Consider the following 144,179-nt stretch of genomic DNA (forward strand, 5'->3'; position numbering starts at 1 on the left):
GATACAACTTGTATGTGGGATCCAAAAACTACAACAAACTAGTGCATGTAGCAAAAAAGAAACAGAGTGACTGATGCAGAGAACACATTAGTGGTTACCAGTAGGGAGAGGGAAGTGGGAAGGGGCAGAACAGGGTAGGAGGTAAGAGGTACAGACTCTTAGGTATGCAATAAGCTACAAGGATATATTGGTAAACATGGTGAATATAACCTATATAAGAGCAATAAGTGGAGTATAACTTTAAAAATTGTGAATCACTATATTGTACACCTGTAACTTAAAATAGTATTGTATAGCCATTATACTTCTATTAAAAAATAAAACTAAAAAAAAATAGTCAACAGCAAAGGCACAGATATTTGTTAAAAATTACTTAAATTTCTTTTACTACATGTAACATTTTAGCCTCCGTTAGTGGGGGAAAAAAAAAAAAGGACATTATAAACATATAAAAACATAGATCAGGAGATTTTGCTCAAGGTCCTGTTAATGCACTTAGTAATATAGATCAAATATATAAAGCAACAATGAATAGATCTATGGGGAGAAAAATAACCATTCTTGACTAGAGGCTTTATACAGCCATGTTAGAAAATTATAGAACAGTAAATCATATGAAAAAATTGAAAAAAATTAAAATTTCTGCTAGTTTTCCATGAAATAATTTACATTTATATCACAAGATTTATAATACACATCAACAGCAAACTGGTTGAATATCACCAATTCAAAGTCTGTCTTAAGACTTGTTAGTTATTGAAATGTCCTAAAATCTTATACTCCTATATATAGTAAAAAAAAAAAACAAAAAACAAAACTTGAAGTCACAAATTTGGTAACAATTTAAAAAATGTATGACTTACAAAGAATGAGACATGAAACTGAAAGAAAAAATTTATAAACTATCAATAAGAAAAAACAAATTTCAATCTACTATGAAAAGAGACTGAATTAGCATTATATTATTCTATAAAATATTATAAAATTGTTTTTGTGTGGATATGTGATCAAAGAATGTGAAGTCAAAATGTATAGAGGTGTGCTGTGTAGTTAGTTAATAAAAGCATTGTTATCTTTCTGCATTTGTTTTTACATCATTGCTATTGTAAAGTTTAAAAAACGTGTAATTTATTTTTATTCTGTTCTCATTCTAAATCAATTTACTTGTGTATTTAATTCTTTATGTGTAATCTTATATTCTTTTTCCAAAAGATAGTTCTCTAAGTTAAGCATATGCTTTGGGACCCACGAAACCTGAATCTGCTCCTTTTTTCCCAAAGAGCACACTAGTGTTAAATGAATAAAGTTTCTAAAACCCTACTGAACTATATCGATGATCTGAGTAAATGAAGAGCTGTCATATTAATATGTGGCCAACTTAATATTGTTTCCAAATAAATTCTTTCAAAATTAATCTGCACATTTAGAGCAATTGAAATACAAATATTCTCAATGTTATGTGACAGCCTGGATGGGGGAGGAGTCTGGCGGGGAATGGATACATGTATATGTAGGGCTGAGTCCCTTTGCTGTTCACCTCAAAATACCACATCATTGTTAATCGGCTATACCCCAATACAAAATAAAAAGTTTATAAAGTTTGGGGGGAAAAAAAGAAATAAAAATATTGTGGAATTTTTCTTTTTGAATTTGACAGATTGATTTTGAACTTGTTATTTGTCCAGTCAAGATATAGTTGGAAATTTAAAACCACACCAGTTATATAGCAGAGGTAAGTTAATATATATAAAATTGTAAGCAGGTATTGCAGAACTAAGAGACAAAAAGAAAGCAGTGAGTTTCTCTAGGGCTGGAGAAACAAAGAGATGGGGCTAGAGATCTGGTCTCTTGGATCTGGGACTCAGACAGTTGGGTGGAGGGCAGTTCATGCTCAGAGCGCTGACAAGCTCAGCCCAGCCAGCCGATTCCAGGAAACCAAAGGCAGTGTGATGAGGCTGGTTTTTGGAGAACAGGAAGCACCGCAAATTGGAGTCAGTTGCTGCTGTTGGGGTGAAGGAGTTGGGCTGGGGCAACACAGGCAGCAACCAAAAGGCAGACGTTAAGGAACAAGCCCTCGTTCCTCTCCAGCCCCCAGTTATCCTTTGGTGACAGGTAGCCACTCAGTAAATGAGAAATGTGATTTGTTGACCCCAGCTTCAGCATCAAAGAGGCTTGTAAAGGGTAGGCTCGAAGCTGAAAGACGCAGCTTAATAATAAGCACGACATGGAAGAACACAGGTCTCTTAACAGCTAAGATAATTTTGAAAATGAAGAATAAAGGCAAGGGACTTGCCCTCTCACACTTTAGAACATAACTGTAAAAAAGAGTTTGGAGCTAACATGAGGATAGAAAAGTAAACCAAAGGTACAAAGGCCCAGAGATAATCTTTATAAGTGGTCAATCTTGATATTATGATAGAGGTGGCCTCATAAATCAATCAGGAAATTTATTTGCACTGGAAAAAAACAATTGTTTTACTGTCCTATAGAAAATAATATACCAGGTGTTTTAAAAGCCTAAATAAGAAAGGTAAGATTATAAAGCTTATGAAAGAAAATATAGGGGAATATCTTTGTGGCATACATATAAGAAATGATTGTTTAAACCAGACCTCAAAGCATAAATCATGTGGCTGAAAGTTGGATTTCTTATGTGATGTCACCAAAGACATAATTAGGAAATGAGAGGGGAAAGATATTTATAATATCTGAAAGTAACAAGAAATAAACATTATTCTAGTACATATAAGCAGCTCCAGTGAATCAAGGGGAAAAAAAGAAAACCCAATTAAAAATGGGCAAAATACATGAATAGGTCTTTTGTTGAAGGGAAAACTGAAACGGAGAAATGTATCGGTGATGTCATTTAAAACTTACGTGAAGGCTAATAGGAATGTATTTTATAAGCTATTATACACTTTTGCAATAAGGAAAAAAAAAAACAGTGACTCTTGACTTTCAGCCATTCTTCCAGGCTTAAAATTTAAAGATTGCATTGCAGCTATTTAAATACAGTGGGAAAATTTCGACATGATTTATTCATTTTTGCACCAAATAGAGCAAAATCATAGTCAGATTTGCTCTTAAATTCACTCAGCACCTTACTTGTCTTAACTCACAGCTCTGTTAACTTTAGTTTCTTCACCCAGTCAAAATACAGCCTTTCAGGGTGCACCTGATCTAGTCAAAGCTTTTGTAGGTCCCAAGTACTTTACTTTGGTTGTTCACTCTTTTTTTCTTCTAATTAATTTTTTGGAGTATATTCCCTTACAATGTTGTGTTAGCTTGTACTGCGCAGCAAAATGAATCAGCCACACATACACACATATCCCCTCCCTTTTGGACTTCCTTCCCATTCAGGGCCCCACAGAGCACTGAGTGGGGCTCCTGTGCCGTACAGAGTGTTGCCATCAGTTATCTATTTTACACACATCAGTGGTGCCCATGTGTCAATCCCAGTCTCCCAGTTCCTTCCACCCTCCCTTCCCACCTTGCTATTTATGTATTTACTCTCAACTGGTTGGTTATTATTCTTAGTAATGTTTTAATTATACAGTTTGTCCTAAGAAAGGATATACGTATGTATGTATGTATGTGTGTATGTGAGAGAGAGAGACTTCTTATCCATCAGATTGACCAAAGTTTTAACACTGGATAATGTGCAGTACTTGGGATCATGTGAAGAAATAGGACTATTCATGCATTGCTGGTGGACATTCAAACAGACTCAGCCTTTCTGGAGGTTGGTGAAACTGAACGTGCATTGACCTTTTGACCCCTCAATTGACCGAGTCAGGATATCTGGGATGTGAACAGGGATATTTATTTATCACAGCACCACTGGGAGTTGGAGGCTGCTAGTTGTCCACTTTCAGGGAAAAGGTTAATGTGTCCTAGAGAACGCAAGCAGGGAGTGCCGTGTGTCAGCCAGCAGAAATCAGCTCCATGCATACTGAACGGCTACAGGGATGGGTATTGCAACAGTATTAAATTAAGGAAGAGAGGATGATGTCTATGGTGCAGATCATTCATGTAGGTCAAGAGAGAACAAGCTCTGCAGAGCAAAAGAAAAATCTCTATGTAAGATTCAATTGCATACTATAAACAGGGATATGTCGCTGTTTCTATATTTCTACATAAAATCATATCATTTTCAGAGGTAACGTATATTTCCAAAACACATACAACCATATGGGAGCCACAATCGAGGTGGGAGGAGAGAATGGGAGTAGAAATAAAGTATGATAGGGAAGATAATAAAACAAGTGAGAAACAAATCAAAGTTGAAAAGTGTGCCCCCTACAGTGACAAACTTGTTTAGTCGCTAAATTGTGACCAACTCTTTGCAACCCCATGGACCACAGCCCCCCAGGCTCCTCTGTCCATGGGATTCTCCGGGCAAGAATACTGGAGTGGGTTGCCATTTCCTTCTCCAGGGGATCATTCTGACCCAGGGACTGAGCTTGCAGCTCCTGCGGCTTCTTTACCATGGAACCACCTGTGAAGCTCCTGGCAGCTCTGATTTCCCCCTTATTTTCTTCTCTGTAACAATCGGCCCTAAAAGTATTTCTCCCTTGCCAGTGGGCGTGATATCAAGCTTTGTCAGGAGAGACTCTCAGAAGGAAGGAATTTTTTTCTTCTGGCAACTGTGTGTTCCTCTGAGAAGGTTCTGCAGAGGGTGCATTTCTGCAGCCCCGGGGTCTCCTGGCAGCCAGGGGGCAGCAGCACATTGAACTTCCCTGTGGGCACCTCCCTCAGCACCTCCCCTCACAGCACAGCACTACCAGTCTGACATCCTCCAGGAGCGGCTTTGATAAAGCTAACTCAAAACAATCTTTTCCATGTATATTATGTGTTAAACTATTTAAGTGTACAAAAATACAGAATTTCTCTAAACTCACAGAAGGTTTTGAGTATGAGATGAGAATATGCTTTGACGGTGTCACTGATTTTCAGATACTGTGGTAAAAGAGTTTCTGAAAGACGCTAAATCCTCTTCATTAAAACCAGTGACGGGGATTCAATTTGAATCTGCATGAAAAATTGCCTGAAAGGTAAAAATGGTTTCTGTCAAATGCTTGCCCTCACCTTGAGAATCTTTTTCTATTTGGGGCTAGAAAACCTCCCTGGAAAGAAGGGTTAGGCCCCGGTGGTATCTTCAGCTCTTCAGAACATCCAAATGTTATCCAAATAAACAGTCAGAGAGGCACCCAAGTAACTTACTGGGTGGCTGACAGTCTCTGGAATTCAGTTCCATTCTCAGGAAATTTCATGCAAAGAAAGCTTAGAATTACCATGTATAATTTTCTGGATTTCATGGTTATGCTCTCAAACACTATTATAGATTCAAAAAAAATGGTACATATGTGAATATTATTTTTATTTAGAAAAAACAAACCAAGACCATAAGGATATAATTCTTGTGAAGGGTCACAAGTCCAGAGATCAGCACTCTAGCCTTTACTCTGCAGCAAACTGGTTGTATAACCTCTCTCTGGTTATTTGAGCCTCTCTAAGCCTCGTTTACAGACACGTGTAAATTGAAAGGGATTGGCTGATCAAATTTCTGCCAGTGTTAAAGCTCTGGGACTCTGAAGAGAAGAGCTTCTTTTAAGTTCTTTACATGCCTCCAATTTAGACTTTATTCTTTCTACTCATATTTTCTCTCTCTCTCTTTTTTTTAGCTTTTCTTTTATTGTATTTTAAGTTCTGGACTTTTTCTTTCTAGATTAGACTTGGACTTCTTTCTGAAATACAGTATAACTGTTGTACAATATTATACGTTACAGATGTACAATATAGTGATTCACCATTTTTAAAGGTTTTACTCCATTTAGGGCTTCCCAGGTGGCGCTAGTGGTGAAGAATCCTCCTGCTAATACAGGAGACACAAGAGATGTGGGTTCAATCCCTGGGTCAGGAAGACCCCCTGTAGGAGGAAATGGCAACCCACTTCAGTATTCGTGCCTGGAAAATTCCATGGGAAGAGGAGCCTGGTGGGCTACAATTCCATAGGGCCACAAAGAGTCGGATGAGACCGAGCAAATAATCCATTTACTGTTATGGTGAAATATTGGCTCTATCCCCTATACTGTACGATATATCCCCTTGTAGCTTATTCTCATCATTCTTTGACTCTCCCACAGCTAATTTTCAAATGCTCTGTTGACATGACACACTAAAAAGTTAGTTGTCAACTGTGGGTCTATAGCAAGTGACCTGACCATCTTTCTCCTGGTTCTCTTGATTCCTCTCTGACTAATCTAAGTGAGTAATCACCTCACTTCCTTGTCTGGTCATTCAATAAATATTACTACCTGCAGGCGTATAACTTTTGCTTTATCTCAGTCAATTTTCACAACTCTTCTTTTTCTTTTGGACTTACTGAGTGGCTTGCAGGATCTTCCCTGACCAGGGATTGAACCCTGACTCCACCAGGAAATTCCCTCACTTGCTTCTCGTGTTCAGAGCCCCATCCCTCCAAATTGAAGTTGAACATTTTTTTCCCTCCAGGTTCCTGAGCAGAAAGCTGTCCACATGCATGTGTACTAAGTTGCTCAGTCGTGTCTGACTCTTTCTAACGCTATGGACTGTGACCTGCCAGGCTTATCTGTCCATGGGACAGAGTATTCTCAGAATTCCCAGTATTCTCCAGGGAAGAATACTGAAGCAGGTTGCCATTTCTTCCTTCAGGGGATCTTCCCAACAGGTGGATTCTTTTTTTCTTGTGGCTACTATTTAAAAAAAATTATTTATTGTAATTGGAGGCTAATTACTTTACAATATTGTATTGGTTTTGCCATACCTTGACATGAATCAGCCATGGGTGTACATGTGTCCCCCATCCTGAACCCCCCTCCCACCTCCCTCCCCATCCCATCCCTCAGGGTTGTCCCAGCACACTGGCTTTGAGTCCCCTGATTTCATGAATCGAACTTGGACTGGTCATCTATTTCACATACGGTAATATACATGTTTCAGTGCTATTCTCTCAAATCATCCCACCATCACCTTCTCCCACAGAGTCCAAAAGTCTGTTTTTTACATCTGTGTCTCTTTTGCTGTCTCGCATATACAGTCATTGTTACCATCTTTCTAAATTCCATTTATATGCGTTAATATACTATATTGGTGTTTTTCTTTCTGGCTTACTTCACTCTGTATAATAGGCTCCAGTTTCATCCACCTCATCAGAACGGATTCAAATGTGTTCTTTTTAATGGCTGAGTAATATTCCATTGATGCTTTTGAACTGTGGTGTTGGAGAAGACTCTTGAGAGTCCCTTGGACTGCAAGGAGATCCAACCAGTCCATCCTAAAGGAGATTAGTCCTGGGTATTCATTGGAAGGATTGATGCTAAAGCTGAAACTCCAATACTTTGACTGCCTGATGCGAAGAGTTGACTCATTGGAAAAGACCCTGATGCTGGGAGGGATTGGGGGCAGGAGGAGAAGGGGATGACAGAGGATGAGATGGCTGGATGGCATCACTGACTCGATGGACATGAGTTTGGGTAGACTCCAGGAGTTGGTGATGGACAGGGAGGCCTGGCGTGCTGTGATTCACGGGGTTGCAAAGAGTCGGACATGACTGAGCGACTGAACTGAAACTGAATCTGAATATTCCATTGTGTATATGTACCACAACTTTCTTACCCATTCATCTGCTGATGGACATCTAGATTGCTTCCATGTCCTAGCTATTGTAAACAGTGCTGCGATGAACATTGGGGTACAGTTCTGGTTTCCTCGGTGTGTATGCCCAGCAGTGGGATTGCTGGGTGGTATGGCAGTTGTATTTCCAGTTTTTTAAGAAATCTCCACACTGTTCTCCATAGTGGCTGTACTAGTTTGCATTCCCAGACGGGTGGATTCTTTACCACTTAGCCACCAGGAAGTCACATTGATTGCTGTATACCCTTTGACTAAAGACGGATGAACATAATTAAAGACTGAAAACCAAATCTTCATCTTTCTGAGATTCTTCCCCTAAGGAAAAAGTACAATCAGAGAAAAGAATACTGGCAACAGTTTTCCCCCATAATTTATGTTTTAATTTTTAAGACTCAAAAAATATGGAAGTGAATGAAGTAGAAAAAAATTCTGTACTGTTCCCTATTATTATTTGACAGTTCAGTGCATAATCTTTGAATCTTTCCTTCAGTAGATAGACAGACAGACAGACATCGCTCATGTTTTTTACAGCATCTGGAAAAGTACTGAGGTACATACACTCCATTACCAAGGGAAAAAAATTCTCTTATCACCAGTTAACACACACAGAATACAGAACAAGGGCTTCCCAGGTGGCACAGTGTAAAGAATCCGCCTGCCAATGCAGGACACCTGGTTTCCATTTCTGGGTTGAGAAGATCCCTGGAGAAGGAAATGGCAAGCTACAGCAGTATTCTTGCCTGCAAAAGTCCATGGACAGAGGAGCCTGGCAGGCTACAGTCCAAACAGTCATATATGACTGAGTGGCTGAGCACGCTGCTGCTGCTAAGTTGCTTCAGTCGTGTCCGACTCTGTGCGACCCCATAGATGGCAGCCCACTAGGCTCCCCCGTTCCTGGGATTCTCCAGGCAAGAACACTGGAATGGGTTGCCATTGCCTTCTCCAGGCTGAGCACGCAGGCACGAATAAAGAACAGAGAGGTATAAAGTATTTCCTCATTTTCCCCAAGAGTGGCCTTTGGTCACTCAGTTCTTTCCCACTCCTCCAACTCCTGCAGGGGTTCCTCTGTCTTTTGCAGCCTGAGAAAGCACCCCCCACTCCCCCGCCCCAATCTCAAAGGTGCGAAACAGGCCCCCCACTCCCTCATTGCAAGGTCCCTGGGAGGGCCTTCCTGAGAATGAAGTAAAGTCTCTTTATTTCTTCACAATGGAATAGCTGTTGTACACCTTTCTCTTCCTGATATCAAACATCTTTTGAGGCAAACCTTAGAACTTTGTAGCATAAAATATGAAAAGTTCTTTTTTCTTGCCTTAAGATCTTCTCTTTATCAAGTAAAAATAGGGGAAGAAAATAGGAGATGAAGAAAAAGACAAGCTCCCTCTATCTATAATAATTTATTATTTTACGACAGTTTACTATTATACAACTGATACATACGTACAAAACTATAAACTATACATACATACAGATATCTAGTGCATTATTTATTTTTACAAGTTCACATACCCTTCCTAACCAGACTGGATCTCTTCTCACCTCTGCCTTCTTTTATAAACCAAGATTTTTTTGTTCTTTTTTTGAATACTGACTCTATGACTCTGTGAAGGCTATAGGGATACTGAATATCTGAGGCTTGGAAATCCAGGATGATTATAAAACTCAAGACCAACAATATTATCAGAAAAATTTATCTTTGTACACTAGGTAAGTTAAAAACATATATGAGAATAACTTTAGAGCTATGAGAAAATATTCCTGTGTAATCATTTTTCTAAAAGTTACATATGTTCTTATTTGGCCAGAGGGCTATTTTCTTTCTTTTTTTGACCATGCCATGCCACATGTGGGATCTTAGTTTCCTGACCACTGCCCCTTGCAGTGGAAATGTAGAGTCTTAACTGCTGGACCACCAGGGGAGTCCCCCAGAGGACTGTTTTCGGTTTGAAATATGTGGAGTGCCAAGTAAGATAACCATTTATTAAACTAACAAATAACAGTTTTATGATAGTTGCCATTTTAATTACTTAGCCATGGAAAACAAAATTGTTCTTGTCTTATGAAAGAGAAATGGGGGCATGGTTTAAGTTGCTCAGCCTAAGAAGTCACCAGATAATTTATTTTATTCATATATTCTGAAATATTATTTTATGAGAAGTATTTAGTCTGGAATATTGGGACTTTTAAAGAGAAATCTTTTCATTTTCATTCTACTTATGTTACCCTTCTGGCATCCTTTCTTAAATAAAGCCTTAGTGATATAATTTCAAAATTCTGATAATTACCTCAGCAAGTCTAAGGATAAGAGCAGCATAATAGGATCATAAATTGGAAGAGTTTGGGGAATGGTAGTATATAATAATGGGATATTTGTACAGATGTTAATAAATACATGAAAAAATGCTCAACATTGCTCATTATTAGAGAAATGCAAATTAAATATACAATGAGATATCACCTCATACTGATCAGAATGGGCATAATCAAAAACTCTACAAAAAACAAATGCTGGAGAGGGTATGGAGAAAAGGGAATCTCTTGCACTGTTGGTGGGAATGTAAATTGATATGCCACTATGGAAGACAATATGGAGATTCCTTAAAAAACTAGCAATAAAACTACCATATGACCCAGCAATCCCGCTACTAGCCATATACCCTGAGGAAACCATAATTGAAAAAGACACATGTACCCCAATGTTTATTGCATCACTATTTATAATAGCTAGGACATGGAAGCAACGTAGATGTCCATCAACATATGCATGGATAAAGAAGTTGTAAGATATCTATCTATCTATCTACACACACAATGGACTATTACTCAGCCATAAAAAGGAATGCATATTAGTCAGTTCTAATGAGGTGGATGAACCTAGAGTCTATTATACAGAGTGAAGTTAGAGAAAAACAAATATTGTATAATAACGCATATATATGGAATCTAGAAAGATGGTACTGATGAACCTAATTGAAGGGCAATGATGGAGACACATTGAGAACAGACTTATGGACAAGAGGGTGGGGGGTGGAGGAAAGAGAGGATGGGATTCATGGAGAAAGTAACAGAGAAACAAACTTTACCATATGTAAAATAGATAGCCAATGGGAATTTGCTGTATGACTCAGGGAATTCAAACCAGGTCTCTGTAACAATCTAGAGGGATGAGGTGGGGAGGGAGGTTCAAGAGGGAGAGGACACAGGTAAACCTGTGGCTGATTCATGTTGACATTTGGCAGAAACCAACATAACACTGTAAAGCAATTATCCTTCAGTTAAAAATACATTTAATTAAAAAATTTTAAAAAATAGGATTTTTGGAACAGAGATTAATTCTTTAGATTGAGAACAACCATAATCTTCATTATTAGCTCATTGAAAAATGGCAGCTATCTCTAACTGAGTGCAAAAAGACCTCCTCCAAGACATGTTGTAATGAAACTGTTAAAACTAAAGGTAAAGAAAATGCTAAAAACATCCAGGGGAAAAAAGATTCCTGTTCATCTACAGAGAACCCATTGGGCAATCAGTGGATTTCTCAGCAGATACCCCAAAGACCAGGAGAGAGTGGAACAACATTCAAAGTATTAAAAAATGCTAATTGAGATTATGCTATCTGATAAAGTTATTTTCTGGACAGAGGAGAAGTAACTAAAGCTGAGGGAGTTTATCACCTCAGCTTGCAAGAAATGCTGAAAGTTCTTCAAGTTGAAATGAAAAGACACTAATCAGGGACATAAAAACATATTGAAGTATACACGCACTGGTAAAACTGAATGTGTAGTCAGACTTAGGAAATGATAATTCTGTAATAGGACAGTGTGTTAACAAATAAGCTACAGTATAAAGGTTAAAGGAAAACTATTAAAAATAGTCATAGCTACTAAAATCTGGGAATAAATATACAATATAAAAAGAGGTAAGTAATTACATAAACATAAATATAAAAGGAGGTGATAAAAGTTTAAAAAATCTTGATTCCTCCAGTTCCATTCTTCTTTCTCAAGATCGCTTTGGCTATTCGAGGTTTTTTGTTTTTCCATACAAATTGTGAAATTATTTGTTCTAGCTCTGTGAAGAATGCTGTTGGTAGCTTGATAGGGATTGCATTGAATCTATAGATTGCTTTGGGTAGTATACTCATTTTCACTACATTGATTCTTCCAATCCATGAACATGGTATATTTCTCCATCTGTTAGTGTCCAATCCCACTGCTGGGCATACACACTGAGAAAACCAGAAGGGAAAGAGACACGAGTACCCCAATGTTCATCGCAGCACTGTTTATAATAGCCAGGACATGGAAGCAACCTAGATGTCCATCAGCAGATGAATGGATAAGAAAGCTGTGGTACATATACACAATGGAGTATTATTCAGCCATTAAAAAGAATACATTTGAATCAGTTCTAATGAGGTGGATGAAACTGGAGCCTATTATACAGAGTGAAGTAAGCCAGAAAGAAAAACACCAATACAGTATACTAACGCATATATATGGAATTTAGAAAGATGGTAACAATAACCCTGTGTACGAGACAGCAAAAGAGACACTGATGTATAGAACAGTCTTATGGACTCTGTGGGAGAGGGAGAGGGTGGGAAGATTTGGGAGAATGGCATTGAAACATGTGTAACATCATGTATGAAATGAGTTGCCAGTCCAGGTTCGATGCACGATACTGGATGCTTGGGGCTGGTGCACTGGGACGACCCAGAGGGATGGAATGGGGAGGGAGGAGGGAGGAGGGTTCAGGATGGGGAACACATGTATACCTGTGGCGGATTCATTTTGATATTTGGCAAATCTAATACAGTTATGTAAAGTTTAAAAATAAAATAAAATTAAAAAAAAAAAAAAATAAATCATATGGAAAAGAACAAAAAAAACAAAAAACAAAAAAAAAAAAAACAAAAAAAAATAAAAAATAAAAAATCTTGAAACAAATGAAAATGGAAACAATGTATTAAAATTGATGGGATGCTGCAAAACAAAAAACATTTCTGACAGGAAAGTTTATAGTAATCAATGCATATATTAAGAAAGTAGAAATATCTCAAATAAACAGATTAATTTTACATCTCAAAGAACTAGAAAAATAAGAATAATCTCAACCCAAAGTTAGCAGAAGGAAGAAAATAACGAGAAAGAAAATAAATGGAGACCAGAAAAACAATAGAAAAAAATTAAAAACTTAAGAGTTGGTTTTTTTTTTTTTAAAGACAAAATTAACAAATCTTTAGATAAGTCAGCTAAGACAAAAAGAGAGAAGGCTCAAATTCATTAAATCAGAAGTAAAAGAGGAGACACTAGAACATACTACAGAAATAGAGGATCATGAGAGACTACTATTAAACAATCATACATCAACAAATTCGATAGTGTATAAATAGATACATTTCTTGGAATGTACAATCTACCAAGACTGAATCAGGAAGAAACAGAAAGTCTGAAAAGACCAGTTACTAGTATGGAGGTTGAATCAGAAATTAAAACCTTCCAATACAGAAAAGTCCAGGGCCAAATGACTTTACTGTCAGATTCCACCAAATATTTAATGAGGAATCAATGCCAATTCTTCCCAAACTCTTCCAAAAAACTGAAGAAGAGGGAAAATTTTTAAGCTCATTTTACGAGGCCAAAATGGTGTTAGCATGACTCTGACACCAAAGCCAGACAAGGACACTACAAGCAAATAAAACTAGACCAATATCCCTGATGAATATATAGGTAGAAAATATCTACAAAGTATTAACAAACCAAATTCAACAACATATTTAAAAGATTATACACCATGACCAAATGGAATTTATCCCCGAGATGCGAGGATGGTTCAACATGGGCAAATCAATAAATGTGATAACAACACTAATTGAATGAAAAAGAAAAATCACACAATCATCTTAATAACTGCAGAAAAAGCATTTGTCCAAATATAGCATCTTTTCTTAATAAAAATCCTGAGCAAATTTGGTTTAGAATCAACATAACTTAATAAAGGCCATATATGACAGACTCACAGCTAACATTATACTCAAGGGTAAAAAATTAAAAGCTGTCCCACAAAGATCAGGGACAGGACAATGGTGCCCACTTTCACCACTGTTATTCATCCTAATACTGAAAACTGTAGCTAGAGCATTAGTCAAGACAAATAAAAGGCATCCAGATCAGAAAGGAAGAAGTGAAATTGTATTTGCAGATGATGTGATCTTATATATAGAAAATGCTATGCTGCTGCTAAGTCACTTCAGTTGTGTCCAACTCTGTGTGACCCCATAGACGGCAGCCCACCAGGCTCCCCTATCCCTGGGATTCTCCAGGCAAGAACACTGGAGTGGGTTGCCATTTCCTTCTCCAATGCATGAAAGTCAAAAGTGAAAGTGAAGTCGCTCAGTCGTGTCTCTTAGCAACCTCATGGACTGCAGCCTACCAGGCTCCTCCGTCCATGGGGTTTTCCAGGCAAGAGTACTGGAGTGGGGTGCCATTGCCTTCTCCGAGAAAATGCTATAGATCAACCAAAAAAACTGTTGGAACGAACCAATGAATTCAGCAAAGCTGCAGGATATAAAATCAACATACAGAAGTCGGTTGCATTTCCATACACTAACAAACATCTGAAAAAGAAAACTACCCCATTCACAATAGTATCAAAAACAATAACGTACTTAGGAATATATCTTATTAAGGAAGTGAAAGATCTGTACAATGAAAATTACAAGAATTGATGAAAGAAATGGAAGACAACACAGAAATGGAAAGGTAGTATAATGGATATAAAAAACTAATTATTCTTAAAATGAATATATTTTCCAAAGTCATCTATAGATTTAGTGTAATCCCTATCAAAATCCCAATGGCATTATTCACAGAAAAGAAATGAACAATCTTAAAATAAGTACAGAACCACAAAGGACCCTCACCAGTCAAAGCAATCAAAGAAAGAATAACAAAGCTGAAAGCATCACACTTCCTGACTTCAAACTACAGTAATTCAAATGTATGGTACTGGTATTTTAAAAAACTAGACAACAGACCAATGGAACAGAATAGAGCCCAGAAATAACCCCTTGCTTTTATGGTCAACTAATATTTGACAGAGGAGCCAAGAACACTCAATGGGAAAAGGACAGTCTCCTCAAAAAATGGTCTTGGGAAAACTGAATAACTTAAGGCAGAAAAATGCAGTTGGACCCCATTTTACAGTTACAAAATTAACTTGAATTAAAGAGTAAATATAAGACCTGATATAATAAAAGTTCGAGTAAAAAACATAGGAAAGAAGTTCCTTGACATTGGTCTTGGCAATTAACTTTTAGATGTGGTATCAGAAGCACAAGCAACAAAAGCAAAAAGCAGATAGGACTACATTAAATTAAAAGTCTTCCTCTTTTTTTTTTTTTTTTTGCCATGCTATGAGGCATGCAGGATCTTAGTTTCCTGACCAGGGATCAAACCTGTGTGCCCTGTACTGAACTGCCAGGGAAGTCCCTCAAACTAAAGGGCTTCTGCACAGCAAAAGAAACAATCAAAAAATGAAAAGATGACTTACAGAATGGGAGAAAATATTTGCAAACTGTGTATCTGATAAGGTGTTAAAGTCTAAATATATAAAGATCTAATACAACTCAATAATAAAACTCAACAACGCTGTTAAAAATGGGCAGAGGAACTAAACAGACATTTTACTAAAGACATTCAAATGGCAGAAAGATACATAAAAACATGCTCAATATCACTGAACATTAGGGAAAAGCAAATCAAAACTACAGTGACATATTCTCAAACCTGTTAGAAGGCTATTATCAAGAATATCAGAGATAATAAGTACAGAGAGGATGCAGAGAAAAAGGAAGTGTGTACACTGTTGCTGGGAATGTGAATTGGTAACCACTATGAAAACAGTATGGAGGTTCCTCAACAAATGATACCCACGCCCAAGGTAAGAGAAACCCCAGTAAGATGGTAGGTGTTGCGAGAGGGCATCAGAGGGCAGACACACTGAAACCATACTCACAGAAAACTAGTCAGTCTAATCACACTAGGACCACAGCCTTGTCTAACTCAATGAAACTAAGCCATGCCCGTGGGGCAACCCAAGACGGGTGGGTCATGGTGGAGAGATCTGACAGAATGTGGTCCACTGGAGAAGGGAATGGCAAACCACTTCAGTATTCTTGCCTTGAGAACCCCATGAACAGTATGAAAAGGCAAAATGATAGGATACTGAAAGAGGAACTCCCCAGGTCAGTAGGTGCCCAATAGGCTACAGGAAATCAGAAGAGAAATAACTCCAGAAAGAATGAAGGGATGGAGCCAAAGTAAAAAGAATACCCAGCTGTGGGTGTGACTGGTGATAGAAGCAAGGTCCGCTGCTGTAAAGAGCAATATTGCATAGGAACCTGGAATGTCAGGTCCATGAATCAAGGCAAATTGGAAGTGGTCAAACAAGAAATGGCAAGAGTGAACATTGACATTCTAGGAATCAGCAAACTGAAATGGACTGGAATGGGTGAATTTAACTCAGATGACCATTATATCTACTACTGCTGGAATCCCTCAAAAGAAATGGAGTGGCCATGATGGTCAACAAAAGAGTCCGAAATGCAGTACTTGGATGCAATCTCAAAAACGACAGAATGATCTCTGTTCCAAGGCAAACCATTCAATATCACAGTAATCCAAGTCTATGCCCCAACCAGTAATGCTGAAGAAGCTGAAGTTGAACGGTTCTATGAAGACCTAGAAGACCTTTTAGAACTAACACCCAAAAAAGATGTCCTTTTCATTATAGGGGACTGGAATGCAAAAGTAGGAAGTCAGGAAACACCTGGAGTAACAGGCAAATTTGGACTTGGAATACGGAATGAAGCAGGGCAAAGACTAATAGAGTTTTGCCAAGAAAATGCACTGGTCATAACAAACACCCTCTTCCAACAACACAAGAGAAGACTCTATACATGGACATCACCAGATGGTCAACACTGAAATCAGATTGATTATATTCTTTGCAGCCAAAGAAGGAGAAGCTCTATACAGTCAGCAAAAACAAGACCAGGAGCTGACTGGCTCAGACTATGAACTCCTTATTGCCAAATTCAGACTGAAATTGAAGAAAGTAGGGAAAACCACTAGACCATTCAGGTATGACCTAAATCAAATCCCTTATGATTATACAGTGGAAGTGAGAAATAGATTTAAGGGCCTAGATCTGATAGATAGAGTGCCTGATGAACTATGGAATGAGGTTCGTGACATTGTACAGGAGACAGGGATCAAGACCATCCCCATGGAAAAGAAATGCAAAGAAGCAAAATGGCTGTCTGGGGAGGCCTTACAAATAGCTGTGAAAAGAAGAGAAGCAAAAAGCAAAGGAGAAAAGGAAAGATATAAACATATGAATGCAGAGTTCCAAAGAATAACAAGAAGAGATAAGAAAGCCTTCTTCAGCGATCAATGCAAAGAAATAGAGGAAAACAACAGAATGGGAAAGACTAGGGATCTCTTCAAGAAAATCAGAGATACCAGAGGAACATTTCATGCAAAGATGGGCTCGATAAAGGACAGAAATGGTATGGACCTAACAGAAGCAGAAGATATTAAGAAGAGATGGCAAGAACACACAGAAGAACTGTACGAAAAAGATCTTCATGACCCAGATAATCACGATGGTGTGATCACTAACCTAGAGCCAGACATCCTGGAATGTGAAGTCAAGTGGGCCTTAGAAAGCATCACTACAAACAAAGCTAGTGGAGGTGATAGAATTCCAGTTGAGCTATTCCAAATCCTGAAAGATGATGCTGTGAAAGTGCTGCACTCAATATGCCAGCAAATTTGGAAAACTCAACAGTGGCCACAGGACTGGAAAAGGTCAGTTTTCATTCCAATCCCAAAGAAAGGCAATGCCAAAGAATGCTCAAACTACCGCACAATTGCACTCATCTCACACGCTAGTAAAGTAATGCTCAAAATTCTGCAAGCCAGGCTTCAGTAATATGGGAACCGTGAACCTCCTGATGTTCAAGCTGGTTTTAAAAAAGGCAGAGGAACCAGAGATCAAATTGCCAACATCTGCTGGATCATGGAAAAAGCAAGAGAGTTCCAGAAAAACATCTATTTCTGCTTTATTGACTATGCCAAAGCCTTTGACTGTGTGGATCACAATAAACTGTGGAAAATTCTGAAAGAGATGGGAATACCAGACCACTTGATCTGCCTCTTGAGAAATTTGTATGCAGGTCAGGAAGCAACAGTTAGAACTGGACATGGAACAACAGACTGGTTCCAAATAGGAAAAGGAGTACGTCAAGGCTGTATATTGTCACCCTGCTTATTTAACTTATATGCAGAGTACATCATGAGAAATGCTGGACTGGAAGAAACACAAGCTGGAATCAAGATTGCCAGGAGAAATATCAATAACCTCAGATATGCAGATGACACCACCCTTATGGCAGAAAGTGAAGAGGAACTAAAAAGCCTCTTGATAAAAGTGAAAGTGGAGAGTGAAGAAGTCGGCTTAAAGCTCAACATTCAGAAAATGAAGATCATGGCATCTGGTCCCATCACTTCATTGGAAATAGATGGGGAAACAGTGGAAACAGTGTCAGACTTTATTTTTCTGGGCTCCAAAATCACTACAGATGGTGACTGCAGCCATGAAATTAAAAGATGCTTACTCCTGGGAAGGAAAGTTATGACCAACCTAGATAGCATATTCAAAAGCAAAGATGTTACTTTGCCAACAAAGGTTCGTCTAGTCAAGGCTATGGTTTTTCCTGTGGTCATGTATGGATGTGCGAGTTGGACTGTGAAGAAAGCTGAGTGCTGAAGAATTGATGGTTTTGAACTGTGGTGTTGGAGAAGACTCTTGAGAGTCCCATGACTGCAAGGAGATCCAACCAGCCCATTCTGAAGGAGATCAGCCCTGGGATTTCTTTGGAAGGAATGATGCTAAAGCTGAAACTCCAGTACTTTGGCCACCTCATGCAAAGAGTTGACTCATTGGAAAAGACTCTGATGCTGGGAGGGATTGGGGGCAAGAGGAGTAGGGGACGACAGAGGATGAGATGGCTGGATGGCATCATTGACTCGATGGACATGAGTCTCAGTGAACTCCAGGAGTTGGTGATGGACAGGGAGGCCTGGCGTGCTGCGATTCATGGGGTCACAAAGAGTCGGACACGACTGAGTGACTGGTCTGATCTGATCTGACCATATGATTCAGCATCTTATCTTCTGTTGCCCTGGTTGACTGGCATCACTGATTCAATGGACATGAACTTAGGCAAATTGTGGGAAACGGTGAGGGACAGGGAGGACTGGCGTGCTGCAGTCCATGGGTTCACAAAGAGTCAGACATGAGTGAACATACAACAACGTGATCTAGCAATCCCACTTCTGAGTATATATCCAAAGGAAATGAAAATAGGATATCAAAGAGATAGCTGCACTCCCAAGTTCATAGCAGCATTATTCACAGTAGCTAAGATATAGAAACAACCTAAATGTTTGTCAATGGATGAGTGGAAACAGAAGATACATTTTTTTAAAAACATACACACACACACACACACATACAAATATATATACACACATGTATGTATTGACATATACATGGGTTTTCCAGGTGGCCCAATGATAAAGAATCTGCTTGCTACTGCAGGAGACGTGGGTTCGATCCCTAGGTCGGGAAGATCCCCTAGAGGAGGAAATGGCAACCCCCTGCAATATTCTTGCCTGGAAGATTCCATGCAGGGAGGAGCCTGATCTACAGTCCTTGGGGTTGCAGAGTCAGACATGACTGAGCAACTGAGCATGCACGCACATATATATACACACACAATGGAATATGTTTTAGCCATGAGAAGTAAAAAATCCTGCCATTTGTGACAACCTGGCTGGATGGACCTTGAGTGCATTATGCAAAATAAGAGGGGTCAGAAAAAGGCAGAAACTGTATGACATCACCACTTATCTGTGGAATATTAAAAAAAAACAAAACCAAACTCATAAAAACAGAGTCGAATGGTGGTTGCCAGGGGCTGGGAGCTGGGGCAAGTGGGGAGATGCTGTTAAGGGTAGACTTTTAACCAGTAGATAAATGAGTCCTGGAGATCTAACGCACAGCACGGTAATTAACGCCAACAATACTGTATTGCAAACCTCACAGTTGCTTGGCGACTGGAACATAATTGTTCCCACCACAAAAAGAGATGGTAATTATGTGAAACGACAGACGTGTCACTGGTGCCACAGTGGTCATGATATCACAAGACATAAATGTTTTGAGTAAACATCTTGTACACTTTAAACTTGCACAATGTTTTATGTCAATTATATCTCAATAAAAGCAAATGAAAAAACAAAGAAGTGGTAACAACAGGTCAGAGAGCATCTTTATCAAAGGCAGAAGTAGAAACTGTGCTGAATTAACTGTGAATTCTACAACAGTTTACTATTATTCAACATATACATATGTATAAAACTATGCAAATACATACACGTGTCTAATGCATTATTCATTGTTACAAGTTCACATACCGTTCCTAACCAGACAAGATCTCTGCTCACCACTGCCTTCTTTTATAAACCAAGTTTTTTTTTTTTTCTGAATCCTGATTCTATGGCTCTAAGGAAAAGGACATTTTCTGACATATGAATAGTGATTTGAGGTGGAGGAAGACAGGGATTTATTCTCAATTTCCCCCCCTAAAAGCTAACATATTTCATAATCATTGTAAAGATTAAATAAAGAAATCTGTAATACAGAAGGTAAATATGTCTCATAAGAAAATTTCTTCAAAATTGTGCAGCCCTTGCTCTGCCATTTTTTATTTTCCATTTTTTCCTGTTGAGAGGTCCAAGGTCATTCTGATTTCTAATCTTTTGTGAACACAGAGGAGGATGAAGATGTTTGAAAGCAACTGATGCAGATTCTGAAGGTAATTTACAAAGAAGAGTTTCAAGCATATATTGAGTGATGGTAGCATAATTGAGCCACGTATTTCAAAGTGACTCCTTTGAAAGAAACAACAGTCATTGGACGGATGAACCATGATTCAGTGCACTTCCTACTGGGCCTGCAGTACCCTTAGGCCGATTGATGATTTCCTGGTTCGCAATGTCAGGGAAATGTGGAGAGGAAAGTTTGAAATCATGCTATGCCATTTATCAACAGCTGGAAAAGAACTGAATTAGTGGAAAAACCACAAATAATTCTGATTTTTACAAATGTGCTTTATCATGTCGTGTGTGTGTGTGTGTGTGTGTGTGTGTGTATTAGTCACTGAGTTGTATCTGACTCTTTGCGACCCCATGGACTGTAGCCCTCCAGGCTCCTCCATCCATGGGACTCTCCAGGTAAGAATATTGGAGTGGGTTGCCATTCCCTTCTCCAGGGGCTCTTCCTGACCCAGGGATCAAACCCTTGTCTCCTGCATTGCAGGCAGATGCTTTACCACCTGAACCACTAGGGAAGCCCCTATTATCATTTCTTGCATGGCACCTCACTCCAGTACTCTTGCCTGGAAAATCCCATGGATGGAGGAGCCTGGTAGGCTGCAGTCCATAGGGTCACTAAGGGTCAGACACGACTGAGCGACTTCACTTTCACTTTCCACTTTCATGCATTGGAGAAGGAAATGGCAACCCACTCCAGTGTTCTTGCCTGGAGAATCCCAGGGACAGGGGAGCCTGGTGGGCTGCCGTCTATGGGGTCGCACAGAGTCGGACACGACTGAGGCGATTTAGCAGCAGCAGCAGCAGCACATACCATTACATCAAGAACATGCTACCTTTTTGTTTATTTTTCAGGAATACATACTAAGTGCCAAAATTATCTTTGTGGTACATAAGATTCAACAGAAAGTAGAACGTAAGCAATCTCTGTCCTCACAGATCTTCCTTTATGGTTTTCTTCAGTGACACTCAGGACATTTTTGTCGTTTGTAAACATTTTACTCTCCTACAACACAGTGACTGGTTTGAAACTCATTTTACAGTTCATCAGTGTTGCCCTGTGGCGCTTACCTCAGTACATAGCAACTACAAATGGTCAAATGTGTTGAATCAGTGATGTTTCCCAGTATGCTTTGTTGGAATAATCTAACAAGCTCGCTGGCTAAGCTATTAGAAGCGAACTGAATTCTTTTGTTCACATTAATTCTTAATTCATATTAAGAAGATGGTACCAAGTAAACCATTAAAATGGAATAGCATTACCAAAATCAGCCTTAATTTTTTTCCTTGGAATTGTAGAATACTTTTATAACAATATTAGTGAGTCATATTTGCACTAAAAGATTATAAATGCAGAATAATGTGTTTTTTCAAAAGATTAAATTTCCATTTAGAATACATTACCATGTACTAGGAAAGAATATCATTTTATAAAATTGCATTTTACAAGAATGCTCCAAATACATCTTTGTGATTGATACTGCCACCATGGGGGAAAACTTTGAAATTATCTCATATTCTGATTTGTTTTATAGAGGGTTTTTCATCTTTTGTGGAATCTAACTCTAAAGGTAAGTATTTTGAAGAATTAAAAAATTGTATCCTCAAACTTAAGTCACGAAGAAGAAGTGCTGACAATCTGCTGATACTGTCATTGACCCAGGTACGGTCTTTTCCTCCGAGTTACTAACTTAGAAAGTTTCATTTCTCTCTTCAGGTTTCCCCTCAGTATGTTGTACCCAATAACTATTTTCATATTTTTTTCCATCCAAAACTATATTATTCTTGTATAAGTTATTTTAGTTAATGTATCACATGTAAGGTCTTAAAAATAAGGTTTAAGTCCCTCAGCAGACCCACTTAACTGGTTTCCTACTGGAGATATTCCATGAACTTTTAATCTTGCCATTATTCAGTTTTGAAGGGGTGGGCCAGAAGCAACATTATTACAGTTTAGCAGTTTTCTAGAATTTGAAATTAATGCCAGAATGTTACTTACACGTAACAGACAGACACACAGCTTCTCACATACTTAAGTATGTACCTTACTTGTAAAATAGATGCACAGCTCCTTACATACTTAAGTATCTCACTCTTTCTAGAACTGAGGTGTTTATATTAGAACACAATAATTATCAGATCATACACACCACTTTGCTGTCAATCTGCTACACTGTTACCTAATGAGGAAGCTGAGGATGATGGAGCTGTGGTAGGATTTATCTTGAATCAGTAAATTTAAAATGATGTTTCTATCACTGCTGCTGCTAAGTCACTTCAGTCGTGTCTGACTCTGTGTGACCCCATAGACGGCAGCCCACTAGGCCTCCTCTGTCCCTGGGATTCTCCAGGCAAGAGTACTGGAGTGGGTTGCCATTGCCTTCTCCGGTTTCTATCACTAAATGCACTAAATCCAGGAAGATATACAAAATTCCTCCCTATTACCTGCCTCAGTGTGCAGCCAGATACCCAGGATGGTAAGTCCTGTTTCCCAGCACTCTCTTTGACTTTGGCCCCTATTTTATGAAGGGCTCCTGCAAGCTCCCAGGAAAGCAGAAACTAGACTGTGGTAAACCATCACTCTTGTCTCCTCAGAGCCTTCATCTAATAGAGTTAGAAGTTCATGTTCTTTCCCATGCTAGCTTTGAACTTGCGACTCAGTTTTACAAAACAAAGCAACCTGAACCATGTTCTTTATTTCTCACTTCTAAGTCTGCATGGACCACATTTGGCTCCTGAAGGCAGATCAGAGCAGAAGAAATGAGTTCTCTGTTGAGAAATATTAAGAATCTGAGGTTTTACCCTTCTTGCAAGCTCACAAGGTATCCTGATGTCATTTCATGGGTGCTGACAGAAGACACACGACTCCTGAGCCACAAAGAACGGTTGATTGCTCACAGCCATAGCAGTAGCCTTCAGCTACCAGTCGTTTTTTCTGTTTGTTTGTTTTGAGCTGATTTCCAGAGATTTAACCCTACCAAGGGCTGCAAAGGAGAGCAGATGGCAGCTGCACGTATGGTAGGCTGAGTTACAGGCGAAGAACCCTGAGTTAGGGGATGTAAATCTCGCTAATGGACACTAAACACATCTGCCCTTTGCTCTAGGGTGAGACATTATACAGAGATATTATACAGTGGGTCTAACTCCAGACCACTGCAATAAAGTGACTATCACAAGAAAGTGACTCACATGAATTTTTTTAGCTTCTCAGTGCATATAAAGCTTCTGTTTACACCATACTCTACAGTCTATTGGGCTTCCCAGGTGGCACTAGTGGTAAAGAACCCACTCTCCAATGCAGGAGACATAAGAGATGTGGGTTCGATCCCAGGGTAGGAGAGGTCCTCTGGATGAGGACATAGCAACCTATTTCAGTGTTCTGGCCTGGAGAAACCCATGGACAGTGGAGCCTGGTGGGCTCCAGTCCACAGGAGTGCAAAGAGTTGGACACGACTGAAGCAACTTGGCAGGCAGGCACATACAGTCTATTAAGTGTGCAATCGTATTATGTCTAAGTAAGCAATGTATACCTAAATTTTTAAAAAATGCTTTATTGCTAAAAAAGAGCTAACATCATCAGAGCTTTCAGTGAGTTGTAACAGGTAACATCAAAGATCACTGACCACAGATCACTGCAACAAATGTAACAGTAATGCCAAAGTTTGCTTTCTGCCTCTGCTGAGCATTTCCTTCCTCATGGGAAGAGTTGACTCATTGGAAAAGACCCTGATGCTGGGAGGGATTGGGGGCAGGAGGAGAAGGGGACGACAGAGGATGAGATGGCTGGATGGCATCACCAACTCGATGGACATGAGTTTGAGTTAACTCCAGGAGTTGGTGATGGACAGGATGCCTGGCGTGCTTTGATTCATGGGGTTGCAAAGAGTCGGACACGACTGAGCGACTGAACTGAACTGAATTGATAGCCATTCCTGATTCCTAGCTTTTTGTGGAGCCGTCTTTGGTCAAACACGAGTAATGTGGGTTCAGGTCTAGTCTCAGCAACCCCTATTCCCACTCTTCCTCCTAGGCCCTGTGTTCTAGAGGTGGACAAGTTATCCTTTTTGTTCCTGCCTTCAGATGAGTTTTTAAAAACTGTCTTCCAAGTTCTTCCATTGGTTTACAAGATTTTACCTATTTTCCCCCCTTGCATTTTTGACTGTTTTGTAGCCAGGGTGCCCTGTGGTATCTTGTTGCCAGAAAAAAAAAAAAAAAAAAAATTCCAGGGCTTCTCTGGTGATTCAGTGGTAAAGAATCTGCCTGTCAGTGCAGAGGACATGGGTTCAATCTGATCTGGGAAGATCCCACATGCTGCAGGGTAACTAAGTCCCTGTGCCTTAACTGCTGACCCTGTGCTCTAGAGCCCATGAGCCACAACTACTGAGCCTGTGAGCCCTACAGCCCGTGCTCTGCAACAAGAAAAGCCACTGCAATGAGAAGCCCATGCACTGCAGCTCGAGAGGAGCCCCTGGTTGCCGCAACTAGACAAAAGCCTATGCAGCAATGCAGATCCAGCACAGCCAAAAATAAATAAATAGATAAAATTGTTAAAAAAAAGTCCGAGGTCTATATTTAATTTATTTTTGTTTTTTCTAAGCATTCTACCCATTCTGTTTGGAATTTTATAGAATATATACCTTTTAGCCAACAGTTTGAAATGTAAAATTGAGTTTCTGCACTAGGTATTAACTTTTAAAATCTGCATAAAGAGGAGTGCCTTAGCTAACTATGATCCTGTTTTTAAGGGAATCAACTCCTCTTTTTACTATGGTTGAGAAGTTAATTAGAGCTAAGAACTCTAATATATTAGTTCATGGGTAATCTGGATAAAGTTGAGGGGTGAAGTTTTAGTTTAGGTGAATTTACTTTTGCAATAATATTGTAATCAGTGTTTCCTATGATAAACACCCTTAGCTTCAAGGTTACAACTTGATAGTCTTTGGAAATACTAAAACAAAACTTTCCACATTGCAGAGAAACACTTTGTCTTTCCAAGAAAACAGTTTAAGAAGCTCAAATTTTACTTTATGTTTATGGAAATTAGTGTGTATGTGTTTCTAACCTGTTCCTTATTTAACAAGATGCTAAGCTGCCTAATGTGTCTTCTCAAAGCCCTGTGTCAAGTTTCGTTCTTTCAAGAGGCTCGCCATTGAAGTTCCTTTACCACAATTGTATTTCTACCAAGATTGAGTTAAAAACATTATGCTTATAGTTGTCTATTTCCACCGGAGAAGTAGGTAAATTAAACGATTGTTTAAAGAGACTCATTGCTGAGTAAAAACATCCCACACAGGTTAAGGCAGCTAGAGGTCAAAATGCTAAGGCAGCAGTAAGCCTGGATGATGAAAAGCTCTGAGAAATTACAAGATCAAGATACTTGTTTAAACAAATCCTAGCTCCATTTATTTCTGAAAATTCATCTCATGACTTACTAAGAGCAAAGGAGAATGCTGTCGTAATTCTAAACTTTACATGAATCATATTTGACAAATGGGATATTTTCATCCTATAAATTACTTCTGTCTAAAATTGGAGCAATTTTACTCTCAACAGTGTCAGTCAAGCAAGGCCCCCAGGTTCCTTCTGTTGCCTATGGACAGCATAATGCATAAGGGCACACGCACAAGATTAGTGTGCACGTCTGTCCTTCGGTTACTATCTCCTTGGCACAGTAATAGCTGCTGGGGATGCTGGTAGTGGAAATAAACTGCTGTGGGGCTGAAAGTCGTAAAAAACTGACTCCTTTGTGGTTCAAAATTTTCATCATTGTGGAGGCAACAGCATAAACACAGGAAATAAAATATAATAGTAGGCACTCTTAAACATTAATGTGCATATAGGTCAATCTGTCATGTATATAAAAATGTATATTCCAGGCCCCTTCCATAAGAGATTCAGATTCAATAGACTTGATTTAAGGCCTAGAAATAGGCAATTTTTGAAAATGCCCCAAGTTATTCATTTGGAGGAACACTACAATTGGAGCTTATGAAATACTCTAACAAAGCCTATTTTAGGCCAAATATCTGTCAGGGAAGATTTCAAAGAAAAGTGAGACTCCAAATAGCCAAAGCAATCTTGAGAAAGAAAAATGGAGCTGGAGAATCAACTGCCCTGACTTCAGACTATACTCCAAAGCTACACTAATCAAGACAGTATGGTACTGGGACAAAAGCAGACACATAGATCAATGGAACAGAGTAGAAAGTCCAAAAATAAACCCACACAACTACGGTCAGTTAATCTACAACAGAGAAAAGAGTCCCTTCAATAAGTTGTGTTGGGAAAACTGGACAGCTACATGCAAAAGAATGAAATTAGAACATTATCTAATACCATACACAAAAATCAACCTGAAATGGATTAAAGACCTACATGTAAGACCAGATACTATAAAACTACTAGAGGAAAACATAGGCAGAACACTCAGTGACATAAACCACAACAATATTTTTTTTGGATCCATCTCCTAGAGTAATGGAAATAAAGGCAAAAATAAATAAATGGGACATAATTAAGCTTAAAAGTTTTTGCACAACAAAGGAACTCATAAACAAAACAAAGAAAAACAACACAGAGGATGGGAGAAAATATTTGCAAGCCATGCAACCAATAAGAGATTAACTTCTAAAAAACAGCTCATACAGCTCAATGTCAAAAAACAAACAACCCAATCAAAAAATGGGCAGAACTAAATAAACATTTCTCCACAGATAGCCAAAAAGCCAGGCCTGGAGGTAGCAATGGTCCCATTGAGAAGGGACAATGAGGAGAGATTGTCCTGAGGTCATGATAGGATGCCCTGAGAAGACTGGAAGCGTACTTGACATTTTCCCAAAGAAGACATAGAGATGACCAAGAATCCTATAAAAAGATTTCCAGCATCACTAATCATCAGGGAAGTGCAAATCAAAACCACAATGAAATATCACCCCACACCTGTCAGAATGGCTATTATCAAAAAGATAGTAACAAATGTTGGCAAGCATGTGGAAAAAAGGGAACTCTTGTCAACTGTTGTTAGGAATGTAAATTGATGCAGTTGCTATGAAAAATGGTATGGAGTTTCCTTAAAAAGTGAAAAATAGAACTACCATGTGGTCCAGCTATTTTATTCCTGGGTATTTATCTGAATGGGCTTCCTAGGTGGCGCTAGTGGTAAAGAACTCACCTGCCAATTCAAGAGACACAAGAGTTGTGGGGTTTCATCCCTGTGTGGGGAAGATCCTCTGGAGGAGGGCATGGCAGCCCACTCAAGTATTCTTGCCTGAAAAATCCCAGGGACAGAGGAGCCTGGTGGGTCACAAAGAGTCGGACATGATTGAGCATGCACGCATATACTGCTACGAACATAGTGAAAGCTGCTGTCTTGTCCAAACTCTTTGCAACCGCATGGACTGTATCCTGCCAGGCTCCTCCGTCCATGGGATTTTCCAGGCAAGAATACTGGGGTGGGCTGCCATGCCCTTCTCCAGGGGATCTTCCCAACCCAGGGATCGAACCTGGGTCTCAAACTTTGCAGGCAGATTTTTTACCATCTGAGCCACCAGGGAAGCCCAAGAATACTGCAGTGAATAGCCTAGCCCTTCTCCAGGGGATCTTCTCCACCAAGGAATCAAACCAGGGTCTCCTGCATTGCAGGTGGATTCTTTACCAGCTGAGATACCAGGGGAAACGGCTATGAATGTAGGTAGGACTCAAAACACTTGTTTAAAGAATCAACTGACTTTATTACTCTTATCAGTGAGTATACCTCATGTGTCAGGTACTATGCTAGGTACTTTGTATGTAACACCGCACTTGGTTTAATAAACCTAGTATAAGTTTGGCATTGTTATTCACACATTTCAGGAAAGGATATTGAATTTGAATATGCCTGTAATCACACAGCTACTAAAAACCAGAGGCAAAAAACATGTAGAATTGGAAATCATCTGACTCAAAAGATGTACTCTTTCACTACTGGATAGAACAAGGAAATGAATGAATGAGTATGAATGGGAAGTGTAAAGGTAAGTAACATTTTACCTGAAGAGTGAGATTTCAATCATGTATATATTGTAGCCTGTGTATTCTAGAGCTGGGAGGAAGGTAGGCAAGGAACTCTTCTGTCCATCTCTGAGCTCTTTGGAACAAAGTTTTGGTCTGCTTGGCAGTGGGTGCCAGAGCACGGGATGTGCAGTTAGAAGGTGTCCAGACTATGGTGGGGCCACTGGACATTCTATACCTGAACTGATAGGGATGGAGACCCAACTGTGGACACAACGGTATTGCCTGACAATATGAAAGAGGAAGAAAACAGTCTTTTGATGGAAGTTGGTTGTGGGTGAACAAATCACCCTGCGTGTGCCTGCTCAGTCCTTCAGTCATGTCTGACTCTTTGTGATCCCATGGACTGTAGCCCACCAGGATCCTCTGTCCATGGGATTCTCCAGGCAAGAATATTGGAGTGGGTGTTATGTCCTCCTCCAGGGGATCTTCCTAACAGGGCTGGAACCCGCCTCTCCTCTTCTGCATTGACAGACAGGGTCCCTACCACTAGCGCCACCTAGTGACTGGTAAAAAAAGAAAATAGCAATATCCAGGTCCCGTCTCCAGATGATCTGGTCTGATTATACTGGTCTGTGGGGTGAGCCTTAAGATATTCTGAAACGTAATGTGCAGCCAGGCTTGAGGAATCCTGTCCCAAGGTTTCACTTTATTTCCTGGACAGTAGGATCTGGTGTCACTGATTTCACAGCTCTGCTGTCCACAGGTATCCTTCATGGTAAAAAAAAAATCACCACTGAGGTTACTGGTTTCCTGATGTTAAATAAAAACACGATGATTGTTCCCAGGGAATTGCTCTGTTTTTGTTAGATGGGAGTCATCGCTTTCTGAGCAAGTCCTGCATTCCAAGTGATTTTGCTTCTGGGACCAAATTATGCTGTCACTGGCATCAGCCTGGCTTTGCAAAATTAATGAAAGCATAATTAAGCAAGCTTCCTTCATCTGTGCTGTTTGAAGGGTCCTTATAATTTTTTTTTAATAATAAGGTAGTAAGATAAATTAAGAAAATGATTGTTTAAACTACAAGTTAGGCTTTTCAATTAAACTCAAATTACATCTCTAATGAAGTGGGTCATTAGTGATAATTTCAAATCATAGAGCTAGATTTCAGTGACAAAGCATGGACTAGGTCTAAAATCTGACTTTGAAGTATTAGATGGATAACTTTGGAGAAGACATGTAAGGTCGAAGCATGAATAAATTTCCTTATTTATAAGGTGAGGATAATAATCTATCAGTTGGGTACTGATTTGGAGGGGAGGCTGATTTGTGGTATTTTCCAATTTCTGACCTGTCAGTACTCCCATCATATCAGATCTCAAGTTACCAAGAGGACTGGCTCACAAGTTTCCTGGAAATTTAACAGTGACCCCTTGTGCATACCACCAAGACAATATGGTGATAAAATGAGGTAATCTGTAAATCATGGAACTAGAGGTCACTCCTGATTTGCTCAATATGTAGAGTGTTTCTTAACTCTGAAATTTTCAAAAATTGAGTATTGAAGGTAGAATTGCTAGCCATATGAAAATCAAGATATTTTACTCATGGCAAAAAAAGGACACTATTGTTTTGTTAATCTGAGCCTGAAATAGGTTTACAGTCTTCCAAGCTGGATTAGTCCTAAATTCACTCTGTCTTCCATCATGAGTCCTGGAAAAATCTATACTTCCATATTTGGGAATTATTAGATCTGTGTGGAGATTTGGTCACATGTATTTATTTTGATCACATGAGCATATTTTGAGTTCTCAGGACTATGGTATATACTGTGGACTATGCCAGTAACTTCCTTAAAAGGTAAGATTTGCATAAGTGAGAGTCTTAGGGTGTCTTTAACATCTTTGTACTTTTCTTCTCAATGACTATGTCTCTGTTCTTGGTATTCAGTGCCTCTCCTTGTCTATTACCTACTTTCAACCCAGCCACCCATTTAGGGGCTTTTTTTCCCCCCACTAAGGGAAACCACTAGAAAAATAATGGTCGAATCTCAGACAAGAGGATGGAGGTGGAATAGCTTTGAAGGAAGCCAGATAATTGCCAGAAAGAGAGGTGGAGTGGTAGCTATAAATTATCTTGACTTTAGCATGGAGTTTGGTGCCAACAGAGGGCGTCAGTGAAGGTCCGTCAAAGCTCCCCCTATCAAAGCATCCAAGCCCCTCCCTATTTCCTGAGTCCTGGATACAGGGGAGGCAGAGCTAACCATCACCTTTGCTTTCTCCCTTGGGCAGGCCTCTTGCTCTGGGCTTATTCCCACAACTTTTGCCATACATGCTGAATAAACCCAGCCTCTTGCCAAGGCCTGAAGAGCCTGCATGATCTAGACCCTGCCTGCTTCTCCAATAATGAAGCCAACTGACATTTATCGAGTGCTCACTGCAAGCTAGGCATTGCTCTGCATGCCGACTAGAATTCAGTTAACAAGCCTGTGCGGTACTAATCCCATTTTCCAGATGAGGAAACCAAGGCCTTAGTTTGAATCCCTTGTCTGAGGTCACACAGGTGCAAAGTGGCAGGGGGTGGGATTTAAACAGAGGTGGTCTGATGGAATCTTCTTTCTTAAAGGACATGCTGTAAGGTCAGTTGGAGTTCTGAGCATGGCCAAACAGGCCATCTAAAGGGGGTGAGGCGTGTAGAACTCCCTTGGGAAGCAGTACCAGGGAAAGGCCAGGAGATGGGCCGTGGTGGCCCTTGTCTATGTCGCAGTATGGATGGTATGTTACAACATGTGGTTTTGTCTGTCTCCCCATTGCCATCCATCTTAAAATTAACTTTTTAACTGATATATATATATAAAACTGCTTGAGCACAGACTTGACACACTTTCACAAGGGGAGCGGACCCGTGTAAGACCACCCAGATAAAAATTGGATAATCACCAGTACCCCAAAGCCCCCTTACACCCTTTCTCATTTACTCACACTATCCTCCTCAAGGGCAACCACCATCCTGAATTTTTTTCAATTTATGGATTAGCTTGTTCTATTTTTGAACCTTATATAAAAGGGATCATGTATACTCTTTTTTTTGTTTGACTTATGTTTCTCAGTCTCTTATTTCTTAGAGTCATCCATGCTGTTTAATACAGCGATAACTCACCTTGTTCCCATTGCTGTGTAATACTCCATACTTAGACATTTTATCATGATTTACTTATCTGCTCTATGGCTGATGGGCTGTTTCTAGCTTTTGGCTACTATGACTTGTGCGTCTATAAACACTTCTGTACATGTCTTTTGCTTGCACATTCATTGTACATGACATGTCCCGTACATGTCATGTGTATAAAAATATGCAATCTGTTGGGTATATTCAGAAGAGTGGAATTTCTGGGTCATAGGCTATGCATATGCCCACTTAGTGAAAAGTGAAGTCGCTTAGTCTTGTCCAACTCTTTGCGACCCCATGGACTATACAGTCCATGGGATTCTTCAGGCCAGAATACTGGAGTGGGTAGCCTTTCCCTTCTCCAGGGGCTCTTCCCAACCCAACCAGGGATCGAACCCAGGTCTCCTGCATTGTAGGCGGACTCTTTACCAGCTGAGCCACAAGGGAAGTAAGCCTATGCCCACTTCAGTAGATGATACCAAACAATTTCCTAAAGTTCTAGACCAGGTGCCACTCCTACCAGCAGAACGGGAGTGCTCTGGTCAGTGCACAGTGGCGCTCTCATTTTTCATTCTGATGGGTGCATTTTGGTATTTCATGGCGGTTTTAATTTGCAGTCCTCTCAGGATTAATGATGTTGAGTTCCATTGTTTACTGGTACTTGGCATGTCCACTTTTGTGAAGTTACTGTTGAAGCTTTTTGCTCATTTTTAATTGGATTGTCTTTTTTTCTATTGAAAAAAACAAAATTGGAAGAAATTGAAAAAAGAAAACATTAGATTGTCTTGCAAATGTATCTCATGAATGTATTTTGCAAGGATTTAAAAAAATCTAGATATAATTAGCTAAATATCTATTTTCATATCCGAAGCTGTGAAAGTGTTAGTCACTTAGTCGTGTATGACTCTTTGCGACCCCATGGACTGTAGCCTGTCAGGCTCTTCTGTCCATGGAATTCTCCAGGCAAGAATACTGGAGTGGGTAGGATTCCCTTCTCCAGATCCAAAGCTAAGAATACTATTTAATACTTTGTTAATTGTTAAAAAAAACTTATCATTTAGCAGTCTGGGCCCAGACCTTGCCTCTTTCATACATAAGACATTTCTGTACTCAATGATGACAAGATAGTTTTCTAGGAAAGATCTTGCTTATCCTTTCTCTTCCCCCTCCATTCCCCTCCCTTCATCTCTGTCTCTTCCTATGCCATTCCCTCCTTCTCTTCCTTATTTTATTCCCACTCTTTCTTTCTTCCCACCTTTACACTGAGTTTCTTTTAGAGAGTTTGGTCTCATTCCATAGTCCCCAGCCTGTTTTCTGAGTATGCTGTGTAAACAGCCGTGACTCAGTTAATGTAAATAGCCATATTAGAATTATGGGATGATGTTCCTTTCTGAGTACATATTCCATCAGAGTCGCTTAAAATTCCTTTGAGAGAGAAAAAGAAGATTCCCAAACGTATAGAATTTCAAACGAATAATGGAATTCAAAGAGAATATGTCTAAAATACAGAGTAACAAGTGATGCTGTCCTTCCCGTGCATGTGAGCGTGCTAAAGCACCCGTGATACATGAACATTTGAGCTGCAGGAAAGACAGATGCCTTCCTTATGAAAGCATCCCCTGGATTACAAAGGGATCCACAATAACTCACACAATGCTCCTTTGCGTCTCTATGTTCTTTTTGATCATTCTGCTTCATCTTTTTAAAAAACTTATTTTATTCAAGTATAGTTGATTTACAGTGTTTTGTTCATTTCTACTGTACAGCAAAGTACTTCAGTTATACATGTTTTTATATATTATTTTTCATATTCTTTTCCATTATGATTTACTACAGGGTCTTGAATATATAGTTCCCCATGCTATACAGTAGGACCTTATTGTTTTTCCATTCTGTAGATAATAGTTTGCATCTATGTTTCATCTTTTTACATAGCAAGCTCTCCAACAATCTTAAGACATAATTTTATGTACAGAAAATGATCTATACATAAACCTATATCAAAATATGGTATCACATAGGATCTATCTGTAGAAAAAAAATACTTATTGGACATCCCTGGGAGGGAGTCCCTTTCAGTGCTCTCTCTCAGTTGTTCTGATGGATTTCCATAGATCACACCCAACTCTGGAGCCATACAATATTGGCCACATGGTAGAAGGTGGCCAAGGGGTTCATGAAATTCTACTGTCCCTTCTAAGATCGATTTCCATGTCTTTTCACTGCTAAATTTCAATTTAATGCCAAAAAAGAACCAGCCACATTTGAAATGCAAGCTACAACTTAAAGCTCAATCTGTTCAAAGAAATGTCCTGAAGTAAAAGGCATTGAAGGCGTCTCCATGGTTGTAAACCTCTGATCGAGAATACAGAAGGAATACAAAGCCACTTGGATTACTGAATGCCAGGGAGAATACATGAATTATTTGGTGAGTTATGCTCTCAAGGGCAACAGAGAAATGGCCTGGTAGGTAGAGGAGATCTGGAGCCATGAAATGATTACTTTCAGTTCAGTTCAGTTGCTCCGTTATGTTCAACTCTGCAACCGCATGGACTGCAGCATGCCAGGCTTCCCTGTCCATCACCAACTCCCAGAGCTTACTCAAACTCATGTCCATTGACTCTGTGATACCATCCAACCATGATTAAGATGGAAGAAATAACAGGATAGTTGCAGGATGGCTGGAATTATCCAGTAGAGAGGGAAAGTTGATGATACAGAAGAGAGAGGAGAGAATTACTGGAGTACATCCTGCTGAAGTATATGAGGTGATGAGAGCCTGTGCACAGGGGAGGGGCTGACCTTACATGTGCTTCAGACATGTTGAAGCAATGAATGACTTAGCAGGTGGGGACTTATTTTCACTTTTATAGTTAGTATTACACAGGACACATATGGTATAGCAATGAAAAGCACAGAACTTAGTAACTAAGAGACCCTCTGATGTCTTGGGGACATTACTTTGACACTGACCCAGTTTATGTATCTGTAAAGTGGACATAATAATCACACCTCCCTCATAGGGTTGTTGGCACTATTCAATGTGACGGGGCATGGGAACAGCCTAGCAAAGTCCCTGGCGCAAGACAGGGCCTCTGGATAGTAATTTCTGTTGTTCGTTCTGCCTCTGACTTGGAGCAGCAGCCCTGGGTCCCCAGATCCAGATCCGGAGTCAACACTGCATGAAGCCCACGTGCATCCTGAGAGGAGCCCAGGATCGCTTCCTTCCTCAGCATCTGCTGCAAACATGCAGGGCACAGGTCCTTTGCTGTAGCCTCACAGCCCTGAGCTACCCTGGAGATCTGAAGGAGAGGCTCAGGAGAGTGATTTCCTTTCTTGGGAGCCTTCCCTAGAATACAGCAGATGGTGGGATTGAGGGGAACTGCCAGAGAGCAGGAATGGGAGCATAGCAAGGTGGCTTCCCCAGCACGAGCTGGATAAACAGCTGCTCCCACTTCCCAGGGAAGCTGAAAGCCTGGGGTGATGTAAACCTGAATGTGAATTAATAACATTTATAGAGATGGGCCAGTTTTTAGTTTCTCAGTACATTGAATAAATATTTACAATTTGCCAAAGTGTATCTCCCAGGCTGTCACTCAAGATTTCTCATCAATGGCTGCTAGAGACTTTATTTGGACAGATTGTGCAGTTACATCCAAAACATGAAATTAGCTGTGATTAATACTTCACAGTTGGTAATTTCGGTTGTTTTGGGAGCAATTTTAGGGAAAAACAAGTTATGGTAGCTCTGAATCCATGCTCAGCAATTTTATTAAGTATAAGGTTCATATTCTGGAAAAATATTGATGAGAAAAGGGAACCCGGTAGAAAAATTAGAGAGAAGAGAAAATTATGGGCTTTCTTAATTAAAAAAAAAAAAAAACAGTATATGCTGGAGTCACTCAGAATAAAATGACTTCATTAAATTTCCATGACAACATCCGAAGGGCTGAAGTCCAGTGATATAATTAAGAGCATGTTACACTTAGATTTTCAGCTACAATCATATCAGATTTACCATTTCTAATTTTTGTATCAATCTTAGTGCCTGCCAGTAAATGACAGTGTCCCTCAATTCAGTAATGTGAATAGTGCCTTGTAAATTACAGACAATCAATAATATCTCATTTATTAAGTTTTATGGCTTTAATTTACCAGAGGGCTCATCTTCAGTCAGTATCTTCACAGGGTTAAGGTCATAAATTATAGAATATTTTTTAAACTAATTAAACAGTTTTTGAATTTGACTTGTAAATTTTTTTGTTATTCACTTTTAGATTTATTATTATTATAATCATAATGACATGAAGAGAACATGTCTAAAGATAACCTTCAAGGTTGAAGGTTTTTCACTCATTCCTAAATCTTACCTGTTTTGATAGTTGCCACAATATCAAGGGCTGGCCAATTCTTGAAGGGTCAAAGAAACAGCCACAGACTAGGAGTGTGGCCCGGAAGTAGGAAATGGCAACCCACTCCAGTATTCCTGTCTGGAAAATTCTATGGACAGAGCAGCCTGGCAGGTTACAGTCCATGGGGGTCACAAAGAGCCAGACACAACTGAGCAACTGGCCATACACACACATAGGAGTGTGGCATCACTGATGGGCTTCTTAAGTCCCCCAAAATCTAGTTCCTGAACTGCCTTCAATACCATACCAAGAGATGGCATGACATGAGTCAGATCCCCTTCTAGACTCAATGGACAGACATGGTTGACAAAGATGTGACAGACAAGGGCTTAATTTCCAAAATATACAGACAGCACATGCAACTCAATATCAAAAAAACAGTCCAATCAAACAATGGGCAGAAGACATAACAGACAGTTCTCCAAAGAAGACATACAGATGGCAAGAGGCACATGAAAGGTTGCTCCTTACTGCTAATTATTAGAGAAATCCAAATCAAAACTACAATGAGTTAACAACCTCACACCAGTCAGAATAACCATCATCAAAAAGTTTACAAAAAATAAATGCTGTTGGTGGAAATGTAAATTGGTGCAGTCACTATGGAGAATAGTATAGAGGTCGCTATGGCATTGTAACATGTATAATATCATATAAGAAATGAATCGTCCAGGTTCAATGCAGAATACAGGATGCTTGCAGCTGGTGCACTGGGATGACCCAAAGGGATGGTATGGGGAGGGAGGTGGGAGGGGGGTTCAGGATTGGGAACACGTATACACCCGTGGCAGATTCATGTTGATGTATGGCAAAACCAATACAATATTGTAAAGTAATTAGCCTCCAATTAAAATAAATAAATTTAAATAAAAAAAGAAAGAAACCAAAAATAGAGTTACCAGAGGGTCCAGCAATCCCATTCCTGGGCATATATGCAGAGAAAATATGAAAACTCTAATTAAAAAAGATATTTGCAATGTTTGTAGCAGCACTGTTTACAACAGCTAAGACATGGAAGCAACCTGAATGTCAACCAACAGATGACGAAAGAAGATGTGGTTCAGTTCAGTTCAATTCAGTCGCTCAGTCGTGTCCACCTCTTTGCGACCCCATGGACTGCAGCACACCAGACCTCCCTGTCCATCGCCAACTCCCAGAGCTCAAACTCATGTCCGTTGAGCCGGTGATGCCATCCAACCATCTCATCTTCTGTCATCCCCTTCTCCTCCTGTCTTCAATCTTTCCCAGCAGCAAGGTCTTTTCAAATGAGTCAGTTCTTCACATTAGGTGGCCAAAGTATTAGAGTTTCGGCTTCAACATCAGTTCTTCCAATGAATATTCAGGACTGATTTCCTTTAGGATGGACTGGTTGAATCTCCTTGCAGTTCAAGGGACTCTCAAGAGTCTTCTCCAACACCACAGTTCAAAAGCATCAATTCTTCAGTGCTCAGCTTTATAGTCCAACTCTCACATCCACACATGACTACTGGAAAAACCATAGCTTTAACTAGACAGACCTTTGTTGGCAAAGTAATGTCTCTGTTTTTTAATATGCTGTCTAGGCTGGTCATAACTTTTCTCCCAAGGAGCAAGCATCTTTTAATTTCATGGCTGCAGTCACCATCTGGATTGATTTTGGAGCCCAAAGAAATAAAGCCTGCCATTGTTTTCACTGTTTCCCTATCTATTTGCCATAATTAACCTCCGCATATCTGAGATTATTGATATTTCTCCTGGGAATCTTGATTCCAGCTTGTGCTTCATTCACCTCGGCATGTCTCATGATGTACTCTGCATATAAGTTAAATAAGCAGGGTGACAATATACAGCCTTAACATACTCCTTTCCTGATTTGGAACCAGTCTGTTGTTCCATGTCCAGTTCTAGCTGTTGCCTCTTGACCTGTATACAGATTTCTCAGGAGGCAGGTAAGGTGGTCTGGTATTCCCATCTCTTTAAGAATTTTCCACAGTTTGTTGTGATCCACACCGTCAAAGGCTTTGGCATAGTCAGTAAAGCAGAAATCAATGTTTTTCTGGAACTCTCTTGCTTTTTCTATGATCCAACGAATGTTGGCAATTTGATCTCTGGTTCCTCTGCCTTTTGTAAATCCAGGTTGAACATCTGGAAGTTCTTGGTTCATAGACTATTGAAGCCTGGCTTGGAGAATTTTGAGCATGACTTTGCTAGCGTGTGAGATGAGTGCAACTGTGCAGTAGTTTGAGCATTCTTTGGCATTGCCTTTCTTTGGGATTGGAATGAAAATTGATCTTTTCCAGTCCTGTGCCCACTGCTGTGTATCCCAAATTTGCTGGCATATTGAGTGCAGCACTTTCCCAGCATAATCTTTTAGGATTTGAAATAGCTCAACTGGAATTCCATCACCTCCACTAGCTTTGTTCATACTGATGCTTCGTAAGGTCCACTTGACTTCGCATTCCAGGATGTCTGGCTCTAGGTGAGTGATCACACCATCATGGTTATCTGGGTCATAAAGATCTTTTTTGTATAGTATTTATGTGAATTTTTGCCACCCTTCTTAATATCTTCTGCTTCTGTTAGGTCCATACCATTTATGTCCTTTACTGTGTCCATCTTTGCATGAAATGTTCCCTTGGTATCTCTAATTTTCTTGAAGAGATCTCTAGTCTTTCCCATTCTGTTGTTTTCCTCTATTCCTTTGCATTGACCACTTAGGAAGGCTTTCTTATCTCTCCTTGCTATTCTTTGGAACTCTGCATTCAGATGGATATATCTTTACTTTTCTCCTTTGCCTCTCACTTCTCTTCTGTTCTCAGCTATTTGCAAGGCCTCATGAGACAACCATTTTGCTTTTTTGCATTTCTTTTTCTTGGGGATGGTCTTGATTACCACTTCCTGTACAATGTCATGAACCTCCACCCTCTTCGGGCCCTCTATCAGATCTATCAGATCTAATCCCTTGAATCTATTTGTCACTTCCACTGTATAATCATAAGGAATTTGAAACAGGTCATACCTGAGTGGTCTAGTGGTTTTCCCTACTTTCTTCAATGTAAGCCTGAATTTTGCAATAAGAAGTTCATGATCTGAGCCACAGTCAACTCCCGGTCTTGTTTTTGCTGACTGTACAGAGCTTCTCCAATTTTGCCTGAATCTCTCCCTTTCCCTGAATATCCCAAATCAGCAGAGCAGTGAGAACTATTTGGCAGGAGGTTTGGAAAGCAGACATTTCTGTGATGGTTCTGTGGGTAAAGAATTCACCTGCAGTGCAGGAAACACAGGAGATGTGGGTTTGATCCCTGGGTTGGCAAGATATCCTGGAGAAGGAACTGACAACCCACTCCAGTATTCTTGCCTGAAAAATCCCACAGACAGGAGGCTGGCAGGCTACAATCCAAAGGGTTGCAAAGAGTCGGATACAACTAAGTGCTTTTGGAAAGCAGAAGTGAAGCAGCAGCCACTGTTTTCGTGCAGGAAGGTTGGTGTGGGGGCAGCTGCTCTCTCATTTCATGAGCACTGCTGCTCTCCCACAGGTATGGCTTGTCTAGCTTGGAGGCAGCTGCCGAGCTTGCATCTTCCTTTAGCTTCTCTGACTGCTGGGTGGGATACGCGTAGCTCTACAATGAAGGGTGCCAGCTTCTACTGCGGGGCTCTTGTGTCATGCAAGTTGGAAGCAATGAGAGACCAGAGTCGGTCTACACAGTCCTGGTGGGTTCCAGCTCACCTTCACTTTTTCAGTCTTCCTCCTGCTCTCTCCTCCTTCCTACCCATCTTCCCTTCCCTGCTGACTTGAGACTGTACCATCAGGCACAAAGCCTTACACACGTGGTTTAACCAGTTCACACACTGCATCAGTTGGAGTCTGTGGTCATGAATATCTTACTCCCTGTTACATCTAATGGTTCTGTTTCTATAATTGAACGCTGACTGATGATGCACTGTGTTAGAGGAAGATTAGTTTACTTTGTTCCATACTGAATTTGAGCGGCCTGTGAGGCAGCCAAATAGGGGTATCAAATAGGGAGCAGGATATTCATGTCTGGGGATCAAAGATAACTGTAAATTCAGTAATCATATAGATAATAATGGAGGTTGTGGTAAAATAAAATATATATCTGCCCTTTTCTCTGGTTCCTAGCACAAAGCTTCAAAAGCCCTTGGGATTTCTTTTGTGCTAGGAGTGTTGGGAAGATTCCCTGGAGGAGGGCATGGCAACCCATTCCAGTATTCTTGCCTGGAGAGTCCCACGGACAGAGAAGCCTGGTGGGCTACAGACCATGGGGTCAGAGAGTTGGATACGACTGAGCGACTAAGCACAGCACACAGCACGGGAATGTCTTTCTTATGTTAACAAGGTGACTCCTGGTGGGCCCCTGGATAGTTTCAGGAGTGGGGCTGGTCATCAGAAAGACCTGCATGTGATACATGGAGACAACCTAAATGTCCATCAATAGAGGAATGGATAAAGAAGAGGTGGCACACATATATGACGGAACATTACTCAGCCATTGAAAAGGAACAAGATTGGTTCATTTGTAGAGATGTGGATGGACCTAGAGACTGTCATACAGATGGAAGTAAGTTAAAAAGAGAAAAACAATATTGTATATCAACGCATATATGTGGACTCTGAAAAAATTGGTATAGACTATCTTTTTACAAAGCAGAAACAGAGACACAGATGTAGAGAAAAATGTATGGATACTAAGGAAGAAGAGAGGTGTGTGGGATAAATTGGGAGACTGGGATTGACATATATACATGATTGAGACTATGTGTAAAGTAAGTAACTGATGAGAACCTACTTTGTAACACAGGGAACCCTACTCGGTGCTCTGTGATGCCCGACATGGGAAGGAAATCCAAAAATGAGGGCATATACATATATGTATGGCTGATTCACTTTGTTGTACAGTAGAAACCAAACCAACATTGTAAAGCAACTGTAGTCCAATAAACATTAAAAAAAAATAATGTGATCTTTGGGCCAGCTTGGCCTCCAGGGAAGAGAAGAGGGCTGGAGATATTCAGTCACGTGGCCAGTGGTTTGATCAATCAAATCAACATAAAGAAAACTAATGGAAATGTCAGTTAAAAACTCTGGACACGAAGACTTGGTGGAACTTCCTGGTTAGTGAACACGTGGATGTGCTGGGAGGGTGACAGATCCTTGAGCTCCATAGGGAGAGGGCATGGAAGCTCTGCATTCAGAACCCTTCCAGAACCTCCTCTATGTGTATCCTTTATTATCAAACTAATCCCCAGTATAGTGCTTCCTTGAGTTCTAAGAGTTGTTTTAGCAAATTGTCAACCTGAGGGGTGCCATGGGAACCCTCAAATAGGCAGTTAAGTTCGTCAAAAGTGGAGGTGGTCTGGGGGTTCTTGGAACTTGTGGCTGCCATCTGAAGTTAGGGCAGTCTCATGGAGGACTCTGTCCTTAAACTCGTGAAGTCTTATAGCTGATTCATGTTGTTGTACAGCAGAAATCAATACAACATTGTAAAGCAATTATCCTCCAATTAAAAATAAATTAAAAAACCCTGTGAAGTCTGACACTGACTCAGGCTAGTGCCAGAAATGAGCTGCGGTAAATTCTGGTTGAGGTGTAAATGGAACAGAAGCCATGGAAATGGCTTGAGAAAAGGAAGACTTTAAACCCAAAGGAATCTACAGCCTTGTCTATGAAAGGTCACGGACCTCATTTGTTGACTCTGATGCTCACCGGGAAGGGGCCAAGGTAGGAGGACAGGTACGTGGGCAGGGGTTGGTCCTGCCGCGTTGATGGACTTTCTGCAGCCCGTGGGCCTTTGTGTTAGGACACAAACATTGTTTTTTTTTTTTTTTTTCCTGTTGAGGCAACTTATTTCTATTCTTGAAGATGCATAAGCTACAGGTTATTTACTTTTTGTTTTGTTCCTTCAGCATCCAGTTTGCTCCTGGCATCAACAGTCTGCCCTTTTCTTTTTGTTGGGGTGGTGAATGACAAAACAGTTACTGGGGGCTGTGAATTGTATTACCGAACTTCTGCCTCCCAGAACACTTTTCTGAGCAAATGTGGAATGCGTTTTTCTCAGACAGCAAATCACTCCAAGTCCATAGTGAAGTTATTTGGGGCTTGCATTCAGCCTTCAATCTGAGGAAGTCATCTATGAATAATTTAGGATCTTGGAATGTTACTTGAGAGTGAAGACTCTGGGCTACTAATTAGCTACTCAAGTTAAGAAGCTTTTGGTGTTTCATTCTTGCTGTTTTCATAAAAGTGTAATCATGGAAGATGATTTCTCTGAGGAATAAGCACCTTTAGCCATACTTTATGCTTTTGCATGTGGGCTTTTGCATGTAGGCAGCTGAGAGGCAAGAGGTACTGAGAAGTGGACTTGATTACAAAATGGACAGTTTAGAGAAGGAATGCCTATGTGTGGGCTGTTTCACATTCTGAAAGATTTTGCTGTTAGAAAAGAAACTAACCCCTGAGGTTAAAGGCCCATCACATGGATGTGTCCTGATCTCTTACTCGTTCACATGAACCCCCGGGAGACCTGAAGAGCGGGGCTGAGTCCTGCCTGCCTCCCAGGTAGATGCCCTCTGTCCTGCTCTCTCTACCTGGTTACTTGAGTGTCTTGAGACAAATTCTGGCTGGCAGCAGGGAAAAGTGGGTCCCAGCTCATCACTGGCTCTGTACCAATAGAAAGTCACTGAAACCATAAGGGTTAGTTCTGAACTGGATCTGCTTCTGTGACTTTAGCCTTTATCTCGATGCTTCTGTTATTGTGCATGTGTACTAAGTCGCTTCAGTCATGCCTGACCTTTTGCAACCCTATGGACCATAGCCCACTAGGCTCCTCTGTCTATGGGATTTCCCAGGCAAGAATATTGGAATGGGCTGCCATTTCCTTCTCCAGGGCATCTTCCAGACACAGAATCGAACTCAGGCCTCTTATGTTTCCCGCATTGCCAGGTAGGTTCTTTGCCACTAAGTGCACCCCTAATGACCTGTCTCAGGAAGATAACCCGAGCCTGCCCACCTGTAGGAGACTGGAAGGAAATGAAACTTACACATCCCCTACCTGAGGCTCGCTGTTCTGGGAGATATTTGCAAGAATTAAATGGTCTTTTTACTTTGTTTCCTTACTTCCCCGTCTCTGATCCATAAAAGAACCTGCCATCTAGGTCTGACAAGATGGCTGTTTTGGAGATGCTAGTCTGACATCTTCTCAGTCAGCTGGCTTTCTGAATAAAGTCATATTCTTTGCCTCAACATCTTGCCTCTCACATTTATTGGTCTATCATGTGGCCAGCAGAGCAAGCCTGGACTCGGTAACATCACTACTCCAGACACCTGTTCATTCACAGTCCTCTAAACTTGACCTTGCCATTTGCACAACAGGCTTCAGGTTCCTCTGGATTTTGGATATGGGTGGGGAGTTAGGAAGTGGTCTCCAGATATATCTGGATTCAAATCCAGGCTGTTACTTACTAGTTGTGTGATTCTAGCAGCTCACACAACTTCTGTAAACATGGAGCTCTTCTCTGTAGAAGTAGATAAAAATGACCTCCTAGGTTTGTTGTGATGAAGGAGAAAACAGACAGAACAGGCTCCATCTTGAAAGCAGGACTCCATCTTGGGCTGGACTGTGGACTTTGAGCTATATGCCCAGTATCTATGGAAACCACATACCAACTGGAAAACCAGGCCCCGGAAGGAAGAGCCCCAGGGCTCATAGCTATACCCTCCATTGTCTAAAAGAATACCCTAATTATCTGTGTAACCAAATAGAATCACACATTCTATTATGCTTACTGGGATATCACCACAACCCTACTGATAATTGTCCATGTTAACTACCTAGGCTTTATTTTTTTTGGCTCCAAAATAACTGCCGAAGGTGATTGCAGTAATGAAATTAAAAGACGCTTACTCCTTGGAAGGAAAGTTATGGCCAACCTAGACAGCATATTAAAAATCAGAGACATTACTTTGCCAACAAAGGTCCAGCTAGTCAAGGCTATGGCTTTTCCAGTGGTCGTGTATGGATGTGAGAGTTGGACTGTGAAGAAGGCTGAGCGCTGAAGAATTGATGCTTTTGAACTGTGGTGTTGGAGAATACTCTTGAGAGTCCCTTGGACTGCAAGGAGATCCAACCAGTCCATCCTAAAGGAGACCAGTCCTGGGTGTTCATTGGAAGGACTGATGCTGAGGCTGAAACTCCAATACTTTGGCCACCTGATGCAAAGAGCTGACTCACTGGAAAAGACCCTGATGCTGGGAAAGATTGAGGGCAGGAGGATAAGGGGATGACAGAGGATGAGATGGATGGATGGCATCATCAACTCAATGGAGATGAGTTTGGGTAACTCCGGGTGTTGGTGATGGACAGGGAGGCCTGGCATGCTGCAGTCCATGTGGTTGCAAAGAGTCAGACATGACTGAGCAACTGAACTGAACTGGACTACCTAGGCTTATAGTGATCCACACAGTAAAAGGCTTTGGCATAGTCAATAAAGCAAAATAGATGTTTTTCTGGAACTCTCTTGCTTTTTTGATGATCCAGCAGATGTTGCTAATTTGATCTCTGGTTCCTCGGCTTTTTCTAAAACCAGCTTGAACATCTGGACGTTTACGTTTCCCATATTGTTGAAGTCTGGCTTGGAGAATTTTGAGCATTACTTTACTAGCGTGTGAGATGAGTGCAATTGTGTGGTAGTTTGAGCATTCTTTGGCATTGCCTTTCTTTGGGATTGGAATGAAAACTGACTTTTTCTAGTCCTGTAGCCACTGCTGAGTTTTCCAAATTTGCTGGCATATTGAGTGCAGCACTTTCACAGCATCAACTTTCAGGATTTGAAATAGCTCCACTAGCTTTGTTCATAGTGATGCTTCCTAAGGCCCACTTGACTTCACCTTCCAGGATGTCTGGCTCTAGGTCAGTGATCACACCATTGTGATTATCTGGGTTGTGAAGATCTTTTTTGTACAGTTCTTCTGTGTATTCTTGCCACCTCTTCTTAATATCTTCTGCTTCTGTTAGGTCCATACCATTTCTGTCCTTTATCGAGCCCATCTTTACATGAAATGTTCCCTTGGTAGCTCTAATTTTCTTGAAGAGATCTCTAGTCTTTCCCATTCTGTTGTTTTCCTCTATTTCTTTGCATTGATCGCTGAGGAAGCCTTTCTTATCTCTCCTTGCTATTCTTTGGAACTCTGCATTCAAATGGGAATATCTTTCCTTTTTGAAATCCTTTGCTTTTCGCTTCTCTTCTTTTCACAGCTATTAGTAAGGCTTCCTCAGACAGCCATTTTGCTTCTTTGCATTTCTTTTCCATGAGGATGGTCTTGATCCCTGTCTCCTGTACAATGTCATGAACCTCCATCCAGAGTTCATCAGGCATTCTGTCTATCAGATCTAATCCCTTAAATCTATTTCTCACTTCCACTGTATAATCATAAGGGATTTGATTTAGGTCATACTGGAATGGTCTAGTGGTTTTCCATACTTTCTTCAATTCAAGTCTGAATTTGGCAATAAGGAGTTCATGATTTGAGCCACAGTCAGCTCCTGGTCTTGTTTTTGCTGACTGTAAAGAGCTTCTCCATCTTTGGCTGCAAAGAATATAATCAATCTGATTTCAGTGTTGATCATCTGGTGATATCCATGTGTAGAGTCTTCTCTTGTGTTGGTGGAAGAAGGTGTTTCCCATGACCAGTGCATTCTCTAGGCAAAACTCTTATTAGCCTTTGCCCTGCTTCATTCCATATTCCAAGGCCAAATTTGCTTGTTACTCCAGGTGTTTCTTGACTTCCTACTTTTCCATTCCCATCCTCTATAATGAGAAGGACATCTTTTTTTGGTGTTAGTTCTAAGAGGTCTTGTAGGTCTTCATAGAACCATTCAACTTCAGCTTCTTCAGCATTACTGGTTGGGGCATAGGCTTGGATCACCATGATATTGAATGGTTTGCCTTGGAAATGAACAGAGATCATTCTGTCATTTTTGAGATTGCATCCAAGTACTGCATTTCAGACTCTTTTGTTGACCATGATGGCTACTCCATTTCTTGTAAGGGATTCCTGCCCACAGTAGTAGATATAATGGTCATCTGAGTTAAATTCACCCATTCATCCATTTTAGTCCATCCAGAAAAACATCTATTTCTGCTTTATTGACTATGCCAAAGCCTTTGACTGTGTGGATCACAATAAACTGTGGAAAATTCTGAAAGAGATGGGAATACCAGACCACCTGACCTGCCTCCTGAGAAACCTGTATTCAGGTCAGGAAGCAACAGTTAGAACTGGACATGGAAAAACAGACTGGTTCCAAATAGGAAAAGGAGTACATCAAGGCTGTATTTTGTCACCCTGTTTATTTAACTTATATGCAGAGTACACCATGAGAAACGCTGGGCTGGAAGAAGCACAAGCTGGAATCAAGATTGCTGGGAGAAATATCAATAACCTCAGATATGCAGATGATACCACCCTTATGGCAGAAAGTGAAGAGGAACTGAAAAGCCTCTTGATTAAAGTGAAAGAGGAGAGTGAAAAAGTTGGCTTAAAGCTCAACATTAAGAAAACTAAGATCATGGCATCTGGTCCCATCACTTCATGGGAAATAGATGGGGAAACAGTGTCAGACTTTATTTTTGGGGGCTCCAAAAATGTCTGCAGATGGTGATTGCAGCCATGAAATTAAAAGGTGCTTACTCCTTGGGAAGGAAAGTTATGAACAATCTAGACAGCATATTAAAAATCAGGGACATTACTTTGCCAACAAAGGTCCAGCTAGTCAAGGCTATGGTTTTTCCAGTGGTCATGTATGGATGTGAGAGTTGGACTGTGAAGAAAGCTGAGCGCAGAAGAATTGATGCTTTTGAACTGTGGTGTTGGAGAATACTCTTGAGAGTCCCTTGGACTGCAAGGAGATCCAACCAGTCCATCCTAAAGGAGACCAGTACTGGGTGTTCATTGGAAGGACTAATGCTGAGGCTGAAACTCCAATACTTTGGCCATCTGATGCAAAGAGCTGACTCACTGGAAAAGACCCTGATGCTGGGAGGGATTGGGGCAGGAGGAGAAGGGGATGACAGAGGATGAGACAGCTGGATGTCATCACTGAGTCCATGCACATGAGTCTGGGTGAACTCCGGGAGTTGGTGATGGATAGGGAGGCCTGGCATGCTGCGATTCATGGGGTCGCAAAGGGTCAGACATGACTGAGCAACTGAACTGATTCAGTTAGGTTCACCTAGGTTTAAGGTATATGAATCATGGGTTAACTTTGATTGTATCTTTCTTTTCCTTTGCTGAGACTAGTTTCAGAGAATTTAGGGAGGTAGGTTTGGGCATGTACAGTTAGGGTGTATAAGGTTTTTCACAAAATCTGGTCTGGTCCTTGGCTAAGAGGAGACTCCACCTTGGGCGCACCGGTGTAATAAACTGCACTCCACTATCTGCATTGTCCTTCTGAATGAGTTTGTTTCCCAGAACGCGTGGCTACAACAGTGAGATTTAATTACAATAACATACATAAAACTCTCAGTACAGGGCCTGACATATACTAAGTACTGGTAAACAGTAGCTTATAGCATTATTATTTATATCACATTTATCACCAGTCAACAGTTTTACCCAGAAGGCCACAAGGTTCATGAAGAAGATAATTTATAGAGTGCAGTTAAATTGCTTACAGTGTGCTTCTGAGGAAAAGAAGGATTGAGTTGCCTTTTTTTCTGTTTCATGGTGGCCAAAGACTTGTTTCTAACCAGACATTGGAACAGGCACTGTGTAGATATCACTTGATGTTTATAGCAAGGCCAGACCTCTCCCAGAAAAATCTCCCCTAGTATACAGCTCAATGTGTATACTGATGCAAGTTTTAAAGATAAAGAATTTTTTTCCTTTAAGTATCCTACCATTATAAATTAGAAATAAGCCTCAATACTCTTTTTTTCTTAGTCTCCATGGAGGCACTTTTGGTTGCAAAGAGCCAACTCATTCCGGAAGACTCAAGCCAGAATTCCTAAGGCAATAAAAGGAGAGAAATCTGCAGAGACTGAATCATGGCAGCCTGGGGAGACCGGCCCTGGGGCTGGGCAGGAGTCACCACAGTTCTCTGTGCTTCTGTCCCCTCCCACCCATGCAGCTTGGCTCCTGTCCTTTCCTCTACTTCTGCACTTTCCTTTTGACCTAGTCTTTCTTATTTCCCCCAATTTGAATTCCCAAAGGGAAAACCCAGTTGGTCCATTGATCATTATCCCTATCGGGAGTGCTTCTCATGGCCAGACATAGAACTAAGAAGGATGAGCCCTGGATTTTCTGACTCAGCCTGGGATTGTGTTTGAGTCGATGACAGAAACCACTCGTCTCACTTAGTCGTGGAAGAAAGAACCTTAAATGGCTCGAGACACTCTAAGGCCCAGGTGTTCTGTGTTCTCAAACAGCTACCTTTTCCATCTCCTTTAAAGTTAGGGGAAAAGTCTGTAGTCAGTCTATGAATGACCACACTAAAGACACTCAGAATATAAACACTGGCCAAATTAGAGTGAAGATTTTTTTTGCCAGATTTATATCTTTTCTTGGTCTTGTCACCATAAATGAATGCTGACTAGTTCATTTGCAAGAAATTTCTGAGGGAGTCTAGTTTAACTACAAAGATTTATTGTTATATAGCCCTTAATCTTGAGTCTACACTATTGTTTACCTACTGGATATGGAAAATTAGTCACTCTTCATGTGTTTGTTGTTATGCAATTAAATTCACTGACCTTCTAGTAGTTAACCCTTTGATTATTGCTTTGCTGATTATGTAACTATTCATTCAGTTAGCAAAAAAAACCTCTTCGGGTTCTCTTCTGAGTTGGGCAAGGGGGAGGGGAACAAACGTTTTCTTCTTTGGTACAATTATAAATAAATGGCATGTTTAATTGAAAAGTTTTGAGCCACTTCCACTGACCCATCCTGACCCAATTAATCAGCCTCTTTGGTCAGGATCTTTGCAAAAGTCTTCTATCTGATCTCTAATCTTTTGCCTTTGACTTCCTGTGGCTTATGTTCAATACAACAACCAGAGAGGTGCTGTTAAAACAAGTGTGTCTCATTGGTTCATTCACTTCTCATGTGTCTCAGAACAAATCCTGAATCCTGACATGGTCAGTGTGGCCCTGGCCCCCGACCTCACTCACCTCCTCCTCCAGCTGGCTCTTAGATGGTTAAGATGCATATTATAGAATGGTTTCAATAAGCCAGACATTGCATCTTGCCATACACAGAAAGGCTCTAAAATCATTAACTTGGAAGTCTGCTTTTTGGGATTACTAATAATTTTTTGATGTTTGGCTTAGATGGCTTTTTCCTTTTTTCCAGCAAATCCCCCTATATTTCCTGGCTCCTCCCTATGTCTTTGGAACAGTCCCTCAGAGATTTCTGAGAGACTGTTATCCAGGCTATATTTCTCAGTAAACAGTAAGGTACCCGAACAAAACATAATTCTCAACTTTAAAGTGTTAGTCACTCAGTCGTGTCCAACTGTTTGTGACCCTATGGACTGTAGTCCACCAGGCTCCTCTGTGCATGGGGTTCTCCAGGCAAGAATACTGGAGTGGGTTGCCAGTTCCTTCTCCAGGGGATCTTCCCGACCCAGGAATTGAACTCAGATCTCCTGCGTTGCAGGCAGATTCTTTACCATCTGAGCCATTAGGGAAACAAATTCTCAACTTTTAGGTTTTTTCAATTTATTTCATTGACAATAGCAGTTGTCACGAACAGTGTATACGTATTTTGCTTGTTTACTTTGTCATCATCCGTTTCCCCTCATTCGATGGGAATGCCATTAGAGCAGGGATATTTTCCTCACCAGTCCCTTGACTGTACTGCCGAATTTCTATCACCTAGGACAATTTCTGACACAAGCAAGCTCTCAATAAAGATTTTTAATGAATAGAAAAATAAATGAAAAAAAAAGTACAAATCTGATCTTTTTCCTTAATAGAGATTCCTGGGTTTCCTACTGTTTGGTTGGTCTTATGCTGGGTGCCTCACAAGGTCTGTGGTAGGTCTGTGCTAGGACAGTTTACCTAACAAGGAATGTGGCAGTACCAGAACGCATCCAAGTTAATCCATAGATATTTACATTGCAGTTAAGTCATTTAACTCAAAGTTGTGGGGAAATCAAACTTCTCAGAGAGATATATAATGTTGGCGTTTTCCTGAATGCAGGTGCATCCAGAGATCCCCAGGGAGATGAAATTAGGTGCATGCTTTTGGTCTTAACAGCTGACCATGACTGGTCACAAGCTGGACCACCAAGACAGGAGCTGAGTTAACTCAGACTCATTCCTACCCGCTAGAAAAACAGCTCAAGGCACTTATGATTCCAAGTCTGGGACAGAAACTTGCTGGCAGATCCAAGAGTTTCCAAAGAGGAATGCTTTGAGGGAGTACAAGAAGACCTCCTGCTTGAAACATACTTCTACCACCTCAACTTCCACAGCATCCAGAATTCTATCATTAGGAATCTATCCCCATTAGACTTGGAGATTTTCTTGTTCTAATAAAGATGACCTTGTGCCCAGAGCAGACATATTTAGGGGAAACCAGATCAGATCATATCAGATCAGTCGTCGATCGGTCCTGTCCGACTCTTTGTGACCCCATGAATCGCAGCACGCCAGGCCCCCCATCCATCACCGACTCCCGGAGTTCTCTCAGACTCACGTCCATCGAGTCAGTGATGCCATCCAGCCATCTCATCCTCTGTCGTCCCCTTCTCCTCCTGCCCCCAATCCCTCCCATCATCAGAGTCTTTTCCAATGAGTCAACTCTTTGCATGAGGTGGCCAAAGTACTGGAGTTTCAGCTTTAGCATCATTCCTTCCAAAGAAATCCCAGGGCTGATCTCCTTCAGAATGGGCTGGTTGGATCTCCTGGCAGTCCAAGGGACGCTCAAGAGCCTTCTCCAGCACCACAGTTCAAAGGCATCAATTCTTCGGCACTCAGCCTTCTTCACAGTCCAACTCTCACATCCATACATGACCACAGGAAAAACCATAGCCTTGACTAGACAAACCTTTGTTGGCAAAGTAATGTCTCTGCTTTTGAATATGCTATCTAGGTTGGTCATAACTTTCCTTCCCAGGAGTAAGCATCTTTTAATTTCATGGCTGCAGTCACCATCTGCAGTGATTTTGGAGCCCCCAAAAATAAAGTCTGACACTGTTTCCACTGTTTCCCCATCTATTTCCCATTAAGTGATGGGACCAGATGCCATGATCTTAGTTTTCTTAATGTTGAGCTTTAAGCCAACTTTTTCACTCTCCTCTTTCACTTTAATCAAGAGGCTTTTGAGTTCCTCTTCACTTTCTGCCATAAGGGTGGTGTCATCTGCATATCTGAGGTTATTGATATTTCTCCCGGCAATCTTGATTCCAGCTTGTGTTTCTTCCAGCCCAGTGTTTCTCATGATGTACTCTGCATAGAAGTTAAATAAACAGGGTGACAAATTACAGCCTTGACGAACTCCTTTTCCTATTTGGAACCAGTCTGTTGTTTCATGTCCAGTTCTAACTCTTGCTTCCTGACCTGCATACAAATTTCTCAAGAGGCAGATCAGGTGGTCTGGTATTCCCATCTCTTTCAGAATTTTCCACAGTTTATTGTGATCCACACAGTCAAAGGCTTCGGCATAGTCAATAAAGCAGAAATAGATGCTTTTCTGGAACTCTCTTGCTTTTTCCATGATCCAGCGGATGTTGGCAATTTGATCTGTGGTTCCTCTGCCTTTTCTAAAACCAGCTTTGAACATCAGGAAGTTCACGCTTCACATATTGCTGAAGCCTGGCTTGGAGAATTTTGAGCATTACTTTACTAGCGTGTGAGATGAGTGCAATTGTGTGGTAGTTTGAGCATTCTTCAGCATTGCCTTTCTCTGGGATTGGAATGAAAACTGACCTTTTCCAGTCCTGTGGCCACTGCTGAGCTTTCCAAATTTGCTGGCATATTGAGGGCAGCACTTTCACAGCATCATCTTTCAGGATTTGGAATAGCTCAACTGGAATTCCATCACCTCCACTAGCTTTGTTTGTAGTGATGCTTTCTAAGGCCCACTTGACTTCACATTCCAGGATGTCTGGCTCTAGGTCAGTGATCACACCATCGTGATTATCTGGGTTGTAAAGATCTTTTTTGTACAGTTCTTCTGTGTATTCTTGCCATCTCTTCTTAATATCTTCTGCTTCTGTTCAGTCCATACCATTTCTGTCCTTTATCGAGCCCATCTTTGCATGAAATGTTCTTTTGGTATCTCTGATTTTCTTGAAGAGATCTCTAGTTTTTCCCATTCTGTTGTTTTCCTCTATTTCTTTGCATTGATCGCTGAGGAAGGCTTTCTTATCTCTTCTTGCTATTCTTTGGAACTCTGCATTCAGATGTTTATATCTTTCCTTTTCTCCTTTGCTTTTCGCTTCTCTTCTTTTCACAACTATTTGTTAAGGCCTCCCCAGACAGCCATTTTGCTTCTTTGCATTTCTTTTCCATGGGGATGGTCTTGATCCCTGTCTCCTGTACAATGTCACGAACCTCATTCCATAGTTCATCAGGCACTCTATCTATCAGATCTAGGCCCTTAAATCTATTTCTCACTTCCACTGTATAATCATAAGGGATTTGATTTAGGTCATACCTGAATGCTCTAGTGGTTTTCCCTACTTTCTTCAACTTAAGTCTGAATTTGGCAATAAGGAGTTCATGGTCTGAGCCACAGTCAGCTCCTGGTCTTGTTTTTGCTTAGGGGAAATACCAATCCTTAACAGGGAGCTTTTAGAAAAGTTTCAGAAATTGATCACTGGCTAAACAAGTAGAAGGAAGAAAAAAGAGTAGGAGGTAGGTAAAATCAGGAAGAAAATCATCTAGAAATAATACAATAAGAAAAATTAACTTCCAAATAATTATTTCTGTACTTGATGTTAGGTCACAGGGATGTGTATAATCCAAGGGGTCCTACCGGGAAGGCAGTCCCTTTCTGCTGCCTTTGATGAACAGATGATGTAGCCCTTTCCCAAATTTTGCTTTGGGAATGCTGAATTCCTATCACCTAGAACAATCATTCCCTAGATTAGGACCAATGCAAAACAAAGACAGGCATATTCTGTTATCCATGGGTTACGTTTTCAGGCAGATGTTTCAATTTACAGAAAGGCATTGATAGTTAAGAGGATAAGGTAGCACTCAGTAAAGTAGGAAGGTGGAATTTAAGCAGTCCAAACTAAAAGTAGAACTACCATATGACCCAGTAATCCCACTTCTGGGCATATACCTGGAGAAAACCATAACTCAAAAAGACCTATGCACCCCAATCTTCATTGCAGCACTACTTACAAGAGCCAGGACATGGACGCAACCTAGATGTCCACTGACAGATGAATGGATAAAGAAGATGTGGTACATATATACAATGGAATGTGACTCAGCTATAAAAAGGAATGAAACTGTGCCATTTGGAGAAAGATGGATGGATTTAGAGACTGTCACACAAAGTAAATCAGAAAAGCAAGTATCATGTAATACTGCTTATATGTATAACAGAATCTAGAAAATGGTGAAAGTGAAAGTCACTCAGTCATGTCTGACTCCAGGCCAATATACTGGAATGCGTAGTTGTTCCCTTCTCCAGGGGATCGAACCCAGGTCTCTTGCATTGCAGGTGGATTCTTTACCAGCTGAGCCACCAGAGAAGCCCAGAAAATGGTACAGATGAACTTATTTGCAAAGTAGAAATAGAGACACATGTAGAGAACAAATATATGGATACCAAGAGTGGAAGGAAGGGTAGGATGAATTGGGAGATTGGGATTAACATATATACACTAATATGTATAAAATACATAACTGATGAGAACCTAATATATAGCACAGGGAACTCAGTGCTCTATGGTGGCCTCAATTGGTAGGACATCCAAAAAAAGAGAAGACATATATATACACATAGCTGATTCACTTTGCTGTACAGCAGGAAGACACAACATTGTAAAGCAACTGTACTCCAGTAAGAATAATAGTAAAATAAGCAGTGCAAGGTATATGGGAGGTTTTCACCTTGCATAATAGCTGTTCAACTCTAAGGGGCACATGTAATCCCCTAGAGGTTTCTGTATTTCCTTAATATAAATTTTACCTGAAGATATATGTCCTTGTCTCTGAACTAAAAGAGGCTGTTCCATGTGGGTTCTGAGGTTAAGGAAGCATAATCGGAAATTGGACCCTTGGGGAGTGAATGGCCCAAAGATGTTACTAAGTTCTTTGGGGGAGGCTCTCCTTCTTTTACATCAGGGAGAGACAAGGAAAGGAGGCACTCTGGGGTAGAGAATTCTCTTAGAATAATGGTCTCACTTAAAGAAAGAGGAAAAAATATTTCTAATTAACTCCCTCTACCTTGACCTACAGCAACTCCATTTTTTTTTCTGAGTCAAATATGAGATTGTAAAGTAATAATTTTTCAGATTGAGTAGGCTGCAGAAAAACTTTTCCTTCTGCTTTCTAAACAATTTTGACCTTCATAATTTTAAAAGCAACCACATATTTGTGTTTTAAAATGTGGAAACTACAGAAAAGTATAAAGGAATAAAAATCCGTCACAATTCTATCACATAGTATTTTGATGTGTACACTTAAATCTTTTTCTGTTTGTATATATACTTTTAAATTAATGCAATTATACCATATATCCTGCTTTGTGGTTTGATTCTTTCCTTAATTTCTCATGTATTTTATATTTTCCTACATCACTAAATGTTTTTCTAAATAATTTTTACCTGTGACCTAGTTTTTAAATATTTACAGGTATCAATATTTATTTAACTATTCTCTTATTGCTGGACATTTAGGTGTCCTTTTTATTGCAGTGTAAATGTGCACTTAAATTTTAAATAGAAATTAAAAACTACATATGCATTTTAAAATAAAGTTTTAATTTCTTCTTCCTAAAACTTGAACCCATTAAACTTCCAAAACATCTCTTGGCTGTTGCCTGAAGGCAGAAACCTTTCTTGACAACCCTGAGAATTGAAGCGGATTAACTTGAATGATTGAATTGAGAACTGAACAATCCTAGACTATTTTCCAGAGGAAGATGTGGGGAGTGGGGTCATTGGGTGGCAAGGGGAATGAGGGTGGTTTTCATTAGTAGGTAGTCATGAAATTAAATCTTAATGCTTGAATATTTAGAAGGCCAAGTTATGAGTACACGAATTTCAAGGTGTGTGTATGTTTGGCAAGTGGGATGGGGTTAGTTGATGGTAAATACAAGCTATTCAGAACAGAATCAAAACGCTTGCAGGTGACTTGGATAAATCCTTGTCTCCTGCAGCACTTTTGAGACACATTTAACTTGTAACATATGTAAGTTTAAGGTATATAGTGTGATGATTTTATATCTGTATATATTTCGAAGTGTTTACCGCAATAAGGTTGGTTAACACATCACTCATCTGATGTAATTACCATTCTGTTGTTGTCATGGTGAGAACATTAAAGCTCTACTGTCATGGCAACTTTCAAGTGTGAAATACAGTGTTGCCAACCATCGTCACCATGCTGTAGATTTGTCCCCAGAACTTATTCCTCTTGCACTGGGAAATTTGCAACCTCTAACCAACATGTGCCATGTCCCCCACCCCTCAGCCCCTGGCAACTGGCATTCAACTATTTCTATGGTTTCAATATTTTTAGTTATTTGTGTCCCACAGTTTGGGGGCATGATCCCTCTCTTATCCATCATTGTGCTTCTGTGCCTGGCACAGAGCTCGCCACAGGGGCTCAGCAAATATTTGTGGTGACATCAAATAGAATAAATAAAAGTCCTGGAGATAAGATAAAGCATTGGGTTACATATACTTTCATCCCTTTTAATTTCCTTCTATTTGTTATTTCCTTATCAATTACTCAGGATTAGGATATTTTATTTAAATTTCACTATTCAAAGTCTTTGCACTCTTAGAAGAAGCTACAAGAATAAAAGCAATTAAATATGTAAACTTAGGTGAATGTATCATGTTAAACATCAACTACAACCAGTAATAAAATATAAATATCTCTAGATTCAAATCTTTACAGATCAAGAGCTGGCCATTTTCTGTGGGTTATTCTTTTTTCTGGACATGTCCACATACGTAGAATTATAAAATAAACCTAGCATGTATAGGGCCAATTCTTGTGTTAGGTGAAAAGAATGTTAGTGGGAATGAACGTCCTTTTGGTCCATGGGGAATTTTGCTGCTAGATTTAATTGAATTGTTGCTTTGTACAGTACTTGAAGTCCAAGGAAAATTTCACTTGTTTAGAAAATTGGATAAACAGGATTTTATATAAATCCCAAGTGACTTGATAAACATGCAGTATAAAAAAATATCTATTCTTAGGCTTAATTCAATGTAATAAACTTCTATGGGAACCTACTAGGTCCCTGGGGGCTCAGACGGTAAAGTGTCTGCCTGCAATGCAGGAGACCTGAGTTCGATCCCTGGATTGGGAAGATCCCCTGGAGAAGGAAATGGCAACCCACTCCAGTACTCTTGCCTGGAAAACCCCATGGACAGAGGAGCCTGGTAGGTTACAGTCCATGGGATTGCAAAGAGGGGGTTCGACTTCACTTTCACTTTCATGGGGACCTACTAGAGATGAGGCACACTGCAGGACTGCTGAGTCCTGAAAGAAGGAAAGATGGCTTTTGTTCCCAGGAAGCTAAGATTTCAGGAATTGTACATATTACTATATGAAATTGCTATCTAAAATAGACATCTTGATGGGAAAAGGGCAAGGTGGAGTTTTCCTACTGCAAACACACACTGTTAACAAACAGGCCCTTCAGGACTGAGTGCAGAAATGTCATGGAGGGGCCAAGGAAGAGCAGATGGACCACCACACCCTTCTCTATCCACAGCCACCACTCCTGTCTTGGCCCTTCTCCCAGCCTCCACCACACCCCTACAGGTAGAGAAGGGAGACATGGAGCAAAGACATTGCTTCCTTAGAGGTGCAGCAACATCCTCAAGAACTGAGAGAAGCAATAGTGACTGCAGTTTTCAACCTGTTTTGGGTCACAGGTAGCAATGAAAACTTTTGGAGCTTCTCCTCAAAAATATGGAAACATAGGATTCTTCCCTAGTGGTCCGGTGGTTGGGACTCTGCGCTGCTAATGCAGGGGCCCAGGTTGGATTCCCGGTCAGGGAACTAGATCCCACGTGCTGCCACTAAGAGTTTGCATCCTGCAAGGAAAGATTCCTCATGCTGCCTCTGAGACCTGGCAAAGCCAAATAAACAAATATTCAAAGAAAATGAAAACATGTTCATACTGACAATCCTATGAGCAATTTCTAGACTCCCCTGACACTCACCCAGGGCAAAAGCTGAATCCATTCTTTTTCTAGCGCTAACGGTTCTTCCTCCTCCTGTGCTCACTACACAAATGAGAAAACTCCTGAAAACCAGCCATGGGACACAGGAAACATAAATCTAAACCCTCATGCTCAACTACTTGGGAAGGAAACAAAATAAAACATTAAAAGTAATGGCTCTCTATCTCTAGCTTGACGTAGAAATATTTTTTTAGCAGAAAAAAAAATTTTTTTTTAACAGAGCAAGTTGCACATTTTAATTGCATGACATTTAAAATTCTAAAATAGTAGCAAAACCTCTGAGAATAATCTAATATAAAATACCTATTTCTATGATGACAGGAAAAATGACTTTTTACCTGGTAGATAGTTTCAAGAATTTGCAGGGATAATGGAAAGTAGTACAAAATGATTTGCATTTTTGAAAACAAAGACTTATTTGTGATAAAGGCGAGGAAATGAGGTTGTGCTATTATCATTTACCCTCTCATTATTCCTTCCTGCCTTTCTCAATCATCCTTTCTACATGAGAGCTCAGGCTATTGATACAGGAAAGACTAAAGATTTATTAAGCTATCAAAAAGAAATAACTTTTTCAGATGTCAAGCAATGTTTATGGGAGAAAAACAATCCCTTAAGCTAAGTAGTTGTTTGGAAATGTGATCTTTCAGAAAATATTGAAGACCTTAATAAGATAAGCTGATTGTTCTGGTTCAAATCTGATTTGTTGTTAAATGTATATAGCTATGAACATATCTTAATCATAGTCTATGCAAATTTTCCTTCCATAGCCTAAGACAAGCAGGCAGAAATAGGCTTCATCAAAAATAAGTGAAGTAAGTCAGAGAGAGAAAGACAAATACCATATGTTAGATAGCATCACCAACTCAATGAACATGAATTTGCGCAAACTTTGGGAAATAGCGAAGGGCAGGGAAGCCTGGAATGCTGCCGTCCATGAGGTTGCACAATGTTGGACATGACTTAATGCCTGAACAACAATGAACAGTCACTTATATGTGGAATCTAATCCATGATATTACTTACATGTGTTCATTCGAATGAACATATATGCAAAATAGAAACAATAGAAACAAATTCACAGTCATAGAAAACAGACATGTTTGCCAAGGTGCAGGAGGAGGGAAGGACTGGGAATTTGGGAGTAGTACACATAAAGTAGCTCTTGAGAGTCCCTTTGACAGTAAGGAGATCAAACTAGTCAATCCAAAGGAAAATCAATCCTGAATATTCAAGGGAAGGACTTATGGTGAAGCTGAAGCTCCAATATTTTGGCCACCTGATGTGAAGAGGCAACTCATTGGAAAAGACCCTGATGCTGGGAAAGACTGAGGGCAGGAGAAGAAGGGAGCGACAGAGGATGAGATGGTTGGATGGCACCATTGTCTCAATGGACATGAGCTTGAGCAACTCCAGCATAATGAAGGACAGTGAAACCTGGCACGCTGCAGTCCATGGGATCCCAAAAAGTCAGACATGACTTAAGCTGCTGAACAAAAATTAGATATAGGATGGATGAACAACAAGGTCCTACCGTACAGCACAGGAAACTATATTCAGCATCCATGAGAAACTATAATGGAAAGAAAATAAAAATGAATGTCTATATGTGTATAACCAAATCAGTTTGCTGTACAGCAAAGGCTGGCACAACATTGTAAATCAACTATACTTCAATAAAAAAAATAAAGTACAAAAAAAAGAGACTCAAAAATACTTTAAGGCAGAGTTCTGTTTTTTAAGTGAACTGTTATCTTACTTTGATTTTCTAATTTTCCTCTTCTTAGCTCCCCTAAACCAATATTCTGAATACAGAGGATCACAGAGGGATGGGTATGAAAATCCTCAGCATTCAAGAACCTATACAGAGATATCTCTGAAAAAAAAAAAAGCAAACACTGTAAATATAGTTCATTACACAGAGTTGAAACACATGACAGAATTGTATCCCTTGGCAGTACATTCCTATAGCAGGAACCTCTACATAACCATTTGACCAGAAAGATGCCAATCACCTACGAAACTTACACTGGGGCCAGGGCTGTATCCTGAGTTTATATGTGCTTGAGGCTCCTGTGTAATTACAAAAGAGATCCTTGGACCCCAAGAAGATGCTGGGAAAAAATAAGGTTGGGAGGATCAGCCGTGGGCCTAACTTATCAGAGGCAACATGGATGTGGCAGAGACTGCTCATGTCTCCTTAGCACCCAGTCTCTTTTTCTCCTTTTAAAAATGGATCTATGCAAGTTTTAGTTGAACCCGTAGTCACCTACATAGAGAATGCATTTCCTAGGTTCCCTCACACTGGGCATGGCCCATAGGATTTGAATGAAAGTATTCTATGTACAGAACTCAAAAATGTTAAGTTTATAAATGCAGGTTAAAAATAAAGAATGTAAATTAAATTAGCTTATAAGAGGGTCCAATCATTAGTCAGAAACCTCTTAACATTATTTCTAAACTTTACTGTATTTGTAACATAATAAAGTTTGTAAGTAACTTAAATTCTCAAGAAACTAGTCTTTGAGTTCTGAATGTACTTGTTTTATTATTAAATATTGTACTAAATTTAATAATAAAGATGTAACTTGTGGTAAGGCCTGCAAGGCTCTTTGGGGTAAGCCTACACTGTTAACACTTCAGATTTTCAATGAGGCATGAAAAATGAGATGTGACCTTCCAATAGATCTGAATCACTGGCTAATTCCCTGAGGCCCACACTTCTACATACTCTATTCATCATAACCCCCAGGCAGATGACGGCTACCCGAGACCAGAGATAATAATAAATTGTTCTCCACAAAAACAATCGAAGCTGTGTACAGGGTCGATTGACTCATCTTTTCTTTGTTCCTGGAGAACAAGTGGGGGCTTTGCAGTTCAGAGATTTGCAGCAGCAGATCTCTGAGGTCTTTAATAATTTCAGACTGAGCATGGATACCATCTTCTTTGATTAACTCTGACCTTTTGCTAAGAAGAGAGAACAAATGAATGAAAATGAATATGCTTGGCAGTTAAAAGAACTGCAGCAGGCATTGCTTTTCTCATACACATGAGACAAAATATTGATCAAAATTAAATCATGGAGGGATGAAAGAATTTCTCAGAGCCAGGCTTTCTTCTCTGGGGCTTGAGCCAGGAGCCCACTCTGATAGTGAACTTTAAATTCTTGGGAGTATCCATTTTCCCATAATCAGAGTATCGAAGTAATCAGAGTCTACAAAGTTGGATTCTGTGAGCCTGACGTGGTGGTGCTGGTGCTTACAGGATGGGATGTGCTGAAGCCCAGTTCCCACTTGGTAAAGAGCCCTATAGCTTAGGGGTCAGAAGAAGCGAACATGAGTCCCGCATCCTTCACTTAATAACAGCATCCGTTTGGTCAGGTCGTCTCAGCAATTTGAGCTTGAGTTTCCTCATTTGGAAGAACTTTTCTAAAAACTGGATGACGCATGATGTATAGAAAAAGGTATAGAACAGTCTTATGGACTCTGTGGGAGAGGGAGAGGGTGGGAAGATTTGGGAGAATGGCATTGAAACATGTATAATATCATGTATGAAACGAGTTGCCAGTCCAGGTTCGATGCATGATACTGGATGCTTGGGGCTGGTGCGCTGGGACGACCCAGAGGGATGGTATGGGGAGTGGGGAGGGAGGAGGGAGGAGGGTTCAGGATGGGGAACGCATGTATACCTGTGGCGGATCCATTTCGATATTTGGCAAAACTAATACAATTTTGTAAAGTTTAAAAATAAAATAAAATTAAAAAAAAATGAAAACAAAAAAAAGGTAGCAAATTAAAGAGTGTCATCTAGCAATGGAGACAGACATAGAGAACAGAATTATGGACACAGAGCGGGAAGGAGAGGGTGGGATGAATGGAGAGAGTGGCATGGAAACATACACCACCATATATAAAAACAGACAGCCAATGGGAATTTGCTGTCTGACTCAGGGACTCAAACCAGGGGCTCAAACCCTGTAACAATCTAGAGGGGTGGGATGGGGTGCGAGGTAGGAGGAAGCTTCAAGAGGGAGGCGACATACGTATACCCGTGGCTGATTCATGCTGATGTATGGCAGAAACCAACACAGTATTGTGAAGCAATTATCCTCCAATTAAAATTAAATTTATAAAAAACCCCACTAGATAGTAATAGTAAAACAATTAAAAAAGAGTACCATCTACATATAAGGTATTCTATAGGTTGTGGTTTATTGAAAAAAGTCCAGAAACACATAATCCATAAGTGGACACTTTTTAATGGATTACAGTATATATATTTAGATGTACTCTTCATACTTCTAAAAGGGAACTTGTAACAAGACAAGAAAAATTGTGGTTGAATTTAAAAAAATCTTTTTTTCTTAGCAAGTCCAGACAGAAGCTTGACCAGTTTGCTGGGATTGCAAGTTAAGAAATTAACTTATACAAACAGAGGGCATTCTGGAACATCATGATTTGTATTACCAAGATGGATGGCTGCTTGCTAATGACTGTTTATTTTCACGTTAGACTTAAGCTCAGATAGCTTTTCAACCATCCGTCAGGCACCCACTCTTGGAGGCTGCACAGGCACCAAAGTCTCCATCTTCCCCCATGGTTTCCTCTAACTTTCCCCCGAGACCAAGTGTGTCCCCTCCCAAACAAAACAACCAAAGTCCTTCCTCTAGTGTCTGTGTGTGTGTGTGTGTGTGTGTGCTGGCTGTTGAAGGCTCCATCAGTCTTAAGAAAACTTAGGATAAATCCATGGACAATGTACAAGGGTGGGAAACCTGGGAGCCACAGGCCTTTCTTTCTTCCTCTCTACTGCCTCATATACGTCCCCCTGATCGCCAAATCCTGCTGACTTTCCCTAATAATTACCTGTTATTTGTTTTTGTTGTGATATGCACTCAAACCCTTAGCATTTCTTGGTAGAGCTACTGCAAATGCCCTCTCTTCCTAGCTTTAGTAAATGCTCCCCTCAAATTTCTTCTCTTCATTCCAGCCAGAACTTGGGTACACAAGCAAAACTTCTCATCTCTGCTTAAAACCCTTTGACTCTGGTCCCTGCCTGGACTTGGAGAAGAGTAGTGATGCTCAGAGTTGGCTGCCAATTGAATCAACTAGGAAGCTTTTTTGTGTCTCCTGGACATAAGCTTGCATTTCAGGTGATTTGGCAACGCATGTACTGTATTTATGAGTTAACTCCCCACCCGATCAAAGGAATGATAACAGAGAAGAGCCTTTTGTGATGTGTCAGATTTCCAGCCGACAGTGTCATGTGCAGTGCACTTTCCTGTAAATGCTAAATAAATACTTGTTGACTGACTTACAAGGTCATTTTAAATCTAACTTGAATACTAAGTCAAAGTCAGGCTAGAATCATTATTTATCATATCACTATTTCTGCAAACCTTTTCTCAAGGTCTGGGGTTGGGTTTCCTCTTGGAGCCAGGTCATATATAATATGGAAGGCTTTTTTTTTTTTTTTTTTAACAAAAATCAGAATACGTCTTATCTCTGAAACTTGCATGTACAGTATAATGAATCTTCAAGCTTGTGTACTTTCCTTGACATTTGATGTAACATGTGAGTAGTGAGGAACACAGAAGAAAGTGTTCTTGTGATCTGCTTCTCTTGGAGTATGAAAGGTTGGCTAATGTCCAACATATATAACAAGACAAACATGACCTCTGGCCTCCACATCTGCATGTACAGTCTACCTAAACTCTGAATGACTTCAGTGGGACATCCTGCTCTTAGGTAGGAGTACTATAAAAATTCTACAGTACCCACAAAAGATAGAATTTTTCTTAGTTGGTCAATAAGGACTTGTTAAGCAATGTTAAGTTAGTGACTAAACAGTTACATGAAATTGGATACTATATCTACAGCTTTACTTTGCTTTTTAAAACAAACACCACTGATTGAGGGCTTCCCTGGTGGCTCAGACAGTAAAGTGTCTGCCTGCAATGCAGGAGACCCAGGTTCGATCCCTGGGTTGGGAAGATCCCCTGGAGAAGGAAATGACTACTCACCCCAGTATTCTTGCCTGGAGAATTCCATGGACAGGGAAGCCTGGCTTGCCACAGTCCATGGGGTTGCAAGGAGTCAGACACGATCGGGCGACTATCACTTTCACCACTGAATGGAGTCTTCCTAACACTAACTCACCTGGGATTGATGTACTGAACAAAAAGGATGTGTTGACTTCCAATTATGTTCAATAGAGTCTTTGGAAAATTCCAGGAAGGAAACTTTGTGTTTCCTTGTACCTTCATAACATTTAAAGAGTTAACAGTTCCATTTGTTCTAGAGAAAATTTTATAAGCACTTGCAGCATAGCACTGCACTACGGTAGATGAGATAGAAGTGATTTATTTTTTCTTTCTCAAATGGGAAGAAATCTTTTCAATTTGGATGTAATGGGAAAAAACCACCCACACTTAAGAGAAAAGAACTGGAAGAGCAGGCGCAGGCAGCCCCGTCTGAGGCTGAACTCTGGAGACATGCAGGCCGCTGCTTGCCGAGGAAGGCTAAATGCAACTCTATCAAGCTTACTTAGTGGAAACTTGGATGAGGTGAGAACCAGAGGCTTTGTGGGGTACCAGGGTGGGATTTCTTCAAATGCTGCTTAGCAAGGTCTACAGCCAAGCACAGGCTCTCATCCAAGTCAAGGAAAGGCCCCAGGGCCTGTGAGCCCAATGCCAACACAGATAACAGCATGAATTTGGAAATCTGACAAGTATGCTAGTTTTCTTTCACTAAGAAAATGCCATTACTTGGCTTCATCTTAACTTTGAAAAAAATGTGTGTACTTTCTTTGCAGAAAAATAGTCAAGATTTTATATACTTTGTTTTCTTCATCACAATGTACTATTTATCTCCTTTGGATTAACAGGGTGGTGTCATCATGTGTTCCAAATGGAAGCCACTTTCCTTATAATTGCATCGCTCCTAATTGTCAGTATTTAAGACAAATATCCATCTCCCTCAGACAAATAATTCCATTGTTTTTGTTCTGAATAAATTATGAGGTTTTGGAGAAAGAAAGTGCTCTTTCTGGTGCTTTCTTTCTCTAAAAAGTTACAATCCATAAATTCTTGTATATTTAACAATGAAGTAGTTTTCAAGCCAATGTGCTATACAGTGTAGGGAAGCCATCTTGAGGTTTAAAATTTGATGCAAATGAAGTTCATAGGATACATTGTCTTCAAATCAAATTCTGACACATAACAGGAGTAGTACTTGGTAACCAGGGTTACCTAGGCTGCATTATAGTTGAGTATTTCATAAACCTGTAAAGGTCTATGTGTGTGTGCGTGCTCAGTCGCTCAGTTGTATCCGACTCTTGACAACCCTGTGGACTGTAGCCCTCCAGGCTCCTCTGTCAAGGGGTTTCTCCAGGCAAGAGTACTGGAGTGGATTGTCATTTCCTTCTCCAGGGCTCTTTTTAAAAAATATATTTAAAAAATTTATTTTATTTTATTTTATTTTTTTAAATTTTATTTTATTTTTAAACCTGAAACACTGTATTAGTTTTGCCAAACATCAAAACGAATCCGCCACAGGTATACATGTTTAATTGGAGGCTAATTACTTTACAGTATTGTGGTGGTTTCTGCCATACAATGACATGAATCAGCCATGGGTGTACATGTGTCCCCCCAATCCCAAATCCCCCCCCTCCACCTCCCTTCCCATCCCATCCCTCTGGGTCATCCCAGTGCACCAGCTTTGAGTGCCCCATTTCATGCATCAAACTTGGATTGGCCATCTATTTCACATATGGTAATATACATGTTTCAATGCTATTCTCTCAAATCATCCCACCTGCAGCTTCTCCCACAGAGACCAAAAGTCTGTTCTTTACCTCTCTGTCTCTTTTGCTGTCTTGCACATAGGGTTGTCATTATCATCTTTCTAAATTTCATATATATGCCTTAATATATTGTATTGGTGTTTTTCTTTCTGAATTACTTCACTCTGTATAATAGGCTCCAGTTTCATCTACCTCATTAGAACTGATTCAAATGTGTTCTTTTTAATAGCTGAGTAATACTCCATTGTGTATATGTACCACAACTTTCTTATCCAGCTTGTACTTGTTCTCAAGGTCTATAGGCCCCCTCCAATGCTTTGTCAATGTTGACTACAGGGTTTTAATCTGTTGCACCTGTCACTTCCAGAGCAGTTCCCTCTTCTTTGTTTATTTTGGCTTCCTCTGTTTGCAAGTCTCTTCAGTGTCTAAGTTCCACCCTGACACAAGGGGGCAAAGGTGGTCACTTATTTAGGCTCACTTGTTCATCTGTGCTGTAGGGAGGGAGGGACACTGCAAACAAATATCACTGGCGTGTGTGGGGAGTGCTCGCAGTGTCTGGGCCACACTGGGTTTGCCCCATCTCACTGGGTCTACACTCTCAGGCTCCAGGGTGCTCTGCAGGCACTGTCTAAAGTGGGCCCTGCATTTTGTGCACTTCCCAGGTCTAAGCCACTCAGGTTCTCGGGTACTCCACAAGGGCACAGACTTGGTTGGGCATGCATTTTGTGCCCTTCCCAGGCCTGAGCAGCTCAGGCAATACCAGGCGCTTGGTGAGCACCCTGTCCCAGTTGGGCCGTGCATCTTAATCACCTCCCCAGTCCTGGCCACTCAGTTTCCCAGGTTTACCTGGAGAGTACCATCTCAGGTGTGCCATGTGTCTCCTCTGGGGAGCCCATCTCAGGCTGCGACCCTCCTGGCAGATGTCTAGCATCCAGGATGCCAGGAAGATGTGGTTAGCATTCAGGCCCGGTTCTTACCCTAAGCCCTGATTATGCAGCCCGCGCCTCCCTGTCCAGCCCCCGCTTGCTGGTGGCAGACGCAAGTGACTGGACTAGTTCTCCACTGGCAGCTGCGTATTCTGTGGGTTTTTTTTCCCCTCTCTCAGTTATGTTGCCCTCTGAGATTCCCCACAGACCCACCTGTGAGAGGGTTTCCTACTGTTTGGAAACTTCTCCTCCTTCCGACTCCCTCCCCAGGACAGGTCTCCATCCCTAACTCTTTTGTCTCATTCTCTTTTACATTTTGTCCTACCTCCTTTCGAAGAAAATGGGCTGCCTTTCTGGGTGCCTGGTGTCCTCTCCCAGCGTTCAGAAGTTGTTTTGGGGAAGTTGCTCAGCATTCAAATGATATTTTGATGAATTTGTTGAGGAGAAAGTGGTCTCCCCTTCCTATTCTTCCACTGTCTCTGGACCGTCCCTTATTTGTCTTTATATCTTTTTAAAATTCCCTTTTTTTTCTTCTTTAGTTAAGTGGTTGTTCAAGAGTGTGTTGTTTCGTTTCCACACTTTGTGAATTTTCCTACTTTCTTACTGCTGTTAATTTCTAGTTTCATTCCATTTTGGTCAAAAAGATACTTTGTGTGATTTCACAAGTAGACTCCTCCTCTAACAGCCACAGTGATGAATTTGTATATCCCTATTTCCTGCTGTAGGGTTTAGCTGAATATTAGATCACTCGGTGACCTCTTTAAGTGCAGGAGCACCCTATACCATCCAACTGCTCTGGATGCTCAAGTCAGCCCCAAGCTTTCTGCTCATCCATATTGATATGTCAACTGCTTACTTGAGACAATCAACTGATGGTCTAAGGAACCTCTCAAATGTAGCGTGTTCTAAAGAAAACAAGCCATTTCTACCAGCAACTCTGTTTTGCCCCTGAATTCTTCCTTCTCTAGCTAGCTGCATTCCGCATTCAGTCATTTAAGCCAAAACCCTAGGGATTGTGTTAAAGATTCTTTCTCTCATCTCCCATAACCAATCCACCATTAAGTTCTCTTGGTTCTACTCTCAAGATAAATTTCAAATCTGGCTCCTTCCTAAGTTATCTGCTGGTACCCTGGTCCCAATCATATCATCATCTCTCACCCACATCCTAAGGGTTCTCACTGTTGACCCTTGATGACATCCCTACTTACTGCTCCTCTAAAGGCACTTCTATCCACTCATCTGTGTTGCAAAAGATTCCTAAACTTAGAGGGAACTAGTGTCAGTAAAAGATACTTGATGGCTTGTTCAAGTGTCTGACTATTTCCATTTATTTGTTGCACATGAAATTATATAAAAGAAAATTTTTAATTTCAAAGTATTGAAGAGTTGAGTAAGTAGGTCTATCTACCTGTAAGATGCATATTCTCTCTCCCTCTCCTTCCTGCATATTGGATATTATAACTTTAAATCTCACATTGATAAGGATGGGTATTATTCTTTTTTAAAAAAAGTATTGATGAGGATGTGGAGAAATTGAAACCCTTGTGCATTGGCTGATGGGAATATAAATGATAGTCTGTCAAAGATAGTATGTATGGTGGTTCCTCAAAAAAATTAAACATAGAATTACCATGTGACCTAGCAATTTCACTTCTAGACATATACCCAAAAGCGTTGAAAGCAACAAATGAAAGAGATGTTCATAGAAGCAATATTCACAATAGCCAAAATGTAAAAATAACCCAGATGTCCATTGCTGGCTGAACAGATAAGCAAAATATAGTATACACAAATAATGGAATATTATTCAGCCTTCAAGAGGAATGCAATTTTGATATGTGCTACATGGATGATCCTTGGAAGTATTGTGCTAAGTGAAATAAACTAGACACAAAAGGACAATATTGTATAATTCCATTTATATGAGGTACCTAGAATGTAGTGGGAATTCCTAATAACGTACTTTCACAGCCTTGAGAAATTTCACAGAAATAGCACCTGGAAAACCAGCATATATTAAGAAACTGTTAATGATTATCTTTCATGTTTTTCTTGGAATAATCACCTTGTTACAAACCCCTAGGCCAGACCCAGAAGGGAGTATGATCGGGATCATGAAAGCATGGACCTTGGAACACCAGGTCGCCATCAGGCATGAATGCTGCCTACGCAGTTGCTAATTGTCCCTAAGACTACCCTAGAAGGGAATGGCCTGGGGTGAAAACAAGGAGATCTCTATGTCACCATGGTGTCTGGAGACAGATAAGATCTGAGAAAGCCTTGTAGTGTGCAATCAGGAGTAACAGCTGGACTCAGAGTGGACTCTGCACCTCAGTCCGATAGAGGCTGCAGGTCCCCTGACCCACTGCACCAGATTTCATGTTCTGTCTTCATTCTCGTTGCTTATTCCTGGACCATTAGGGCAACCCCAGAACAGGTAAATGTGTGCAGAAAGAAAAGAGTGGGGAAAGACTGATTACCAGGGCCTGGAAAGAGAGGGGAATGTGAAGTTATTGTTTGCGTACAGAGTTTCTCTTTGGGATGATGGAAAACTTCTGGAGATGAATTGTTGAGATGGTTGTGCTACAGCATGAAAGTACCTAATGTCACTAAATGCTCAAAAAAAGATTCAAAATGGTAAATTTTGTTTTATATATTTTATCAGGGTTTTTAAAATAATTGAACCTGTAGTCTTTATTTCCATAATCTCTTACCTCATTTTCCACTGAGCAGACCTTTTAAAAAACTTTTTATTTTGTATTGAGGTATAGCCATTTATCACTTGTGACAGTTTCAGGTGAACAGCAAAGGGATTCAGCCATACATTCACATGTATCCATTCTCCCCCAAACTCCCCTTCCATCAGGTCTGCCATATGATATCCAGCAGAGTTCTATGTGCTACACAGTAGGTCCTGGTTGATTATCCATTTTAAATACAGCAGTGTGTATGTGTCCTGGAGAAGGCAATGGCACCCCACTCCAGTACTCTTGCCTGGAAAATCCCATGGATGGAGGAGCCTGGCAGGCAGCAGTCCATGGGGCCACTAAGAGTCGGACACGACTGAGCAGCTTCACTTTCACTTTTCACTTTCATGCATTAGAGAAGGAAATGGCAATCCACTCCAGTGTTCTTGCCTGGAGAATCCTAGGGACAGGGGAGCCTGGTGGGCTGCCGTCTATGGGGTCGCATAGAGTCGGACACGACTGAAGCGACTTAGCAGCAGCAGCGGTGTATGTGTCCATCCCGAACCCCCTAACTATCCCCTCCCTTCATCCCTTCTCCTGGTAACCTTAAGTTCATTCTCCACACTTTTAAAAACTACAAAGTCAGTCGTGTTTCTTTTTTATTGGAAACTTTACACTGTACTTTCTGTGGAATCTAGATTTCTTTCCAGGGCTCCTAGTCCTATAGGTCCTGACCCTGTCCCTCCCACTTCCTGTTTTCTCTGCTCCAGTCATACTAGCCTTGCTGGACCCTAAATGTGCAAAGCCCAGTCCTGCTTGAGGTCTTTATACTTCCTTTCCTCTACCTGAAGTATAATTTTATCTCCAGAGTTTCATGCCACTTGCCCCTGCCTACTAACAAGTCTCTCCTGAATTATCACCTCCTCAGAGAAGACCATCCTGACCTCCATCCTAAGCTTGTACCTACCTCACTGACTACTCAGTCATTCTATCTTCTCACCTGTTTTGTCTGTCTTCAAGTCACTTCCTATTACCAAAATATGTTACTAATTTATTGGACTGCCTTTTTAATCTAAATACCTCTCTACAATCAGGGTAGTGACTTTTCATCAACATATCACTAGCACCCAAAACAGTGCCTGGAACATTAATGAATACGATTTGACAGCGTGCTGCAGTCCCTGGGGTCGCAAAGAGTTGGACACAACTGAGCAACTGAACAAAAATTTGAGTTAGTTCTGATAGTAGATATCCTGCTTTTCTGAAGTGGGTTCCTTTTTAAAGCCCATCAAACTTGTGTCAACTAAAGCTTATTGGAAGTAGATTGGGTTGTGGGACAGACATGGAGGTACACCACCCAGAAATGCCTTCAGAAAGCGTGTGTGCCGCTGGGAAAGGTGTCAGCAGATGGCCTTTTGCTGTCGGTCATTTCAGGAATTGCTGCAACTGCAAGGGGTCACCTTGACTAAAGTCAGTCCTTCTGGGGGAGCCCACATCCACTGGCATACAGAGACACAGCAATTTCATCCCAATGCAGACCAACTCCGGAGAAGGAAATGGCAACCCACTCCAGTGTTCTTGCCTGGAGAATTCCAGGGACAGGGGAGCCTGGTGGGCTGCCATGTATGGGGTCACACAGAGTCGGACACGACTGAAGTGCTTAGCAGCAGCAGCAGCAGCAGCAGCAGCAGCAGCAGACCAACTCCAAAGAGCTGTCTTAGCTCTGGAGCAAGAGAAGGTCGGCAGAGGCTGTCCTCAGGGCTGGCCCAAAGTGCCATTCTCCCTGTGCCCACATCTGCTTCCTTTCCTCCTTCTCACAGGTGTTGATCCCCATCTCTCCTTGATGAAAAATCTGCACACTACCCTCCATCTCAGCATCTCAATTTACTTCCCTGGGAACCCAACCTGTAGTAGCTTGTATGTATATGATTAGCACAGAAAGACTGTGATCTGAATTCATCCCCTCGAGCTATAGATGATCAAATCCAGCTTGTGTCAACTTTGTTGAAAGCCTGAAACCAGACAGTTCACAGTGGTGCCAGTGAGGCTGGAGAAAGTTGCAGTAGTGGCAGAACTTTCCCCACTTAGGAGAGCGATGCACAAAGAAGGATGTATGCTCGGTGGGGTGCCGAGCCCAGGGGAGATGACTTGGGCAGTGTGCTCAGAGGGTAGGCCCAAGGCTTTAATGAGTTCACAGATGAGCTTCAGGGGATGCTGCTGCTGCTGCTAAGTCACTTCAGTTGTGTCCGACTCTGTGCGACCCCAGAGATGGCAGCCCACCAGACTCCCCCATCCCTGGGATTCTCCAGGCAAGAACACTGGAGTGGGTTGCCATAGAGTTCCCTTAAAGTACAAGATATTTTATACAAGTATGCTTTTCCAGGAATCCAGATGATCAGAAGGGCCAACGCTGTAAAAAGGGTTAAGGGTCCATGATCTTTGAGAACTTTTGTCTCCAAGCATGTCCTGTGAGATTTCCCCATCTTGTCTTCAGTATTTGCACCAAAGACTTATGACTACTTTCAGCCACTTTGATTCAGATACCTGGTCTCATCTGCCCCTTGAGTTTGTATGTTCTTTTTTTATTCTGGGTTGTTGGCTTAATGTATTTGACCCTTAGCAGTTTACTTTCACTGTTTCATCTCTTATCCTGGTAGAGTTTTCTTTTTTTTTTCTCCTTTTTGTCTCATATATCTTTTACTTTTTAAACAAAGAAATGCTGGTATAAGGGGGATAGTCTTAAGCACAGCATTTTTATGAATGACGAATGGATTTTCATTCATTCCCCAATTTACTCCTCAGGACTCTACCAGTGTAGCAAATACAACTGCCAGGTTAGTGGCAAGCATTTGGGATAAAATCAGATTTCTAGGAAAGCCTCATTTTAAACAGACTTTGGGCCCTGATGTGCATACTAACATAAAAACACATGGATACACATAAGGGAGGAAGAATTTGTACCTTCCTGTCATACCACCATCCCAAGAACAAATTATAAAGGCAAACATATAAATTAAACCTGATCTTCCCACCCTATAAAACTGTAATTGAATATAAACTCTCTATTTCTTCTTTTCTGTTTTTTTTTTTTTTTTTTTTTGCCATGCTGCATACCACACAGGATTTTTATTCCCAACTAGGAATTGAACTTGTGCACCCTGCATTGGAAGTATGGAGTCTTAGCCATTAGACTGTCAGGAAGGTCCCTTTATTGCTTCTTAGAGATGGCTAATGTTTATTACCTGCTGTTGCTGCTGCTGCTAAGTCGCTTTAGTCATGTCTGACTCTGTGCGACCCCATAGACGGTAGCCCACTAGGCTCCCCTGTCCCTGGGATTCTCCAGGCAAGAACACTGGAGTGCATTGCCATTTCCTTCTCCAATGCATGAAAGTGAAAAGTGAAAGTGATGTCACTCAGTCGTGTCCGACTCTTAGTGATCCCATGGACTGTAGCCCCCCAGGCTCCTCTGTCCATGGGATTTTCCAGGCAAGAGTGCTGGAGTGGGGTGCCATTGCCTTCTCCAGTTTATTACCTAATTTGGACAATTATCCATTCTAGATTGATCCATGGAGAGGGCAATGGCACCCCACTCCAGTACTCTTGCCTGGAAAACCCCATGCACGGAGGAGCCTGGTAGGCTGCAGTCCATGGGGTCGCTAAGAGTCGGACACGACTGAGCGACTTCACTTTCACTTTTCACTTTCATGCATTGGAGAAGGAAATGGCAACCCACTCCAGTGTTCTTGCCTGGAGAATCCCAGGGACGGGGGAGCCTGGTGGGCTGCCGTCTATGGGGTCGCACAGAGTCAGACACGACTGAAGTGACTTTGTAGCAGCAGCAGCAGACTGACCCAAGTAAATAATGAAAGAGTTTATTGGGCATTTTGATATCTCCTTTCTTACATATCAAACATTTGTCATTTACTCTGTGCACTCATGAATGAAACATCATCCCTGCCCTCGAAGTGCTCACGGTGTACTCTGACATGCCACTCTGTGCTTGGAATCCTGGCTCATGGCCGGCACTGATTAAGAGGGTGGTGTGCGTCTAATGGTATTGCAAGGCCACGTGTATATGTAACTTTACCCCTGGGCCTAACGACTACACTGTTGCCTCTTCACTGGTTCTTACACTCATTGCTCACAAATGGACCTATCACTGATGTCTCCATTTTAAGGTCCCAACTCAGACAAGTTCCAGAGGGTGGCCCTGATATTAATTTTTATCTTTCAAAGAGCCATTCCTTAGGTATTTAAACAGGAAATTTTTCTGTCATCACATTTAGTTCTTATATTTGGAAAACTATTTTCTAGAATGCTATTAACCTTTTTTTGGAGATGACATTTATATCCATATTTGTAGTTAGGTTTGATAGCTTATCTTATGACTTTGCAGTAACTTCCATGTCATATACATATATTTATTTAAAATGACAATTTTTGTTTGTGAATTGCATGCTGTGTTGCTTTTGGCATTCAGACCAGTTGGGCTTTATAAATATGCACTCGATATGGTGGGTGAGTGGACATATGCTTGCCTTACTTCCTTATTCTGAATTATTTGATCTATATGTTCAACTACTAATTGCCAACACTCTCCAAACAAGATATCTTTTTATGTTTTAATAATTTACTTGGTATCAGAGACCGAGCCAAACCTGCCTTTGAATGTTTGAGTGTCTCCTGAGGAGGTATGGGTCAGCAGTGGCCTGCTGCAGGGGCAGGGGCTCTGGGTGCAGGAGACCTGGGTATGGCATAAGCCCTCTTGGAGGAGGTCACCATTAACCCCACCAGAACTTACACAGGACTGGAGAAACAGACTCTTGGAGGGCACAAACAAAACCTGTATGCACCAGGACCCAGGAGAAAGGAGCAGTGACCCCAAAAGAAAATGACCCAGACTTCCCTGTGAATGTCCAGGAGTCTCCAGTGGAGGCGTGGGTCAGTGGTGGCCTGCTGCAGGGTCGGGGGCACTGACTGAGGCGTGCGTGCAGGGCACCTTTGAAGGAGGTTGCCATTTTCCTCATTACCTCCACCATAGTTGGTCTCATGTCAAACAGGGAAGGAACACATCCCCACCCATCAGAACAGAAAATTGGGTTAAAGATTTACTGAGCATGGCCCTACCCATCAGAGCAAGACCCAGTTTCCCCCACAGTCAGCTCTCTCCCATCAGGAAGTTTCCATAAGCCTCTTCTCCTTATTTGTCAGAGGGCAGACAGAATGAAAACCACAATCATAGAAAACTAATTAAATGGATCACATGGACCACAGCCTTGTATAACTCACTGAAACTATGAGCCATATCATGGGCCAACCCAAGATGGACGGGTCATGGTGGAGAGTTCTGACAAAATATGGTTCACTGGATAAGGGAATGGCAAACCACTTCAGTAATCTTGCCTTGAAAACCCTATGAACAGTATGAAAAGGCAAAAAAATATGACACTTAAAGATGAACTCCCCAGGTCAGTAGGTGCCCAGTATGCTGCTGGAGACAAGTGAAGAAATAACTCCAGAATAAATGAAGAGACAGATCCAAAGCAAAAACAATGCCCAGTTGTAGATGTGACTAGTGATGGAAGTAAAGTCCAATGCTGTAAAGAACAATACTGCATATGAACCTGGAATGTTAGGTCCATGAATCAAGATAAATTGGAAGTGTTCAAACAGGAGATGGCAAGGGTGAACATTGACATTTTAGGAATCAGGGAACTAAAATGGACTGGAATGGGTGAATTTAAATCAGATGACCATTATATCTACTACTGTGGGCAAGAATCCCTTAGAAGAAATGGAGTAGCCCTAATAGTCAACAAAAGAGTCCGAAATGCAGTACTTGGGTGCAATCTCAAAAAAGACAGAATGATCTCTATTCACTTACAAGGCAAACCATTCAATATCATAGTAATCCAAGTCTATGCCCCAACCAGTAATGCTGAAGAAGCTGAAGTTGAACGGTTCTATGAAGACCTATAATACCTTTTAGAACTAACACCCCCAAAAGATGTCCTTTTCATTATAGGGGACTGGAATGCAAAAGTAGGAAGTCAAGAGATACCTGGAGTAACAGGCAAATTTGGCCTTGGATTTCAAAATGAAGCAGGGCAAAGGATAACAGAGTTTTGCCAAGAGAACTCACTGATCATAGCGAACATCCTCTTACAACAACACAAGAGAAGACTCTACACATGGACATCACCAGGTGGTCAATACCAAAATCAGATTGATTAAATTCTTTGCAGCCTAAGATGGAAAAGCTCTATACAGTCAGCAAAAACAAGACCAGGAGCTGACTGTGGCTCAGATCATGACCTCCTTATTGTCAAATTCAGACTTAAATTGAAGAAAGCAGGTATAGGTTTATATTAAGGAAACACAAATCATGAAATAGAGATTTAGAACAGAAAAATTAGGATTTGATTCTTCATTTTACATAGGAATTGATACAGTATTCTGTTAAGCAGCATGCATGTGTGCTAAGTTGCATCCGTCATGTCTGACTCTTTGTGATGCTATGAACTGTAGCCTGCCAGGCTCCTCTGTCCATGGGATTCTCCAGACACGAATGGTGGAGTGGGTTGTCATCCCTTTTCCAGGGTATCTTCCAGACCCAGGGATCAAACTGGCATCTCTTATGTCTCCTGCATTGGCAGTAGGGTTCTTCACCACTAGCACCACCTGGGAAGTCCATCTTTTAAGCAGCAGTTTCCATTATTGTGTTTACAGTATGTGTGACTTTAACATATATGTTAAATGTTAGGCGATTACAATAACCCTTCTCATGTTTTCTGAAGTGGAAGAATCCTTCATGTATATCTCTTGGTCATGGAGCTCTTGTGGTAGTGAATAGGTTTACCAGTAGGTATAAAGGTGGGAAGTTGGGAAAGGAATGTAGATGTGAAGGAAAGATCAGAAGGGAGCTGGTTGAGGGAGCATCAAGGGGAAAGGCTTTCAGAGGGAAAGAAAGAGCAGAGGGTACAATGAGAGACAGAAGAGAGAACAGATAGATTTGCACAACTGCTGAAGAAATGCTGTTAAGTTAGGTAAGAAAAAATTGGGAGCAACTTTTAAAAATTGACATGTGTTGTTAACCCTATCCTCTACTTCCTTGGTGTGTTTTTAATAAATATCTTATTATGGGATTATAGAATATTTTATGTGATTATGCATAGGTTAAATCTAGAAGATAGAATGAGCATATGTGTTTCCAGTCTTCCCATTATATATCCCTTAAAATATCATAATACATAGGTTTAAAAATAAAACTTTATAGTTTTGGAGAGTCTTGGTACTTAATAATACTCAAGAACTTATGAGTATATACTTATCCCCAGATGCATCAAGTTGTATACATTAGATAGGTACAACTTTTTATATGTCAATAATACCTTAATGAAGTGACTTAAAACAAAAAAGAATTAAAAGGGATAAAAGATGTCAACACGGGTAACTAAGTGAGGAGGGACATCAGTAAATGATGAGGTTTTTGACCTGTTCAATGAAAGGGTAAAGACAAGACATTAATTCTGAACAGGAAGATAAAAACATAGCTTCAACATGTGCTTCAAAATATTAATGGTAAACACTTAAGGATAGGCATAGGGTGTAGGACTTCAACATAATTAGAGAGAAAATAAAACACTCCACAATCAACAACAAACTTTAATCTGACAAAACACAAGAAAGAAAAAGAAGCAAAAAGAAGACAGCATGTGATATATGAAGATTAAGTTTGATTTCATATAAACAGAAAACCTGAAATGACGGTGAATTAACATTTAAGAAATGCACCAAATAACAACAGAATAATGAACAGGGTAGAGAGTCCAAAACAGGGGTGCTCCAGAACTCTCATGAATCTGGGCACCTCCTGCCTCTCAGGAGGATGCACCTGCCATGTGACTTCTATCTTTAAGGCCATTTATCAATAAAAGACAGCTTCTGGTACTCAGATGTTGTATCTATGCTGCAAACCAAGTGAGGAAGAAAAGGTAAAAGAACAAAACATTTGTACACTTTCCAATGAGTCAAACCCTATAAATGGTTTTCCCCCAAGAAAACAATGGAAGGACATACGGGAGCCATGACATACACAGACACCACAGTAGTGCTCTGAACTATTACCTGGGCCACCAGGGAAATGAGCCACTGCTTTTCCTCAATCCTGATTCCCTAACATCCAGGTTTTTATGGCATATAGGTGGGTCCTTGTGCAACAACTTGGTGTTTGACTTCATGCCATCTCTGACCCAAGTTGGGGAACAGAGGGCTGATATGACAAGTCACGTGTGTGCTAAGTCACTTCAGTTGTGTCCAACTCTTTGCAGCTGTATGGACTGTACCTGCCAGGCTCCTCTGTCCGTGGGGATTCTCCAGGCAAGAACACTGGAATGGGTTGCCACTTCCTTCTCCAGGGTATTTTCCTGACCCAGGGATTAAACCTGCCTTTCTCTATGCATCCTGCACTGGTGGGTGTGTTCTTTACCACTAGCGCCACCTGGGAAGCCCCAGTATTGACAAGTTAGTGGTGCCTAGAAACTCTCAGAGCAGGCAGCCCTGTTGGGGTCATTGTGTCCTTTTCTCTCTGGACATTTTTTTTTTTTTTTTTTTATTGTAAGGCACGAACCCCTTCCTAACTCCTCTCTGGACCACTCATCACAGTAAACCTACTTGGAGTTTGTAGCAGCCCCTCTCTTCTAATCAGTATTCATGCATTTGTCTGTGGTTTATATCATTAGAATGCCATTACCACGAACTGCAGGTCATGCAACTTGAGCACGGAGAATGCATTATGCACATTGCCACTCTTACTAAGAGGTTTCCTTCTATTTGGTCAAATCTCTTCCTGGCGTTTGCCTGTCTTAACATTTGTAATTTTAAAAATGTAAATCTTTCCTTGGTTGTATTCTCTTGTTGTAACTCAGTCTCTTTTAAAGGTCTTGTTAACTTTATCAATACTAACTAAACTTGATGTTTTACCCCTTCCATACAAGGAATACTCAAGATTACCCTCCAATTTCTTCCTCTGCTAAGCAATTCCCACCTAACATTTATCTGCATAAATGTAAAGAGAAATTTCTGAAAAGATCTATATTCAACTCTTACAGTTTTTATCTCAGTGGATCTCGGTACCAAAGAATGTTCACTTTTTAGTCAATATACTTCCAAACTGCCTTAATTTATGACAGAGAAAACATCTTATGTGTTATATTTTTTAGGGAAGGAAAATAAAAGAAATTTAAAGTTCTGCATTACCCTTCAAAGCTTTTGAATTAGATTTTTGTGAAAGGTTTATAGGTTTTTTTTTTTTACTTTGGTTGGCTGTTTTATTTTCCTTTTTTATTTCTTTATTAAGGTAACTAGACAATTGGCTTCAAGTCAGAGAAAGAAAGAGGGGGTAAGAGGCCTATTTTTATTTCAATTACACAATTAAGGCTAATATCTGGGGTGTGGGAGCTGAGGTCTGTAGAGCAAGTTGAGGTGGGGAGAAACCTTCACCATACCTGACAATGAAATTGATTTATGGAGCAAGAAAAAGTCAAGCTGACATAAGCTATAACAATCATCGGAATACCACCTCAAATCCAGAAAGAAATTGTGGAAATTACTCTGAGATGAGAATTTAACCTGTAGGAAAAACCTGTAGGAGAATTTAACCTATAGAAAAAAACTTTCTGTGGTTGGATGTTTCAGGCAGACAGCTAGGTGATGTGAATTCAAATGGGAAAAAAAAAGTCAAAGAACTTCCACACAGACATGTAGACCCACAGTTAGTTTTCCTCTCAGCATTGCATTGCTCTAGCATGCATTTCTTTGCAGAATCCTTCCTGTATGGGGAGGTAAGCTGGTGTTCATGAGCTCTGAATGGTTCTAGGTCTTTGCTCTACTTCAGGTTTGAGAAAGGACACCCACATAATCCCATTAGCAGGTGAGGAGGCCCTTGGATAGCGTCACTCAACACGTGTTCCTGTGCCTCCTCTTCCATGCCCACAGGCACTTCTCCTCCAGCCTCTCCTTGCCACCTATTTCACCCTGAAGTTGGTGTGTTTCTCCCTTTGCATGCTCATTGCTTTCCAGAGCTGGTCAGGAGTCAGGAGGAAAGTGAGGCTGCCTGCAGAGAAGAGACAGTGCAGGTGGGAACCATGGTCTTTCATGGGGGAAGCTTTCCTAAGGTGCTGGGAGTTAGACTTCTCAAGGTTCTTGTGTGGTGTCCCTAATGGGTAACTGGAGAGACTAGAAGGGAGAAAACGGGGGAATAATTAACATTCTCAGGGAATAGATAACTTTGCCAGCTTTAGAGGCAACATTGAGGTCATAAGATGCTTTCTTTCCTGGTTTCTGTTTTTGTGTTTTGGTTCTATCAATTAGGATACTTTCATCTATAAGGAAAAGACTGGCCCAACTGGCTTAAACAATAAGGAAATTTACTTTTGACCTTAACAAAAAATCCCAGGATAAGGTGGTTCTTCCATTGTTAACTACTTCAGGGGTTCCATGGCCTCATCAGGAACATAAGTTCCTTCCATCTCTCTGCTCCTAACATTCTTGGCTTGTTGGCTTTGTCCTTGGAAGTCGTTCCCCTCAGGGTCACAGGATGCTTCTATAATTCCAGACTTTACATCTAGACGCAGCATCCAATGTATGAAAGGTCATTTTGTCCCAGCTATCCCTTTTAAAAGAATGATGAAAGCTTTCCCAGAAACCCCCCTTGACAGACTTTCCTCATGTCTCATTGGCCCAGTGCCTCCTTGCTTTTGTCTGACATGATCACTGGCAGGGGGGTGAGAAAGCCGGGATTGTCCTGGGTTTATTAAGATTTAGCCTGAGCTGGGGAGAGGGTCATAATCTCTGAGGAATAAACACCTACACAAAATTGGGGCTCATTTAAAAATAAGAATAGGATAATAGATATTGGAGACAGAAACATGAATTTCTGCTACAACGGTTGATCATACAGAAATAATAAAAGCATCAATAATGTTTATTAAACACATTGCAGCATGTGCTTTGCACAGAGCTACTTATGCACTTTCTATGAAATACCTTAAGAACAAACTTATGAGATAGGTGCTAATATCAGCTCCAATTTATAGATGAACTTTGAGAAATAAGCTTAGAGAATGTAAATAACATGTCCCAGAAAATAAGAGTATATAGAAACGGGCAGAATTTGTGCTCCTAATGACTTCAAATTTTATGTTCGTTCACCTGTCCTAAAATGGTCTCTGATGTGCTTTTTTCCTTGGCTTGTATATTTGCTTTAAGAATGCTTGCCTTTTTTTTTTTTTTTAATTGTGATAGCTCAGATGGTAAAGAATCCGCCTGCAATGCAGGAGACCCGGATTCGATTCCTGGGTTGGGAAGATCCCCTGGAGAAGGAAATGATTATCCAGTCCAGTATTCTTGCCTGGAGAATTCCAGGGACAGATGACCCTGACTGGCTACAGTCCATGGGGTCGCAAAGAGTCACACATGACTGAGCGACCAACACTGTCGTTGCCTTCCAATGCCTAAAGACTGTAGATGTTGCCTGTTATTCTCTTTGCAAACCGTAACTGCTACAAGAGCCTGGCTAGGTTAAAGTTTTGTGAAGGGCATCTTGTGGGGGATGTGATCATAAAGGTCCTTTTCTATCGTCTTGTCCTTCAAGTTCCCAGTGCCATTTCCTCTACAACTTTTTGCTCCACTCTCATTTTCTCTTGTTATAATTTTAATCAAAAAAGCTGGAAATAGCAATCGCTGTATTTTAATTATCATTCCCCTGCTCTCGCCTTTCGTCACCAGCTCTACATTATGAGCTGATTTGTCACTAAAGTGTCACAGCAAAACAGATTGTTTTATAACACAGTACTGGTCTGGTAAAACCTGAGGCCTCAACTGGGGACACCATCAAGGACTTCATTGCTGTCTCTCTGCTGCCAGAAGCTCCTTCTGGTCCCCTGCACAGAAGGGAGCTGTGGTGGTCAGAAGCGCTACTCCAGGAAGGGGGCGTGAAGAAGTGTATGCTCCATTATGTTTGATGTTTTGTGTCTGAACCTTGCTACAGGCTATTAACATCAAGCACTGGATTGCAAAGATACAATTTATTTCTCATTTAAAGTTGTAACTTTTTTTCCTCAAGTTTTTAAGTTTGTGTTTGCTTACTCTTCAGACATGTTTCAGTTTCTGAGAGGGGAGGGTTCAACTTTGTAGGCGATTCATCAAAACTTCGGGTCTTAAATCTGATAAATGGGGGAAGTTACATGCTGTATTGAATTTGGATGGTTCTGAGTGAGCTTGAGAGTACCTTGGACTGCAAGGAGATCCAACCAGTCCATCCTAAAGGAGATCAGCCCTGGGATTTCTTTGGAAGGAATGATGCTAAAGCTGAAACTCCAGTACTTTGGCCACCTCATGCGAAGAGTTGACTCATTGGAAAAGACTCTGAGGCTGGGAGGGATTGGGGGCAGGAGGAGAAGGGGACGACAGAGGATGAGATGGCTGGATGGCATCACTGACTCGATGGACGTGAGTCTGGGTGAACTCCAGGAGTTGGTGATGGACAGGGAGGTCTGGTGTGCTGCGATTCATGGGGTCGCAAAGAGTCGTGCACGACTGAGCAACTGAACTGAACTGAATTGAACTGAGTGAGCTTCAGAATCAAAGATGAATTACTTTAATGTGAAACTTTAAGTTTAGGATTTCTTTGAAATTGAAAATATCACAATTGTGTTTGTGTGTATGTGTATATTTAACATGAAGGGTGTTTAATATCACTGAGATTTTTTTTAAAGCGGGTCATTTGATGGTGAGACTAGAAACTGTCATTTTAAAGTTAAGTCATTTTTCATGCCTCCTTTAGGAGCATAAACTTAAATTATTTCTGAGGAAGTGACTTGTTGGATAATGGGTAAAGTTGGTCTGGCCCAAAATACTTGGTTTTTCCACAAGAAAGCAATTGAAGAGGCTTCCCCAAGGTCACACTGGTAATTAGAATCAGAATTGAACCAGGACAGTAGGTTTCCTCTTCACACACCAAGCCATTGCCTCTTCATCCACACAGTCACCCATCACTCCCCAGCTCAGAAGGGTCCTGAACTTGGTATTTAATGCTGTACAGTCCCCATCTTGAAATTCTTAATGTGCTTATCTCTGAATCTGTAACTGAGTTCCAATGGTTAATTGCCTAAGCAGGTTCAAGTTGGTTTTCTGACGCAACTAAAAGATATTTGGCGTATTTTAGAGCCCTTCATGCACTTCCCAGGTGGCACAGTGGTAACGACTCCACCTGCCAATGCAAGAGACCCACGGGTTCAATCCTTGGGTCAAGAGGAGCCCCTGAGGGGTGGTCCCAAGATGGCGGAGGAATAGGATGGGGAGACCACTTCCTCCCCCACAAATTCATCAAAAGATCATTTGAATGCTGAGCAACTTCCACAAAACAACTTCTGAATGCTGGCAGAGGACACCCGGCACCCAGAAAGGCAGCCCATTCTCCGCAAAAGGAGGTAGGACAAAATATAAAAGACAAAAAGAGAGACAAAAGAGTTAGGGACAGAGACCCGTCCTGGGGAGGGAGTTGTGAAGGAGGAGAAGTTTCCAAACAATAGGAAACCCTCTCACAGGTGGGTCTGTGGGGAGTTTTGGAATCTCAGAGGGCAACATAACTGGGAGAGAGAGAAAAAAAAAAAACAAAACCTACAGAGTATGCAGCTGCCAGCAGAGAAGTAGCCCAGTCGCTTGTGTCTGCCACCAGCAAGCAGGGGCTGGAAAGGGAGGCACGGGCTGCGTAATCAGTGCTTAGGGTAAGAACCAGGTCTGAATGCCCTGGGGACAATCTGAGAGAGCTAATCTGAGATAGCAACCCAAACTGTGAGATTGCCAGAGAGAGAAAAAAAGACAACTTTCCCGTGAAAGGCTCTAACGCACAGCCTGGCACACTCACAGAACAAAGGATTAAATGAATACCAAAGGAGAGCTAGCCGGCTGTGTACAGGGCCCTCACCCAGTGGAGGTAGAGACACATGTGTGTGACAGTCAGAGCTGGAAGGCAAGGGGCTGCTGCAATCTTGGCCCCAGAGACCGGCTTCCTCCACCAAACTGTAAGCAGGCTTCCAATTGCTAACCACGTCCTCCTGGGATCCTGGATGGTAGACATCTGCCAGGAGGGTCACAGCCTGAGATGGGCTCCCCAGAGGAGACACATGGCACACCTGAGATGGTACTCTCCCGGTAACCTGGGAAACCGAGCGGCCAGGACCAGGGAGGTGATTAAGACACACGGCCCGACTGGGACAGGGTGCTCGCCAAGTGCCTGGTATTGCCTGAGCTGCTCAGACCTGGGAAGGGCACAAAACGCATGCCCAACCAAGTCTGTGCCCTTGTGGAGTACCCGAGAACCTGAGTGGCAGGGCCCACTTTAGACAGAGCCCCTGCGGAGCACCCTGGAGCCTGAGAGTGTAGACCCAGGCAAGCACACATGCCGTGAGCTGGGGCAAACCCAGTGTGGTCCATCCACTGAGAGCACTCCCCACACAGGCCAGCGATATTTGTTTGCAGTGTCCTTCCCTCCCCACAGCACAACCGAACAAGTGAGCCTAAATAAGTGACCACCTTTGCCCCCTTGTGTCAGGGTGGAAATTAGACACTGAAGAGACTTGCAAACAGAGGAAGCCAAAATAAACAAAGAAGAGGGAACTGCTCTGGAAGTGACAGGTGCAACAGATTAAAACCCTGTAGTCAACATTGACAAAGCATTGGAGGGGGCCTGTAGACCTTGAGAACAAGTGCAAGCTGGAAAAAGGAAATATCTGAAACTGAACTGATCCCACATGACCACAACAGCTCCAGAGAAATTCCTAGATATATTTTTTACTATCATCAATTTTGAATTTTAAAATATAAGTTCTTTATTACTCCTTGAATTTTCATTTTTATAACCTACTATTATATTACCTTGTGGGAAAAAGGACCCTATTTTTAAAGCAAATTTCATATATATTTTTTAAATAATTTTGTGATTGATTTTATTTTGTATTTTTAATATTTTTTTTGAGAGTCTAACCTCTACTCTAGATTTTTAATCTTTGCTTTTTGGTATTTGTTATCAATTCTGTGCCTTTAAGAATCTAACCTCTTCAGTATCCATTTTTATTTAGGGGTGTGACTACTGGCTAGATTGGTCTCTCCCCTTTTGACCCCCTCTCTTCTCCTCCTGGTCACCTCTATCTCCATCCTCCCTCTTCTCTTCTCTGTGTAACTCTGTGAATCTCTCTGGGTGTTCCAGACTGTGGAGACACTTAGGGAATTGATTACTGACTAGATTGCTCTCTCCCCTTTTGACTTCCCCTCTTCTCTTCCTGGTCACCTCTATATCCCTCCTCCCTCTTCTCTTCTCCATGTAACTCTGTGAACCTCTCTGGGTGTCCCTCGCTGTGGAGAACTGTTTCACCATTAACCTAGATGTTTTATCTTCTGTGCTGTATGGATGGAGAAGTCTTGAGGCTACTGTAGAATAAAGCTGAAAGCCAGAGGCAGGAGGCTTAATGCCAAAACTTGAGAACATCAGAGAACTCCTGATTCCAGGGAACATTAATCGACAAGAGCTCACCCCAAAACCTCCATACCTACACCAAAACCAAGCTCCACCCAAGAGCCAACAAGTTACAGAGCAAGACAGACCACGCTAATTCTCCAGCAATGCAGGAACATAGCCGTGAGCATTAAAATACAGGCTGCCCAAAGCCATGCCAAACCCATAGACACCCCAAAACTCACTACTGGACCCTTCATTGCACTTCAGAGAGAAGAGATCCAGCTCCACCCACCAGAACACAGATGCAAATTCCCCTAACCAGGAAACCTTGACAAGCCACCCACAGGGAGCAGGCTCCACAATAACGAGGAACCACAAACATACAGCCTACAGAAAGGGCACCCCAAACACAGCAATCTAAACAAAATGAAAAGGCAGAGAAATATTCAGTAGGTAAAGGAACATGCTAAATGCCCACCACACCAAGCAAAAGAGGAGGATACAAGGAGTCTCCCTGAAAAAGAATTCAGAATAATGATAGTACAGATGATTCAAAATCTTGAAAACAAAATGGAGTTACAGATAAATAGACTAGAGACAAGGATTGAGAAGATGAAAGAAAGGTTTAACAACGACCTAGAAGAAATAAAGAGTCAAACAATAATGAATAATGCATTATGAGATCAAAAGCACTCTGGAAGGGTCCAACAGTAGAATAAATGGGGCAGAAGAAAGGAAAAGTGTCGTGGAAGATAGAATGGTGGAAATAAATAAAGCAGAGAAGAAAAAAGAAAAAGGAATTAAAAGAAATGAGGTCAACCTCAGAGACGTCTGGGATAATGTTAAATGCCCCAACGTTCGAATCATAGGAGTCCCAGAAGAAGAAGATAAAAAGAAAGGCTATGAGAAAATGCTTGAGGAAATAATAGTTGAAAACATCCCTAAAATGGAGAAGGAAATAGCCACCCAAGTCCAAGAAACCCAGAAAGTCCCAAACAGGATAAAACCAAGGTAAAACAGCTTAGTTCAGTTCAGTTCAGTCAGTTCAGTAGCTCAGTCATGTCCGACTCTTTGTGACCCCATGAACTGCAGCACGCCAGGCTTCCCTGTCCATCACCAACTCCCGGAGTTCACTCAAACTCATGTCCATCAAGTCAAGACACATATTAATCAAACTAATGAAGATCAAACACAAAGAGCAAATATTAAAAGCAGCAAGGGAAAAGCAACAAATAACACAAGGGGATCCCCATAAGGATAACAGCTGATCATTCAATAGAAATTCTCCAGGCCAGAAGGGAATGGCAGGACATACTCAAAGTGATGAAAGAGAAAAACCTACAACCCAGGTTACTATACCCAAAGGATCTCATTCAAATATGAAGGAGAAATCAAAAGCTTTATGGACAAGCTTTTTGCTTTTTTCTTACAGACAAGTAAAAGGTGAGAGAATTCAGCACCTCCAAACCAGCTCTTCAACAAATGCTAAAGGATCTTCTCTAGACAGGACACACAGAAAAGGTTTATAAACTCAAACCCAAAACAACAAAGTAAATGGCAATGGGGTCATATTTATGAATAATTACCTTAAATATAGATGGGTTGAATGCCCCAACCAAAAGACAAGGATTGGCTGAATGGATACAAAAAACAAGACCCCTATATATGCTGTCTACAAGAGACCCACCTCAGACCAAGGCAAAACATACAGACTGAAAGTGAAGGGCTGGAAAAAGATATTTCACACAAACGGAGACCAAAAGAAAGCAGGGGTAGCAATACTCATATAAGATAAAATAGGCTTTGAAATAAAGATTGTGAAAAGAGACAAAGAAGAGCACTGCATAATGATCAAAGGATCAATTCAAGAAGAAGATATAACAATTATAAATACATATGCACCCAACATAGGAGCACCTCAATATGTAAGGCAAATGCTAACAAGTATGAAAGGGGAAATTACCAGTAACACTATAATAGTGGGAGACTTTAATATCCCACTCACACCTATGGATAGATCAACCAAACAGAAAATTAGCAAGGAAACACAAAGTTTAAATTATACAATGGACCAGTCAGACCTAATTGATATCTGTAGGACATTTCACCCCAAAACAATGAATTTCACCTTTTTCTCAAGTGCACATGGAACATTCTCCAGGATAGACCACATCCTGAGCCATAAATCTAGCCTTGGTAAATTCAAAAAAGTTTAAATAATTTCAAGTATCTTCTCTGATCACAATGCAGTAAGATTAGATGTCAACTACAGGATAAAAACTATTAAAAATACAAACATATGGAGGCTAAACAACATGCTTCTGAATAACCAAAAAATCATGAAAAAAAATAAAAAAGGAAATAAAAATATGCATAGAAACAAATGAAAATGAAAACATGACAACTCAAAACCTATGGGATTCAGTAAAAGCAGTGCTAAGGGGAAGGTTCAAAGCAATACAAGCTTACCTCAAGAAACAAGAGAAACATCAAACAAATAATCTAAGTTTACACCTAAAGCAACTAGAAAAAGAAATGAAGAACCCCAAAGTTAGTAGAAGAAAAGAAGTCATAAAAAAATCAGAGCAGATATAAATGAAAAAGATGCAAAGGAAACTGGAGCAAAAATCAACAAACTAAAAGCTGGTTCTTTGAGAAGATAAATAAAATAGACACACCATTAGCCAGACTCATCAAGTAAAAAAGGGAGAAGAGTCAAATCAACCAAATTAGAAATGAAAATGGAGAAGTCACAACAGACAACACAGAAATACAAAGGATCATAAGGGACTACTATCAGCAACTGTATGACAATAAAATGGGCAACTTGGAAGAAATGGACAAATTCTTAGAAAAGTATAACCTTCAAAACTGAACCAGGAAGAAACAGAAAATCTTAACAGACCCTTCACAAGCATGGAAATCAAAACTGAAATTAAAAAATCTTCCAACAAACAAAAGCCCAGGACCAGATGGATTCACAGCTGAATTCTACCAAAAATTTAGAGAAAAGTAACATCTATCCTACTCAAACTCTTCCATAAAATTTCAGAGGAAGGTAAACTCCCAAACTCATGCTATGAGGCCACTATCACCCTAATACCAAAACCAGACAAAGGTGCCACAAAAAAAGAAAACTACAGGCAAATATCACTGATGACCATAGATGCAAAAAATCCTCAACAAATTCTAACAAACAGAATCCAACAACATATTAAAAAGATCATACATCATGACCAAGTAGGCTTTATCCCAGGGATGCAAGGATTCTTCAGTATTTGAAAATTAATCAAGGTGATACACCACATTAACAAATTGAAAGATAAAATCCATATGATTATCTCAATAGATTCAGAGAATGCCCTTGACAAAAATCAACACCCATTTATGATAAAAACTCTCCAGAAAGCAGGCATAGAAGGAACATACCTCAACATAATAAAAGCCATATATGACAAACCCACAGCAAATATCCTCAATGGCAAAAAATTGAAAGCTTTTCCCCTAAAGTCAGGAACAAGACAAGGGTTCCCACTCTCACCACTACTATTCAACATAGTTTTGGAAGTTTTGGCCACAGCAATCAGAGCAGAAAAAGAAGTGAAAGGAATCCAGATTGGAAAAGAAGAAGTAAAACTCGCATTGTTTGCAGATGACATGATCCTCTACATAGAAAACCCTAAAGACACCACCAGAAAATTACTAGAGCTAATCAAAGAATAATGTAAAGTTTCAGGATATAAAATCAATACACAAATCCCTTGCATTACTATACACTAAAAATGAGAAAGCGGAAAGAGAAATTAAGGAAACAATTCCATTTATTATTGCGATGAGAAGAATAAAATACTTAGGAATAAATTTACCTAAAGAAACAAAAGACCTATATATAGAAAACTATAAAACACTGATGAAAGAAATTAAAGATGACACAAATAGATGGAGGAATATACCATGTTCATGGATCAGAAGAACCAATATAGTGAAAATGAGTATATTACACAAAGCAATCTATAGATTGAATGCAATCCCTATCAAGCTACCAACAATATTTTTCACAGAACTAGAACAAATAATTTCACAGTTTGTATGGAAACACAAAAAGCCTCAAATAGCCAAAGAAATCTTGAGAAAGAAGAATGGAACTGGACCAATCAACCTGACTGACTTCAGACTATACTACAAAGTTACAGTCACCAAGACAGAATGGCACTAGCACAAAGACAGAAATATAGATCAATGGGACAAAATAGAAAGCCCAGAGATGAATCCATGCACCTATGAACACCTTATCTTTGAGAAAGGAGGCAAAAATACACAATGGAGAAAAAACAATCTCTTTAACAAGTGGTGCTAGGAAAACTGGTTAACCACCTGTAAAAAAGGGAAACTAGAACACTCTTTAACACCGTACACAAAAATAAACTCAAAATGGATTAAAGATCTAAATGTAAGACCAGAAACTGAAACTCCTAGAGGAAAACATAGGCAGAACACTCTGACATAAATCACAGCAAGATCCTCTATGACCCACCTCCCAGAGTAATGGAAATAAAGCAAAAATAAACAAATGGGACCTAATTAAACTTAAAAGCTTTTGCACAATGAAGGAAAGTATAATTAAGGTGAAAAGACAGCCTTCAAAATGGCAGAAAATAATAGCAAACAAAACAACTGACAAGGAATTAATCTCAAAAGTATACAAGCAGCTCATTCAGCTCAATACCAGAAAAATAAACGACTCAATTGAAAAATGAGCCAAAGAACTAAACAGACATTTCTCAAAGAAGACATACAGATGGTTAACAAACACATGAAAAGATGTTCAACATCACTCATTATCAGAGAAATGCAAATCAAAACCACAATGAGTACCATCTCATGCCAGAGAATGGCTGCCATCAAAATGTCTACAAACAATAAATGCTGGAGAGGGTGTGGAGAAAAGGGAACCCTCTTACACTGTTGGTGGGAATGCAAACTAGTACAGCTACTATGGAGAACAGTGTGGAGATTCCTTAAAAAACTGGAAATAGAATTGCCATATGACCCAGCAATCCCACTGCTGGACATACACACTGAGGAAACCAGAATTAAAAGAGACACATGTATCCCAGTGTTCATTGCTGCACTGTTTACAATAGCTAGGACATGGAAGTAACCTAGATGTCCATCAGCAGGCGAATGGATAAGAAAGTTGTGATACATATACACAGTGGAATATTACTCAGCTATTAGAAAGAGTGCATTTGAATCAGTTCTAACAAGTTGGATGAAACTGGATCCTATTAAACAGAGTGAAGTAATTCAGAAATAAAAACACCAATGCAGTATATTAAGGCATATATATGGAATTTAGAAAGATGGTAATGATGACCCTATATGCAAGACAGCAAAAGACACAGATATAAAGAACAAACTGTTGGACTCTGTGGGAGAAGGCAAGGGTGGGATGATTTGAGAGAACATCCCTGAAACATATATTATCATATGAGAAATGGATGACCAGTCCAAGTTCAATGCATGAAACAGGGCACTCAAAACCTGCACACTGGGATGACCCAGAGGGGTGGGATGGGGAGGGAGATGGGGGACACATGTACACCAGTGGCTGATTCCTGTCAATGTATGGTGAAACCCACCACAATATTGTAAAGTAATTAGCCTCCAAGTAAAATAAATTAATTAAAAATATATTAAGACAAATGAAAATGAAAACAAAACAAAACAAAAATTATGAGAAGCAGCAAGAGAGATTTGGAAGCAGTGATTTTCTTTAAACTTATGGTGATAGGCACCTACATTTTATAAAGTAAATAGTGTGTATCTGCTAATCCCAAATTCCTAATTCATCCCTCGCTTTGGTAACCATATGTTTGTTTTCTATGTCTGTGAGTCTATTTCTATTTTTGTATTTTAGATTACACATATAAATGATACCACATGAATGATAACATGAGGTATTTGTCTTTCTCTGATTTATTTTACTTAGTGTGATAATCCCTAAGCCCATCCCTGTTGCTGGAAATGGATTATTTCATTCTTTTTAATGGCTGAGTAATATCCCATTTTTTGGTGTGTGTGTGTGTGTGTGTGTACATAGAATATCTTATTTATCCATTCATCTGTTGATGAGCATTTAGGTTGCTCCCATATCTTAGCTATTATAAATAGTGCTGTGCTGCTATGAACATTTGGGTGCATGTGTCTTTTTGAATTAGAGTTTTTACCTTTTACAGATATATACCCAGGAGTGGGATTGCTCTATCACATGGTAACTCTATTTTTAGTTTTTTAGGGAAACTCTACACTGTTCTCCACAGTGGCTGTAGCAATTTACATTCCCTTCAATAGTGTAGGAGGGTTTGCTCTTCTCCACCCTCTCTTCGGCATTTATTATTTGTAGATGTTGAGTATCTTTTCATGGGCCTCTTGACCATCGTATGTTTTATTTAGAGAAATGTCCATTTAGGTCTTCTGTCCATTTTTTAATTGAGTTGTTTTTATGACATTGAGCTGTATGAGCTGTTTACATATTTTGGAAATGAACCCCTTGTCAGTCACATCATTTGCAAATATTTTCTCCCATTCTATAGGTTGTCTCCTTGTTTTGTTTTGGGTTTCCTTTGCTATGCAAATGCTTTTAAGTTTAGTTATGTCCCATTTGTTTGCTGTTTTTTCCATTACTCTAGGAAACACATCCAAACAAGTATTTCTATGATTTATGTCAAAGAGCATTCTGCCTATGTTTTCCCCTAGTAGTTTTATAGTATCCCATCTTGCATTTAGGTCTTTAATCTATTTTGAGTTTACTTTTTTACATGGCATTAGAATATGTTCTAATTTTATTCTTTTACATGCAGCTGTCCAGTTTTCCCAGAACCACATACTGAAGAGATCATCTTTTCTCTATTGTGTTTTCCTGCCTCCTTTGTCATAGATTAATTGATGGTAAGTGGGTGGGTTTATTTCTGGATTTTCTATCCTGTTCTATACTTTTTTCCCTGTCCCATATCATTTTGATTACTGTAGTTTTATAATATAGTCTGCAGTCGAGGAGCATTTCCAACTCTATTTTTCTTTCTTGAGGTTGCTTTGGCAATTTGGGGTCTTTTGAGTGTCTATACAAATTTTAATATTTTTTGTTTTAGTTCTGTGAAAAATGCCATTGATAACTTGATAGGGATTGCATTGAATCTGAGATTGCCTTGGTAGTATGGTCATTTTAACAGTATTGATTCTTCCATTCCAATAATATAGTATATCTTTCCTTCATTTGTGCTGTCTTCAAGTTCTTTCATCGATGTTTTACAGTCTTCAGAGTAGAGATCTTTTGCCTTCTTAGGTAGATTTTTTCCCTATGTATTTCATTCTTTTTGATGCAATGGTAAATGGGATTGTTTCCTTAATTTCTGGCTGATAGTTTGCTGTCACATATAGAAATGCAACAAATTTCTGTATATTAATTTTGTATTCTGAAAATTTATCAAACTCATTGATGAATTCTAGTAGTTTTCTTGTACTGTCTTTAGGATTTTCTATGCATAGTATCATGCTCCAAGGATCATTTCATATGTTTTTCTTGGAGACTAGTCATTTTTGACTTCAGGAAAAAATTATTATTAGTTGAATTAACTCAATTTTTCTCAATTTATTTCTAAGTGCTTGTTTCAGGGAAATGTTGACTTAACTTAGTCTTTATTATGAGGTACAAATTCTATGAAATCTACCCACGTATTTACTTAGTAATGACTTGATGAATTTAATGAAGGCAGAGTCTCTCATTAAATGTGACTGATTCTCTCTGAACAGAGCTGAATATACACCATTAATCAATCAATAAATTAATTGTTTGCCCCTGCTGTTATTCAAAAAGAAAAAATCAACTCTTCATTTAAGCTAGCAATGTTTACAGGTCTACCAGAGGGTCATGTACCAAAACATTCTATCTAGGCTGTGAGATGCTTCTTACTGACCACTGCTCTAGGGGAGCTGCTGGCATTTTTCCTATGTCCTCTTAGCTGCTGTTGCTTTTATTTGTCTGTGACAGACAGTAAAGGACCCTCTAGGATCCTGTTATAGACACAACCTCAATCATAGCACGGATGTCCTCTGCAATCAAAAAAAAGGCAAGTGAAAACAAGTTTCCATCAGATTTGTATGCATTTCAACACAAGTTTTCCAGAGATTCTTCCTTCAGGGAAACATTTACAAAAGCTCCAGATCGCTGATGCTGCCCACAATAAATGTAAATTCTCCATATTTTTCCATTTACTAAATCATGTATCTTCAGTTTGAATAATCAAGATATCCAGTTCTGGAAAAACAAGTGGTCTGTTTGTGTCAGCTCATTAATTCCGGATTTATTTATTTACACATAAACTAAAAAGGCCCTGCTCTTTTCTGGCTGCAACTATGGAGGGTGCAGAAGAGAAGAAAAACAAGGTTCCTGCCATGCCAGAAATGAAACTGTCAGTCACTCACTCATGTCTGACTCTTTGTGACCCCATGGACTGTCGCCCGCCAGGCTCTTCTGTCCATGGCATTCTCCAGGCAAGAATACTGGAGTGGAGGTGCCATTCCCTTCTCCAGGAGATCTTCCTGACCCAGAGATCAGATCCAGGTCTCCTGCCTTGCAGGCAGATTCTTTACTGTCTGAGCCACCAGGGCCAGAAACCCTTAAGAAAAAGCAAAAGAATTTTGCAGAGCTTAAGATCAAGTACCTGAGAAAGAAGTTTGCCCAAAAAAATGCTTCAACAGGCAAGGACGAATCTTATCTATGAAACAGCTGAGCACAATCACAAGGAATACAGGCAGATATACAGAAATGAAATCCAAATGGCTAGGATGGCAGGAAAAGCTGGCAATTTCTATGTACCTGTGGAACCCAAATGGGCGTCTGTCATCAGGGTCAGAGTTATTAGTGGTGTGAGCCCAGAGGATCAAAAGGTGTTGCAGCTTATTAGCATTTGTCAGATCTTCAACAGCACCTTTGTAAAGTTCAACAAGGTTTCAAACAACATGCTGAGAATTGTGGGACCATACATTGCATGGGGATATCCAAACCTGAAGTCTGTAAATGAAATGATCTGTAAGTGTTGTTATGACCAAATCAATATGAAGTGAATTGCCATGATAGATAACATGCTGATTGCTTGATCTCTAGGCAAGTATGGCATGAGGATCTGATTCATGAGATCCTTACTCTTGAAAAATGTTTCAAAGAAACAAACAACTTCCTGTGGCCCTTCAAATTGTCTTTTCTAGGAGATGGAATGAAGAAAAAGATTATGTGATTTCTTGAAGGTGGAGATGCTGGCAACAGGGACAAGCTGATCAACAGGCTTATTAGAGGAATGAACTAAGTTATCTAACCATGATTATTTTTGTATCTGGTCAGTTAATACACAGTGAATGCTTTCAAATTGAACTGTAAAAAAATACAAAGGCCTCCTCATTCTGTGGTCAGCGCAATGAACAGAAGGAATTAGGGTGGGTTTCTTGGTATAGAAGCCACACACTAGTCTGCTGTGTAAAATCAGGGCAAGTTACAGCACCTCTGCGTTCCAGTTTCTTCATTTGCTAAGTCAATACAATCATGCTAGATTATACTTGGAGAACTGATCTTTGATCCAATTAAGAAAAGATCCCTCCAAAGCAAACTGTGGCAATATTTGTTTACGTCCTGGCAATGTTTCAAAAGAGATTCTTTTGAAGAGAAAAGCAACAAGTATGAGGAACTTGGATGTAAGATTTAATACTTTCCTGCATTGGAGAAGGCGATGGCACCCACTCCAGTGCTCTTGCCTGGAGAAGCCCAGGGACTGGGGAGCCTGGTGGGCTGCAGTCCATGGGGTCGCTAGGAGTCACTCACACGACTGAGTGACTTCACTTTCACTTACATTTTCAAAACAGCTTTCAGGTATACAACATAATTTATAGTTATAAGATTTAAAAGGAGCAGAGACTTTTACTCACATTTTATAAATAATGACACTGAAACTCAGAAAATTTAAAAGATGAGCCCTAGTGTAGAACCCAGGTACTTAAGATAGTCCTAGACCTTGGGCCAGATTATCCAGTTGCTAATTATTGTCCAATTGCTAGTTAGGTATTTCCTTATTAAGTCCTGCTGTCTTAAGCCAGATCACTTAAACCAAACTTCAGTTATCCCAATTCTGAAAGACGAGAACCGTATTTTCTCTGTCAGGCGTAAGAACGGTGTAAAAATGAAGCTTCCATGTATGAGGCCCTGAAATGCCCCTGGGATATACAGTGGTAAATAAATTTAACTAGTGATATTGTGGAGAGGATTTGATGAGGTGATGGCAACAGAGTTAATTGGAATCAATGTGTTTATTTCTGACAATTGTACCCTTTGATTTTGGGGTAATTCCATTTCATTTAACTTTCTTACAGATAATGTGCCAGAGGTACAAAGGTTTTTACTATCACATTAGCCTTTTTTTCATGGGATTTTGGAACTTATAAATTAAATAAACATTTCAGCTAAATAGACAGTGAAGAATTAAGTCAATTTTATAGGCTTTACTGTAAGATTTGCTGATATTTTAATGAGGCCTTGTTTATGCCTGGTACTGGGCAAACCTTTAATGCGTGTATTGCTTAGTTAATCAATCAACCCCATTTTAAAGTGAGAAAATGGAAGTACAGAGATGTATTAGGTTGGCCAAAAAGTTTCTTTGGGATTTTCCATAAGATATTACAGAAGAACGTAAAGAAACTTTTTGGCCAACCCAATAACTTATTCCGGCTTAAAGCTGAGGTTCAAAAGTGAGTCTGTTGGCCAGAGTTACAGATCTTTTTACCTACTTGTTTATACCAAGACCTTCCTAGTCAGGAATTGTGCTGGATACTGAGAATACAGGGGGGAACAGGCGATGAGTCCATTCTCTGGGTACAACTTACTTTTGTACATGATTGTTCATTTATCCACTATGCATTAAGTACAGGGTTCATACTCTTTTCCAGGTACTGGACAGACAACTAGACTTCGCAGAGATGATCCATTAGGAACCCTAGTGTTCCTAGGAAGAGGAGGCATGTGGACAAGCAGCAACACAGTGTCACATGTGCTCCTCTTGAGGAAAGAAATCCTATGGGAGCATAAACAAAGGAAGGGGCAATTCTGACTGGGGAATACTTGTGACATATCTTAAGTGGCTGGTGTATGAAGATGGGACACTCCATTTCAAAAGGCCCACCTTTCAGACACAACCATTTCCCCCTAAGATTCACCTTTCTGTCTCTTTCTTTGTTGGTCACAGATCTGGTCACCAAGCTGAGCCAAAAGTGTTTACTCATGACCTTCTCTTCATTGAGACAATGCTTTTAGTCTTGTCAAACTGGGGGATTTAGGATGGAGAAAAACAGAATACTGATCCTAGGTAGTTAAGATGCCTATTTAAGGAATCATTTCAGTGAGCCCAGACTCTTGCCTCTTCCCATACATAGAAAAGCACTAAAATCATTAACTTGAGATGTCTGATTTTTTGTGATTGGCAGTAATCTTTGGATGTTTGACTACTTTTTTTTTTTAAGCAAAATCTCCTATGTATTCTGGTTCCTCCTTAACATCGTTGGAATGGTTCCTCAGAGACGTCTTCCCTGGATTTAGTTCTCAGTAATGACCCCAAATAAAACATAATTTTCAATTTTTATGTTGTACATTTTTTTTTTTTTTCAGTGAACAAGTTTCTTCTGATGCATCTGCTTCTGCTGCTGCTAAGTCGCTTCAGTCGTGTCTGACTCTGTGCAACCCCATAGATGGCAGCCCACAAGGCTCCCCCATCCCTGGGATTCTCCAGGCAAGAACACTGCTGTGGGTTGCCATTTCCTTCTCCAGTGCATGAAAGTGAAAAGTGAAAGTGAAGTCACCCAGTCATGTCTGACTCTTCGCAACCCCATGGACTGCAACCTACCAGGCTCCTCTGTCCATGGGATTTTCCAGGCAAGGGGTGCCATTGCCTTCTCCGTCTGATGCATCTAGAACCTTCCTTAACAGTTATTTCTTTTCCTTTGGCATCTCCCCTGTAGTATGCTCAATGTATGGGTCTTCTTTAGACTTAAAAATGAATGTAAGAGATTGTTGAGTCCTGACCCAAGGCCAAAGCTGCGAGGCCTTGCCACAAGGCCACAGAAGCAGAGCCCAGACCCCAGGTCCCCCCAGAAGCTGACTGAGACCCTTTGTAACTGTTGCCAAAGGCCCCCTGATCATCACAAGCAGGCTTCCTGAACCCCAGATTAGTCAAAGACGCCCCCCCTGGTAATCACTTTTTAACACCCTAAGCAATCACCTTTATGCCAATCTTCCAGCAGGAGTTTCCTGTCTTGAGGCTTGAGGCTCCTGTCTTGAGGCTATAAAAATTGGCTACTAACCCATAAAAACTGTCGACTCTCTCTGGTTTGTCAGGAGGTCGGCCCATTGCACTCGCAGTGCCCACATTATTTCTGCTTTTTGTTCTTAATAAACTCACTCCCTTCTGAAATGCTTGGTGTCTGGAAATTCTTTTCTAACCTGCATTCAGACTGCCTCAACAGAAATCATATTTCACAAACCAGTGGAAGCTTTAGCAGTACCCAGTCAACTCACTCCCACATAATAAAAGTACATTTTAAACAAATAAAAGGAAGTTTCTCCTCTCAGATGTGTAATCCTCAAGTCTGGCCTTTAATGAAGTGAGATTATAATGCATTTGCTCCAGTGAAAAGTAAACTCTGTTTTCATTTTTTACAGCAGGGGGGAAAATGATGTCAAATATAATCGAATGTGTAATTTTTTTTCTCCCAAAGGATACATTCTTTCAAATGTATTTATTTGCAAATTCTTGCACATTTTTAATGTCTGATAGGATTGATAAATGAGAGCCTAGGTTTATTTTGCAAATAATTGTATGGTCTACATTATGTTTTAGGAAAAAAATAAAAATTGTCTCTGTGGTATAAACACTGTTTCTCAGAAGCTAGATAAAATTTCATGTTTAGGCTTTTCTTATGATCTATTCTTAAGGTTTACATATATTCAGAACAAGGATATTATGCAGAAAGGTTAAAAATTATTCATCTAGTTACCTAAGAAATTTATCTACACTAAGACTGGTGAGGATAAAGGCACATATTCTTTAAAATTAAACTTAACAATGTACTAAGCACCCTGCAGTTTTGGGCTTGGTTGCTCTTCTGAAGATAGTGTGAGTCTGGCTAAGCTGAGAGAGTCTGCAGCAAGAATGTGAAGCCCAACTTTGGCAGACTAACTCCTCCATCTGGGCTACAAGGCTTTCCCATGTGTAGAACACACCTATGACAACACCCACATAATTTACAATAACCTTACAGAGACAACTAACAATATACTTGGGGCACATCTTATTGAGCATTGCTGTAATGGAAAATTCACTATTTACCCAGAATCAAAAGCTTGGTTCTAGAACCAAAATTCTCATGACCGTTGAACAGAGGCATACGTGAGCTATGTCATGCTTTATCCAAAGACAGATTTCTGTGCTGTCAAAGTGATGCTGTGGGCTTCATCTCCCACTGGCTTGGGAATCATTTAGCCATTTTCCTTCCCTAGATTGAGAACTTTTTAATTCCCTCAGCGCAAATGTGAATTTCCCTCTGTTTCACCCATGTTAAACATATAATAGTATATTTTTGTGTTTTCTTTAACACTTCTAACAATAAAATAGGTATAGAAACACCAAGATTAAAATGGGATCCATCAGAGGAAGGATAAAGAACCCATGTTGGAAACAGCACAAGAGGGAAAGAGCTCCCCTTAGTTCTTTGTATGGATCTGTCCCAGGTGCTCATTGGAACCTTACAAATCTCGAACTTTTGGATGCCTGGATTAAGTTCTTGGCAAAAGAATATGTTTTGGGCACCCTGACAAAGACAATGGGCACATGGAGAGATGAGAAAAATGTATCTGTGTTTGCTATGCTGAACTTGAAAGTTTCATTGCCTTTGGAATAAGTGAATTCTCTTGATCACTTTGCCCAGTTCCAGTCTTCCCTGAGTAAGGTAAAGATTTCAACATTTGGTGACTGGGTGTGTCATTATCACTTGTAAGGCTATCTTTTCACTATATAAATGATAAGATTATTACTGCCTGAAAACTGTGGTAAGTTGTTTCAAGATCTTTGAAGCAAAGCTACTGAGTGATTCATGGCATTATTCTTGACCAGTGTGTAATGGTAGAGGCCATGGTCTTTCAGGGTAGAAGAAGCCATGGGCTGGGGCCACTTCCCTTTCCTTCCCCTCCTGTCCTTTAACTGAGAGGGATGGGAGGAGGGGGTGCTCAGGGGTCTAATAAGACGTTCATGTTCTCCACTACAAAATGACTGTCTGGGTTCCAAGTGACTTTTATCTCCCCCCAAAAATTTTCCCTGGTAGCAAACTCATAACACCTTTTCAAGCAGACAGGCAGCCTTTAAAAGTTTTCTGGCAAGGCTGAGAGCCAGGAGATTATTTAGATTTACTGTCACCCTGCTTATTTAACTTCTATGCAGAGTACATCATGAGAAACGCTGGGCCGGAGGAAGCACAAGCTGGAATCAAGACCGCAGGGAGAAATATCAATAACCTCAGATATGCAGATGACATCACTCTTATGGCAGAAAGTGAAGAGGAACTAAAGAGCCTCTTGATGAAAGTGAAAGAGGAGAATGAAAAAGTTGGCTTAAAGCTCAACATTCAGAAAACAAAGATCATGGCATCTGGTCCCATCACTTCATGGGAAATAGATGGGGAAACAGTGGAAACAGTGTCAGACTTTATTTTTTGGGGCTCCAAAATCACTGCAAATGGTGATTGCAGCCAGGAAATTAAAAGATGCTTACTCCTTGGAAGGAAAGTTATGACCAACCTAAATAGCATATTCAAGAGCAGAGACATTACTTTGCCAACAAAGGTCCGTCTAGTCAAGGCTATGGTTTTTCCTGTGGTCATGTATGGATGTGAGAGTTGGACTGTGAAGAAGGCTGAGTGCCGAAGAATTGATGCTTTTGAACTGTGGTGTTGGAGAAGACTCTTGAGAGTCCCATGATTGCAAGGAGATCCAACCAGTCCATTCTAAAGGAGATCAGTCCTGGGTGTTCATTGGAAGGAAAGATGCTAAAGCTGAAACTCCAGTACTTTGGCCACCCCATGCAAAGGGCTGACTCATTGGAAAAGACTCTGATGCTGGGAGGGATTGGGGGCAGGAGGAGAAGGGGATGACAGAGGATGAGATAGCTGGATGGCATCACCGACTTGATGGATGTGAGTTTGAGTGAACTCTGGGAGTTGGTGATGGACAGGGAGGCCTGGCATGCTGCAATTCATGGGGTCACAAAAAGTCGGACACGACTGAGCAACTGAAGTGAACTGAACTGATCAGATTATTTAGATTTACTATTTGTCTAGGATTATATTCAGAGTAGATATGATTACAGGATTCCTATATAACTGTTAGAAACTGCCATTGCTCTGGCCAACTTTGGATACCTCATTATAAGTATAAAATATTCTTTTTCATCAAGTCATTTCTTACATATCTTCAAGTTATCATTCTCCATTCTTACAAGAAATAAGAATAGATTTTAATTTTATCCTAACCAAAATGCTTTCTGCTCCCTGAATATAGTTCTTTACAGTTGAATAGCACCAGAAACCGGCAGTTAACTTTCTTTTCCTCCACTTTGATGATTTATATGGTATAGAGAATAACTACCTCTGTGATAAAGGCACCACCATGACTAGAAATAAAACCTGCCTGATCTTTAGAGTCTTAGTTTAAAGAGACTTCTCTGGGAGTGATAAGCGAAGTGGTCTTCTGGTATAATGATGTTCAATGGTGGAACTGACAGTAAACTGAGATTCAATACAGATTCAGGAAACCTGACTTATGCTAAAAACAAATTTTAATAGGAAAATCTTGAAACTCAAATTTTAAAAACTACAACTGAGATTCATGTTGTGGTTTGATAGAAAACAACAAAATTCTGTAAAGCAATTATCCTTCAATAAAAATTAAATTAAAAAAAGTTACAGCTGAAATATAACCATTCCTTAATAGTTGGTTAATCTCAGAAATTTTATTTTGATCTCTGAACTTATTATCCTCTCACTGTGCCCACCCTTTCTTTGAAAATAAAAATTTCCACATTGCTTAAAACTCTAACCAGTCAATATTCACAATGTATTGATGTGATAAAAGGATCGAAAAATTGCTGTGAATGTGATTCTCGTTGAAGACTGAAATTTCTTGAGGAAATGAATCAAAAATTTCCTGAGTTGGAGTTAATATAAAGCAAAATATATAAACATGGCAAATTTACAGTTAGTTGTACTAAAGATAACACTTTCAGATTGATGGAAAAGAGACAGCCTCTCTTTCGAGTTGAGGAAAGAGAAATGGACACTGATACATGACAATAAATGAGGAAACTGACAGTTTCAGATGCCTAATAAATACATGAAAAGATGCTCAACATTGCTCCTTATTAGAGAAACGCAAATCAAGACTACAGTGAGATATTTCACAGCACTCAGAATGGCCATCATCAAAAGGTCTACAGACAACAAATGCTGGAGATGGTGTGGAGAAAAGGGAAATCTCTTGCACTGCTGGTGAGGAATGCAAATTGATGCAGCCACTATGAAGAACAGTATGGAGATTCCTTAAAAAACTAGGAATAAAACTACAATATGACCCAGTAATCCCACTACTGGACATATATACCCTGAGGAAACCATAATTGAAAAAGACATATGTACCTCTATGTTCATTGCAGCACTGTGCATAATAGCTAGAACATAGAAGCAACCTAGATGAATTGATAGAAAAATTGACAGATAAATGAATAAAGAAGTTGTGGTACGTATACCCAATAGAACATTGCTGCTAAGTCACTTCAGTCGTGTCTGACTCTGTGCGACCCCATAGACAGAAGCCCACCAGGCTCCCCTGTCCCTGGGGTTCCCAGACAAGAACACTGGAGTGGGTTGCCATTTCCTTCTCCAATGCATGAAAGTGAAAAGTGAAAGTGAAGTCGCTCAGTTGTATCCAACAAGCGACCCCATGGACTGCAGCCTACCAGGCTTCTCTGTCCATGGGATTTTCCAGGCAAGAGTACTGGAGTAGGGTGCCATTACTCAGCTATAAAAAGGGATGCATTTGAGTCAGTTCTAATGAGGTAGATGAACCCAGAGCCTATTGTACAGAGTGAAGTCATAAAGAGAAAGACAAATATAAATACTAATGCATATATATGGAATCTAGAAAAACAGTACTGATGATCCTACTTGCAGAGCAGCAAAGGAGATGCAGACATGAAGAACAGACTTTTGGACACAGTGAGGGAAGGAGAGGGTGGGGTGATCGGAGAGAATAGCACTGAAACATATACATTACAATATGCAATACAGATAGCCAGTGGCAATTTGCTGTATGATGCAGGGAACCCCAAGCAGACGCTCTGACAACATAGAGGGGTGGGATGGGGATGGTGGTAGGAGGGAGGTTCAAGAGGGAGAAGACATATGTATACATGTGGCCAGTTCACGTTGATGTATGGCAGAAACCAACACAATATTGTGAAGTAACTATCCTCTAATTAAAAATTTAAAAAGAGAAAATAAAGGGGAAAAAAATGGACAGTTTTACGAAGAGTCAGGGAAGTGGCTGGCACTGTGGGAATTGTCGAGATGTAGTCCCAAGGATGGTTCACAAGAGACAGCCTCCTTCTGTAACTCCCCTGAGGGCTGTTCTAATTGAATTGGACAAGTAAGAGAGGGGAGTGTTACCGCCACCAGCAAGCTAATCCTTTATCAGAGCTAAGAGGAAGAAGGAGCAGAAAGAGTCACCATTATGGTGATCTCCATATCAGGGAACTGTTGCACTCTTAACTGTTTATCCTCCAGATCTAGGCTTCATGTTGGAAGTGAGCAGGATTCCTTTTGGAAACACATCATCAGAGGGTCAATTTCTTAAAGGACCTAATTCCCATGTGAGTTGTGCTGAGCAGCCTGTGGCTGTAATAATCAACAGGGAGATCAGGACAGCAGTCAAAACACGGTACCTCATAAACTGCACTCAATAAGCAGAGCCACAACCCAAATCAAGGATGTGCTTCTTGTGAATGAATTTTGATTTGTTTTCAATTGAGCTTCTGTTCATGCTTCTCCTTTCTCCCCCATGCCCCCTTTTTTTTTGCCTGGCAAAAAAAAAAAAAAAAGAGTGAGCTGGCAGGAACGACAGGATGACAGGGAGGGGGACTGGAACAAAGAGGTGTCACTAGCAGAGAGCACTCCCCACGTCCCTGCCGTTTGTCGAATGTTCACTGCGATTCAATCACTGTGTTTACATTCAGTTGTTTAATCTGTGCAAGATCCTAGGAAGTAAAACGGACTCAGAGAGGATAAGAAAATGTGCCCAAGGTCATGCTGCTGTGTGGTCATGGAACATGCTTTAGGCAGTTTAAATGGTAGATCCACCAACTTTCAGGAGGTCTCCTGCCCAGGAAGATGACAGCAGGGGCCCTTTGCCTCACCACTGGGGTGTAGGCAGTGGCCCTTCCAAGTGTAGGCAAGTCATCAGCATATATATAACCTGCCTATCAGGTTTTTGTTTTTTTTAATTTTTAAAAAAGTTTTAATTGAAGGATAATTGTTTTACAGGCTGCATTGGTTTCTGCCATTCATTCCCATATGAATCAGTCATGGGAGAGTGAAAGTTGCTTAGACCTCATGGACTGTAGCCCGCCAGGGTCTTCTGTCCATGGAATTCTCCAGGTAAGAACACTGGAGTGGATCGCCATTTCCTTCTCCCAGGGGATCTTCCCGACCCAGGATAGAACCTAGGTCTCCTGCATTGTAGGCAGATTCTTTACTGTCTGAGCCACTATATATTCCTGTTATCAGTTAAGAGGGACTCACCTCTAGGTCTTGTAGATGAAAAGATATGAACGGTTATGCCCACTCTTTCTGCTGCTACTGCTAAGTTGCTTCAGTCGTGTCCGACCCTGTGCGACCCCATACACGGCAGCCCACCAGGCTCTGCAGTCCCTGGGATTCTCCAGGCAAGAACACTGGAGTGGGTTGCCATTTCCTTCTCCAGTGCATGAAAGAGAAAAGTGAAAGTGAAGTTGCTCAGTCGTGTCTGACTTTTCGCGACCCCATGGGCTGCAGCCTACCAGGATCCTCCATCCATGGATTTTTCAGGCAAGAGTACTGGAATGGGGTGCCATTGCCTTCTCCAAGTGGGAGGGCATGCCAACTCAAAGACTCGAAGAGAGTGGAGGAGTGCATGGGGAGAGAGAGAAAGAGAGAGTGAGAGTGTGAGAGAGAGAGAGAGAGAGCACGTGGGAGAGAGAGAGTCCCCATTCTTGCTACCATCTTAAATTCTAGAAAATTTTATCCACTCCAGAAAATTTTATGTAATCACTACCCTTTGTAGTGATGGAGAAAGACCAAATGAGAGTAGAGCCCTTTTATGCAGCTATTCTTAGTTTTCTGTACATCAGGTTATTGGCATGCTCCTTTTTGCTTCTTATGTGCTCAAGTGTGGGTAGTTAACTCTTAGACTAAGTATAGTGAGGAAAGAGAAGGGAGCATCTTTTTTTTTTAATAGCTGGAGGAAAAAGAGAAGGGCAAAACAAGAACAATGGCATATTCTTTTCAGAAACCCAAGATCTTTTTAACTTGTAAATATGTTCAGTTCATGCATATGCAATATAGTATCACAGTTGCTGACCCCGAAATAGAATTTTGAGGATAGTATTTTACAAATAAGGCAGAAGGCAAGTGATTTCCACCCCCCACCCCCCCACAATTTGAAAATCACGCACTATTTCAAGACTATTTTGATTCAAGACTAATATGATTCTTCATATTGAACTTGGGAGGCAGAAGCAAATTGATTGATGCATATATAAGTGAGGTGAAAGGGCTAAAACAATTCTGGGCTTAACTGGAAAAATAAAACTATCTTATCCTTAAATGACTAAGTCTTAGAGACATTTCCCATATACATGAAGTAATGGATTTTAAGATGTTATGAAGATTTTAAAATAAGTTGAAGTGCTTTTATATAAATTCATCCTAATATAAACTAGCTTTTAAAAATTATCTTTATTTTATTTTTACTTTAAAAATAACCTTGAATAATTTTAAAGTATTTTAATTAAAAAATTAAATATGCCTATTCCAGCTTTCAGTGACATTTAAATGATGAAAACTTGCACCCAACTAAGATTATTCACTTCTCAACGTTGATCTTTGATAATGAACTTTGCAAATGACAGTTTATTTCCTATGTTTGAAGCAGGGATCCCTACAAATAACTCCATTTGCACTAAAACATTTAGTATTTTTTTAAGAAGGTAGGGCAAGGGAGAAAAACTAACAGATTAATATGAGTCTATGAGTCTCTGATTCATTTTTTAAAGAGAATGTTTCCAAATCCTATTGTATCTTTCCATTCCAAGTCAGACTTTTGCAAAGTTAATATTTTTAAGTGCAAAGTTTTAAGTAATTTACAAATGAATATAGAATGAGGTGATGGCAATGTTTTAAATAGAATCCTCGATGGAGAACTTTAAAGATGTCTAATACATATCAGCTAAATTAAGAGTAAGCAAGCTTTTCTAAGCTGTGTTGCGTGCATAAAGGTTTATTTGACTGAGGAGATAGACTTAATATGATTCTTCTTAATGAGCCAAAGAGTGGATGTGCCCTAAGACTTCCTGCCAGTCCTTTTCTGTGCTCCACAGTTTATGTATGAGCTTGTACCCAAAACAGCTGTTGTTGTTTAGGTGTTAAGTCATGTCAGACTCTGTAGCCTGCCAGGCTCCTCTGTCCATGGAATGTCCCAGGCAAGAATATGGAATAGGTAGCCATTTCCTTCTGCAGAGGATCTTCCCAACCCAGGGATCAAACTTGTGTCTCCTGCATTGGCAGGCGGATTCTCTACCACTGAGCCACCAGGGAAGCCCACCCAAAAGAATGCCCAGGTACTATTTGCAAGTGGGCTTTGCTATATAAATAGCAGAATGAACATCTTTTGAACTGACATTTTGCAAGTTTCAAAGGGAAGACACTGATAATTTTTTGAGTACCCCTGGGATGTTGTCACTGGTTCCCTTTGGTTTATCTAGTGAGAGAACCAGTTTAAGCTATGAAAGGAGTTTCCTCCTCTTCCTAAACCACAGAAAGACTTTCGGGTATTTCTTCTCAGTCTTGACACTTAACTCACCAACACAGGCTCAGACCAAAGCAATTAGCAAGATGTAGGTTGCTCAAAAGTCTCTCTCAACTGGGAGCAGTTCTGTCCCTCAGAGAGTATTTAGCAATGTCCGTAGAAAAACCGAGGAAGGGGAGTGCTGCTGGCAACTAGGATAGAGACTGGGGATGGGGCCACACATCTTACAGTGCACAGGACAGCTCCACCACAGAGAATTATCAGCTCTGAAGTGTCAATCTCTGGAGGTTAAGAGACCTTTCTGTAGAGCAGGGGAAAACATCAATACAATACACTACCTCACATGGCTAAGGAACAATAACTGAAGGCAAATCCCTCTGGTGCAGAGGTACACAGAAGTACTATGGTACTCCTGCCATAGTGCATGAGTCCTTAGAAGGAGGTTGGGCACATAAACTGCTCTGGTAACTTCTATTAATGGCCCCATATATTTAGGTGAAATTTTAAAATTCCATTAGTATCTTTATGGTGAATGCCTTGATTACCATAGACATAGAGAGGAATCATGTGGTAAGAGCCTGTTTTAAAAAGCAGTGGCTGCTTCATTTTTTAAAATTTATCTTTTATTGAAGGATAATTGCTTTACAGAATTTTGCTGTTTTCTGTCAAACTTCAACATGAATCAGCCATAGGTATACATATATCCCTCCCTTTTGAATCTCCCTCCCATCTTCCTCCCCATCCCATCCTTCTAGGTTGATACAGAGTCCCTGTTTGAGTTTCCTGAGCCATATAGCAAATTCCCGATGGCTATTTTACATATGGTAATGTGAGTTTCCATGTTATTCTTTCCATATATTTCACCCTCTCCTCCCCTCTCCCCATGTCCGTAAGACTATTCTCTATGTCTGTTTCTCCTTTGTTGGCCTGTAAATAAATTCTTCAGTACCATTTTTCTAGATTCTGTACATGTGCATTAGAATACGGTATTTATCTTTCTCTTTCTGACTCACTTCACTCTGTATAATAGGTTCTAGGTTCAACCACCTCATCAGAACTGACTCAAATGCGTTCCTTTTAATGGCTGAGTAATATTTCTTTGTGTATATGTACCACAACTTCTTTATCCATTTACCTGTTGATGGACATCTAGGTTGTTTCCATGTTCTAGCTATTTTAAGTACTGCTGCAATGAACAATGGGATAGATGTGTCTCTTTCAATTTTGGTTTCCTCAGGGTACGTGCCTAGGAGTGGGATTGCTGGGTCATACGGTGGTATTATTCCTAGTGTTTTAAGGAATCTCTGTATCATCTTCCATATATATCTTATGTATAGCATGCTATGTAGTTTCATGGGCTTATAATTTTTACAATGATTTTTGAATAGGAAATATATGCAAATAGTTCAAAATTTAAGAGTTACCAAAGAGTTTACAGGAAAAATTAGTAAGTATCTCTTTCCTTCCCGTTTCCAGTAAGTAAGGTCCCCTCCCTCAAGGCAAATCTTATTAACAGTATTTTATTTATAATATTGTTAGTTAGAATAGGGAAATAGGGTCTCAGATGGTAGTCAGAGGAACCAGCAACTAGAAAAACAAAAAAGTCTGCAAAAAGAGGAAGCCGTGGACTGGAATGGGAACCTCTGGTGAGAAAATATGCCCAACACGTCCCCTTTCCTAAAAGCATGCCTGTTTCCCAGAAAGCTTGTCCCCTTCCCTGCTGGTCTTGGGCATATGCAGGTTATTCCCTATCTGCATAGGGTGTAACCTATAAGGTCTCAGGAACCCCTGGGGGGAGGAAACAAGGGATATAAAAGAGGAAAGCCAAACTAGGCCACCCCACAGGAGTGGCCCACTCTTAACGTGTCAAGAGTGTACTTCTTGCACAATAAATCTTGCCTGCTTGAGCTATAACTGTCGGTCATTTCAATTCTTTGCTACGATGAGACAAGAACTGAGGAAGAAGGACCAACCAGACAGTATGTATCCTTTGCACTTACGGACATGTGTGTTTATAATGTTAAGTTAACATTTATTGTTATGTACATGTCCAGACTTATAAGATCTTTATATACATTATCTCATTTAACCCTCACATCAACTAAGGGTTAGAAAATATATAAGTTAAATATCTGAGTTATATTATGAACAGAATTTTATAGGTCAAAAATAGTCAAATATCAACAAGTCATATGGTTGGATCTAATTTAGGTAAGTGGGAGATTTCCATTTTCTGTAGCAAGGAAGAGAAGGTATCCTGAAAACTTTTCACTGAACTGAGTAGCTGAGTTTTCAATAAGGGGAAATTCCCGGAAGACAAGTATAAATTGGGAAATGAAATCAGCCAGAAACCCGAGGGCTGGAAGTATAACATTCATGAAAAACCAGGAGATAAAGCCTTTGAGCTCCTAGAGAAAATGGAGGGTTCACAGGAAATGGAATTAAAACTTTTATAAAAAGCAGGAAACTTTGAGTAACTACAGTCTCAGTTAAAGGGAAATTTAGAAAAAAAAAAAATCTGTCCTTCAGCACATATAGGCAAGAAAAGAACTTGCCTTTCTTGGTTTTGGCTCCAGGTGGAGGAAACACAAAGAGCTTCCCTAGGAATTCATTACCCTTGGAGGGGGCATTTTTAGCTACCATATAATAATAATAGAATAATAATAACAATAATACATACAATAATAATAATCCATGCTACCCATATAAAGTGTGAAGTTCTAGTTAAGGAAATAGCATAAAAGGGGTTTGGGCTGGGAATACGCCTGATAGATCTGTCAGAAGCAATCACATAACCACTGTAGAAAGAGTCCTCTTCAACCCAGACCAGAAAAGATTCCCACAGGCAAAGTATCACTTACATGAAATAAAGGACAGTAACAAGTAACAGTAACAAGACACATGGGGGAAGAGGAGATTTAAGATTCAAGACAACAAATAGAACTTCTAAACTTGACTTATTTGATCATTGAAACAAAAGTCTCAATGGGAAAGTCAAACAGCAGTTCCCACACAGATAGTAGAAAATCATTGAAATCAAAGATGAAGCTGAGGAAAGATAACAAAAGGAAATACGGAAAAGAGTTTAAGAGACATGAAAGAGAAGCAAGGCTCTTTATGTGGCTAAAACCAATTTCCAAGAATAGTCAATATTTGAAGAAAAATATTGGATGAGGATCTCCAGAACAGTAGAAAGACAAGAATCTTCAGGCTCAGAAAATGAGTTGTAAGCAGAATAGAAAAATATATTTTATCATAGTGAAACTGCTGAAATGAAAGATAAGATCTTTAAAAACAGCCAGAAGAATAGAAGGTTTTGGTATTTTGGTGGAGATGACTGAGAAAGGGAATATTTTCTGCCATATCAGTAAACAAGGATGTCTCAGTCATCAGTGATTGCAGCCACCGAGGATGGAATTCAGGAAGGAAAGAATACTTGCCATCTAGCAGCCATCAGATTGCAGCCACTCCCTTTGGTGAGCCCTGAGGAAACTCAGGATGTGAAAACAAAGGATACTGGCCCCAGATAGCTGAGCTGCATATCAAAGGAATGATTTCAGTGAGCCCAGACCCTTGCATCTTCATATACATAGAAATACTAAAGTCTTTAACTTGGGGTGTCTTGTTTTCTTTCATTAACAATCACCTTTTCATGTTCAGACTACCTGCCCTTTGTTGCAAAACTTCTATATAACCTGGCTCCCCTCCTTGGAGCAGTTCTCTCAGGGTTACATGGGATGCTATCTCCTGGGTTTGAAGTCCTGATAATTCCCACTGACTAAAGCATAACTCAACTTTTAGGTTATGAATACTTTTAAAGTCAACATTACAAATCCAGCAGAGAAAAGTTTTCAACTCACATTTTTCAGACTGCAGACCCTATGCACCTTGCAGTTGCTCTGTTTTGCTCCCTAGCATTCCTGATTGCTTTTAATCTCCTGCTGTTATTCTCAGTCAACTTGAAATACTTTTATAAATGTTTACTCTGTTCTAATAGCTTTTATTTTTTACTCTCTGCTTTTAAAATTTTAAATATGTCATTTATTCAACAAATATTTACTCAGCAACTACTGTGTACAAGTCACTATTCTAGTATAAAAAACAAACAAAATTTCTATAAAATAGAATAAAAGTTTAACAAATACCGGTCCTGATATTAGGATGCAGTGATACAGTTTAAGGGTTGGCTAGTATGCTTTCTGACTTTTCAAGCTGAACTGATTGTTAAATTCCTTGCATACCATCTTGGATGTATCCATTTTCACCCAAGTTTGGTGCTTTTTCTTGGAATGATCTTATCAACTCTTCTATACCCAGGCTAAGTCTTATTTTCATGGGAATAGGGAGGTACAGAGGTACAGGGCTTCCCTGGTCTGGTTGCTTAGATGGTAAAGAATCTGCCTGCAATGCAGGAGACCCAGGTTCAATTCCTGGGTTGGGAAGATCCCCTGGAGAAGGTAATGGCAACCCACTCCAATATTCTTGCCAGGAGAATTCCATGGACAGAGGAACCTGGTGTGCTACAGTCCATGTGGTGGCAAAGAGTTGGACACAACTGAGTGACTAACAATTTCACTTTTAGGGAGGTACAGATATTATAGTTAGTAAACTTTTGACTCTTTAGTTTAGTGGGATGTAATTTAGTTAGGTTTTTTGGTGAAAACTATTTCTTTTCTTGTCCTTCCACATTTATGTCACATAACAGGAACCCTTGGTTTATTCTGCAAATATATATGATGTTCTATTCCCATCTCTACTTTTTCCAAATGTGGACAAAAAATGTCACTTGCCCTGTCAGTGAACAAGGATGTTTCAGCCATAAAGCCATCAGTCACTGCAACAGCCTCCATCTCCCACTCTTGTGTGCCCCAAGGGGAATTCAGGATAGAGAAAAATAGGATACTGGCCATAGATTGTTAAGATGTACATCAAAAGAATGATTTCAGTAAGTCCAGATGCTTGCATCTTCCCCTATACAAGAAATCATTAAATTCATCCCTCTGAGTTATCTGGTTTTTTTTTGTGATTAGCAGTAATCTTTTGATATTCCACTATGTAGTTTTCCCTCCAGTAAAAACTCCTATGTATCCTGGCTCCTCCCTTACCTCTTAGGAACAGTCCCTCAGAGGGACTATCTGAGAGGCTGCCTTCCCAGATTATAGTCCTCCATAAGGCCAGCTCATAAAACTCAGGTTTTCTGAGTACTGAGAACTATTGAGTACTACTGAGAACTACTGAGTACTGAGAACTACTGAGAACTCAGTAATTCTCAGCTTTTAGGTTGTGCATTTTTTTCAGTTGACACAACCATCTTGTCTTTGTAGTATCAAAATAGAAATAAAAAACAGAATAGGTTTACCAGACTTCTAAGAACATCCAACTAATCTGATCACTAGCCACAAAACAAACAAACAAACAGTGATTCTACCTTTTACCATGTATATTAGCTTGAATTTGTGTCTTTATGGCTTCAAATTCTTTTATAGGTATCATCTTAAAATTCATATATATGTGTATATATACCTATGTTTGTAAAAAAATCAAAAGTTAACAGTTCAATCAAAATTACTTAGATTTCTGTTTTTAGGGAGGGTGGTTTAAATTTTATAATTTTGTAGCCCAAGGAGACAGTGGAATTATCAGTCTATAAGGAAAAGTATTAAATTAATTCATTGGTTCCCTTATAAAGGCAAATCAATTATCTAAAAGTAAGTGAGTGAATGAGTGAAAGTCATTCAGTCATGCCTGACTCTTTGCGACCCCATGGAGTTCTCCAGGCCAGAATACTGGAGTGGGTAGCCTTTCCCTTTCCCAGGGTATCTTCCCAACCCAGGGATCGAACCCAGATCTCCCACATTGCAGGTGGATTCTTTACCAGCTGAGCCACATGGGAAGCCCAAGACTCCTGGAGTGGGTAGCCTATCCCTTCACCAGGAGATCTTCCCGATCCTAGGAATAAAACTGGGGTCTCCTGCATTGCAGGCAGATTCTTTACCAACTGAGCTATCAGGGAAGCCCATCTAAAAGTAAATTGTTCTTAATTTTATAAAATGTTTTATTGTGAGTCTATAATACAGTAAAGGTGTATAATTGTGTAAAATAACAAAAATAAAAGGAAGAACTTTGTGCTTATCAGCCAGCTTAAGAAACAGGACATTACTAATACTTGTGAAGGCTACTGTGTGCCTCTCTTGAAGGCAACACCATTGTCTCCTTCCCAGAGGCAATCAGGATCCTAAATTTTGTGATAATCTTCCCACTTTTTTTTCATGTTTTAATCACATGCATGTGTCTCAACAATGTCTTGTTTAGATATACCTGTTATTGAACTATGCATGAATGGAACTATACTTCTATATTCTGCAGTTTGCTTTTTGACTTCAAAATTTTTTCTGAAATGTTTATGTTGATGCATATAGCTGTAGTTCATTTTTACTACAGCACAGTATTTCACTGTATGATTATATAATGATTTTATCCATTCTAACTTTAATGGACAATTGAGCTGTTTCTAGAGTTTGCTGCTATTATGGACAGTGCTATTCTAAAGCTTGTGTTTCCTGGCGCATGTGTGCAAAGATTCGGAGTAGAACTGCTTAGGCAAGGGGTATATGTACACTCAAGTTGACTTGGAGATAACTTATTCCCCAAAGATGATTATACCAATTTGTGGTCTTACCTGCTCTGAGAAATTCTATCATTCTATGTCCTTCTTATCACTTGGTTTTATTAGATTTTAATTTTTTTCTAGTCTGGTAGCTGTGAGATGGTATATCATTATTTGAATGTTCACTGACTGTAATGAAGTAGAGAATCCTTTGATATTTATTGACTGCTTATGTTACCTATGTGACATGATTTTTCAATAAAAAATTGATTTATATTTTTCTATTGATATATGAGGTTGGTATATATTGTAGACACTAGTCCTTTTTAAATTTTTTTTATGTGAATCACAAATATATTTTCCCAGTTTGTGGTTTGTCTTTTACATTATTTACAGGGTCTTTAAAAAAAAATTGATGTACAGTTGATTTACAATGTTATATTAATTTCTGCTACACAGCAAAGTGATTCAGTTGTATATATGTATATATATATTTACATTTACACACACACATACATATATATATACACACACACATACTCTTTTTCATATTCTTTTTCCATTATGGCTTATTATAGGATATTGAATATATTTCCCTGTGTTACACAGTAGGACCTTGCTATTCATCCATTCTACATATAGTATTGGGTTGGTCAAAAGGATCATTTGGGTTTTTCATAGGATGTTATGGAAAAATCCAAATGAACTTTTTGGGCAACACAATAGTTTGTATCTGCTAAACCCAAACCCCAAACTCCCAGTCCATATCTCCCCCAACTCCCCTCCCCCTTTGTAACCACAAGTCTTTATAGGGTCTTTTAATGCATGGTTCTTAATAGTGGTGAAGTCAAATTTCTTAATCCTTATTACAGTTTACATAATTTCATTTAAGAAATTAAGACTATGGAAGTTTTTATCCTATATTTTCTTCTAGAATTTCTAATATTTTATTGTCATACTTAAGGCTTAATAAATTAGAAACTGGTTTTTTTGTTTTTGCTGTAAGGCTTGAGTTAAGGGTCAGTTTACAATTTTATCCTTATAGATAAGCAATTATTCTAGAACCAGTTATTGAATAGTCTGTTCTTTTCCACTAATCCTGAATTTAGTTGTGCCTTATGTCAAGTTTTCTATGTGCATAGATAATTTTCTTATTTTTCCATTCTATTCCATTGCTCTATCTCTGCACCAGTTACACAGTTTTAATTATTACAAATTTTTCTGGTAGGAAAAAATCTGCTTGATTCTTTAGGACTCTCTTGGCTCTTTGCTTTTCCATTTAAGTTTTAAAATCATTTTTAAAAATCTTTAATTCCAGTAAATAAGTATAATTTGAGGAAACACTTATATTTTTACAATATTAACTCTTCCAACAGATGAACGTAACATGTATACCCATTTACTGAGAACTTTTTAAATGTCTTTTGATTCAGTTTTATTATTTTCCCTATAGAAGGTGTGCTTGTTTTTTGCTATGTGTATTTCAAAGTACCATCTATTTTCAGTTGCTTGTATAAATAGTATCTTTAAAAAATTGAATTTTCTGTTTGTTGCTGGTATATAGAAATACAACTGTTTTTTGTGTATAAATCACATGGTTGGATGACATCACTGACGTGATGGGCATGAATTTGAGTAGGCTCCAGGAGTTGGTGATGGACAGGGAAGCCTGGCGTGCTGCAGTCCATGACTGAGCAGCTGAACTGAACTGAATCTTTTGTAATATCTACCTTGACAAATTTCCATGATAATTTCAGTAATTTCTATATCTCTCCTTGTGTTGTCTATGTAGATGACCGTATCATCTATAGATGACATTTTCTCCCCTTCCATTACTTTTCTATCATTTTATCTTTAAGACCTACAGTACAATGTTGAATACCTATGATAGTGAGTATGCTTATATTGTTCCTTAAAGTGAACACTTTTAGCATTTTACCACTGAATATATATTCTCCTTTTGTACATACTGATGAATTTGCTGTTTGAACTATATCTTTTCTTTTTCTCCTTGTGTTTTGATATTAAGTTATAACTTATAAAACCAGAGTGGATTACTTCTTTTCACGAGTTTATGTGAAATATGAATACTCTTTTCCTTGAAAGAATTAGAATTGTCCTATAGAACAATCTGAGCCTTGTGTTTGATCTATGAGGGAAAAAAATGATAAATCTAATTTCTTCAGTGGCTATAGACTAGTTTCTACTTATTGAATTTGCTTTAGTAATTTGACCATTTCACATACTTCAAAAGTTCTGGGCATACAGTTATTTATAATACCCTCTGCTTGATTTCTGCAGTATTTGTGTATTTTCCTTTCCCAAAATTATTTATCTGTGACCTTTTCAGTTTTTTCATTTGTCAGTTTTCTTAGTCTTTCTGAAGAAATATATTTTGGCTTTGTTCATTCCACCTGTTGAATCTTTATTTTCTTTTTCACTCACTTTTGTCTCTTTATCTAATTTCTTTCAAGTTATTCTGCTTTTCTAATTTCTTAAAATTGTATATTTAGCTCATTTACTTTCAGATTTTCTTCTTCTCTAACCCAAGTACCCAAGACTATTGGATTATCTTCTCTGCAATCAAAAGTGACTGTTCTCACATATGAAAAGATACTCAAGATCACTAATTATCAATGAAATGTAAATCAAAACTACAGAGAGGTATCACCGTATGCCAGTCAGAAAGGCCATTATCTAAAAGTCTACAAATAATAAATTCTGGAGGGGGTAAGAGAAAAGGGAACCCTCCTACAGTGTTGGTGGGAGTGCAAATTGGTATAACCACTATGGAGAACAGTGGTCCTTAAAAAGCTAAAAATAGAGTTAGCGTATGTTCCAGTAATCCCCCTCCTGGATATATAACCAGAGAAAAAGTGAAGTGAAAGTGTTAGTCACTTAGTCATGTCCAACTCTTTGCAATCCCATGTAGTGTAGCCAGTCAGGGTCCTCTGTCCATGGATTCTCCAGGCAAGAATACTGGAGTGGGTAGCCATTCTCTTCTTCAGGGGATCTTCCCGACCAAAAGATGGAACTTGGGTCCCTCCTGAATTGCAGGCAGATTCTTTACCATCTGAGCCACCAGGGAAGTCCATAACCAGAGAAAATCACAAACCATAATGAAAAAAGATACATGTACCATAATGGTCATTTACAATAGCTAAGACATGGAAGCAACATAAATGTCCAGAAAGAGTGGAATGGATAAAGATGAGACACATATACACAATGGAATATTACTCGACCATAAAAATGAAATAATGCCATTTGCAACAACATGGATAGACCTAGAGATGACCATACTAAGTAAAGTAGGTCAGACAGAAAAAGACAAATATCATATGATATCACTCTTACATGGAATATAATTTTTAAAATGATATGATACTTCTTTACAAAACAGAAATAGATTCACAGATTTCAAAAACAAACTTTCGGTTACCAAAGGAGAAATATTACCAGAGGGTAAGAGAGGGATAAATTAGGAGTTTGGCATTAATATACACACACTACTATATATAAACTGGATAATCAACAAAGACCTACTATGCAGCACAGGGAACTCTGCTCAATATTCTGTAATAACCTATGTGGGAAAAGAATCTGAAAGAGAATGAATGTATGCATATGTATAACTGAATCACTGTGTTTACACCTGAAACTAACACAATATTGTAGACCAGCTGCACTCCTATGTAGCTGAAGAAACAACACAACAATGTTTCTTCATTTTGGCAGTGACTTTTTTCTTTTTTTTCCGGTTTCCAGTTTTCTCTATAGTCCCATAATCAACATCACTGTCCCTCTTTAGAGATGGCCAGATGGCCAGTGCTTCCTTTCTCAGTGGTTTGACTCCCAGATCTACAAGGGGGCTTCTTATGAACTCCTGAACATCAGCACCCTCTAATCAGAGATTAATCAGAGATCTGGGTCCCAGCTCTGTAAAGTCCCTTTTCCAAGCTGTTAGATTCCAAGAGCAATCACCTCTTCCTTTCCCCTCTACAGCTTATAAGTAATAGGTAATGCTTGTGGTTACTACCTCTGTTACCTCAGTTTTCCTCAAGTCTCTTTACACAGTTCCTGTATTAATTTTATCTTTTTCCCTGAATGAACCCTGACTGATAAAGTCATACTATATGGGCCAACTAATTCTTCATGAGTCAGTTTTAATATTTTCTATCATTCTAGATTTTGAAACATTACATCTGCTTGAAATTTAGCTTTGTATACTTCAAAATAACTTCTGCTTGATTCTGCAGTTTAGTTATAGCACCCTTTACCCTTTTCACTTTCAGACTTTAAAAAATAAAGATATAACATATTCTTTTAATATGAGAATGCTCCAGTTGCATCTTGGAAATTTTTATATATAGTTTTTCATTCATATTTGGTTCTAAGTATTTTAAATTTCTGTGTGGTTTCTTTTACCCATAGATAATTAGAGCATGTGAATTTAAACATGAATTTTAAAAATTCCCCTTTTGGTAGTTATTATCTAACTTAATTTTATTGAGGTCAGTGAGTATGACATGTATAATACAGGTTTTTGAAACTAAGGAGTTGCTTATGTCCAGATCATAATGTATTTCGAAAGAATGTTCCATGTGTGCTTGAAAACATATTCTAATAGTGTGCTCAGAATCTGATTTATGCACATTAGATCAAACTTTTTAATTGGGTACAAATTCTCATCCTTAGTGATTTCTTGGCCTACTTTTAAAATCAGTTACTGAAATTGATGTGATATATCTTTGTTTATTTTGTTTTGTTATATTCACTCATTTGTTTATTCTTTAGATTCCATATATAAGTGAAAATGTAGAGTATTTATTTTTCTCTGGCATTTTTTATCTTCTGTTTTTATTTTTTAAATTATTGGAAGTAGGATAACATTTACAGGAGACTTGGAAAATACAAAGCAAAGTTACATATAGTTCCACTATATATTATATTTTTTAAATAGACAAATTAAGATTTTTAGTTGAAGGTTTAATACCAAACTCTCAAAAATTAATAGAATGAAAATACAGAAAAGTGTAAGGATATAGTAGACCTCCTGAAAAGCACTATGAATCTATTCAACATAATTAAGATTTGTACAATTTTCATATAACAGTAAGATATAAATTCTACTCAAGTTCCCATAGACTATAAACTAGGAACAGTGGAATATATCCAGGGACACAAAACAAGGGACATAAATCTCATGATCTAAGGTATTGGAAGCATACAGAGTTTGTTCTCTTATCACTGTGGAATTATGTTAGAAATGAATATCAAAAGATATTTGAAAATAACCCACATATTTTCAAGTGAAATGTGACATTTGCCAAGAGAGACCATTGACTTAGCCATTGAAAGCCTCAATATAGTTAGAAGACTGAAAAACCACAGAAGGTGATTACAGAGAAAAAAGCATTTAAATGAGAAATAGATGTGATATGTCTTTAACTGTGATGGTGGATTTACCTATCCTTGTAATTTTTATTTAAAGCTATGTTTTAGTTACGTATAACTTCAGAATTACATATATTCTCTTGGTGGATTGGGAATTGTATATAATTGTGACCCTCTTTATTTTGAATATTGCTTTGGTCTTAAAGCCTGTTTTGTTTGGTTTCATTTAGCTCTGTCAACTTTGCTTTGGTTAGTAGTTGTATATTTTCTCATCCTTTTACTCTCTATCTTTCAGTGTCTTTATTTAGTTGATGTATGATGGTAAGAATCCCTTAGAAAAAATGGAGTAGCCCTCATAGTCAACAAAAGAGTCCAAAATGCAGTACTTGGGTGCAATTTCAAAAATGACAGAATGTAATCCAAGTCTATGCCCCAACCACTAATGCCAAACAAGCTGAAGTTGACAGTTCTATGAAGACCTATAAGACCTTCTAGAACTAACACCAAAAAAAAAGATGTCCTTTTCATCACAGGGGACTGGAATGCAAAAGTAGGAATTCAAGAGAGAACTGGAGTAACAGGCAAGTTTGACCTTGGAGTACAGAATGAAGCAGGGCAAAGGCTAACAGTTTTGCCAAAAATAGCAAACACCCTCTTCCAACAATACAAGAGATGACACTACACATGGGCATCAGCAGATGGTCAATACTGAAATCAGGTTGATTATACCCTTTGCAGCCAAAGATGGAGAAGCTCAAAACAGCAAAAACAAGACCAGAAGCTGACTGTGGCTCAGATCATGAACTTCTTATTGCAACATTCAGACTTAAATTGAAGAAAGTAGGGAAAACCACTAGACGATTCAGGTATGATGTAAACCAAATCCATTATGATTCTACAGAAGTGACAAATAGATTCAAGGGATTCCATCTGACAGAGTGCCTGAAGAACTATGGATGGAGGTTTGTAACATTACACAGGAGGCAGTGATCAAAACCATCCCCAAGAAAAATAAATGCAAAAATGCAAAGTGGTTGTCTGAGGAGGCCTTACAAATAGCCAAGAAAGAAAGAGAAGCTAAAGGCCAAGGAGAAAAGAAAAGATATACCCATCTGAATGCAGAGTTCCAAAGAATACAAGGAGAGATAAGAAAGCCTTCCTAAGTGATCAATGCAAAGAAATACAGGTAAACAATAGAATGGAGATCTAGAAAACAATAAACTAGAGATCTCTTCAAGAAAATTAAAGATACCAAGGGAACATTTCATACAAAGATGGGACAATGGACAGAAAAAAAATGGACCTAACAGAAGCAGAAGATATTAAGAAGAGGTAGCAAGAATACACAGAACTATATAAAAAAGATCCTAATGACCCTGATAACCATGATAATATGATCACTCACCTAGAGTCAGACATCTTGGAGTTCAAAGTCAAGTGGGCTTTAGGAAGATCACTACGAACAAAGCTAGTGGAGGCAATGAGCTATTTTAAATTCTAAAAGATGATGCAGTGAAAGTGCTGCACTCAATATGCCAGCAAATTTGGAAAACTCAGTAGTAGCCACAGGACTGGAAAAGGTCAGTTTTCATTCCTGTCCCAAAGAAGGGTAATGCCAAAGATTGTTCAAACTACTGCATAACTGCTTTCATTTCACATGTTAGAAAAGTAATACTCAAAATTCTCCAAGCCAGTATTCAACAGCATGTGAACAGAGAACTTCCAGATATTCAAGCTGGATTTAGAAAAGTCAGGGGAACCAGATATCAATTGCCAACAGCCACTGAATCATAGAAAAAGCAAGAGAATTCCAGAAAAATGTCTACTTCTGCTTCATTGACTGTGCTAAAGCCTTTGACTGTGTGGATCATACAAACTGTGGAAAATTCTTAAAGAGATGGGAATACCAGACCACCTTAACTGCCTCCTGAGAAACCTGTATGCGGGTAAAGAAGCAAAAGGTAGAACTGGCTATGGAACAATGGACTGGTTCACATTTGGGAAGAGTATGTCAAGGTTGTATATTGTCACCCTGCTTATTTAACTTATATGCAGAGTACATCATGAGAAATGCCAGGCTGGAAGAAGCACAAGCTGGAATCAAGATTGCCAGGAGAAATATCAATAACCTCAGATATGCAGATGATACCACCCTTATGGCAGAAAGTGAAGAGGAACTAAAGAGCCTCTTGATGGAGGTGAAAATGGAGAGTAAGAAAGCTGGCTTAAAACTCAACATTCTGAAAACTAAGATCATGGCATCCAGTCCCATCACTTCATGGCAAATAGATGGAGAAACAATGGAAACAGTGAGACTTTATTTTCTTGGGCTCCAAAATCACTGCAGATGGTCACTGCAGCTGTGAAATTGAAAGATGCTTGCTCCTTGGAAGAAAAGCAATGACAAACCTAGACAGTGTATTATAAAGAAGAGACATCACTTTGCCAACAAAGGTCCATATAGTCAAAGCTTTGGTTTTTCCAGTAGTTATGTATGGATATAAGAGTTGGATCACAAAGAAGGCTGAGCACCAAAGAATTGATATTTTTGAACTGTGGTGTTGGAAAAGACTCTTGAGAGTTCCTTGGACTGCAAGGAGATCAAACCAGCGAATCCTAAAGGAAATCAACACTGAATATTCATTGGAAGGACTGATGCTGAAGCTTCAATATTTTGGATACCTGATACAAAGAGCCTATTCATTAGAAAAGACCGTGATGCTGGAAAAGATTGAATGCAGGAGGAGAGGGGATGACAGGATGGGATGGTTTGCTGGCATCACCAACTCAATAGACATGAGATTGAGGCAAAAATTGTTTTTACAAACCTGACAGCTATTTCTCTTCATATATGCATTAGTTCTTACATATCCTAATGAAGGACAGTAAGACAATTTGCCATTTTAAAATCTCCTTTAATCTTTATTTGCAATATACTCCACTGAATGGCTTCCCTGATAGCTCAGTTGGTAAAGAATCCACCTGCAATGCAGGATACTCCGGTTTGATTACTAGTTGGGAAGATCCGCTGGAGAAGGGATAGGCTACCCACTCCAGTATTCTTGAGCTTCCGTGGTGTCTCAACTGGTAAAGAATCTGCCTGCAATGCAGGAGACCTGGGTTCAATCCCTGGGTTGGGAAGATCCCCTGGAGAAGGGAAAGGCTACCCACTCCAGTACTGTGACCTGAAGAATTCCATGGACTGTATATAGTCCATGGGGTCGCAAAGACTTGAACACACCTGAGCGACTTTCACACTTTACACACACTACTGAATAGATATTTATACTTAATTCATTGGATGAGTATCTCTAAAGAAGTTTTTGTTACCTGAATTATTTTCATCTTCTTTAATAATGCAATTTGAGCGATCCCTGAAGACTGAGTTAAGACAACCTTCTAAGCCAAACCCTTGGTGACGTAAGAAAAACAGAATTGGTGGCAAGTGTCAACAGGACTCAAGTGTGAAATCACAATAGTGCAAAATGCAGTTGCAGGACTGTGGAATCAGCTATGTAATTGTAAACTTCTGTCATATGTCTTACACTTCTGAACTTGTCAAGAAAAGTTTGTGTATATATGTATTTAAAGATACAGTGGCTTTATATACGCCTGTAATTTTTCAGAACAAAATGAATTTAACTAGTACACTTAGGGAGACAGCTGTGACATGGTTATGTCTGAGACAAAAATTGAAAATCAGAATATCTGCCCATTCTGCAAACATAGATATATTCTCAACAGGAGATTGAATGATCTTTCTACACAACCTCTTAGGAATTTACTTCATCATGTAAATTCCCTTATAACATGGGTTTCCCTCACTGTTCAAGTCTAGGACAAAGCCTCAATATTTCCTACCTGATTACAAATACTCTATGGAACTGAGTGAAACTTGGGTAACTGACAAGGTACAAAACAAACCCCGACTTTCCCAATACTCTAGCCACACATGATGCCTTTGGGTGACCGCTATACGAAAACAATGTGTTCATTCTAGTATACTTAATTGGTTCTAAGGATTCAAAATGGGATACATACCTGGACACAAACACTATCACAGCCCTATGTGTAGCTTCATCATGGATATCAGAATCTGCAAATAGGTTTTGTTTGGGTACTAGGAAGTAGGGGAAATAATTCCTCCATGCTTTGAACACATAGCTCATACTTGACCCAGGCAGTCTTCTAATTATGAAGGAGTTTGTTTTTTACATTTTATAAGTAGGATGTATGAGGACAAGGAAGAAAATCTTTATATCTGCAGAAAAACAAGACTTCAAGGATATATGCAGCATAAGCAGTATGGGGTGGGGGTACAGCTGTCTATGGGAAAGCAGGACAGGTTGACGTCAGCTCACTATCTCCAGGCATAAACCTTCTTACCGTAGTCATATTTTAAGAAACGAATGAATATTTTTTCCTAAAGTAAAAGCTGTGTTTCCTGAAAACAAACACAAGCAAATAACATTTCAAAAATGCACAGTTCCAGACACTTCAACTAACTCAGTGGCTTAGTAACTAACAACATGTGCTACTGATAGAAATTATAATCATTTTAAACTGATTTTTCAGTTATTTTGTCAGAGGCTTATCATAAAAAACATTTGAATAGTTAGCTATTTTAATTAATTATGTATATATATAGAATTAATCTTTAGTTTCAAAAAATGAAAATGGTTTTGTTTATGGCTCCTCATACTTAAACCTTTGTATCTTGGCTGTTCTGTTTACTATGAATCCCTAGATTCACATGAAAGCCATCTAAAAACTACCTGTGGTCTTGAATCTATGTGCTCTAAGTATTTTCACTAGGATTCTGTCTTTTAAAATTTTGCCCACATTTTGCTGGGATCAACAGGAGGCTTTAGGATAAACCCTTTCAACTGGGAGTGTATACGCACTAAAATAGAAATCACTAAAGTTTGACTTTTTTCCGAGGTATGCTGTCCATGGTTTAGGCTGTGTGTCTGTCCTAAATACTAAACATCTAGCTACTGATTTGGGTCCTGCAAGCAGAGGCTGGGGTGCAAAGGTCTTTGAACAAAGCTGTTATAAGGGGCATTGTTTCAGGCAACTGTTTAGTGGCCCTATAAAGACCCTAAACATATCTCCTGACACTCACCAAACAATTATGGGCTCTTTTTTATCTGTCATGTAAAACACTGGGTTTAGCAATTGTGGCTATCATTTATTTAGAAAGTCATGCACAAAATATTTGGCATCTTTCCCACAGGAAAATGCATGCATGATGCAGCAAATGGGCACGTAATACTGCTAAAATTCCTGGAAGGGTTACTTCTACCTAAAAATCATGTCATCTGTCAGTGTATAGCAGGGTACCTTCCAGTGAGTTCAGCTGAATGAGGTATCATTGTGGACCATTCCCTTGGCCTTGCATTTCCACCCTAGAGAATTATTATAGTGCCTCTTCCTTCCTCACATTTCAAAACTCCAAGTCCAACTGCTTGTATATTTGAAAGAAAGGAAACCGTCCAGAGAGAGCTAAGTCCAAATGGGGATCCCTGAAAAGCTGGTTATTCTGAACAGAGAATTAAAAGGTAGTAGAAAGGCCCTTCAGTCTTCGTCCCGTGGTTTTTAGAACTCTGTGCCTTACTGATTATTTCCAAATGACCCAAATTCCTTCCAGAGAAGAAAGTCAACCATGATTTTGTCAAATGCCTTAGCAAGCGTGTTTGTTTCTCCCAGTGAATGCTTCATTCTTTGAAGTATCTAATTCTCCTTTCTACCTGCCTGGAGCTGAGTCTTGCTCACTAAGCACTGGTGGGAGGACTGGTGGGTAAAATGCTATTTGTGCTTCATTGATATGCAGAGTGAAAACCTCTATTTGTGGTATCATCTTGAATCCAAAGAGCAAGACAGAAGGGCTTGTCTGCATCTAAGAGGGTAAAATAAAGGCCAATTCTCACAGAGAGTCATGGAGAAATACAGAGGGGTATTTATTCATTTCCAGATGGCTGGCTCAAGTCCTTTGCCGGTTTTAAAACAACCAAATGCTTCTGAGAGTCCATAATTCAAATGAGTGTCAGAACCCTGCTGGCAGGTTTCAAAGATACAGATTTATTTAACTTTTTTAGTCCTGGAGAAAACAAGAATAAAATCCAGCAGGAGCCTTTTGCTGCAAATTCTATTGTAAAGCACTAATATGACAACAAAGAATACTTCTCTAAACTGTCTCACCTTATTGGAAGTATGGAGGAATTTACTTATACTATCATCTTGAAATAATCAATAGATGTAAAACATGTGTCCTAACGAAAGGAAAGAGCTGAGCTGTTATTCGAATGCTGACAATCATACAGCTTCTATGGGCAGGAGGTAAATATCTGCCTTGCTCACTCTGGACAAATACACAATTTTGCCAATAGATTTCACTTAACTGTGAAATTTCAATGGGAAATTCCCATTTCAATGGGAATCAGAGGTTATTAGAACTAGTGTTTCCTCACTCACACGGTATCTGAAAGACCGCAAATAGCTGGAAAAGAGCTAAATAGAGAGATGGCGTAGAGAAAAAATTCATGGGGAAATATTAGCCTTCGCTGGTGCTTACTGTCACTAAAATAGACTTATGATGATGACATGAACAATGGAGCACAACCTTAAAAGGCACGCTTGTCAGAGAGGAAAATGCATTAAGTGGCTGGTGGGATAAGGCTACCAACATTCTTCCTAATTATTATTTGATCTGAAATTTTGGCCCAGTCCCCAAACTTGTGTTTTATTTCTAAATTGCAGATGGTTGGGTTTGCCCAGTAGAGATGTGTGATCCAAACTTTACCCTGGTTGCATCCCTCAGGGTCTTGCCACTGAGTCTTGGTTGAGATGTGGAATAAAGTTCATGGTAAGGTGTCAGAATCTTCCCAGATCCCCAGAATTATGCACACTCCCTTCCATACAGAGGTGGGTGGGGCCGTATCCTAGGACCAGCTCCTGGTCTACTGCTTGAGCTGCTGGGCAGGGCAGATGCTCCCCTGGGGCCATCGGCTCCCTGTTGGGGACAATCAGTGTTTTGCCTCAACCATTCATAACCTCGGGCCTTCCCAGATGGTGCTAGTGGTAAAGAACCCACCTGCCAATGCAAGAGACATAAGAGACAGCGGCTTCGATCCCTGGGTTGGGAAGATCCCCTGGAGAAGGAAATAGCAATCCAGTCTAGTATTCTTGCCTGGGAAATCCCATGGACAGAAGGGCCTGGCAGGCTATAGTCCATAGGGACACAAAGTCTGACACAACCGAAGTGACTTAGCACATTCATAATCTCTGTACTAGTTATCTAGTTTCTAGATTTTGTTCTTACGGATTTGGGTCCAGTCCTGAAGTCACATTTACCACAAAACATTCTCTACCCAAGTGATGCCCTCAAAAGCATTTCCAGAACACATCAGCCACCCCTAAGGCCCTTCTTACTTACTGCCCCACCTCACAGAGATCTACACACACGTCTTAGCTTTAAACCCACTAAGGACCAGTTTTCACTTTCTTAAAGTTCCTATATCCTTACCACGGAATATATCTCTTAAACATAAAACAATGAAATCAATGTTGTATAAATATTCATGGATTTCACTTTAGAGAATAGATCTTTTTCAAGATAATTTAGGTTTCCTTTAAAATGCTCTACGAACACTGACTTTTTAATGAGGTCCTAAGTTCAGTACTTTAATAAAAAGAATAATTATCCTTTAATGGTTTCCTTGGTAAGTCCAGTTTTTTTGTATGAAAATTTCCAAGGCAAACTCAGAGGATTTGGAACTCTTTGGAAGGCACCTAAATGCTATAATAATTCATGCTACTGCAAAAATTTTGCCAAAGAAGTAAGGTCTTTCCGTGTGTTAGTCTTCCAATTTGAAATAGAAATCATAATGTTTTACAATTTCTAAGTATATCTAAGCCATACAGTTGGCTCTGTCTCTCAGTTTTAAAGAGGATACTCGAATTTTTTTTTTTTTCCTCCAAATCTGTGTTCAAATTCCCTGGTTTATAATGATATAAACATCTCTCTAAAATTTAGACTAGAGCAATGTCTCTCAACTTTGGCACTCCTGACACTTGAACTGGATAGCTGTTTCCCTGGGGCCTCTCCTGTGCATTGTAGGATGTTTGGTACCACTTCTGGCATCTGCCCACTAGAAGCCAAGAGCAGTCTTCCATCACTCCCCTCCCCCTCCCCCCAGGGACAACAGAAAATGCCCCTACACATTGACTAATGTCCCTGGGGAGAATATTCCTTTTCCCTGTGATCCCCAGATCAGCAGCAATGACATCATCTGTAAACTTATTAAAAATGCAAATTTTAAGCCCACCCTGACCTACTAAAGCAGAATTTCTGGGGCAGTACATGCCAAATAGTCACTGAACAAGATCTCTAGATGATTTTGACATGCAATGAAGTTTGAGACCCACAGAGGCCCAGACCCAACTAAGTGGGATAGGACCTGGCTTTTGTATGGGTGATTCTGATGATTCTCATACTGATCAGAGCTTGAGAGTCACTAGAGCAAAGGTTCCTAACTTGTCTGTGCATTAGAATCATGTGGGGCAGTGTGGGGAGGTGGGCAGGGATCTTTTAAAAATTCCAAAGCTCAGGTTAGATTCCAGACCAATTACATTACAATCTCAGGGGTGCGGAGGGTGGGACACAGTCATCAGCATATTTGAAGCTCACGTATTGGCTGCATATTAGATCCAATCAGGGAGCTTTTGAAAACACTTGCGACTGATCCCATTTTCCAACAATTAAATCAGAACTCTTAAGATGGGATTCAAGCATTGGATCTTTTCTTCTGTAAAATACAATGTTCCGGATGATTCCTATGTGCATCCAGGGGCAAAACCTACTGCTCTAGATCTGAACAAGTTTTGAGAGGCAGAATGGTGTAATTAGGGAGGCAGACCTTGGATTCCAACTCCCTGGGATTGAATCCCAGCTTTCCCACTTCCTGTTGGACCCTGGACAAGTCACTACTAAGCCCCCACATACTCATTTGTCAATTGGGGAAGATAATAATCATGCTTATCTAGGGGGTGCTTGTGAGAATTACATGGAATGACCCAGCTAAAGCACTCTACATAGTATCCCCTCAGAATAAGCACTCATGAAAATTTGATAATTTTTAAAGCAAAATCTTGAGGAGATTAAACATTAAAAAAGATCTCTTCAGAGATAAATATCTATAGGCAAATATGTAATTCTTATTCCAAGCAAGACAAACCTGTTGGTATCCAGAGTTGTGTTTCTAGCAAATGGAGCTCAGCTACAAGTTCTGGACACTTAATTTCAAATAAGCTATTTCAATATTGCCAACCACCCACCCAGGTATCCATGCAAAAAAGGGATGTGATGAAAATGCCCTTGCTTTGCTCCTGTCTTTCATGGTTTGCTGGCGTCTACAGAGAATCTGACCATGGCCTCTTTGAGACTGTATGATTAGCATTAGTTGTCCTTCCCCTATGTATCTCCCACTACCCTATGTTCTCCCTGTTAGCCTATGTACTCCGCTATTAGCCTTAAGAGCATGCTGCCTTTAATATTCTCTATCCTATCCACTAGCTTTCCCTATAATTCAAAGATCCCTTGAATCTTTGCAGCCTCTCCCCTGTTCATGAACTTCTGGATGCAGAGGACAAGGTTGACATTTTGGCAGAGGATCATGACATTCACAGAAATATATCTCCATAGTAAACATAGCTCAGAACCAGCAGGTTCTGAGACATACCTATAGATCTTAATGGTTTTCTTCACTGCCTGCACAGGAAGTTTGACATGTGCTAACAACTAACTGAAAACCAGAATTTATTGATAAAATCCCCACAAAAATAAGTTTGTTGATGTATGTGTACAGGTCCTAAAAATCAAGGTAGTTCAAATAAAATCAAGGCAAGCTTTGATAAGGAATCAAGAAGCTTTTGTGTCTCTATAATTTTCTTTTGGCTCGTTATTATTTAACAAATTCTGTATTTGTCAGAGAACTCTGCTTCTATGTATCACCAAGCATGGTAGAATCTGATAGAACTGTGTATAAATCCTGATGCACAATTTATTGTTTACATTTCCTTGGAAGAATTCATCTCTGAGCCTTAGTTTTCTTACCATTTCCCTAACAGAGTTATTATGGGTGTTTCATGAGATAAAGAGTGGGTAACCCAGGTGTCACTGTTACCTCATCCTATAGCTCTTATGGCAATGAGTCTATAGACACAAACAGAAACAGATACAGAGAAGTAGGCATTATGATTTTTCAAATTCTGGAAATTGTTGTCAACATTTAACACACACACTAGAAGGATGTGTGTGTTAAGGATAGAAAATGACAATGATCCCAATGAATCATCAGAGTATAAAAATAATGACCTATATTGAGGCATATTTTTTTATGGAAAGATTTGTCATTTTGGTCTTATATTTACACAGAAATTAAATCAAGTCTAATTTGCTACCACAGTTTGCTTCTGAGAAACCCCAAAGCCCTCTACAGGAAGTGATAGAATTCAAATGCTCCAAACAAGAGCAAATGCCTGTAGACACATTTCAGCTTCAGAGCATTCTAATCAGACTGGTCATAAGAATCATTTACATGGTGTCATGGTGCTTTGCTAAGTGAATAGTCTATTAATTAAATGGTTGAGCAAAAAAGGTCCAGCTTTTGGTGTTCATCCTTAGGAACTATTTAGCAGGTTTGATGCTTGGTATAATCCCTTACACGTTTACAAGTGCAGATGAAACTTTTAAGAAGCATTTCAAAGCATGAGTCTGCTAAGAATAAGTGGGAGAGTTGGTCATACAACATGAAGCAATTCTCAATAAATATGTAATCTTCAGACCAGCAGCACCAGTTGCAGCTGAAGATTTCTTTAGAAATACATTTTCTTGGGCCTCGCTACAGAACCACAGGAGTAGAGTCCAGCAATCTGTGTTTTAATAAGCTCTCTAGATCATTCTGATGTTCAGTCAAGTTTTAGGGCTGCTCTTTCATGCATTGGAGAAGGAAATGGCAACCCACTCCAGTGTTCTTGCTTGGAGAATCCCAGGGACAGGGGAGCCTGGTGGGCTGCTGTCTATGGGGTCGCATGGAGTCGGATACGACTGAAGTGACTCAGCAGCAGCAGCAGCAATGCAGCCGTACATTTTGGCATTTATTGCCAAGAATAACTTACAGAGCTTGTAATGAAACAAAAACAGAAAAAAACCTAAAAAAACCCCAGATGATATCATGTCAAGCCTCTAGATTCTGATTTAGTTAGTTTTAGACCAGGGAATTCATAGTTCCAAAGATGACTCTAGGTGACTTTATTGATTATCTGGTTTGGATGTAATTTTATGAGTTATCAGATTTCAGTGGCTCGCATAGATGGGGAGAGAAGGAAAAACAGGAGGAAAGAAGGAAGAAGGAAAAGATAGAGGGAGAGGAAGCAGGAGGGGGAGGTGGGGAGGGAGGGAATGAAATACCTTTTGCTTCTTAAGTCAAAATAGAATGCTTTGATACATCTATTTTTAACATCATTTTCAGGGCTAGGTTTTAAGAATTTGCATTAACAGCAAGCCTTTAAATAGGCCTAAGGTAAAAAGAAATGTTCCCTTTTCCCCTAATTTTTGGCTGTTTTAATGATTATTTAATTTAGCCCTAGTTAACTCTAGGATTTGATTATCATCTTTTTCTAACACACTTGAAATGTTTCCCTTGGAGTCAGATACTTTAAGGACTTGTCCAGAATCTTAGGTTTGGAATTAAAAATCAATCCTGCTAACAGTTTGGCCTCAACATTCCAGCTACTGCCTAATTCTCTTCATCTTGTACACTGGTAAACTATCCTCCTATGGAGATAATTGAAGGCAAAGCCTTTTAGATTCTTCCTTGGCTGGAATTATCTGCCATTTTCTGACTTTTCCACATCTGATCTCCTTTTGTGCCCGAATAAGAAAACCTCTATCACAGAAAACATCTCCAAATGACAGCCCCAAAAGGTTTTGTGACAAATTTTCAAATATTGTATGGGGGAAAACACTATTCCCCTGTTTTAAAGGAGAGGGGCATCACCCTTTTATAACAGTGATTCTAGCATTTGCCTCTGACTATGGAACCAAGGCCACTTTCCAACTTGCTAAACCAGAAAAGTGGCAAACTCTGACCTACCACTTACTTTTCTATAACTCATGAACTAAGAAATGTTTCTACATTTTTAAATGATCGAAAAATATTATCAGAGCCCAGGCACATTCATTCCAAAGTACAAAAGCAGTATCGAGTGCTGCCATGGTACTGAATATTCATGCTACAAAGACTATGTGCATGCTCAGTTGTTAAGTTGTGTCTGACTCTTTGTGACCCCATGGATGGTAACCTGCCAGACTCCTGTGTCCACAGGATTTTCCAGGCAAGAATACTGAAGTGGGTTGCCATTTTCTACTCCAGGGATCTTTCAGAGCCAAGGGATTGAGCCTATATCTCTTTGTGTATCCTGTATTGGCAGGCAGATTCTTTACCACAGAATCATTTGGGAAGCCCCTATAGAGGTCATTTAACCTACAAAGCTGAAAACATTTCCTATTGGCTCTTTTCAGAGAAAAATATGCTGACTGTTGACCTAGATTCTGAGATCCTGGAAGGATAGACCCCTTGCTATTCATTCCTGGCAGTTGTCTCCCACCTTGAATAACTACCTAACCTCATGATTTTTATTTCATAGGCACAGTTTTTACAATCCACTTTCCTTTTGAAAGAGCTTATTTCTTATTATATTTTATTTTATATTTTAAACAACATTTAGAATAGGAGCTTTGCTGCTGCTGCTGCTGCCAAGTCTCTTCAGTTGTATCCGACTCTGTGCGACCCCATTGACCGCAGCCTACCAGGCTCCTCCGTCCCTGGGATTCTCCAGGCAAGAATACTGGAGTGGGTTGCTATAGGAGCTTTAGTAAGGATATAAAATAGAGATTTTCCGTGGTTGACATACCTGGTACAAAGTCATAAGTATGGTGAAGGAAGTTGAGGCTTATGGCATAATAAGCATTGGAACTCATTTTTCCCTGGGGTCATTTTTCTCTCTAGCAACTATTTTTTTCTATCATGAATAAATATATGAACAATAGGCTTCTCTATACAAAGCTAAAATGATTTTAAAAACTCCACTTCCAGCTATTTTTGCTCATTTCCTACTTACACGTCATAGTAAGTTCTTATTTTTTCCTTCAAAGAATCCAACAAGAACATTCTTTGAAACAGGTGACTGATAAATGGGAGTATTGACATTTGAATTACATTTAAAATAGAGGGAGAGAAGGTGATGAGGAGAGTATGAATCAGCCTTAGAAAAACAATGGCATTTCCACGTTGTAAAATCACACAAGAAATAAGATTATGAAATAACTGAATATCAACAGCAACTACTTTTCAAAATGGCAGTCAAGCGAGGTCTGACTTTCTTAAATTCAGCTGTTAGTGACAAACATTTTGGTTCCCTTGTTTTCTGAATGTAATGGAAAATGAAGAAAGTAGAGTTCACTGCAACCACTGATGTGGGCTCTCATAAACATCTCTACTTTCCATTGCCAGTATTGTTGGCAGCTTCAAGCAGTTACATGATAAATAGCTCATAAGCACGTAGAACCGCTGTTTCTTTTGCAAACAAAATTACCAAAGAAGGCTCTAGTTTTATAGGCAAATCACATTTTCTTCACACTATTTTTTTGTGTGTAAATGCCTTTTTTTATGAGTGACAGAAATCCATTGTTACTATTTCAAATTATATCTCAATCCCAATAATTAGATGCCAGAGACAACTGCCACTCAGAATACCATTTACATTCTACTTTTAACAGCTTGCATTTCTTTAAATGTAGGCATTCAAATTGATCTTATTTTTTGACAGGGCAAATGAACATAACTAAAAACACAATAGGAACTTGTGCTGGGCTCCAGATTGAACAAGTGGCAGATGAAATGTCCACATTTGTGGATTTTGGATGAATGTTTCATGGTCTGCATGCCAAACAACTTTTAGCTGGAGGTAAAACAGCAAGAATGGTTCAAGGAAAATGCTACTTTCATAATTGAAAATGATACAACAGCTAAAGTTCACCTAGCATTTCATATGCAAGGCATTGTGCTCATTGCCTTACATGATTTATCTTGTCTCTTTCTCCGATGCCTTTAATTTTCTAATTTTCAACACTATCGATCCAGTGTTTCATCGAGCAGCATCTCATGGCAGATGGAAACAGATTCAACAGGAACAGGCAAGGAGGATGTAGCCTGCCCTAATCTAACTCTTCATCTGCATAACGCCCAGTCACCTGGGGAGAAGCCGGTCTCCAGGACAAGCCTGTCATGTCTCTAATGTCTAGGTTCTCACAACAAAGGCTACTAGCATCGCAGAACAGGTGCAAACATTCTTCTGAGTTCTGGGCATTTTCCCCTTCTGAGGCATGATGACATTTCAAGCTGAATTGGTTAACATTGTGAAGGCATAAGGATGTCAACTTATTGGTTCTCAGAGAAGGTTGGAAAGTTGGAATACATCAATTTCAGGTTTTCATGGACCGTTTGTACCACCTTCTTCTCCCTTCCCTCACCCTACACACACACACACACACACACACACACACACACACACACACAGAATTCCAACTTTAGAGCAATGAAAAGAGGAAAATTCCAAGTTGGGACTGTAGTAATCACTAACACAGAAAGAGAAAGCTGGTTTTAGAATCTGGTAGAGTTGAGGAGGCTTCACATTTTGTTTTGCTGTTTGAGGCTAAGCATCTGAGGTTAAGACAGACAAAAATCCCTGTGTTTACCTACTCTTAAAAAAACAACAAAAAGCTAAACTTATCTTTTGGTATACTACATAATGAGTAATATGAAGCAAAGTGTTATACTGATTTTAAACTTTTTTCAATAACAGAGGCATGGAATAATTCTGAAGGCTTTTCTTAGACTAGTTTTCCTCATGTGTGCCTCTGCTGCTAGAAACGCACTAAGAGAAGTAAATCATTACAGTCAGAACCCGTGTCGAATGTCCTTATATATCAGCTGCCAAGCGACATTCTTTGATTAGCCTAAAGCCCAAAGGGGGTACAAATCGACATGAAAAGTCCTCGGTTTGTCTATTATTCATAAATTCTCGGCTCAAGCTGTCTTCTTGAACTATTTTCTGTTGTATTTTAAAATAGTCAATATGTAAGTGATTACACCACGGCTAAAAGGTCATATATTCATGACAGATATTTTGAATAAAAGAGTTCATAAATATAATTTATGCTTAGTGTTCCTGAGAATTAAATAAGTGGTATCTGAAGTCAGCTGTGAACCAATCCTGAGTAGTCCCTTTCTTTAGGAGCAGACAGCTGACATCTAATCACTGAGGAGTAAAAACTGCAATTTACAGGCAAAATATTTCCAAATGACCAAAAACATATATAAAATCAAGACAATTCAAAAATCCAAAATGTAAACATGAAAAATGCTATCCACTGGATTTGTGAAATTGTATTTGCAAATATTATTGGTATAACTGCATCTCCAGTTTATGTTGTCTGTAGTGCTTAAACCTTTCAAAAACTGTTCATATTCATGTATCCTTTTAGTCTGTACCACAGCACTATGGAGGAGACAAGACATATCGCTCATCAGAGAAAAGGTCTCATTAGGGTAACAGATTTTATCAAAGTCACTGGACTGTACATGTTGGAGCCATTACAAGAAGTGAAATCATACTCATAATTCATTTTCCTCCCAAGTGTCTTTTTAGTATAGTAAGAAGAACATCAGAATCTCTCAAGAGTCTCTCCTAAAGCTAAAATTTTCAGATGCTGCACCTCAGTTTCCTTGTCTCCATAATGGAGCTAACACTATATGTCCTTGACTAGGTACATGTTGAGAATCTTCATGCAAAAGGGCTCACCTTTGGGGTCAGAGTTTCAAGTGTAAAGTGAGGACTCCCCTATGACTAATCAAGTTCGGTTTGCATGACGGAGGATAAGGCTCAGGAGACTGGAGGGCTGGTGGGAAAATCTCCAAACCTAATAATCAAGTCATGGAGGAAAAGTGGAGCCCTAGTCTCCCAAAGGTGAGAGGAGACTGAGGAATCGTAAGGACTTGCAGTAGGAAGTTGGTGAGTAAAAAGGAATACTCTGTGGGAGCTTGTGTGTCTTGGAGTTTGGGGCAGAAGTCAAAGATGTCATAAATACATCTATTTTGATGAGAGTCGCAACATGTTATAATTACATTTATATGTTTGTAATAAACCGAAAAGGTCTGGATGCATAGTTTGGGTTCTAAGAAAAAAATAAACTTCCCTTCCTCTTTCCATTTCTCCCTTTCCTATCCCTTTTCTTCCTCTTTTAATATCGGTTGAAGGAGAGTCCTTCCCCTAACTCAACAATTGGAGCAAAAGAAGAGTTAGAACCGTAATATTTGCGGCATGTTTTGAGACAGTTATGGCAATAGTCACTACAACCAGAGAATTGTCATGATCAAGAGGAAGGCTGTATTCAGAGCTGAGTAATCAATTTAGGGTACAAGCCATCTTATACCAGTAGGGACTGCGACAAGACCAATTCAGATAAAAACTTGAAAAACAGAAAAGCTTAAGTCCATAGGGGAGTATTTATCTCATTCAATAAAAATTGAGAATAGGCAGTCCAGACTGGGTACCAGCTCTGAGTGTCTTTAGAGAACTAGAATCCTCTATCTGCTCCTTCACCTTTGGTGTCTTAGTTGTCTATTGCTGTGCAGCAATGTTACCACAAACTTAACTTAAAACAACCACCTCTATTATCTTACAGTTGCTGTAGGTCAGGAGTCAGCAGTCTTGCAAAGGACTTTATAGCTAAGCCATTCCCAATAAAGATGTTGGCCAGAGCTAGGTTCTCATCTGAAAATTAGACTAAGGAAAGGGAATGGCTTCTGAGCATTGGTGTTGGTGGCATTCAGTTCCTTGTGGATTGTTTAATGGAGGGTCTCAGTTTTTCGCTAGCTGTTGGCTGGAGGCCACTACAGTTTTTAGTTGGTTATTGGTCAGAAAAGAAAGAAAGTGAAGTTGCTCAGTTGTGTCCGACTCTGTGACCCCATGGACTGTAGCCTACCAGGCTCCTCCCTCCATGGGATTCTCCAGGCAAGAGTACTGGAGTGGGTTACCATTTCCTTCTCCAGGGGATCTTCCCGACCCAGGGATCGAACCCGGGTCCCCCGCATTCCAGGCAGATGCTTTAACCTCTGAGCCACCAGGAAAGCGCATATTGGTTAGAGGTTCCCTCTAATTCCTTGCCACATGTACCTCTCCCATCATGGCCACTCTCTTCACCAAACTTAGCAGGAAAGTCTCTGAGAAAGATGCTACCCTCCTACGTAACACGGGGCTTCTCTGATGGCTCAGTGGCAAAAGAATCCTCCTGCCAATGCAGGAGATGCAGGGAATGGGAGTTCAATCCCTGGGTCGGGAAGATCTGCTGGAGAAGGAGATGGTAACCCACTCCTGTATTTTTGCCTAGAGAATCTCATGGACAGAGGAGCCTGGCGGGCTACAGTCCATATGGTTGCAAAGAGTGGACACGACTGAGCACGTGGCATGTATGTAACACAATCACAGGGGAGACATCCCATTATCTTTGCTGTAATCTATCAGAAGCAAGATCCCTTCTACACTCAAGCGGAGAGCATGAACATCAGGAAGTGAGGATCATGGGAGATACTTTATAATCTGCCTGCCACATCTAGCATGGGCACAAGAAGGCTGCTGTATCTCATCACCCGCTGTGTCCTGGGCAGGAAGGAGAAAGGGGAGATGTGACATCAGGAGACGTGCTCTTCCATATCGTCCATCGGAACTGTGATGCGCGTGCGCATGTACTTAGTCGCTTTACTTGTGTCTGACTCTGGGACCCCGTGGACCGTAGCCTGCCAGGTTCGGGGTCCATGGGACTCTCCAGGCAAGACTACTGGGGTGGGTTGCCATGCTCTCCTCCAGGGGATCTTCCAGACCCAGGGATCGAATCCATAGCTCCTGCATTGCAGGCAGATTCTTCATTGCTGAGTCACTGGGGAAACGGTGATGCACATCCAGGCCAACTCAAAGGCAGGCCAGAAACTCTCTCTCATGTTTAGCTTCTCCATTTTTTTATAATGGAGCCAAGGATGTTGTGTTATATTAATTAGCTAGGATCTCCCACTTACTCCTAAGTGGCAAAGGAAGATTATAATGGCCTGGAATAGTTTGGATAAAGACCAATGGTTTTGAACATGAAAGAAAAGATCCATGTGACTAAGGTTTAGTGATTTCCCAGGTAAGGTTGACAAGACATGAGATGACCACGGTTGTGACTCGATTTATTTTTCCTTCATCTCAGACATATGTGCCCTAGGGAGATGGTGGAGGGGTGGGAAGACTACATATATATGTATGGAATAAGGATGTAAAATAGTGGTATATATTTCCAGGGTACATATATTGGGTTGGTCAATAAGTACATTAGAGATATTCCATAAATTCTAAAAATCTGCAAGAACTTTTTGGCCAACCCAATAGAAAACAACCTCTAATTTTCTAAAGCTCCAAAAAGAGTACAAATGGACCTTCATTTGCATTGCATCAGCCTTCTTTTCTAGTGAGAGGATCCTCGTTTTTTCCTAATGTTCTGAAGGACCTTAAAATTCTTATACAAAAGAAGGCTATAAAAATGGAAAAGGTAATTATTTGAAAAATTGTTTTCAGCTATTATTTATGTAAACTTTGTTTTCATATGTGTGACCTTAACATTTAGCTTTAAAACTTTTTACCTTAATCTTTGGAAAGAATAGCTCTCAATTTAAATGGACCACATTGGAAAAAAAAAAAAAAAAATCAATTCTTGCTCTGCTTTAGACCAGAAAGAAATTAACTCGGCTAGAACTTTTCATCACTTGGTGGCACTACCTCAAGACCAAGCCTCCTGGGAATTAAATACTAGATAATCATGAAAGAAAATCAAATTATTGTCTCACTGTGTGCTCTTTGGATGTGAAAATTGTTTACACAAAAACAAGGCTCGACCTTGGCTGTAATATTTTTTCTCCTCACTGCACTTATTATTTTTTGATGGTATCAAGTCACATTCTAGCCATATCATGGTACTCTATGAAACACGATATTCTGTCAATATGAGAGATGAGGGGCAAACACAAAAGGCTCTTGTAATTTGCTTCTCTGCCTTCTTTTTATTAACTTTCTAGAAAGAATATAATAATTTTAAGTGAAGTTCTTTACTTTTCCACTCTAATGAAGTATATCATCATTTGGGCCAGCAGAATGGAATACATTTTCATGTCCTCTGCTTTGTTTATCTAGCATCTTTCTTCTCAAAGTTCAACACTGATTAAAACCCTACTGCTAACACTCTAGGCAACATTCAGACAGTACTGCCCTGAATCTGTTAAAGCTGCTACCAGCTTTCTCACAGGTAGGAACAACAAAACAGTTTGAAGTTAAATACTAAGATCACCCACTGTGAGAAGAAATATGCACTTTATGTAAATATGTCACATATTTACATTTCATATAAATAAATATATTCATATAAATATTTTATATTTCTATATTTCTTTATAAATGTATATAACTATGTTATATACATGTTTACATAAATATAAAACAAGAGACAAATACTAGTTCATGGAGTTCTTTTAGGGCAGTAAATGGAAGATTTTAGAGTTGCAGGCATAGACTTACTCATGTTGTATATGAGGTAAGAGATTTGTTTGCAATAATTTCATACTTTGATGATTTGTTTGCAATAATTTCCTACTTTGATGGCTTTTCTTAACTCCTTATTTTTGACATAAACCAGCCATACTTTGATGGCTTTTGTTAACTCCTTATTTTTGACATAAACCAGTCAAAAGGATACAAAGGTAAGCTGAACTGTGTGTTGATATCACCTAGTATCAGTTTTCAGCTGGATTCTGGAGACCTTCGTTTCTCTAGCTACTATAGAAGCTCTGTGTTTAAAAAGGGAATAAAAATCACACCTTAGGCACAAGATGATGGAGCTGATTTATCTCAGCAAGTTTAGGAAACATTTCTGACGATGGTACAGCCTCTGCATGAATACCTCTCATGGGATCAGCCACCCCTACCCGGGCAGCTCTTCTAGTGTCCAGCATTGCAGTAGGCTCCCTTCACTCTATGTTTTACATGAGCAATGCCTGTTATAGTGTCTGCTGTAACAAATTACTGTGAATTTAGTGACTTAAAACAACACGTATTCATCATCTTTAGGTCAGAAGTCTGGCATGGATCTCCATGGATTAAAAATCAAGGTGTCAGCAGGCCTGTGTAATCAGTCTGGAGGTGCTAGGCGTGAATTCATTTTCTTGCCTCTTCAGCTTCTAGAGGCCACCCCCATCCATTCAGTCATGGCCCCCTTATCCCATTTTCAATGCCAGATACAGTGGTCAAACCCTCCTCACCTGGCATCACGCTCTCCTCCTGCCCCTCTTTCACTGTCATAACCCTTGGGATTATATTAATCCACCTAGATAGTCCAGTCTCCTATCCCGATATTAAAGGCAGCTGATTGGCAACCTGAATTCCATCTGTAACCTTAACCCCTTTGCCATGTAAAGTAGCATATTCCCAGATTCTGGAAATCAGGATGTGAACATCTTCTGGGACCATTATTCTGCCTACCAGAGCTCCTAAATAGTGTTTGAAATCAATAGAGGCTTTGATCAGCTAGTCACACTGAAGAGCAAAATCACAGGTATAGTACTGATGAAATATGAATTTAGCTGTGTCCGTCAGCCCTGCCCCACATAGAAGCTTAACAGTGCAGAGGTCAGCCAACTGTCCTTATCTCTTCTCTCCCCTTTTTAATTAATACATCAGCAGGCTCTCTCTGCATTTACTCTCCCCTATGTTATTGCTAAGAATCTTTGAGTCCATGTAACTCAAAGACTGTGAGCTGTTAACCAAAATCTGTTATTTTCTTTTTTGGTCCCCGGACTACTTTTTGCAGCCTCTTCTGAAGTTAGGTGTGGTCATGGGACTAGGTTCTAGCCAGTGGAAGTCAGCCAGTTCCTTACTCAAAATCCCTTATGGTTACCCAGGGGGAAAATGGGGGATAAATTAGGAGTTTGGGATTAACGTATACTATTTACTACATAAATAGACAACCTCTAAACAGCAATATGCTGCCTCTGACCTGGAGTCCCCATCTAGGACTGTTATGAGAAAGAAAGGAACTTGTCTTATAAGCCGCTGAATTTTTGGAGTCTCTGTTACTGCCACTCAGTCTATATGGATTGTTTTCTCGTGCACTCCTGCTTTGCTGCACTCTTTTCTTCTTTGCATCTTAAGGCCTCTGCAGCTAAATGCTTTCTGCTGCCCCTATTGCCTCCCAGGCTGCTCTCATTTTTCTCATTTAAAGTTCATTTACGGAACTTAGGGTTTGGGTCCCCTCACTAGCCTATATGACATCTTTGTGATTATTAGGAAAAGGTGTCTTTTTCCCTGGGTGGGCCAAATCGAAGAGAAACCCTTCAGGCTGATGCATTCTGTGAGTGCACAGCTTGACAAATCAACCAACATTTTAGCAACTCAAAAGGCCCCCCTTTTGCTAGGCAGTTGCTTTCATGCACCCGAGTGCAGGCTTAATGAGCTACAGGCAGCTGATTTTGGTTCACACTTACTCCTCTGGACACTGTTATTTACGGCACACACTGCACAGATTCCTGTGGAGGCTCCACCAGAACCCATCCACAGTGCAGACCTGCTTCTGCTGATGCCACTTGACTCTCAGGACCTAACCTTAACTCACATTAGGTTGTGTAAGCAGGCCCCGGTACCTCTGCTGACTCAAGACATTCATTTTACTGAAATCATCTTTTTCACTCTCCTCTCTAAGGAAGTATCATTTCAAAGAAAAAGATGGGCTTCCAACACTGTGAGCATCCCCTTGGTTATTAGAACCTTAACACAAGCTTTCTCTAAATATTGAGGAATGCCTACATGGAAACAATCAGGATTGGGGAAGCTAATGGGTTCCCTGCTTAAGAGATGGGGCTCCAGACCTGACCTGGACCATTCCTCTCACCTTTATTCCCCAGGGGGACACATGGTTACCACTCTGATCCATTCAATTTCTTTGCTCAGTGATTAGAGCATGTGGTAACTGTACTCCAGCTTGGAGCTAGCTGAATGGTGTTTCTGAATTCTGCCTAGCTTCCTACTTTCAAGTACGCATAAACACAGGAAATTTTCCATATCTATTTACTGATACATTTAGTTTTCTTCTTGGAAACACAAGAAGACTACGTTTTCTGGGCTGTGCTGCGTTTAGGTATAGCCATGTGATTGAGTTCTGACCAGGGAAATGTGGGTTAGAATGATGTGTGTCACCCCTAAGCCAAGAAGAAACCTTATCTTTAAATAAAACTGTCTCCTAGGTAAAGAAACTTTATTCTTCAAATGTAAACACACCCTATATGGAGACAGGAGTAGATCTGTTTACATTAGAAAGATAAATTTCTTTCCCTCTCTTAGAAGAGATGAGGGGTAGATGTCTAGCCTCTATATAAGCTCCTGGTTTCATAAATTTGGAGTTCATCTTATGGCAAAAAATATCCCTTTTTCATCTGCAGTGTCCATCTTCTCTCATTGGACAACTCTGCATGGGATGAAATGGGGCATAAGGAACTCAGCCCAGTTATTCCTGTAGGCAATAAAAGTATGTTCTCTGATCCAGAAAACTGGTTTGCTTTCATGATAAGTTAAGTACATACAAGATATTTAAAACCACCCCTGTATTTCATTATATTCTCTCTTCCCTGTCTTCTGGATGGATGCAGGGTGTCTAGTGGAGGGCTCCCAGGGCTTAGGGTAAACCTGAGTTACTAGAAAGGGAGAGTCTGCCTCTGAACATCTACATGAAGAAGAAGATACCCCTATTGGACTGTGATGTGAGCAAGACAATTTCCCTCAAAACTTTAAGCCATTGGGATTTTATTGGTTGGTTGCAAAGCTGACCTAACTTACTTTAACACAAATGGACCTCTCAGGTTTCACGGTAACTTGACATTAAAGGCACTGAGTTAATAGAACCCTGAGGGAATGGCTACCCACTCCAGTATTCTGGTTTGGAGAATTCCAAGGACTGTACAGTCCATTGGGTTGCAAAGAGTCAGACACGACTGAGTGACTTTCACTTTCTTTTCATTCAAATTTATATAAATGTGACAATCAATGTATATAGTACTTTTATCCTTAAGGTTATTTCCAGATATTTTATAAAAAATTGGAACGATCTTTAAAATGTTATTTAAAATAGCATAATGTCTATAAACAGTAGAAGACATGTTATATAATAATAATGTGTTATCTTTTAGGACATTGAGATAATAGGTCTATTCCTCCTTCATTTGAATTTAAATATGCAAATGTTCCTTTTGACAGAGAGGTTTATCGTATTATATTGTAATGACATTCAGCCTCACTTCAAAATGTAGCTAATTTAGATCATTTCAGAGAAAATGACAACTGTTCCCTTGCTACAAAGAGCATACATGAGATGATTTATAATTTTTACTAACTAAAGTTAATCACTGAGGTTAATAATACTTGATACTTACATAACAGTTTGCTTCTGTATACTGAATGCCTATTATTACAAATGCTTGAAACATCTTTGTGAACCAGGCAGGAGACAAGGGTGTGTGTGTGTGTGCGCACATCTCCCCACAAGTTCTGTGGAAACTGATGTAGGCATGGAAATGAAGCCAAGGTACAAAGATAGAATTTACTCATATCTACGAGGCTGAAGTAAGAATCTAGCAGTCAGAGCAAGTGTCCAGGGGCAGTAGAGTCTAGGCATGGCCACAAATGAACTCTGAGGATGATATTACAATGCAAAGTAGACTAACCTTGTTGGGTGATCTTGACCACCTTTGCTTCCCTTGGCTCCTACTTTTTTCTTTCCCTTTTTAAAGGACTTCTAAAGTCTCTTCATTAATGCTATGGGCTACCCAATATTCCAAAGCAAACTTTGTTTCCTTGAAGTTGGCCTAATGTGGTTGTGTGTGTGCATGCTCAGTCTTGTCTGACTCTTTGCAGCCCCATGGACTACAGCTTGCCAGGCTCCTCTGTCCATGGAACTTTCCAGGCAAGAAAACTGGAGTGGGTTGCCATTTCCTCCGCCATGGGATTTTCCTGACCCAGGATCGAATCCATGTCTAAGTTGGTTTTTATTCTGGCAACCAAAATCTTGACTATGCCCACAAAATGTTTGGAATTATCATCTTTCAGTTCGGTTCAGTTCAGTTCAGTTGCTCAGTCGTGTCCGACTCTTTGCAACCCCATGAATCACAGCACGCCAGGCCTCCCTGTCCATTACCAACTCCCAGAGTTCACTCAAACTCACGTCCGTCGAGTCAGTGATGCCATCCAGCCACCTCGTCCTCTGTCATCCCCTTTTCCTCCTGCCCCCAATCCCTCCCAGCATCAGAGTCTTTTCCAGTGAGTCAACTCTTTGCATGAGGTGGCCAAAGTACTGGAGTTTCAGCTTTAGCATCATTCCTTCCAGAGAACACCCAGGACTGATCTCCTTTGGAATGGACTGGTTGGGATTATCATCTTTAGTCTAAATAAAAGATTTATGGAAAGAGAAGCTTGCTGCCAGAGGAAAAGCTCTAGAGTTAGTTTGAGGAAATTGAGACGCTTTCTAAGATCTGCTTGCCTTTGGGGATATCAGCCCTCACTGTCGATATTCTGCCTCCCAGGCCAGACTGCCAGTGTAAAGCTCTGTTGCTCTTTAATCACAAGGTATTTGATTTTGTGTCACCCTATCAACCTCCGTTAACCTGTCACTTTGGAAAGTCTTCAAAGGCTTCCTTCCGTCTACTCTGCGATGAGTCTACTCTTTTTGTTGCTCTGATAGCATGCTCTAATACACATCATTGTGCTTAAGACACTGCCCTATGACAGCCACGTTTCTCATAGACTAAGGAGGGAGTCTGCGTTATTTACTCTGCCCTCCCAGGCCCAGGAATGTAGAAGACATTGATGGGAATGTAGTAGACACTCAGTGAATGTCAGTTGAGTAAATCATGCAGACTATTGCCCTTAATATGTTCAGAGAAATGCATTACAAGTTTTTGGATTTTTACTTCTTTTCAGTTTGAAATCTACATCCTTAAGCTGGAAAGCTACATGCTATGCCACTGTTTCATGTCATTTTTTTCCTTAGCCTGGATTGGCACTAAACACTTTTACGTGCTTGCTCTTTCTGGATGTTAGTAACATCATAAGGGCAGGGACTGAATGCATCATGCTAGAGCTCAGGGGAATTTGGGGATCATCTATGAAAAACTCAAAATTCTTACAACAAGAAAACTGAACCTACATGCTTGTGGCCACACAGGTGGCAGGAACCCACCATCTGCCATCCCAAACCTGGTCTCTAATTTCCAGCTCCATGCTCTTGCCTCTTTGCTATCTTGTTCTTCCCTAGTAAAGTTGTTTGTGGAGTTGCCAGTGGGATGTTTGGTTTGTCCTGGGGAGGGAAGGGTAGTAACTAACATTTGCTGTTCTCCTACTGCAATTACAGGTGTGATGCTGAACACACTGTGTATCTTATATTGTTTAATTTTTCAATATCCCAATAGAGGTAAGTTTTGTTATCTATATTTTACAGATGAGGAATCTGTAGCTCTGTTGGGGAAATTCCTTAAGGTTACAGAGCTGAGACTCAAATTTGAATCTGTGTGATATAAAAATTATGGCACAATTAGATTATTACACACAGAGTCCTTCCTAATGCAGAGGAATGTGGTAGAAGTGATTTGATCTCTGTCTGGGCTTTTCCACCTCTCCTTACCATATCCTGTATTTGCTTGTTTGAGTTGTGCTTTTTCTTAGTAACATGTTCCCTTCTTTTGTCCTTTTCAGCAGGTCTTCTAAATTAGCTCAGAACTTCCCTCCTCCTGGAAGACTTCTTAGATTACCATTTAGGTTTTCACCACATTCCTATGTTATGCATTCTGTACATGTTAAAGGGAACATTTAGATGCCATGGACTCTATCCTCAAACCTTCAGGCAATACTCTATGCAACTGTATCTCAGAAAAATGTCATTATTAATGTTTAAAAATCTCCAGTAAAAGGGACTTCATAAATTACTTGCCACCTATTCTAAACTCTCGAATTGCAAATTAAATCTGGATGTAATCTTGGGGATCAATCTACTCTAAGACTCCTACAGATGAAGAAACAGATCTGGAGAGATTAAGATGACTTGTATAGGATGTGTATTATACTTAAGTTTAGTAAGTGGTTGAATTAGTTCAAGTTCATTTTAATTTATTTTTAGTCGAAAATGGAAGGAAAACCCACTAGTGGTCTAATGATCAGCTGTGTAATATTCCTTCACAGGAACAAGGACGAGTAAAATCTCCTT

General features: G+C 39.9%; 1 pseudogene; it reads left to right on the forward strand.

The window, feature by feature from the left end:
• Positions 1-92,942: 92,942 nt before the first annotated feature.
• On the forward strand, positions 92,943-93,892 carry LOC129658498 (60S ribosomal protein L7-like; annotated as a pseudogene).
• The last annotated feature ends 50,287 nt before the right edge of the window (positions 93,893-144,179 follow it).

The sequence above is a fragment of the Bubalus kerabau genome, chromosome 8 (genome assembly GCF_029407905.1).
Source record: "Bubalus kerabau isolate K-KA32 ecotype Philippines breed swamp buffalo chromosome 8, PCC_UOA_SB_1v2, whole genome shotgun sequence".
Taxonomy (NCBI): Eukaryota; Metazoa; Chordata; class Mammalia; order Artiodactyla; family Bovidae; genus Bubalus; species Bubalus kerabau.